The 140,697-nt window shown below is 49.6% G+C and overlaps 4 protein-coding genes across 10 annotated transcripts; 3 read left to right on the top strand and 1 right to left on the bottom strand.

Annotated features, from left to right (window-relative positions):
* The first annotated feature begins 281 nt into the window (after positions 1 to 281).
* PDE2A (phosphodiesterase 2A) lies at positions 282 to 41,993 on the top strand. Of its 3 annotated transcripts, XM_063393692.1 has the most exons (31): positions 282 to 630; positions 19,104 to 19,155; positions 30,103 to 30,192; positions 30,678 to 30,766; positions 31,200 to 31,309; positions 31,836 to 31,891; positions 31,967 to 32,026; positions 32,126 to 32,285; positions 32,373 to 32,425; positions 32,885 to 32,959; positions 33,075 to 33,116; positions 33,203 to 33,271; positions 33,380 to 33,510; positions 33,638 to 33,749; positions 33,834 to 33,873; positions 34,329 to 34,392; positions 34,485 to 34,563; positions 34,646 to 34,823; positions 35,603 to 35,715; positions 35,965 to 36,042; positions 36,233 to 36,355; positions 36,568 to 36,638; positions 36,991 to 37,113; positions 37,217 to 37,304; positions 37,414 to 37,461; positions 37,569 to 37,643; positions 37,801 to 37,900; positions 38,132 to 38,244; positions 38,505 to 38,543; positions 38,690 to 38,796; positions 38,984 to 41,993. In XM_063393692.1, exons 1-31 carry the CDS (start codon positions 563 to 565, stop codon positions 39,207 to 39,209), a joined length of 2,832 nt encoding a protein of 943 aa, XP_063249762.1. In that variant the 5' UTR covers positions 282 to 562; the 3' UTR covers positions 39,210 to 41,993. The 3 variants fall into 3 exon arrangements, with proteins under 3 accessions (XP_063249762.1, XP_063249760.1, XP_063249761.1); XM_063393690.1 differs by lacking the exons at positions 282 to 630; positions 19,104 to 19,155 and adding an exon at positions 19,790 to 20,044; XM_063393691.1 differs by lacking the exons at positions 282 to 630; positions 19,104 to 19,155 and adding an exon at positions 29,392 to 29,667.
* Positions 41,994 to 43,892: 1,899 nt separating this feature from the next.
* Positions 43,893 to 57,225, top strand: ARRB1 (arrestin beta 1). Of its 4 annotated transcripts, XM_063393693.1 has the most exons (17): positions 43,893 to 44,249; positions 49,390 to 49,420; positions 49,976 to 50,036; positions 50,452 to 50,496; positions 50,867 to 51,063; positions 51,649 to 51,708; positions 51,829 to 51,896; positions 52,347 to 52,482; positions 52,562 to 52,646; positions 52,741 to 52,813; positions 53,144 to 53,281; positions 53,476 to 53,559; positions 53,756 to 53,779; positions 54,638 to 54,708; positions 55,080 to 55,131; positions 55,762 to 55,869; positions 55,970 to 57,225. In XM_063393693.1, exons 1-17 carry the CDS (start codon positions 44,230 to 44,232, stop codon positions 56,007 to 56,009), a joined length of 1,293 nt encoding a protein of 430 aa, XP_063249763.1. In that variant the 5' UTR covers positions 43,893 to 44,229; the 3' UTR covers positions 56,010 to 57,225. The 4 variants fall into 4 exon arrangements, with proteins under 4 accessions (XP_063249763.1, XP_063249766.1, XP_063249764.1 ...); XM_063393696.1 differs by having other exon boundaries at positions 55,762 to 57,225; XM_063393694.1 differs by lacking the exon at positions 53,756 to 53,779.
* Positions 57,226 to 60,670: 3,445 nt separating this feature from the next.
* Positions 60,671 to 66,575, bottom strand: WDR73 (WD repeat domain 73). The gene is made up of 8 exons (XM_063393698.1): positions 66,505 to 66,575; positions 66,363 to 66,430; positions 65,905 to 65,993; positions 65,141 to 65,229; positions 63,951 to 64,018; positions 63,113 to 63,277; positions 61,626 to 62,000; positions 60,671 to 61,069 (listed from the first exon to the last, which is right to left on the bottom strand). The coding sequence occupies exons 1-8, from the start codon at positions 66,543 to 66,545 to the stop codon at positions 60,831 to 60,833; spliced, it is 1,134 nt and encodes a 377-aa protein (XP_063249768.1). The 5' UTR covers positions 66,546 to 66,575; the 3' UTR covers positions 60,671 to 60,830.
* Positions 66,576 to 110,698: 44,123 nt separating this feature from the next.
* Positions 110,699 to 132,714, top strand: LOC134548739 (transforming growth factor beta activator LRRC32-like). 2 transcript variants are annotated; one of them, XM_063393699.1, is made up of 3 exons: positions 110,699 to 110,854; positions 119,917 to 120,007; positions 125,012 to 132,714. In XM_063393699.1, exons 1-3 carry the CDS (start codon positions 110,730 to 110,732, stop codon positions 126,947 to 126,949), a joined length of 2,154 nt encoding a protein of 717 aa, XP_063249769.1. In that variant the 5' UTR covers positions 110,699 to 110,729; the 3' UTR covers positions 126,950 to 132,714. The 2 variants fall into 2 exon arrangements, with proteins under 2 accessions (XP_063249769.1, XP_063249770.1); XM_063393700.1 differs by lacking the exon at positions 110,699 to 110,854 and adding an exon at positions 115,323 to 115,747.
* Positions 132,715 to 140,697: the final 7,983 nt, after the last annotated feature.

Here is a 140,697-nt window from a genome sequence, read left to right on the forward strand (position 1 = left end):
AATGTATTGCTCAGTGCTGCTCAGTGCCCTTAGGAAAGCAACCTGCCTGTGGACTGAGTGCTGCCTAGTGCAGCTCAGTACCCCTGGGACAGGGACAGGTGGGAACAGTGCTGCCCAACAGTGCTGTGTGCTGCCGATGCCACCGGGGATTGCGGTCCCAGCAGGGCCAGAGGCGCCAGTTGGGACGGCTGCCCCCGCGGGGAGAACGGGGAGGGCAGGGCCCGTGGACCATATCTAGACAAAGGCAGCCGCTCCCCGGCGCGGCGCGGCGCTCGGGTGAGGCCGGGTGCGGTCCGGGGTGGGCGGCGGCGGGCGGCAGGTGCGGCCCCTTCGCCCCCTCCGCGGAGCGGCTCGGCCCCCGCCCAACCCCGCGGAACCGCAGCAGCGCCGTCAATCAGCGTCGCCCCCGCTCCGTCCTCCCCTCCCGCACGCCTCGGCGCGCTGCATCGGGCTCGGTGACAGCAGCGAGCTGAGCGCGGCGAGAGTCTCCGCTCCCAGCCAGCACCGAGAATCGGGCGCGGCGGCGGCGGGGCTGGGAGGGCTGCCGAAGCATGCAAGAGCCATGGGCCAGGGCTGCGGACACTCCATCCTCTGCCGGAGCCAGCCGTACCAGGCGGCCGCATCTGACATGTGAGTTCCCTCCCGCCGGCACCGGGGATAGGGGACCACGCCGAGAGGGAGGGATGCTCTGGGAGCGGTGCTGGGCAAAGGAGCGAAGGAGACGTCAGGGACATAGGAAAAAGTTCCTCCTGCCTCACAGCTGTCAGGGAGGGGGTTGGCAGGGAAATGTCAGGAGGCTGCGACCCCTCCCTATTCGCCACTGGCCACCTATGTTAGCTCTGGGGCAGGTCATCACTGGTGTTTCTGTGCCAGAAGGCTGGTGTGAATGGAATCCCCATTTCCCCATCACCCTCATCCCATGATGATTTCCTGCAAGGGTGGAAGGCTCATGGCCCAGTGGTGGGCAGTAGGGGGGCTTTGTGAAATTCAGGTCAGGCCTCTGAATTGTGATTTTGGCAGCTTCACCCAGGGCAAGAGAAGCCACCCCCTGCACACCCACCCACTCACCAAAGAGCTTTGGGGGTCCTGGTGTCACAGTGCCTTGTATATGGCAAGGTGGGGTGTATACGGCTCCAGGGGTCATGGTGGTCTCATGCTGCAGCAGACACAAGGGGCTTTGTGTGAGAGCGTGAGTGACCTTGCTGAGGGATGACAGTGCTCCCTGGAAGCAGGGAAGGGTGATGCTCTTAAGAGCCCACGTGGGAAGAGGGGCTGAGCTGGCTAACGGGAAGCTTGCAGTGTCTCAATTCCCACTGCCCACAGGCTTGGCTGGGGCTGGTGGAGACCCCCATCTCTGTGCACACGCACGTGCAGCGCTCACGAGGCTTCACAGCTGCTGGGGAGCAGGCGATGCATGGATGGTTTCGCAGTGCATGGGTGGTCTGGCTCCTGGGTACCAAGACATCTGGGGTGCTCCTAATCCTTTTTCCCCCTACTCCAGTGGAAGCAGATCCCACATTGCCAGCTAAACCACAGGAAAGAGGTACAGGTCTAGGGTAAAAAGGAGGGAGGTTTCTCAGTGCTTGGATTCCTTTGTCTGACAGTGCCAGCTCCACATGCTCAGGCTCTGGCTGAACTGCCCGGCTCAGCAGCCCACACCAGGACCACAGAATCAGGGGGCACAGCCTCGGGTCTCCTAGAGCAGGTGCTTTAGGTGATGACAAGACTACTGGGGTGCAGGGAAGCTTCCATCCACTCCTGCCCCAGCGCTGCACATTTCCCTCACTGGGTTTTCGCACCTTCATGAGTTGACCTTTGGATGAGAACTTTGTCCCTCTCCATAGAAAATACCCTCCAGCATCTCTCTTGCCTACACGCAATGTGTGGTTTGGATCTGTCTTCTCAAGGCCCCAGTAGGTGCTGATCCTCCTACGCTTCTGTGGGTGCTGGGGCTGTCTCTGCTGGCAGCATCCCTCCCTCAGCTCTCCTGGCTCACTCCCTGGTGCTGTGTGTGCTTTGTTCCCTGCAGAGATTCTTCCCTGGTGCTGCCTGAACATGTGCACGTCCTTTTCTTTAAGCAAAACACACAAAGGTCTTGAAATGCCATGCAATCCCCATGTTCCCTCCTGCCTCAGCTGCTGTTTAAAGGCTTTTAAAAGAAGTAGATGACAGAAAAGCTTGGTGTAGCTGGGTTGGCTGTGCCCCTTAAGCTGCCCTGAGGTAGGAATGGTGAGTCCAGCTGCTTTCCCCTTTTACCCAGGATATGTCCTTGTCCCTGTTCCTGTAAACCCCAAGGGGTATATAGATAAGCTTCCCAAGAACTGTCAGAGGATGATGCCCTTGACCCTGCAGTGCTCCCTGGAGAGGTTGCAGTGGTGAAATCAGTGCTGTGGGGAGGGGTGCTGCCTGCTCCCTGCCTCCACTCCAGCCCTGCCGTGTTCGATGCTGGCTGACAATGCTGCGTGAGGCTGGGACCCAGGGGTGGCCCAGCTCTCCCATGTTCATGGTGTATTTTTTTTTTTTGCAAGGGGATACAGGTGCAGCATTATCCAGGTCACGTTTTAACCCATTTCCTCCTTTTCTCCCACCGAGAAGTGTGTTCCCGGGTGGGTGGACGCTGACCTGGTTAGAGGTGGGTGGGGTGTCAGGGTGCCTGGAGCTGCTGCTGTCACAGCATCTGACAGCAGCCAGGGCTGGGGAAGAAGCTTTGCGGATGGAAAACACAGAGGAGGAGATGCAGCCCTGAGCCTCCCTGCGGGAAGGATCCAGCTCAGCAGAGGCTGGGAGGGGTCAGGGCTTCCTTCAGGGCACAGCACTGACTGGGATGCAGGGGACATGAGCTGGGCTCAGCCACCCTTAGGAAGCCTTGGAGCACCTGCAAAGGTGAGAGCAAGCTGTCAAACCCCCTGAAGAACCCCCCAGACCCTTCATGGTTATTGCTAGTCCCTGGGCTGCATGTGTAAATTGCCACGGAAAATACCCACTCCATCGCTCCATTGTCCTGTCAGTTTAGCCAGGATGGCTCTGCTCACACCCAGGCACTTGCTTGCCAGGGTTCAGTGGAATGAGGTTAACCCGGTCCCCCATTGTTGGGGTTCTTAGGTGATGTTCTCTGGGTTTTTCAGAGCCTCAGGCTCTTTCTGCCCTTGTAACTGGGGCTCTTCAGGATCACCCACCTGCCTGGGCACCCAGCTCTGGAGCCTGAAGGTACCTGGCAGGGAAAATAGAGGGGAAACTCCTGGTTGCAAGCTTCCTGCATTCTACATATGACAGGAGCTTCCCAGCACCCTGCACCTGTCCATGGAAGATCTCCAGAGTGAGTGAGAAATTTCCCCTCTATCACCCTGGCACATCTCCCTGACCATCTTCAGCTTCAGAGTAGCCAGTTGTTTGGAAGTGTGGGAAACTGGACCAGATTCTGGCTCTGTTAGTGAGGACCCTTGGCAAATGTGCCCTGGCCATCATCTACAGCAGAGCCCTGCACCTCCCCTGTGAGCTGCGCTGCTCTGGGGGCTCTGGGAGGCTAAGCATCCATCTAGGGCTGAATGCAGAATTCCTTGGGGGCATTGGTGGATGCAGCAGCAACTTCTGGGAATCCGTCTTTCCTCCTGCTTCCCTCTGACCCTGGTCCTTGCTTTTGTCTCATTCCCAGCTCCCACGTGGGTCAGTGGGAGCTGTGCTGGGCTGCCGACAGAAATGCCAGCAGGGCTGGAGCTGCTTGGGACTTTCTGCCTGTGCACCGTAATGAATGGGCCTGTCTGGAGGGGGGAGTGAGTTGGACAGTGAGTGTTGGGAGAGGCTTTGTTTGCTCCCATGGCTCCATCTGCACAGCAGCAGCAGCAGCAGCGGGGTCAGCCAGTGGAGAAGCTGCTGAGTGTGGGCAACAGGCAGCCTGGAGCTCAGATCCCCTCAGCCAAGGTGTCAGGAGTGGGTAGGGGGTCTTATATGCCTTGCTGGAATGGGTGATGACAGCAAGATTTGATGTTTGGGGGGGCTGGAGCCTGAATTGGGGGATGATTTGTTTGGGTTGGAAAAAACCTTAAAGCCCATCCAGTTCCTCTATCCCTGCCATGGATAGGGACGCCTTCCACTACACCAGGTTGTTCCTCATCCAATCTGACCTTCTAGGAAAGTCTACAATGGTGTAGGAAGCTGTTTGGAAACATCTTGAAGGAAGCTGTCCCCAAAATGATGGGGACCTTGTCATCCATACAGCATCCTTGGGGAATGGACCAGTATGGCAGCCTCTGGGACTCGCTGAGTGTTGGCTCAGGAATGTCCCTGAGGCTGGCCCTTGGTCCTCTCCTGTCCCCAAATCCTGCTCCCAGTACCAAATCCTGCTCCTGGACCCGTGTTCTGAGCCCTGCCCGCATCACTGGTGTGTGGAGTCAGAGGGGAGGAAGGACGTGGGAGAATCTTGGGTGGAATCAAGCCTTCCATGCTTTGTCAGTTTGTATTTTCTTTGATAAACAGAACAAAAAGAGGGATTTGGAAGTGGCATGGGTTGCATTTCCCACTGAAACTATTAAACCCTGACTTTTTTGGCTGAGGCTGGGGCTGAATTAGGGCTTAGCCTGAGCATTGTGGCCATCGAGGACAGCCTTGCTATGTGTTTCAGCATCCCCAAAGCATCCCCAAAGCCCTCTGCTCTCCACCCAAGGAGGGAAAAGTAAACAGCAGCTGCCGGTGCAGCTCTGGGACAAAGTGCTGACTTAGCCAGAAGTCTCCCTGGCTCTCAGTTTCATCCCAGCCCCTTCCTAGGCTGTTAGTAACTCACGCATTTCAGCTGGGTGACTCAGAAGACACTGAGAAGATATTTATAAGGAGCATTTGAAAGGCAGAGACTGGTGGAGGGTTTTCTTTCCCCTTCTCTTCTCTTGAGTTGGTGCCAGCTTAATGTGGCTGTGCTTCACTTGGCTGTGGTGTTGGGTCTGGGGGGTGACATGTCCATGTCCCCAGAAGTTCAATGTCTGCCTGCTATGGTGTGAGGATGCTGATGCTCCAATGAAAACCTCCACGCAAACCCCTCCTTATGCCAGGCACACTTAATCTCACCCCATTGCAGCAGAGCCCTAATGCCTGTGAGAGCAAAAGCAGGCAGAGCAGCCAGAATTTGGGAACACAGGGATTTGCAGCCCCTGCTGGTCTGATGGTCCCCAGCCTGGCTCTGAGGCATGGAGCACTGCCAAGCGGTGGCATCGATCAGCCTGGTTAGGATGTTGCTGCTTGGTGGTGATGCTCTGGGACATCTCTGCAGCTTCTTGGTGGTTTGGGGTTTATCCTCACACCAGAGCTGCCCTGTGTAGTTACTCCCACAGTGAGGATGTCTCCACAGCCCTGTCCTCGAGCCAATACTTGGCTCAAGCCTGGCTGGAAGGACACAAACTGTGGGTGTTGCTGTGTTTTTCCTTGCTCTCCCCAAAATGGGGTCTTTCCCCATGTTTTTTACTAGTGTTATCACAGACAAGAGGATGGCAGCATCCTCCCTGCATGGAGGAAGCAGGTGGAAGCCATGAAGGCTTTAAGTAAGAAATTTGGGTCAAGGAAGGTGGTGCTAATAATGGGGAACAGTGCCACTGCCAGCATCCCTAATCTGACTCAAGCAGGGTGATGGCAATTTTCAAGAATTTGATTGTCAGCTGCTCAAGCCAGGAACTCTTGCAATGGGCTGAAACTCCCGTGGATGGTGAGAGGAGGGTCTTGGATCCTGAGCATGAACATCCTTGGGAGCTGCAGGATGTGGGGATCCCCTTGATCCTTCTGCGGCACCTCAGGGGCAGAGCTTGGCCTCCCTCTGGCTGCTGAGGAGCTGAAGCTGGGCCTGAGGTTGGGATTAGGGTCAGCATCAGAGCTAAGGTTAGGGGTAGATCTAAGATTAGGGTTAGAGTTAGGGTCAGAGCTAATGCTAAATGTGGACTAAATTTAGGTCTGGGTTTACGGCTATGATCAAGTTTAGGGCTAGTGTTTGGGTTAAGGATAGGTTTAAGGTTAAGGCTAAAGCTAAGTTTAGCTTTAAGGTTAGGTCTAGGGCTAAGATAAAAAATTTAGGGTCAGGTTAGATCAAAGAACAGTGTCAGAGCTTGGGTTAAGTCTAGGGCTGGCATTAGGTCTACGGCTAAGTTTAAGGCTCAGGTTAGTATTAGGAGTAGTACTAATTTTAGGTTTATGCTTAGATTTAGATTTAAGATAAGGTTTAGGGTTACCCTTAGCCTAGGATTAGATTTAGGGCTAGAGTTAGAACTATGCTGCTGGTTAATGTTACCATCTGTGTTAGAGATTAGTTTAGTGTTAGAGTTATAGTTAGGTTTGTATTTAGAGCTAGGCTGGATCTAAGTTTTGAGTTAGAGCTATGGCTAGGTGTAGGTTTATGCTTAGATCTATGACTAGCATTAAGGTTAGTGCTAGACTAGATTTAGTGTTGGGTCTGCCAGGACAAAGGCATGCAGTGCTCCATTCTCCCTGCACAGAATATGCTTCATTTTCCCCATCAGCACAGCCTTGTGGCCCTCCCATCCATGGTTTTGCCCCTTCGGTAGAGCCAGAGGCTCTCTGGGACCTGTCCTGTGGTCTGGTTTTTCTTGGCCTGACTGGGGAGCCGGACAGATGCTGAGTCAGCAAGACTGCTGGATTAAACCCTCAAAACTGGAGTATTTTGCTAAAGCTCAAGTGTGGAAAAATAGTGCTGGCTGTGGATAAAGCAGGTCTGGAGGCATGAGAAGTGCCCATGTGGAAATGCCAGCTAAACTTCTGAGGGCCAAGCACTCCCCCAAATCAGGCCAAGGGCACTAAGGCATTAAGGTGCCTTTTGGGTGCTTGTTTCCTTTGGTCAGACCCAAGATGCAGCTGGATGCAGCAGCAGAGCCGGGTGAGCTCTTGCTCCAGAGGATGCCACAGAAAACAAGTTGCTCACAGTGGGAACTGGGTATAATTAACCTTGCAAGGCTTAGGAAGAGGTTGAGGGGGCCTGCTGTTGGGTCTGACTGTCTCCAGGGAAATTATGCTCCTGGGAATGGCCATGGGTCCCTGTCACTGATTCTGCACCTACCAGATCAACAGGACACACCTTGCACTCCTTGAGGTGGGATCCGTGCTGTGTTGTGCCACGCTGCAGACTAGGCAGAGGGGCCACCAGTGCCAGCAGCTTCACATCATTTGGGAACCCAGAGGTCAGAGAAATGTCCTGATGGACCCCAGTTGTGACCATCTCCTCCACTTCAAGGAGATGAAGGAACCTACCCCACTGTGCTGCTCCTGAGGGAATGCAGGGATGGAAAGAAGGTCTCATTCCCCCAGGAACAGTGTGGGAGCTGGCTCCTGGGGTGCGTGGGTGTGCTGTTGTGGTGAAGATGGAGGGCTCTGCGAAGGTGGGGGCTTGGTGCTGTTGGAGAACCCCCTCTCCCCCGCTGCGCAGGCAGGGACAGGGACAGCAGGTCCGTGGGCTGGCGAGAAGTGCAGATTCAGGCATGGTGTGCTTTGCTGTGCACACAGCCTGGAGCGAGCTCCATGTGCCAGATGAGAGTGCAGAGAGCTGTAGCGTGGGCAGGGGGACCCCAGTTATGTCCCCCAGTCCCCTCCCTCCTGCAACCCCAAATCTGCAGGCACAGCAGAGAACCACTGTGCTCTCAGGAGGGACAGTGGTGACACTCTGGGAACCCTGTTTCCATCCTTACCTGTGATGCTCAGTTGGATCCTGGCTCCTGAACCAGCCCTGTCACAGGGACTGTGACACAAGGAAGAGGACAAGGCTGGGGACTCTTCTCAGGTGGCACCTGGCTGCCAGCCGTCCTGCCAGTGCTCTGTCCAGGCACAGTGTGGCAGGGAAGCTGGAGCCAGCAGTTCAACCACAGAAAAGCCATTAATTAATGGAAAGCACGATCAAGGATTAAAAGCCTGACGTGCTCCGGCACTGGTCCCAGTACCAGTGGGATCTTTGCTGTGCCAGAGACCAACCCAGAAGGATGCACCAGGGGAGATTTAGTTTGGATATTAGGGAAAATTCCTTCCCTGAAGGGATGCAGCACAGGCTGCCTAGAACAGTGGTGGAGTCCCCATGCCTGGAGGGATTTAAAAGTTTTGTGGATGTGGCACTTGGGGACGTGGGTTAGTGGTGGGCTTGGCAGCGCTGGGGGGTGGTTGGACTTGATAGTCTCAGAGGGCTTTTCCAACCTCAACAATTTTGTTTCCATATTCCGTATGGGATCTCCATGCCTGTCCCAGGGCTGAGCTGCATCTTTCTGCCAGTTCCATCTCTCTCCCAATACCCACACCAGCCCAACCACTGACAGTCTGCACAGCCAATCCCCATCCCCAGTTGCCCCCTCCCCTCCTCTGAGGGAAAGCTGAGGCTTTGGAAGTTAAAAGCTCAACTCAGCTCTGGGAAATAGGTTGAAAGAATCAGAGCCATTCTCGCCCTGATGAGCCTCCAAGGCGTGAGTGGCTTTGAGCTGTGTCCTCTCTTGTCCCTCCACAAATGGTTCCTACTCCCTGCACTAACTCTGGCTCATGGGAGTATTTGAATCATTTGGGTAGAAGTCCTGGCCCAGTAGGCGACTCCCACTTGTGTCATGTTTACACATGGAGGATCCAGTTAGAAATCTGTGGTGTTACTTGGGAGACGATCCCTGCTCCTGGGGAGCTGTGGTTCATGGAGAGTTTTAAGGGGAAAAATGCTGGAAAGGAAAAAAAAAGCACAAAGGGTAGGTGATGAACACATGCTGAACCACCATCAACAGCAGCTTTCCCCCCCTGCCTAGTTATTGACTAAATGGACTAATTGAAAGATGAGTGGGCAGCATTTGTAGTGTTGCATTTATCCAAGGATGATTCCCCAGGGATTCAGGGTAATCGTGTGTCTTCTCTCTCACCTTGCTATGCTCCTGCCTGGCTTGGCTCCCTTGGGGTGCTGGTGGCTTTGCTTGGAGGTGCCCATGGTGGTGGGATTTGCAAGGATTTCATGCAACAGGGATAAAGATTTGCAGGGCTTCCATGCAGTAGGGACAGGGATTTGCAGCCTTGCAGGGCTGCAAGGCTTTCTAGCCCTATCACTGAGACCAGCTGCATTCCTGTTGCTCCTGGCAGCCTCGTGGATTTGCAGGGATGCTGTAGAGTGGGGATAGAGATTTGCAGGGATGCTGTACAACAGGAATGGGATTTAGAGGAATGCCATACAACAGGGATTTGCAGGGCTGCCATGCAATGTGCACAGGGACTTGTAGCCTTGCAGGGCTGCCAGGCTTTCCAGCCCCATAACCAGGGCCAGCTGCATTCCTGTGGCCCCTGGCAGCCCCAAGAGCTGCTCTCCCAGCCTGGCAGTGGGGACAGCTGCTTGCACAGGACCTGATGTTCCAGGGCGGAGCACCCGGAGCAGTGTGTTTGCCAAGCAAACAGGGCTCAGCCTTCTGCAGCCGGATCAACAGCTTCCACACGTTTGCTCAGCAAATAAATCCCACCCGGCAAAGCTTTGGTGCCACCAGTCCCCTTCCCACCACGCTCCTGCCAGCTGCTTTGTCACTGCCCAGCATTCTGCAGCACCTGCCCATTATTCTGCAGGTCTGGAATTGCGCAGGGTTCACGATGGCTTCAAATTAAACCTGGCAGCTCATCAGCAGCCATCCCTGCCTTTCTTGCCTGTAGATGCCAGGGTGCTGCTTAACCACGAGTGCCCATGCTGGGATCTTCCTGTGAATGTGCAGGGTGAAATCCTTTGGTTCCAGTGAAAAGTTTTTGATCTGGACTGAGCAATTGCAGGAATTTTCTGTTACTGCTGGAGGCTGGGGAAGATGGAAACCGTGTTGGCAGGTGTTGGCCTGGGAGGCTGGCTGCTCTGGTGATGGAGGAAAGGTGTCTGGGTGTGTGGGGATCCTGGAGTGCCATGCCAGAGCACCATGCCCCACCATTGCTGCTTGCCTTGCTCCAGGCTTTCCTGTGCCCTTCCTGTGCCCCAGACCATGTTCCCTGTGGGGTCCTTATGCCCCTATAACACACTGCACACAACAAGGGTTCTATTCAGGTGGGGACAGATGCTACCTCCCCCCTTCTCTTTGCCTGGAGACTGTGGGATGTGATCCCAGCCATTCCATGAGCTCGTTTGCTGCTGCTCCAGCTGTCATCTTTCTCTGCTTTCCCATTTATTTCCCCCTCAAAGATACACTCTTTAGCCCCTGCCACCTGCAGAACCGGAAAAATCCCCTTTGCCCACGCACTGTTGTCCACCTCAGGGCCCCATTTTCTTCCTGTTCCCTCATCCCTGAGGTGCTGGAGGCATATTTGTCTTTTTACCTTCACCCCCAGAGCAGCAGGACTGTGGCTTGGTCAGGATGTGACTGTGGGTACTGAGCATCCCATCTCACTGCTCCATCCCTGGCAGAGGGGACAGGGGCCAGCAGTGTCACCCCATGGGGACACTGCTGCTTGCCCTTCCACAGAGCTCTCTGGCGCTGGGGCCAAGCCACTCTCCAGCCTTCCAGCTTCTCTGAAGTCACCAGAGTCACTTGTGCACTTATAGGCCACTAAGTGCTGTAATTACAGATATGCTTTAATTAACATAATTGCGTTTCTACACAAATAAAACATTTGGCAAATTCCAAGGCTGCAGCTCCTAACACAAGGCTTCCTGGCCCCCCTGTGGAGGTGGCAGGGGAGCTGGTAGAGAGTGGGGTTCTCACCTCTCTGCCAGAAGATGATCCCAGCCAGGGCCTGAGCCAGAGCCCATTTCCCGCTGGAGTGTCCTGCCCTGGTTTGGTGGGAACAGCTGTGCTGGCAGACACTTGGATTGCTGGGACATGGCACTGGGATTTGCTGGGACATTGTAGTGGGTTTGCTGGGACACAGTTCTGGGTTTACACACAGCATTTGATTTGCTGAAACACAACCCTTGGTTTGTTGGGAAGTAGCACTGGAATTGCTGGAGCACGATACTCTCTCCTTCCTGGTATACAGCAAGGGGATTGCTGGCATGCAGTGCTGAGCTTGCTAAGCCATGCCACTGGATTTGCTGGGAGATGGCACTGGGCTTGCTGGAACACTGTTTTGGGCACAGCGGAACAGAGCATTGGGATTTTTAGGATGTAGCAAACCCAGTGGCTGGCTGGGACACACAACTGGACTTGCTGGGATGCAGCCCCTGGATTGCTAAGACACAGCACTGGGATTGCAAGGCCATTGTGCTCAAATTGCTGGAGCACCATGTTAGGATTGCTGGGATGCAGCCCTGGATTTGCTGGGATGCAGCTGGAGCCCAGCTGTGCCCTTGCAGCTGTGCCAGGGGGTGTTCACCTTGGCTGGGCAATGGGCACAATAGGCAGTTCCAGCCCCTCCATCCCATCCCAGAACCTCCCACTGAGCTGCCCCCAGGGTGCTCTGCCCTCCCAGCACCCAGAGGCCTCTCACTCCCCATTCCCTCTTTAGCAGACCCCAGAGCTCACCATGGTCTTAGCAGTCTTTGGATGAAGGCTGGAGCCAGCGGCAGCATGCCAGCCCTTTGCCAGGAAGATGCCTGGAAGATCTGGGAAAATGGCTGGTGTTCATGTGCTAAAATGCCCTTTTCATTTAAAAAAAGAGAAGAAAAGGGAAAAAAACATATTCCATTTTTCTCCAGCTGAAAATGAAAGTGATTATGTAACAAGCAATAAATTACAGAAAGGAATGAGTCATTGGAGCAAATCCCAAGAAAGGCACAGTATTTTTAGCTCCAACACCCTGTGCTGTACTGTGCATTAACCCTTGCAGGACGTGGTCCCCCACTTCAACCTGCCTCTAGGGTAACCCCCACATATTGATTTCTGTGAGAATTTTGTCCCTACGACATTCCCAAAGGAAGATGGAAAATATGTAAGCTGTGGACCCCTCATCCCATGGCTCTCCTTTGTACGGGATGCTTATGGGTGGTCCAGGGAATACTGCTCCGCCCAGATCCCTGTCCCCATCCTGGGCTAAGCCCCTGCTTTGCTTCCCCTCTGCTCATTCCCACTGGGATAATTAATCCTGATTCCTTCCTGAGACCCTGGGCACCACTGTTGTTTCCTTGCCAAAGAGCCTGAAGAATTAATTAGGAAATAAAAGCGAGGAACAAATTAATTGGAAGAGAACTAGCAAGGAAACAAGTGAGTAATACTGCTTTAATCCAGGTTGAACAGGGGAGTGATTGCTTTGCTAACAGAAGAGATGATGAGGGAGAATTGGAGCAGGCAGGTGCCAGGTGAGACAATGGCAACAAGCATCCAGATGGCAAGGGATGCCCATGGAGAGCTGTACTGAGTGGGGAGAAAAATCCTGGGCACACCAGTGGAAAGCTGTAAGAGGAATCATGAAGAGAGGCTCAGAGTTGGATCAGGGCTCAGAGTTGGATCAGGGCTCAGAGTGTCCCAGGATCACCACTCAGACCATCCTTGGGGGCCCAGAGCTTAGAGCATCCCCAGGAAGAGGGCTCAGAACATTCTTAGGATTGAGGTATGGAGCACCCCTGGGATCAGGGCTCAGAGCACCCCTGAGATCTGGGCTTGAAGCACCCATTGGAACAGGGCTCAGAGCATCCTTGGAGTCAGGGCTTGGAACATCCCTTTCTTAAGTGACACTATAATTCATGCCTACTTTTGAGAATCCTGTAGGATCAGGTACCAGCACAGGGACAGGGACCCTATTCCTTGTGTGCCACATTTCTTTGGGGTCTACAAGCTGGTGTGAACCAGGCCTGCTTCTTTGTCACTGAATGGATCCCTGGGTGCTCATGGTGGCACCACACTCCATTGTCACCCATAAATAACAGGCCAAGGAGAGTGGCAGGGATGAGTGAGAGCTGGTGGCCAAGTCCTTGTGTCCTGCAGCTGGAGCGGGGTCAGCTTGGAGTGACATAGCCAGTGCAAACGGATGTCATCTCCTCATCTTTTATTTAATCTGGCAGTCAATTCCTGTCCTCCATTTGCTTGGGCTGGGCTGGGATCTTCCTTATTGCTGCTGGGCCACCTGGAATAGTGGTGTGGCACTGCATGTTCAGGGGCTGCTGTACCCCCAGCACACGGTGTCCTGCAGGCACCTGCTGTCCCTTCTCCTGCTGCATGCTCTCATTCTGGCACATGCTTTCCTCAAAATCCATGTGTCCCTCCAGACATCCTATCCCTCCAGGCAACCCCTGTCCTTATGGGCATGTGCTGTCCCTCTGCAAACGTGCTGTCCTTTCAGACACCTGCTCTTCCTCAAGACACATGCTTGTCTTGAGGAAGAGCAGCAACACTACATCCCCAGGTGTGTAGTGTTCTTCCAGACACAGGGTGTCCCACAGATGCATGCTGTCCTCATGGATGTCACCTGTACCTCTGGACATGTGCTGATTCCATGAATGCAGGCTGTCCCTATGGATACATGCTATCACCCTGGATGCAGGTCATCCCTCTGGACACATGCTGTGTTTCTGGGTTCAGGCTGTCACCATGGACACATGCTGTCCTCTGGGATTCAGGCTGTTTCCATGGACACACTTGTCCCTGTGGATGCATGCTGTCCCCATGGATACACTCTGTCCTGATGGATACACGCTGTCCCTTCGGATACACGTTGTCCCTTTGGACATGCTGTCCCCACAGACACATGCTCTCCCCCTGGATTCAATTTGTCCTCATGAACACATGCTGTCCCCTTGGATACATGCTGTGCCCCTGTATTCAGTCTGTCCCCATGGACACATGCTGTCCCCCTGGATACACGCTGTCCCCCTGGATGCACGCTCTCACCGTGGCACATGCTAACCCCCTGGATGCAGTCTGTCCCCATGGATGTCCCCTCTCCCTCACCCCTCTGAGGGTACAGTGCCGGTGTACTCCGTCCCTGCCCACACAGGATCGTCTCATGGGACAGGCTGTGTGCGACTCAGGAGATAAAATCCCACTAGCCAGGCTGAAGGTGCTGGTGGCAACCATGCCCAGAGCTTGTCCATGAGGTCTGGCTGAGTCAGCTGGGAAAGCAGCCAAAGAGCTGGGAGAGAGGTATGGAAAGAGAGTCAAGAGCCATCTCAGCCCCACAGGGACCTGAGCACCACAGTGGGATCAGCAGGGCTCTGCCGTCCCGTTTGTCCCCCCAGTTAGCCCTGTCATGTGTGTGGGCTGCTGGTGGACCCCAGCTTCCACCGTGCTCTGAACTGTCTCCACAGAGACCCTTCTATGGGCTCTGTCACTTACTCATCGGTGGTATCACTCATTCAGCTGGGCCCTTCCTTATCTCTTCATCACTCCTCCACAGAATCTGCTCAGTTGGAAGGAACCCACAAGGAGCATCAAGTCCAACTCCTGGCCCTGCACCATCCCTGGGAGTCACATCATGTGCCCAAAAGTACTGTCCGAATGCTGCTTGAACTCTGTCAGGCTTGGTACTGCCCTGGAGAGGCTGTTCCAGTGTCCAATCACCCTCTGTGTAAAGAATCTTTTCCCAACACCCAACCTAAACCTCCCCTGACAACTTCAGACCATTTCCTTGGGAGTGTCACTGGTCACCAGAGAGAAGAGATCAGTGCCTGCCCCTCCTCTTCCTCTCATGAGGAAGTTGTAACTGTGATGAGGTCTCCATCAATCTCCTCTTGTCCAGGCTGAACAGACCAAGTGACTTCAACTATTCCTCATATGGCTTCCCCTCAAGGCCCTTCACCACCCTCGTTACTCTCCTTTAGACTCTTTCTAGTGGCTTAATGTCTTTTTTATTTTGTGGCGTCCAAAACTGCCCCAGCACTTCGGGTGAGGCTGCCCCAGTGCAGAGCAGGGTGGGACAATCCCCTCCCTCACTCAGCTGGTGATGCTGGGCCTGATGCCCCCCTAGGACATGGGTGTGTCTCATGTGATTCATGTTCAACTTACTGTTGACCAGCACCCCCAGGTCCCTTTCCACGACACTGCTTTCCAGCAAATAATTTCCCAGTACATACATCAGGGTTGTCCTATCCCACGTGCAGAATCCTTGTTGAACTTCACACACTTGGTGATTGTCCAACTCTCCAATTTGTCAGCAGCCTCTCCCAGTTTTTTATTGTCAGTGAACTTGCTTAGTCTGAACTTCCAATCCTGTGTCCAAGTCATTTATAAAGATGTTGAAGAGCACAGGACTTCTCCATCCCTTCCTTATTCCTTTGTTACCCTACTTTGAATCCAATGATAGCCCAAGCCCCAGACCTGATGCAAGCAGGTCCCTGCAGCTGGCACCTCTGGGGGCCATCCCCACAGAGGGGCTGATGCCAGGACACCCCCATCCCTTCCCAGCCTCAGATCATTCGGTGCTGTGGCTCTTGTGGTGGATCAACCTATGGCAGGATCCACCTAGATCTTGCATCCCACCCTGCCGGCGTGCTGGTGTTTCTGAGGGTGACAATGGTGCACACACACACTCACACACGTGCACAACAGCTGCAGGCACAGTTCTTCCTTGCTTCCACACATTCCCAACTCCTGCTGCTCCCGGCAGCTCTGTGCCATGAACCCACCTGGTGCCATGGAGCCTCCGAGCACCCCCAGCACTATGCCTGGCATTGCTTAGGTGAGTGATGCCACAATATTCCCTGTCCCACAGCATTCCCTGCGCTGCAGCATTCCCTGCCCCACTCGGGCACTGCAGCTGTGTTCCGGGCACTGGGTGGGATTTATCCATGGGGAAACCACAGAGCAGTAAATGGGATATCGATTGGGTGCCATTGTGGGGATTAGTGAAGAGCAGAAGAGCAGATGGATTGATTTCTGATGGGATTTAGAGCTGTCAGTGTACCTTGGATTAGCAGCTCCAGAGCAATAACACCGCAATTCATTCACAGACCCAGCAGGTCTGTTAGTGGCCGTGTCCCCCAAGCTCAGCTGAATCTCAGTAATCTCTGTTCAGTGGGTGGGACCCCAGCCTCATGTGTCACCTGCATTGGCCACTGTGTCCCCTCTTTCCCTGAAGGACTGGGATGCTCCAGAAGACAGCACAGTTCTGTGCCTCCCCAGAGCGAGCATCTGGCCCTGGGTCCATACCAGTGCCACAGTTTAATGGAGCATTGCTGATCTTACATGACTCACAGCAGTCCTAGCCCAGCTGGGAACAGCCAGCCATGCTGCCCTCCTGCCATGCTCTCCTCCCATCCCAGTGCTCCCAGTATGTCCAGTATGCCCAAAGATGCTGTCCGGAGGGCAGGCTGCTGCAGTTGCTAGGGATGGGCAGGAATGGGATTTCAGGGTTACACAGGGTGTGAAGACTCCTCTTGGTGCCTTAACCGCCCAAAATCTTCAGCTTTGGGAGTTTGATACCATTTGCTGCCAGCACCTCCCAGGGAAAAGCTGGAGTGGGGTTTATCTCTGTGTCTTTGGTGTGGAATATTCCATTACCATGGAATAAAGGTTAATATTTACTCTCCTGCATGAACTTTATTCTCATTGTTGCCATCAGACACCCTCCAGATGGGATGCGGGGTGGCTGCTCCCCAAGTTCCCAGGAAGAGACAGGACACACAGCACTGATTGAGCCACTCCAGGTTGGGAACGAGGAAAAACTACAGGATAGACGGAAATGTGGGAAGCCCAGCTGGGAAGCCCACACTGCTGCCTCTCCTCAGCACCTACAGTTATTCCCCAGCAGCTCCAGGGCCAGGTCCTGAGGTTGTGTGTGTCCATCTGACTGCTGTGATGTTCCCATCCAAGGGATGCCATTCCTGGGGCACACAGAAGAGCCAGGGAGCACCTCATATTTACCTGGGGACTGACTGGGAGATGAGCAATAATGCATGGATGCAACAATGCTACTGCAGCACAAGTCCCTGCACCCTTGCATCCCTGCACCCATGTCCCAGTCCTCTGTCCCCAGGTGCCCCTGTGTCCCTGTGTCCCTGTACTGCCATGTCCCTACGTCCCTGCTCCCGAGTCCCTGCATCCCTGTGTCCCATTTCCCTGTGTCCCTATACCTGTGTCTCACTCTTTGTCTCCTTTGTGCCTATAACCCTGTGTCCCCACTACCTGCTCCCCATCCCCCCCCGCTGTGTCCCTGCAGCTCCTGTGTCCCTCACCCCTGTGTGCCACCCCCTGTCCCCAGGCACGTCTGGGCGAGCGCTGGGGACAGTTCCGTGCTGCGTTCTTGTGCCCAGCAATGACTTTGTGCTCCCTGGGCAGCTATGCTGGATTTGAGCTGCTTCGTGGGTAGCTCTGGTGACAGAGTTGTGCAAGGTTTGGCATGGATCCTGCCAGCACCCGGCTCCTTGGGGTGTTCCCACTGCTGGCCTCACAGGGAATCTGCTATTCCCACCAGACATCTGCTTTATTCATGGATACCCGGACCCGCAGCCGTGCTAGTAGGACCTGTCCAGGCTGGGGTGACCCTTGGTCCCTGCAGGAGGGTGAACCCATAGCGAGGGAGTCCATGCCTTAATCTTGGGGATCTAGCGGCTCTGGTGGCGTCCTAGTCAGAAAGAGGGGCACTGTGAGACGCTGCCTTGGGGGACTGCGTCGGGCTGAGGTGTTCATGATCCTGTGCCACCCCCGGGGACAGACACCCGTGCCGTGTGTCACGCCCGGGGGCAGCCCCACCCGGAGGCCGGGGTTGCTGTGGCAGGGTGCCCGGGACCAGCCGCCCATAGCTCCCGGTGGTTCTGGCCACTAGATGGCCCCGCGACTCCGCTGGCCACCCTGCCCTCCTCCGGGACCCCCGGCACCCCGGGGCCCTGGGTGCAGGGAGCGAGATGGAGGGCGCAGCATGCACAGTGTCCCTAAATCCTGCCCTGCTTGGCCACTGCCTCGAGGTGGCATTTCCTCGTCACGACCTGTCCTAACGAGGGTTGAGAGACGATGGGAGGAGATCGAATCCTTAACGAGCCACCAGCCAAACCCCTGAGCACTCTGTCCCTGAAGAGCACCCTGGGGACAGGGGCGCGGAGGAGCAGGAACACATGGAGGGGCAAGGACACAGGGCTGCAGGGACACGGGAGTGCCTGGGGACAGGGGAGCCCCAGGATGCGGAGGAAGAGCAGGCCATCCTCCCCCAGACCAGAACTCCCTCCTCTGCCCAGAGGAGGAGGAGGACGAGGGCGAGGGATGGAGATTGTCGCGCTGCCGGTGTCCCTCTCACCGTGTGGCATATGGCCATCGTGTGACGGCTGCTCTCGGCGACCCTCCAGGCAGATTCCCTGGGGCCATTGGGTAGGGGCAGCATCCCGAAATCCTGGTACTTGTCTCGGGGAGGGGGGTGGGGGTGGGAAAGGGGAGGAGGTGTCACTCCTCACTGAAGGCAATGAGGGGTTGTATAGGAGAGTGGGGGCGAACGGGCCCTATGAGGTTTCCCCAAGATGCAGTCCCTCCCTATCCAAGAGAGGGAGGATCTCTTCAGTACCCTATGGGATGGGGGCAGGGAAGACTTTCTGTACTGAGGCCTTCATCAGAGTTACTCCAGGGCAAGGGATGGGATGAGATTTCGGCCCCTCCCTAAGGGAAGATGAGGGGAAGGCCGCCCCAACGTATCCGGGAGGCGCAGCTTTTAAGGGGGCAGGGGTCGCTTTCTTGGGAGGTGAAACATGCCCCAGAAGGGAGAAGGGGTAAGGGAGAAACTCCTGGCCCGATCCCCACGAGGAAAGGGTTTAACAAGGAGGGGGATTGTTGACGGCACGCCCGGCATTTGCACCATGAGGAAAGCACTACCAGCCCCGTGCTTCAGAGCGGAGGCACCCAAACTGGGGCGCGATGCCCCGATCCTCTCCCCGCATGGGCGCTCCCGCCCCACCACGGGTCCCCCCTTCACCACCCCACACTGGGACTCCCACCCCTGACCCCCTCCCAATACCGGGGAGTGACATCCCGACCCACTTCCCACATCGGGACCATTCTCTCGACCCTTGCCCCACTTCGGGCACCTCCACCCCCTGTCGGCGAGTGATTCCCGATCCCCTCGCCACCTCGCAACCCCCGCCCATCCTCGCTCCTTAGAACCCCGCGGAGCCGCTGCCCCGCACAGCAGGTGCGGGGCGTGTCGTGATCGGACGTATCGTGACGGGGCGTGTCGCGGCGGGGGCGTGCCCGCAGCCCGCGGGCGGTGCGGGGGTGCGCGGGACCGGGATGGTGCCGGGATGGTGCCGGGATGGTGCCACGGCTCCTCATCGCGTTCCTTCGCTTTTTCAGCCGCGGGTTCCTGCGGGCAGGGGACGCCGCTCCCGGCCCCGAGGCGCTACAGGTAGGGACGTCGGGATCTCCACCCCGAGGGGTTCCCCGCACCTCCCTCCCACTCGGGACCCTTCTTTTCTCAACCCACATTTCCATCCCCAACCGCGTCCTTTCCCATTCGGGACCCTAATCCCAACTATCTCCCGTTCCACCTCGGACCCTCAAGCCACCTCCCCTCCCGCCCGGGATCTCAGACACGCCTCCGCTCCTACCCGGGACCCCGACCCACATCCCCTGACACTTGGGACACCCGATTTCCCTGCCCTGCTACTGGGGACCCCCACCCCAAGCACCTCTTCTCCTACTCGAGACCCTCAACCCTCCTCCCCTCCCAAAGCACGACACGCGACCCACCTCCTCTCCCACCCGGGACCCCCATTCCCACGGCCTCCCTTCCCACGCGGTCCCGGGGGCGGTCCCGGGGGTCCCCTTGTTTGTGCTGTGGGGTAGGGCTGGGAGCCAGGGCTCCCGGCTCGCCGTGCTCGGCGCTGTAAGGGGTAGGGGGCGATGAGACCGGGGGTTGCTGCACTCCCCATCCCTTCCCGCACCCGGGGCGGTGGGGGCTTTCCCGAGCAGGTTTGCACCCGCTTGTCTCCACCCTTTTCGGTGGGGGCCTCTGAACCCCAGGGGGACAGCTCGACGGGGAAACTGAGGCACGAATGGGGCTCCCGAGGCGGGGGCGACGGTGCCGTTTTGTGCCCCCCCGCTTGGGGACACGCTGGGCTTCACGTAGGAAGGAGGCAGCGGGTTGGGGGGGTGCGGATCCCGGCGAGATCCAGGGAGGAAATGGGCTGGACTGGGAGGGAGGAGGGGGGGCGGCTCGGTCCCGGGGGGACCCCCACGCCCTCCCGCAGCTGCGCCAGGAGCAGGGCCGCGCCATGGGGACTCTCCAGGACACTGTGAGCGACTCAGGGGAAAGGGGTACCCAGGGGGTCCCGGGGGATCTGTGGCCTCGGGCTGGGGGCCCGTTCTGTCCTGGGGCGTTTGGGGCCGCGATGTGCTTGGGCATGTCCGGGGGTTCCATTTGTCTGGGGGGGTTGGAGTCCCCCCTTTCCTGTATCCCCTTGCCCCGCTGGCAGTGGGAGCCTCAAGAGCTCGGCTGCGCATTCCATCCTGTGGCCAGATCTTGGCACGGGTGTGCTGGGAAGGAGGGAGCCCCTTCAGTACCCCCAGCATGACCCAGCTCTGAGCCTTCCCGCCCCCCGCCTCCTTCCACCAGCTGCACATTTGGGGGAGATGGAGGCTGCATCCCAGTATGTGGGTGGGAAAACACTTGGTCCTTCCTGCTCCTGCACCTTCGAGCACACCCAGGTTTGGGGAGGGGGTGACTTGAGACGGGTTCTTTGCTTCTTGCGACTGTCTGTTCACCTGGATGGATCCCTGACCTGTGTGCCGATGGTTTTGGGTGTGAGAACCGTGGCCTTGGTCCCCCTGGGTGTACAACTGCTTTGAGGGGCTTCAGGACGGCGGGTTCAAGACAGGAGCGAGAGAACCCGGAGATTCAAGCTGGGAAACGAAGGGAAGGAAACGCTCTCGGGAAATTGCCGAAAGCTGCTGACGGAGAGAAAGAAGCTGAGCAGGGCCGATGCCCCGGGCGGGGGGGAAATGAGCCCCCCCTCCCCCTCCGGATGGGAAGGTGGTGGCTTGAGGACATTGAACTGTCACTCAGCACGGGGGTGGGATGTGACACTCCTCACCGCCCAGTGCAGTGATACGGGAATCCCTCTGGGTCTCAGCCTCCCAGAACTCAACTGGGCCTGACCTAGGAGGGTGCTGACAGCTGGGCAAGCTGTGAACCCCGAACACAGTCCTCCAAGGGGACCTGGGCTGGGAAGGTAAGGGAGTCAGAGCTCCCAGCCTGGGGGGTACAAAACCCACCCAGACAGGGTGGTGGTGGGCAGACTGTATTTAACCCGGACCACCAGTGCTGGGGTGGCAACAAGGAGGAGGAGGAGTAGATCAGATGATGGGGCAGAGATGCAGCCCCAGCCATCCCTGGCATGGGAGTCCATAGTAGCAATGGGATGTGACCCAGGATGTATGAGGAGTGAGTGGTGGGGATGGATCCTGACCCTTCTCCAGCACATCCCAGCCCAGGGTGTGTGAGGAACAGCTCATTCCCCATAAAATACCAGAGGACCCCTGTCCCCATTGGTGTCCTGGGTACTGACTGCATCTGGAACTCCGATCCCTGAGCCTGGAGGGGTCATATAGGGGGTATATAGGGCTTGGGCATTACTGCCCCCAACACCCTGCAGTGGGGTGAGGCTGAGAATGTCTGTTCCTCCTCTCCCTCCCTGCCACCAGCTCCAATGCAATTACCTGCAGACTGGATCATGAATCAAACCCTAATTGATACATGTTCACAGCCTGGAGAAGCAGGAAGGGTTGTGGGGGGGGGCACTATCCCCAGGGATTGGGAGGGGGCTGTGGGGGACTACACTCAGGCACCTTTACCGATTTGCCAGGGACTGGGGGGCCTCAGCCAGCCTCGCAGGGCTCCTCCTGCCTCAGTTTCCCCCTGTATGGGATCAGCAATGTTCAGTGGGCTGAGGATCTGTTGAGGGCAGTGAGGAGACATGCGTATGCAGGCGTTTGTCCTTGCGTTTCCTCTGGCAGACACAAACACATCAGCAGGGCAATAAAGGGGAGGAAAGGGCCGTGGCGGCTTCTTTCCATTACACGCGGCAGGGCTGGCTTCCTCCCACACTCAGCAGGGGTGGGGGGGATACAGCTAGATCCTCAAACTGGGATGGGTGGGTGCACCCCGTGTTTCCCAGCCAGGTGGTCCCACAGGCCAAAGGTGTGGGGGCCTCAAGGAGTGACTGCTTGCAGGTGTGGAATCAGCCTGTGCTGGCACTGCACTGTCCGGGTGCTGATTTTTGAGGGGCAGTGGGGTTTGGGATATAGGTTCCCGTGCTCTCATGCTCCATGACATCAGTTGGGAAGGGAGGTCTGAGATGGGAGTGCCCTGCTGGACCCTGCTGCACCCCAGGCAGGGGAGTTGGGATGGGGGGGTTCCTGCTGCACCCTAGGCAGAAGGAGCTGGAGGGGATTAGTCCTGCTGCACCCTGGGCAGTGCAAAGCTGGGATCAGGATGCTCCTGTTGCAGGATGACATGGTGGCATCTTCGCCCTGAATGGGATGAGCCCTGTGGATGACCTTGGCTTTTTGGAGTTGAGCTGTGACATTCGGCAGGGAGATGATGGGCTGGATCCCGTGACAGCCTGGGTCTGGAGGGTGGCCCTCTGGCAGCTGAGTCCATGGATTTGGGAACTGGCCTGGGACCTTTGCAGCTGAATCCCGTTGCATACCCACCCTGGCCATTCTATGGATGTCGCATAGAGGATGGTGGGGACCTGCCCGAGGGAGCCATGGGGTGGAAAATGCCACGGAGCAGAGCTAGCTCCCAAGTCTCCCTCCTCTTAGAGCAGGAAAGATCACTGCTCCTGGCCTGGCTCTGGCAGATGCAGGGTGTCTCGCACCTTTGGATGCCCTGGCCACAGCTTTGGAACCCCCCACAGACAAAGTGGGGCTGGAGGCCACGCCCCTGGCTGGGTGCTGACGCATTAAACACCAGCACTGTGATCCTTTCTGCCATGTAATGGGCTTTGGGCCTCTCCTGGCCGTGCCTCAGTTTCCCCATCTGAGTAGCAAGACCCTCCCTCCCCAATTCCTAGACCCGTTCATGGCAATTAAGAGCTGCATCCCACCACCAAACTCTATCACGCATGGAAAATAAGAGCAGTCCCAGTATAGACAGAGTGGAACCCCCCTGAGGGGGACAGCTCTGCCAGCCCCCAGCCCCCCACACCCTGCTCCAAAGCACTGCCCAAATCGAATTCCTCCCCAGCTGCAGATGGCCAGGAATTCAATTTTCCCAGATCCCATCAGAGGCTGATAAATGAGGTCCCTAATCACTGTGCAGATCCCATTAGTGCCAGCCATACCAGGAGGGGATGCATGGATGGATGTAGGAACGCTGCATTCCCCTTCCCATCCCACTGATTCCTATCCCCCCAAGGGACCTAGATGTCCCCTGAGCCCCTCTTTGGCTGCATCTCTAGAGCTTTGCCATGATGGTCCCAAGTAGAGCCAGGCACGGAGATCCCTGCATGGCTAATCCACCAGAAAACATCTAGGAAAGTCCTGGAAACCCAGCCAGGTGGCCAGTGTGGAAGGGAAGGGGACTGTGTGCCAGGGAAATTTTTCCAGTGATGCCATGTCCCCGGAATGCGCATCATGCCAGCTCCCTCCCAGCACTGCCACTGCCAGCACCTGAAGCTCGGTACCAGCTGGGTGCCAGGATGTGTCTGTCCTTTGGGGTGAAATCCCTGCATACCAGGGATTCTCCTAACCATGGAGCAGTTTCCCTGCAGCTGCTGTAGGAGGGTCCGTAAGCCCCTCTCTGACATGGCTTAGAGACAAGTGACAGTGAGACCCCCAGCCCTCCCCACCGTCTTTCTTAGAACAGTGAACTAATTAGTGACAAACTAGTGACAGATCATTAGGCTAGTGGCCGAGCCGGCTGTTCCAAGAAGGCCACGATGTTCTGGGGACGGAAATCCTTGAGGAGTGTGGCTGCTGTCCCGATTTGTCCTGCCCAACAAAGGGACATCAACAGGAAGCAACCTTGACTCTGGCCCTGTTCTCTTGGCCCTGGGAGGCCAGACCAGGATGTGGAGGGGACAGACAAGGAGTACCCCAAGGGCTTATGAGCTGCTAGAGGTTAGGAAATTTGCTTGGTTCAGCAAAACATCCCACTCAGAATGTGTGGGGTGCTCAGGGAGTGGCCTCTGCCTGGTTCCAGGCTGTAGAAACTCCATGTGCAAATGGTCTGTGCAAATGTCCTGGGCAGTGTGAGCATGCCAGGCTTCAGTGAGGCTGGTGTGTAGGTGAGGAGGATGGAGTGAGGAATACACTCAGATGTGGGGAGACACTGGGATCAGCACAACTCATTCCACCTGGATGGAAACTTCCACCAAACTCTAATGCCATCCTAAGCAGGTCTTGCATGGCCATGACCCTTTGCAGATGGGGAAACTGAGGTACAAAACCTCCACAGAAAGGGAAACTGAGGTAGGCACAGGCATGAAGGGCTACTTGTGTGCATTTTTTGGGATGGCTGATTCCACAGATTTGTAGCCTCCAGCCCTTGGAAGCCTCAGCCTGGATCACTGGGTGCCAGATTGGCTCCATGACAGGGTCCTGCACCTCAGCCCTTGCTGCCCATCCATACGTTGCAAGAGGACCCCAGGCAAATGACTGTGAGGAGACAAGAGATATCCCAGAAGTGTTTCCTTCCTGTTTGCCCTCATTATCCCCCTGGAAAAGATGAGGTAATTAAGGAGCTACCGTGTTACAGGTTGTTGCTGCCTGATTAGATTAAAGCAATGTAATTTGGGACTAAGAGTGGTGCTGGGAGGAAATGGATGGATGGCTTCCCAGCTGGAGTTGGGCAGAGCTGCCAGCTCTACCTTCCACCCATCCATCCCTCCATCCCTCCATTCTCTGTTGCCCTGGACCTTGCTCCAGGGTCCTTGCTGGAGGGTTATCAAGGATGCTACTTTGGGGGATTAGGGATACTTGCTCTGTTTTTTCACCCCTATGGAGAGGATTTCCTGGTGTATTATGGCTGTGGGGCAGAGGGAAGGAGCCTGGAGCAGTGTGGGGGGTGACAGAGACAGGGTGGCAGGGTGTCAGCAGTGTCACTCAGCCCGTGGCAGAGCTGAAGGGTATCAGGGATGCTCCTGGGGGTGTTGGCACAGGCATGCATATCTCCCCAGCTTTACTGGGTTGGATTCCCTGGGAAATTGTGCCTTTGGGCCTGGGGGAAGGAGCAGTGTAGGGGACAGGGCCAAGGTGACAGGGTTTTGCAGTGTCCCTCTGCCTGCAGTACAACTGGTGACAGCAAAGCTGTAACCTGCTGTGCTCAGGAGTCACTTCCCCGCTCCTTAGCTCAGTTTCCCCACTCATACCCCAGTGTCAGAAGCTGGTGATCTCCTGCCTGGTCCTGCTTGGCCCTGCCTGCTTGTTGTCAGCCTGGTGTTGCCAACACACAGCCAGAGCTTGGCTATATTTAACCACCATGGCTGGAGCACGAGGCTGAGCAGCCAGGGGAAAGCAGCCCCCTAGGACTGGAGTGGGGCTGGGGCAGCTCAGCATTGCTGGAGGTGGGAGAGGAGGATGAATCACAGCTCAGGGATATTTTGGGATATTTTTAATGCCGCCAGATTGCTCAGCAAATGCTTGGGCAGGGCGGTGCGGGCGCAGGCTGGGTGTTTGCTGGCAGCTGTGGCTCAGCTTGGGGGGCCTAGGGGGATCAGCTGCTCCCCATGGTGCTGTCACCCCGCAGCCATGCATTGGGGAGGTGACAAAGGCAGGGACATCTGTCCCCATGCGCTTGGAAACAACTCTGGGTATGATGGGTGGGGGAAAAAGGGGGTCCTGAAGCAGCATCTTCCTCCTTGAAGGGGAGGCAGGAGGGGAGAAAGTTTCCTCATCAGTTTCCCTGGAAAGTGGAAAGGGCTGGGAAAAGGCAGAGCTTGGGCATGGAAGAGAGGGTGGATGTCTCTGCCTGCAGGGTTGCAGTGGGTTGCAGTCCCTTGGACTTGGAGGGGGAGAGGTACCCAGGCACCCTGTGGGTGGGACACAGGGAGCCGTGAGGGGCTGTGCCAGGGGAGGTTGGCGGCCTCCCAGGAATCCAAACGGGATTTTGCTTTTCACCTGTCAAAAACAAGATCCAGAGGCTGGTGGCTAAAAATGCATCCTATCTGAAGAGACCACAGTGGGAGGGAGGCCTAAGCCCCCAGCCCCAGCTGTCAGCCTTGCAATGAGGTGACCACATGGTCACCGTCCTCATCCAGGGCTCTGCTTGGTAGGGGATTCTCTGGGGAGCAGCTCCTCTGCCCTTGAAGTCGGCAAAACCCCTGTGAGAGACATTGGGGCTGGTGAGACAGGCTGCAGGGGGGTCCTTTGCTCTGCCCTAGATCCCTCCTTGCTGTGTTCTGCACTCCCAAACATCCCAATCCCTTTGCAGTCTGAACCTGTAAAATCCATTGGGAAGCATCTGCATGGGCTGTGGGTACTGGGATGTGCTGCCCATCTGCACTGAGCACTCAGCATCTTGGATGCTCTAATTTGATTTGGGACCAACAATTGGGGGTGAAGTTGTCCAGACAGAGTGATGTCCAGCTCCATACCAAAGGTGATTGCTCAGGCAGGGGCTAATAGACTAATCCACTGCCGAAATTAATTGGGCTCATTTTCCTTACATTCAGAGATGGATTAAGTCCCATTGGAAGGCAGGAGCTGAGTGAGCTGTGAGGGCTCACTGTGCCATGGATGCTTCAAGCTCAAGCTCACCTCTGGCAGATCATTTACTTGGAATTTTTACAGCAAAGCTGGGCTGGAAGCTTGGCAGGGAGATGATTCATTTCCTTGAGGTTCCTTGGGGAGGATTGTGGCAGGAGTCTGCCACAGAAGCCTGGGCTGCTGCCAGCATCCCCCTTTAGAATCAGCATCCATGGGTGCTATGGCAGTGATGGCAGAATCCATCTGGGGCCTACCCAGCCTAGCATCCCCTTGCAAGGCAGGGTGGGGTCCTGCAGTGCTGCTCAGCACTCTCTGGGAGCAGGATACTCCCAGGCACCCAGTATTGCTGCCTGGCTCTCTGTGCCTGTTTTCCCACGGTTAAAGAGGAATCCAGTTCGTGGCAGGTCCTGGTTTTGAGCTCTGCCTCATGCTAAGTCTACTCGCTGAGGGCTCAGGTGTGTCCCACACTCAGAGAGAGACCCCAGGTTCCAGGTACTCTCAACAGGGCTGAACATCCCAGTGGGTGCCTCGCTGCACTGGGTCCAGCCTCTGCCTGCTGCCAGAGGGCTCCTCCTCACCCTTGGGGGGCCTCCATCCATCTCCCAGGAGCAAGGCCAGAGAAGGGGTGCAAGCTCAGAGACCTGAGACCCTCTGGGGTCAGTGTGGTCCTCCTCCAGGCCCCCACCCTCCACATGGCAGGTGTGAAATGAACCTTTCTGGAGAGGAAGCCGGCCAGGATGGGATTTCTCTATTTCATAAACATCCAGAGAAGCTGGGGCACAAACCAAGCTTCCACAGCTGGTGGGGGAGGCAGGGGATAGACATGGCTGATCCTCTTGAAAAAAAGTCATGTTTTCACTGCTGATGAATTCCCTCTGCTGAAAAAAGCTGCTTTTAAATTCCAGCAGGATCTGTGGAAGCCTGGGATGGGTGCTGGGGAGCCTGTGCTGGAGGTCTCCATCACCACATGCATGGGGACAGGATACTGCTGCAGCTATCCAAAAGGGAAAAGAGGGGGGGAAATAGCAGGGGAGAAAAAGGACCATTTTCTATGAGGGACAGAGCAGGTAGTGCTCTGGAGGCTGGCCCATGGCAGGATTTGGCTTTGCTGGAGTGCAGGGGTCCACGTTGGAGCAGAGACAAATCCATGCTCTAAGGAGATGAATGGTGTAATTAATCTTCCACCAGCTCCAGTGGGAATATTGAGGCAGATACAGCTCTGGTGTTTCACTGCACCATGAGATGCTGGCCAAGGAGAGCTGGCGAAAATTCCTGCCAGCATTGAGGTCCCATGGGTCGCCCTGTCGGCTCAGGAGTCTGTCAGGGTGAGACTAGTACCCTTGTCCTCTCAGGCCAGAGTAAAGATGACAACAGTCCCTGGGTGGGTGCCCCACAGGGCCACATGTATGCACCATGGGGACAGGGCAGGGACAGGGTGCTGTTCACCTGCTCTGCAGGAGCAGCATTCTCAGTTCCTGGGGCTGTCAGTGATGCCGTGCTGTGTCCCCTGCCCACACCCTGTCCTTGGATTTGTCCCCAAAGCCCTGTCTCCATGCCCATTTCCAGAGAGCATTTCCTTCCAGAGCTGCTGGGTGTGCAGCACCTGGGATGAGGGTGTTGGACTCTGCTCTAGCAGCTAGGAATTGCAATCTCTTTGTGCTTTCTTCTGTAAGTTAATTAACCCCCCGTGCTCACTTGGGAAGTGTTACCACAGCTCTCCCCTCCATGGAAGCTGGGATGCAGAGCAGATGCTAGGAGCTCTCCCTGGAAAAGCTTCGCTCCCCTGCCCCACTGAGTGCAGGTACAAGGCTGTGTGAGTCTGGCTTGGTGGGTCCCAGTGACGTTCTTGGTGACAGGCATGGGGTGGCTGATGGTTTCTTCTCTCCACTGGTGTTGGGGATGTGTGTGCCAGTGGAGCCTCATTCACACATCCCCACATCTGTGGAGCAGTGAGGGATGTAGAGGAGCCCCCCCGCCCCAGTCTGGAGTAGTGCCTGGATGATGTGGATTGCTGGGAGTACGACATAGGGCACTCCACAGGAAAGGGAAAGGCTGTTGTTTGTGGCAATAACTGGGATGTGGCTCTGGCTGTGCTGGCTCTGGGCCTAGGCTGTGTCCTAGCAGAGCCCCCAGAGTAGGTCTGCAGCATCCTCAGGGCTGAGGGACATGGGGTAACAGGGGCCGAGTGGTTAAACCTCTGCTCTGGGTGGAGGATGTGGACTGGGAGTGGGATGAGTGGGACAAATGGAATTAGTGGGATGAGCAAGTGGGATATGCAGGATGAGTGGGACAAGTGGAAGGAGTGGAATGAGCCATTGAATTGGATGCACCATGGAGTGGGATGAGTGGGCTGAGCTGGATGAATGGAACAAGCAGGGTGAGTGGGATGGGCAGGACGAGTGGGACAAGCCATCAAATGGGATGAGCTGGATTAATATAGTGAATAGGCTGAGTGAAATGAGCAGGATGAGTGGGAGAAGCAGTTTAGCAGGATGAGTGGGATAAATGGAATGAGTGTGATGTCCTTCCCAGCCCACCCTCACTCTCCCTACCTTCTTGTTAGGCTGCAAACCCTCCTGCCAACCTCTACTACTGTCTCCTTGTCTTGGGAATATATTCTTTTAGCTCCTGCAGCTTTCCCCTCACTGTTTCAGGGATGGACCTGTATTCCCAGCCCTAATAAAGCCAACACCCGTGTCCAGCTGCCACCTATCCATCCCTACACCAGGAATGCCACCGGCATTTGATGGCCCAAGCAGACCCAAGGGACCCACTCAGGCTCTGCCCTATCTTTGCCTGGACACAGGAATGGCAAGACAGCCACCTGCTGAGGCCTGGCTGTATTCTACAGTGCATGTGTCTCCAGTGTGAGTAAGCGACTGGAGATGCAGCCCTGTTGGAATAACATCCAGTGCCAATGTCTTCAGCTGGAAGCACCACCAGCCATGCTCCCAGTGCCACTTGGATCTGGCCCCATGGCCAAATGTGCTCCTGGGCGGGTGGGTGGCACGGCCCTGTGAGGGGCTGCTGTCCTGGATGGGGTCATGGGGTGCATGACAGGTCTGGTTATCAGGAATGGAGCCTGGAGCCACCTGGCAAAGCTGGGACCCAAGGAAGAGCAAATCCTGGCACCGTAATCCAGTGTCTGATTTGGAGCATCTACGATTTCCATCACAACATCATCCTTACCCCAGGCTCCCAGACAAAGGTGGGAGGCAGGAGCAGAGCTGGCAGGATTGCACCACAGAGCCCGCTGTACCTCCCAGGTTTTCCATGTGTCCGTCCCAGCACCTCTGTCCCTCCATGGGCTTGTAATCCCCAGATGAGCTTTAATTCATCTCCTTGCCCCATTTCTCTTTCCATTGGTGCTTTATGGTATGGCTAGCACTGAGGGCAGTGTGGCTCAGTGCCAAAGCATCCTCTCCCTTTTTGGGGACCTCCCACCTTCCCACATGGTGGACACTGACCAACACAGGAAGTTTTGGCTCCAAAAAGGCACCAGGCAGACTGGAGGCCACTGCAAGGGGTCTGGGGGCAGGAGGATCCATGCTGTGGGAGGGGTGAGAGAGAATGGGTGCCGTAGTGCCCTTCCCCACGGTGTCAACCCCCAGTAACCCCCTGCTCTGCTCTTGTCTCTCTGCAGGATGCTCTGCTGAGCCTGGGTGCTGCACTTGATGCCACCACCCTGCGTGATGCCCTCCGCCATGCCCTTATCACCCTGCTGCCTGCTGTGGTAGGTGGGGAATGCCTCTGCATCCCCTGGGAGGCTGGAACGAATGGGGAGCAGAGCATCCTCCTTGGGTGGGTGGGGTTTGTGGAGTTGCTGAGACCACTCCCTGGATTGAGGGGAGCCCCGGAGGGAGTAGAGAGTGAATTCTCCACTGGTCGATGCTGGAGTTCAGCCTGGGGTTCAGCCTCTTTATCCCCAGCCCACTGCGGAGTTCTCCCCCTATATGGGCTGCCAGGGTGCTGGCGCTCATGGTGGCCCCAGGATGCTGGTGACCCTGGGGGTGCTGGTGGCCCTGATGCTGGTGGTGGCCAGTGCCATTCCATGGGCCCCCCGCCATGGCTGTGTGTGAATGATGCACATGACTGTGTGTGAGCAGGGGTGTATTTGCGAATGTGTGCATGTGCAGCTGTGGGTGCACATGTGTTTATGCACACGTGTGGCTGTGCACTCGTGTCTGCACACACACGTGTGCTTCCCCTCTCCCCCAGGAGCATGTCTATATCTACCTGCTGGATGGGGACACACGGCTGCTCTGTGATGACCCCCCCCATGAGCTGCCACCCAACGGGAAGCTCAGGTGAGCTCGGCTGCCTCCCCAGCCCTGGGTGTGGGCACACGCGTGTGGCCCAGCTGGTGTGCATGAACAGCTGTGTGCATGGAAGGCAGGAGGGTTCCCATCCCTGTCCCCATCTCCATCCTCATTCCACCTCCACCCTTGTGCCCATCCCTTTTCCCTTCCCATCCTTTTCTTCATCCTCGATGTGCACACGTGTGCACAGGGGCTATGCGAATGTGCAGGGATACACACGTTGGCACAGGGGCTTTGTGTGTGTGCAGGAAGACACACGTTTGTGTCCAGGGGCTGTGCATGTGTGCAGGGACACTATTGCATAGTCCTTGAGCCTGTCCCTATCCCATGAGTGTCTCTGCCCCTGGGTTGCCCCTTCCTGGGGGTTTACCTTCCTAGGTGCCCTTCCCAGAGTGTACTCAAAGTATCCCTGTCCCCACAGGGATGCTGTGCAGAAGCAGAAGCGGCTGGAATGTGGGGGGCTGCTCCCTGCCGAACTCCCTGGCCAGCACCTGGGACCCCTGGCAGCGCCCCTGGCCCCTGGCACACAAGGTGGGAGCTGTGGGAAGGGTGCTCTTGGTGGACATGTATGAGGGTATGGGCATAGGGCTGGGTGGCAGGTAGGTAGATGGAGGGACAGGGAGGGGAATGGAGTTGTGAGGAGATGGATGGATGGATGGATGGATGGATGGATGGATGGATGGATGGATGGATGGATGGATGGATGAATGGATGGATGGATGGATGGATGAATGGATGGATGGATGGATGGTCCACGGGTGCTCAGAGGCTGTGGTTGAGACAACAGCATGTGGATAAGTGGTGGATGCACAGACAAGTGGGTAGAAACAGGATGGAGCCATGAGGGACAGGTGGGCACTGGGACTGAGGGGTGTTCTCAGGGGCAAGTAAGCATGGAGGTGGGCAGATGGATAATGGATGGATTGGAAGATGGATAGATGGCTGGCTGGCTGATGACACATCAGGATGTAGTGGGGGCATGCACCCCAAGAGCTGAGTTCCACAGCTCCAGGCTGCCCGTGGGGCCCACCTGGGACCGACACTCTCTTGCTTGCAGTGCTCGTCATCCCGCTGGTGGACAAGAACAGTGGGGCCGTGGTATGCGTCATCCTGGTGAGTGCAGGAAAATGGGCAGGGCTCTGGAGACAGGGCCTGGACATGAGGGTCCTGACATCACTCCTGCTCCAGGTACACTGTGGCCAGCTGAGCGATTCAGATGAGCAGAACCTGCGTGCGGTAGAGAGACATGTGAGTGACTCCTTCTGAACTGTGGGACCTGCCACCTGGGGACCTACCACCCTTTCCCCCAGACCTGCTGTTCCTTGTCCCTTCTACCTATCCTTGCAGGCCCTGGTAGCATTCCGGCGCCTGCAAGCCCTGCAGAAGTTGCAGCCGTGGCCCCAGGTCAGCCTCTCCACCAGCTCCTCCCAGACCTCTCTGGCCAAGGCTGAGAAGGCGCCTGACCGCAGCTATAATGACCTGGACTGCAAGATCCTACAGCTCTGTGGTGAGCGGGGCAACATTGGGAAGGGTGGGGTGTGTGGACAGGGTGAAACCATGCTCAGCCCCTCACAGCACTGTGACCCTCGTACAGGTGAGCTGTACGACCTGGATGCCACCTCACTGCAGCTCAAGGTCATCAACTACGTGAGTAGTTGCTCCCCTGTCCCCATCTGCCCCCAGCCCCAGGACATACCAGGGAACTCTCTTTCATTTCAAAACAAGAAAATTCCCCAAAGCCAAGAAAAGCCTCAAGCATCAGCTTTGCAGTCATCAGTAGTGACCAGAGTGAGCAGCCTTGTAACACCCATCAATAGTCTCCAGAGTTAACAGTGCCACTGTCACCCCAAAAACTCCTTAAGAGAATGTACAGGCTCCTCTCCTGCTCTCTATGACCCTCAGTAGTGTCCAGAGTGAACAGCCTTCCCCTTGCCATCAGTAATCTCCAGAGTGAACCTGCTCACAGAGAGGAGGTGCTGGGAAGGGGCACCTGGTTCTCTGTGGTACGTGTGGTGCCCTGGGTACAGGGAGGCAGAGGAGGAGCTGGATCCTACCCGGGGAGTGCTCGGGGCAGGCTGAGGTGCTGACCCTCCCCTTACCCCCCAGCTAAAGCAGGAGACCCAGTCTCTGTGCTGCTGCCTCCTGCTTGTCTCTGAGGACAACCACCAGCTCTTCTGCCAGGTAGGTGCCACTGGGCCACTCCCCCAGCCCTGACACCCACAGAGGATTACAAGACACCCCCTGACATTGTGTGGGGACATCCTCATGGGCACCCTCTTCTTCCTATCTCTTCCAGGTGGTGGGGGACCGTGTCTTGGATGAGGAAATCAGCTTTTCAGTGAGCAGGGGGAGGTGGAGAGGGGTTGAGAGGGCAGAGGGGTGGGCAATGTGCGCCATGTGCTAACATGTCCCCTCTCCCCGCAGCTCACTTTTGGGCGCCTGGGGCAGGTGGTGGAGGATAAGAAGCCCATCACCCTGAAGGACATCAGTGAAGTGGGTACCAGCTGTGTCCCTCCCACACCTGGGCACATGGGTGTCACCCCAATGTCCTGGAGGGAGCCAGGGATGCTGGTTCCAGCCCCATCTTGCCTCTCCCTGCAGGAGGAGCACAAGCAGCTGAGCAGCATGTTGGGCTGCGAGGTCACCTCCATGCTCTGTGTCCCTGTCATTAGCCGGGCCACCTCCCAGGTGGTGGCACTGGCCTGCGCCTTCAACAAACTGAGTGGAGAGAGGTGAGCAGCATTTTAGCTGGGGCTCTCTGTGGGGCTGCCCCCCCTCACTTTTGGGGTGCTGGAGCATTGTCACCATGGAGAAGGGAGGGACCAATGGGGACAGAAAACTGAGATGTGCCTCCGCCAGCTACACAGACACGGATGAGCACAAGATCCAGCATTGCTTCTGCTACACCTCCACGGTGCTCACTAGCACCCTGGCCTTCCAGAAGGAGCAGAAGCTCAAGTGTGAGTGCCAGGTGAGCATGTGCAGGGCCATGTCACATGTGTGTGTGTGCCCCATCTTGCACTAGTCACTGATGGTATCCTCTCTGTACCCTCAGGCCCTGCTGCAGGTGGCCAAGAACCTCTTCACCCACTTGGGTAGGTGCATCAGAGAGCACCCATGTTGAGGGAGTGGAATGGATGACCATGCCCCACTCCCAGCCCTGGAGGGTGGTGGCACTGGAGTCTCTGTCCCCAGCCAGGGAGAACCTTGACCCCTTGTTGGGGAATGGTTACAGAAGGGTGATCCGAGCTGGCAGAGACCCTGGCAGGCACAGATGCTGCATGGCTGCTTGCATGCATGTAGCATGACCAGAGAGCTCTTAGAAACACGTGTGCACATGTGCAGCTGCAGCGTATGCACTGCTGCACACATGTATGTGCTGCTCACACGTGCACATGCCCCGCACAGCCCCCATCCCTCTGTGCCCCCCAGACTTCCTGCCGGGACCCTGAGCTAAACCCTCCTCCCCTGCTTTCATTGCATGAGTGGGGAACGAGGGGGCAGTGCTGCCTGGCTGGAGGTCCCTGATACTTCACTGCTACCCCTGCAGATGATGTCTCTGTCCTGCTGCAGGAGATCATTACGGAGGCCCGGAACCTCAGCAATGCTGAGATGTGAGTGGTGGTGGAGGGGCACACGGGTGACGGGACATGGAGGGGACACTGAGCTCCCCTGTGGGTGCCAATGTCAGCGGTGTGTCTTGCAGATGCTCTGTGTTCCTGCTGGACCGGCTCAGTCACGAGCTGGTGGCCAAGGTGTTTGATGGTGGAGTGGTGGATGATGAGGTGAGCACAGGATGGAGTTGGGGGCCTGTGGTCGTGTCACTCCCCCCAGGCCTAGCTGGTGATCCTCTTCCCCTGTTCACAGAGCTACGAGATCCGCATCCCAGCAGACCAGGGCATCGCTGGGCACGTGGCCACCACTGGCAAGATCCTGAACATCAAGGATGCCTACTCGCACCCGCTTTTCTACCGTGGGGTGGATGACAGCACCGGCTTCCGCACCCGCAACATCCTTTGCTTCCCCATCAAGAATGAGAGCCAGGGTGAGGGAGTGATGGGGGCACACTGGGAAGAGGGGACCACAGGTCTGGCCCAGTGGGTGCCTTAGTTAGCAAGGGGTGGTTTGGTTACCCATCATGTGGACATGACACCGTCCCCAGCATGCAGGCACAAGCACAGCATCATCCCTAGCCTGGGGGCATGAATCCTGTTCAAGCACAGGGGCACAATCCTGGCTCAGCACTCTCCCCAGCATGTGAGAACTGTTCTGTCCCCGGCCTATGGGCACCATTCTGTTCCCAGCCCCTAAGCAGAGCACTGCCCCAGCACACGGGCATGACCCTGTCCAAATCCCATGGTCACAGTCCTGTCCCCAGCATCAGGGCACCATTCTGTCCCATGAATGTGGGCATGGTCCTGTCCCAAGCCTTGGGTGTCAGTGCTGTCTTCGGCACAACGGCACAGTTCCTGTGTGTGATTCTGGCCCCCTGCAGACAAACACAGCACTGACCCCAGCACACAGACATGATCTTCTCCTAATCCATAAGCTCATCATAGTCCCTGGGCATGATCCCGTCCCCCTACAGACACTCAGCACTGTCCCCCAGCCCATGGCCATGATTCTGTCCCAGCCTCTGGACACCGCACTGTCCCCAGAATGTGGGTGTCATGCTGTCGCCAACCCACGGGCATAGTGCTGTCCCTGCTACTTGGGCATAACCCTGCCCTAAGCCCATGGACACAGTGCTGTCCCCAGCATACAGACATGACCATGTCCCCAGTACAAGGGCCTGATACCCCTGCTGTCCCCCCTCTGCTCCAGAGGTCATTGGGGTGGCAGAGCTGGTCAACAAGATCAATGGCCCTTGGTTCAGCAAGTTCGACGAGGACCTGGCCACAGCCTTCTCCATCTACTGCGGCATCAGCATCGCCCACGTATGTGCTGGGGGGTCCTCCGCTTGGAGGGGGTCACACACAAGGTGGGCTCCCAGCTCTGCCACAGGACAGAGGGATGGGGGGATGTGCATGTGTGATCCCCAGTCCTTGGGGATGAGTGGTGGTGACCATGGGATGGGAAGGGAATTCATGGGCACAAAGATGTTCTGTGGTGCCAGGGTGGGCTTGGGGGTTCTGGAGGGTGTCTGCTCACCCCCAGCACTCCCATACCTTGATCCTGCCCCACAGTCCCTGCTATACAAGAAGGTGAACGAGGCACAGTACCGAAGCCACCTGGCCAATGAGATGATGATGTACCACATGAAGGTGAGGTAGCATGAGGACAGGGACAGGGATGGGACCCCCGCTGCCAGCATGATGCCCCCACACTTTACCTCAAGGTGGTCACACAAGTTGGGTGGTGGTGATACCCCAGGGCTCTCTGCTCTCACTGTGGTTCACGTGGCTTTGGGGACACCTGGCAACCTGGTCACAATGTGGGCTATGGCTCTTGCAGGTGTCCGATGATGAGTACACCAAACTGCTGAGTGAGGGCATCCAGCCTGTGTCCACCATTGACCCCAACTTTGCCAGCTTCACCTACACACCACGCTCACTGCCTGAGGATGACACCTCCATGGTGAGGACCATGGGGACAACCCTCAATTGCCACGATCCCCTGCCTGGCCTTGGTCAGGTCATATATCCCATCTCTGGGGTGCTGGGGTGTTGGGGTGAAGGGATGTGGCTGCACCCCTGACCATCTTCCTGCTGAGCAGGGGCGGGGGTGGCTCACTGGGGACCTTGCTGACATTGTCATTCCCTGCCACACACCCTGTGTGGCATCTGCAGGCCATCCTGAGCATGCTTCAGGACATGAATTTCATCAACAACTACAAGATGGACCGTCAGACACTCACCAGGTGAGTCCCCATCCTTGTCCTTTTTCCCTGTCTCCATCCTCATTTCAATCCCCATCCACATCACCATCCCCATTCCCTTCCTCTTCCCCATCCCATGCCCCTGTCCCCTTTCCCATCCACATCCTCATCCCCGGGCCGTATCCTCATCCCTGTCCCTATGCCCATCCCCATCCAGATAACTGTCTACCTTCCCTGTCCCCAACCCCCTCCCACTGCCCATCCCCAACCCTTCCCCATCCCATCCTCATTTTCATCCCCATCCTCATGCCTGTGCCTGCCTGGTGGACCCCTGGACAGGTGGAAGTCCCTGTGGGGTGAGACCCCCACCCCGCATGGCTTTGCCCCTGTCCAGGTTCTGCCTGATGGTGAAGAAGGGGTACCGTGACCCTCCCTACCACAACTGGATGCACGCGTTCTCCGTCTCCCACTTCTGCTACCTGCTCTACAAGAACCTAGAGCTCGTTAACTACCTGGAGTAAGGCCAGGTGCTATCCCTGTCCCTGTTCTCCATCCCCTGGCCTGGCTGGGGTGCTCCCTGCTCTCCTGCCTGCCTCAGTTTCCCTCCTCCCCCTCCCCAGAGACATCGAGATCTTTGCCCTCTTCATCTCCTGCATGTGCCACGACCTGGACCACAGAGGCACAAATAACTCCTTCCAGGTGGCCTCGGTGAGCCGAGCCCAGAGCTAGGATGGGCAAGTGGAAAGGGGGGATATAGGGACAGCTGTAGGGGTCTTTACCCCCATAGTTGCATCATTCAGGCTGCTCTACCTTGCAGAAATCAGTCCTGGCTGCACTCTACAGTTCAGAGGGCTCTGTCATGGAGGTAAGATCCCCCAAATCTCTAATTATCCATCTCTCCTGGGTTCTGGCTGTGTGGCAGCATCCTTGCCTGCTCCCTGCCTGCTTTCATGGTCCTGGCTTCTCCCACAGAGGCATCACTTTGCTCAAGCCATTGCTATCCTCAATAGCCAAGGCTGCAACATCTTTGACCATTTCTCCCGAAAGGTGAGCCCCCCCACCTTAACACCTCTCTCAGGCCACCCCTTGCCCATGCTGAGCCCCTGCATCCTCTCCAGACCTCCTGCTCCCCATCCCTGGATCCTAGGGGATGTGGGAGCTGGCAGGGGCACAGATATGGTCATGGCAGCTGCCTTGCCCACAGGACTACCAGCGCATGCTGGACTTGATGCGGGATATCATCTTGGCCACTGACCTGGCCCACCACCTTCGCATCTTCAAGGATCTCCAGAAAATGGCAGAAGGTGAAGCTCTTGGGATGGAGATTGGGACTGGAATTTGAGGAGTGGGAGGAACTCATCTCACCAAGACTGGGAGGTGGCACAGGAGCTTCTTATGTCAGGGGTGGTAAAGGCTGAGATGTGACACAGAAGGTTCTGGCTGTCCTTAAAGTCCTCATGTGTGGTGTGATGGGGGGGCTATGGAGCTCGTCCAGAGCCCCCCATCCCAATCCCTGCCCCACACTCTGCTCACAGTGGGATATGACCCCAAGAACAAGCAGCACCGCAGCCTGCTGCTCTGCCTGCTCATGACCTCCTGTGACCTCTCTGACCAGACCAAGGGCTGGAAGACCACGAGGAAGATTGCAGTGAGTGCCGCACCATGGAGCTAAATCCCCTGAATGCCACCTCACAACCCACATGGGCCATGTGCATGTCCCCAGGCACACACCTGCCCCTCATGGAGTGGGTCCCTCCATGCAGGACCCTGGACCATGCAGCAATCCCTCCAAGCCAGGACCATGTCCTTGCTTGATTCAGAGCTGTGGGGAGGGGTCTGAAGGGCAGGGGGGGTGGATGGGGGATCACTCCAGACTGTATCCCCTGTGCTGACACCTGTCTCTTGCAGGAGCTGATCTACAAGGAGTTCTTCTCCCAGGGTGACCTGGTAGGTACCACTTGGTAGGGCTGGGCTTGACCAACACTCCTAGAAAGCTCTGATGGGATGGAGCATGTGGGCAGTGAACAGAGAGGCCTTGCCTGGGAATGGGAGGAAAGTGCCACTGACACTAACTCCCCTTGCCATCCATGCAGGAGAAAGCCATGGGGAACAGCCCACTGGAGATGATGGATCGGGAGAAAGCCTACATCCCCGAGCTGCAAATCAGCTTCATGGAGCACATTGCCATGCCCATCTACAAGTGAGCCCCAGCACTGGCGCTAGGATGGGGAGGACCCCCTGCCACCCCCACCTCCCTTAGCATGGGCTGGGGTGCTGTGTGGGAAGTCTTGCAAATGGTGGGGGGTGTTCCAAGCAGTGGGGATGGGGTTGCATCGAAGTGAGGGAGTGCAGCACTGTGCTGATGGAGTGCATCCCCCACTCCCCAGATTGCTGCAGGATCTCTTCCCCAAGGCTGCGGAGCTCTACGAGCGGGTGGCCAGCAACCGGGAGCAGTGGACCAAGGTCTCCCACAAATTCACCATCCGAGGGTTGCCCAGTAACAACTCCCTGGACTTTCTGGATGAGGAATATGACCCACAGGCCCCTGACTCCCAGCTCAATGGCTGCCTGGAGCCTGAGGCGGGGCAGCCCTCTGAGGCTGGCGCCAAGTGACAGAGGTGATGGGGGGGCCACAGCCATAGCTGGGCCGGGAGCATCCCCAAGCCTCATCCCCCAACCTATGGGGAGGAGGTTTGGGGGGGTATCAGTGACTCTGGACTACTACGGCAAGGGCTGTGTGCTGCCAGCACCCACCACTGGTCCTTCCCCACCACTGGGTGACTATCTCCTCCCTCCAGGGCAGGTGGTCGGGTGTCCTGTCTACCCAGTGGTCCCTGGGACACTGCCTTGGTGGCTGGGAGCACCAAGGGACACAGTGGGGCTGGGGGATGGACGTGCTTTAAGCTGCCTTAAGACTGCAGGTCCTGTCCCCATGGGGTGATAATAGGAATGGTGTTCTTGGTGGAAGCACCCACAGAGTGGTCAGTCACCATGACGTGTGTGTGTGGGCTAGCAGGACAGAGGGGGTGGTGTGGGGCAGGATGGCAAGGGGCAGTGGGAGAGCTGTGGGGTGGCTGTAGAGCATATGGAGGGTGTTGCCATGGACTGTGGATCAGATCCACAGAAGAATGTTGGCTCCAGCTGGAGGAGGGGAGAGACACCAGTGTGGGATGGCCACAGCCATGGGGTTGTGCCTGCATCCCCTGCTGAGTTCCACACTAGAGAACCAGCTCTGGCCTCTTCCTAGCAGCTGCTGAGCATCCGTTGGCTAAAAGCCCCAGCCCTCTAGGACCCCTGAACCCACTCACCCATGGAAGGGCTCATATCTCTCACACAGCCCAGTCCCATGCAACCACACAACCACATCCCCTACAAGGGCTAAACATTTGCCAAGGCTGGGGGGTCCTGCTGCTGGTTTGCATGTACAGGGGAGGCTGTTCTTCACAGGGGGTCCATCTGGTCCCATACGTGTCCTTGCCGTGTCCCCACTGCGTAGGTGTTCCTCTGAGCTCCACCTGGGAGCTTCCTCACTGCAAGCAGCTGCTCTGGTGATCATGTTGCGAGCATCCCTAGCTCACAGTGACTTCACAACTCCTGCCATACCAACCTCTGTGCACAGTTCCTGCTGACATTTTGGGATCCCTCTGGTCTTGCAGACCACTGAACATGAACCTCAATAGTTTCCTGTGGTCTCTCTGGTCCTGCAGACCACCATGCGTGGACCCTGCCATTTCCTGTGGTCCATCCGGTCCTGCTTGGCATCATGCATGGATGCTGTTGGTCTACCATGGTTGATTTGGTCATGCATGGACCCTGGTGTTCTCCCACGACTCCCTCCTTGTCCTCACTGCCACGCATGCACCCCACTAACCTGTGATTTTTCTGGTCCTGCAAACCATCGTGCATGGACCCCAATGCTCTCCCCTGGTTCCTCCTGTCCTACAGACCACTGTATGGACCCTGCTGGCCTTCTTGTGGTCTCTCCAGTCTCCCAACCAAACCCATATGGACCCTCTCAGTCCCAGGGGCTCCACTAGCCTCCTGGGTTTGACCAGCTGTATGTGACCCAGGGCTCTGTCACTCCAGCCAAAGCCACTTGAAACACCCATGAGCAGGGGAACTGCAGTGAGCAGCTTGCCCTGCTGAGCAGAGCTGAAGAGGGGGCTGGGGCTCAGGGGGGGGTGCTCAGCCTTGAGAGATTAGGGTGTACTGAGCCCCCAGGCTGCATCATCCAGCTTGTGGGAGCTGGATGAGTTCACCACCACACCAGGGAAAGGCGATGGGAGCAGCATGGTAAAATTCTGGCACTGCAGGCATTGATGTTGGTTGTGTTGGGATCAAGAGTGGACATGGGGCTATTTGCCACCCCATCCCCACTCGTCTGCAGTATTCCCATAGCACCATCCCAAGTGGTGCCACAGCAGGTCCCTCGTGGATTCGGGCTACACAGTGGCTGCTTCTCTCCTTGGCTTGTCTGTAAGCGATGACTTGCCTGTGTTCTCGAGATACCTGGAGCATCTGTCTGCAGGAGCAGTGGGAGACCCCAACACTGAACTGCTCCATGTAGATGAAGTGACCTGAATTCCTTTTGCCTTACCTACTCGGAGATGCCTTTAGTGAGATGCTTTGCCCGAACCCTGGTGGGACCCACCTGGTGACTGAGTCTGTCTGCTGGCCCATGACTTTGCCTCCAAGACCCTCTTAAGCTCTTCTCCCTGTCCCCACACTGCCATAGGGGGTGGGGATGGTCCCAGAAGGCAGCAAACCCCCAAGCTGCAAGAGGAGGACAGCAGTTCCATCCCCTGTTGTGATGCTGGTACAGCCCTGGTACCAACATGCTAGTAGGTACAACTGTTCAAAGACAATCCCTGCATCCCAGTGCTGATCCAGGGATGCCTGACAATGCATGGATCTCCATCCAATAGATGTGGGGATGTCCTGCACTTGAGTTCTGCATCCTGGGTACCATACCATGGTGGGGGCACACAGGGATGCCCATTTCCCAGCTGTATCCCATGTTTCCAGCCCCTGCTGCTGGTGTGTGTAGGTAGTCAATGTTTTCCCAGCTCCTGCCCCTGTATATACTCCTCTGAATACTGGAGAGTGCAACTTGCACCCAGTCCAGCTCACCCACAAGTGTGCACAGGCGTGTGTGGGTGTGCAAACCTCCTCCAGCTTTTCTGTCCTCCTGTCTTGCAGCACTGGTTGTTCTGGACTCCAATGGAGCCTGAGGAGATGACTTCTCTTTCTTCCTCTCCTCCTCCTTCTTTTCTTACTCTCCCGCTTGTCTTGCTCCTATTCCCTCTACTGTTTCTCCTCCTCCTTCTTTATTATTATTTCTCTTTTTTTGGTGGGTTTTGGTTTTCCTAAATAAATTTCATATGTCAACCTCCCCGTGACAGGTTGGTGGGTGGCCTCGTTGGGGTCTGGGGAGCTCCAATTAAGACTTACGAACCTCAAAATCACCCTCAGGGATTGGGATGAAGAATGGGAGACTCCTTGAAACACACACCCTCAGGAGGAGAATCCAGCTTGGGCCATGTAGCTCTGACCCCCCCAGGAAGTTCCAGCCCCTCCCTGGGGTGTTCCAGTCTTGTGGAATGCTCCAATGCTGCAGGATTCCCAGATCCCGTCTGAGTGATCCAGCTGCTCTGGTCCCTTCCCTGTGCCATTCCCTCCTGAAATGTTCCAGAACCCCAGGACACTCCAATCCCCTGGGATGCTCTTTCCATCCCCATCTGCCAGGCTGGGACCCCACCATGCCTGGACAGGAGCCATGCTGGGACCCATCCAGCCTGGCAGCAGGGGGAGCTGGGCCCGTGGCAGGATCCAGCTTGGGCTGGGACTGCAGTGGGATCCTAGGCTGGGATGCAGGATGAGGCCTGTGTTGGGACCCCTCTGTGCCTGGGCTGGGACTGGGGCAGAATCCAGCTGCTCCTCTGGCTCTTGCAGCCATCCTTGCACGGCCCCAGAGGGGACCCCCTAGTCTGCCCATCATCCATGCATCAGGGCTGTGGTTTTCATTCCCACCATCTGGCGAAGGAGCAATTTATTATCCAAGATCAATTCAGCACTTTCATCGCAGCCCAATCTGACAGCTTTATCCTGGGCGTTTGATACCCAGAGGAAAATTCCCTGGAGGCTTTGGTGCTGGCATGCTCTGTCGCTCCAGGAGCTGCCAAAATTGGGGTGAAAAACTGTGCAAACTACCAAATGCCCCCATTCTGCTCCAAGCGCTGGTTGAAATCCTGGGATTAAATCCCTTTAATCGTCCAACTGTAAGTCCCGGAGCAGGGTTTATGATCCCCAGCCAGGAGCTGCCCCACTTCTGCCTGTGTCACCGATGGCTCCATGCCCTTGGATGACATCCCTTCCTAGATGCATTAGGGTATCACGGCCTTTCCTCCAGAACCTCGCCGCAGCCTCGGCTCGTCACTGCTTTCTGTCCTTTTGTCCCGGCTGATCCCTCAGGTGAGGCGCAGCCTTCCCCAGGGCTGGGGTAGAGGAGACACCGCGTGTCCATCCTCAGCTCCTTTCACCCGCCCCACGGTGGTCGAGGGGGCGGGATGGGGCGGGGATGCTCCAGCTGGGGACTGACGTGAAACTGGAATCACCTGGAGCGCGCTCCCCATGGGCGGCTCTGCGGCAGCAGGCGGGGCTCGCAGCCAGCGGGAAGGCCGGGAGGGAGGACGGACGTGTTCCTCCAGGGAAGGCGGATTCCATGGCAGGAGGGGAGGGACGCCTCGGGGGCGGAGCGTGCGGCACCGCGTCTGTGTGCGTGCGTGGGCTGTGTGCGCACATGTGTACATGTGTGTGCACCTGCGTGTGCATGGCGCTTGTTATGCGGATGTGGTTGCAATGTGCGTGCAAGTTCTGTCTCTGTTCACAGACGCCTATCTTTTGTGTTCACGCTCGTGTGTCCGTGCTCACATACGCGTCTCTGTGTGTTCACAGACGTGGACACGCAGATCTCTGTGCACACACGCGTGTGTCCGGATGGTCACACGGGCGTTCCCCCCGCCCCTGTGTGTCCACGTGCAGCCGCTGGGGGGCGCTCCGAGCCGCGCGCGCGGTCCCGCCGCTCTGTGTGTGTGTGTGTGTGTGTGTCCGCGCCCGTACTGCCCCACACTCTCCTACCCCGTCACCGCTTCCCGCCCGCCTCGTGTCAGCCCCGTACCCCGCCGCCCCGTATCCTCTCCCCGTGTCTTCTCCCGGCCCGTGCGACCCGCGGGCGCGGCCGCCCCCGGCCCCAGGACCGCGCCGCTCAGGGGCGGGTGGAGGCGGCGGCGGCGGCAGCGTCCGCACCGGAACCGGGACGGGCCGAGTCCTGCCGAGCGCTTCCGAGCGTGTCCGAGCTACTCCGAGCGGTTCCGAGCGTCTCCGAGCAGTTCCGAACCTGCACGAGCGGTTCCGAGCGGACCCGAACCGGCCGGCGTGGCGTCCGCCCGGGCCGAGCCGAGCGGTTCCGAGTGTTTCCGAGCCTGCTCGAGCGTTTCGAGCGGTTCCGAGCGGGCCCGAGGAGGGCCGCACCGGGCCCCGCGCCCGCCCCGCCGCTGCTCCCTCCACCATCCAGCCAGTAATTTTCCAAGCCCAGCCGGCGCTTCCCGGCTGAGCCCGCAGGATCGGCGGGGCCATGGGAGACAAAGGCACCCGGTGAGTGAGGACCGGGACAGAGCGGAGCATCCCGGGGGGCATGCCTGGCATGGCGGGGGAGGGGTGGGACAGGAGCTGCCCGTGCCCCGCACTGGAGCCGGGGGTGGCCCCGAGGCTGGGATATGTGCCCCCCGAGGGGTAGTGAGGACCCGGAGACTGGGAGGGCGATGTTTGGGGGGTCCCGCCTATGGTCCATAGAGTTATCGGGGCCATCACTGCTCCCTTCCTATCAGATTTGGAACCGGGATGGGGGAGGCAGTTGTCATCCCAGTGACGCCTGGGGACCCAGGCCCTGATGTCACTCTCCAGCACTCGGCACAGCCGGGGTGTCAGGGAGCATGTGCTACCCCTGGAGCGCGGGGACACGAGGGTGTGCGACGCCTTCATCCCATGGGAATGCTGCCATGGGAATGCTGTCCTTTGGGGGGCCCTGTGCAGAGGTGGATGGGGACCCCTCCTATGCTCTCCCAGGCTTCACGTGCAGACATGGCAAGGACCCGCTGGGCTGCACATCCTGCGGGGGGCTGTTGGGATTTGAGGGAGACACTGGTGACCCCTGCCAACCCTTGCAGGGAGGCCTGGGGGATCTCCAGTGACATCTGCTCACTGACTGGCTCTGGCAGAGTGGTCAAGGAGTCTCCCATTCTTCATCCCAATCCCTTTCTGTCCCCTTGCCATTAATCATGGAGGACCAGAAATTTCAGGGTGCTCCTGCTTACCCCTCAACACCATTGCCCTCCCTTTGCTCATCCCCATGTCCCCTTGGCATCGGGATCAGGGGGCTTCAGTGCAGCCTCTGCCCCCCCGCCCTGCCTCTGGCCATGAATGACGAGAGAAGGATGAGGGGGTCTGGCCCTGCCTGGGCAGAACCTTCCAGAAACATTGCAGTGTTTTGGGATGGCAGGATGGAAGTTGTAGGTTCCTGTTGAACTCATCCAGCATTTTGGGAAGCGGCTGTTGCTGCTGCCAACCTGCTGGGTGTTGGTGCCCCAACTATGGCTGACAGCATCCTCTTCCTCCCTGCTCAGTATCCTGAATTATTGGGAATTCATGTTGCACTCCTGGAGCAGGTGGACAGCCCCACAGATCAGGGGGCAGGAGCCCCCGCTGGGTTCCCCCCAACATCTGGGTGCAAACCCCAGGATGCAGCTGGTTTGGCCTCCAGGGTTTTTCAGGTGCCATGGGGAGCTTGGTGAGCGGCATTCCCATCAGCAGGCATGTCGGCAGGAGAGGCATGAGCTGATCTTCTCTCTGCCTACGCAGCGTGTGCAGAGGGAGCCGGTGGGGGGGGACGACGACGGGAACCGGGGAGGGGGGGGACGGGCAGGAAGAATTAGGCTGAGAAATCCCTCTTCCTCTGCAGTTTGGATCTCCAAACTCAGATCCACTGGGTTTGATCAGGAGGTTTGGCTGTGGGAGCTGATTTACCATCTGATTCCCCAAAAGCCCATTTCTGCTGATTTCTGCTGTGGCACCCCACTTTTCTTGGGAGTCACCAAGCCCTGCAGTGGGAACAGCTGGAGGAATCAGCTGAGTTGGTGGCTGTTGGTATCATTGATCACCTTTCCCTGCTCTTCCCTCTCAGCACACAGCCACGGCAGCTCCAATCCCACACAGGATGCCCAGCTACTGGAATTCCTGGCTCCTGGGATTCCTAGCCTGAGGGTGGTTTCCTGGTGGCTGGGAAGTGCTGTAGTGGTTCTGGTACACCAGAGCTCACCTTGGCTGGCATTAATCACCCCTTACACCTTTCCTCTAGCCCCATAGTCCCATCCAGCCCCTCTGTAGCATTCCACCTTAGCATCTTGCTGTCAAGGGGGAGACCTTCGCCTGCCACCAGACCTGTTGCTAAGTCCCTCTATCATCCCATTCACCCCCCTGGATGAAGCCATAGGATCTGGGAGCAGGACAGGGATCTCCGCTGAGAAGAGAAAGAATCCTAGAAGGTGGCCCAGGATGGGAGACTCCTGCTTTCTTGATGTTGTTTGGAGAGCAAACTGGTAATAACAGCAGGATCCAGACACATCCTGGATCACACGGCTGAGGCGTTTCCTTGCCAAGGAAGTTGGTGGAGCTCTGACCCAGCTGGGGGATGCTACTGCTGAGCATGGCAGGGGATAGATGGATGGGTGCAGCAGGGATGCAAAATGCAGCATTGGGCCTGTGGGATGCTCTTGCTTTGGGATTGGCTGGCATGATTCTCCAGTCTCATCCTGGCACAGCTGGCACTGAGTTTCTGGCTGCCACCACGAGATTGTGCTGGTGTGTAGGATGTGGTTGCTGGTGGTTCCATTATCCCTGGAGGTCCCTTCTAACGTGGCTCTAGCTAATTAGATCTGCCAGCCAACCTTGTTAGTATGAGAGCTGGCAAAACCCCTGAATTCTCTTCCCTGGGTTCAAAGGCAATCACTGGTGTTGCCATCAGATCCTGTTCCGATGCCCAGGGGAATCAAATCCTCATAAATCTTCTCAACCAAGATCCAACGAACCGCACTCAATTATTGGCCACCCAATAAAGCCATCATTAGCCCTGGCTGGGTGCCTAACAAGCTCATTAAGGGATGAGCTCCATGACAGGGAGAGAGCAGGACAGATGGGATCTGGTTGTGTGGCAGCATGACAGGTGGGATCTGGTTGTGTGGCAGCGTGAGAGGCTCAAGGGGCACTGGAACTGTCAGCCCACGGTCTGAGGCCCCAAGCCCCTGATAGGCAGTGGCAGAGGCCATTTCCTGCCTCGTGTCTCCAGTGTTTCGACACCAGGAAGGGCTGGAGGGGGAGGGAAGGCTTCACACTTCCTCCTTTCCTCCCTCTAGATCCGGTGGCGGGTGAGGGTCACTCCGCTGGCAGCAACACGCCACTGTGTCCCCATGTGTCCCTTCCTTTCTCCCACTGGTGCTTCAGGGGAGATGTGAGCTCCTGCACCCGCGGTGTGGGGCCAGGCAGGGTACTGCACCCACAGGATTAGGGTACTGCACGCTCCTGTACCCACAGTGTGGAGCCAGCCTGGGCTCCTGCATGCACAGTGTGGAGCTGTGTGGGTCTCGAATTCTGTGGAGCTTCTGCACCCACAACTTGGGGCTTCTGCCCCTGCAGTGTGCGGCTGAGCAGTCTCAGGCTCTGTGGGGCTCCTGTTCCGGTGTGGGGCCAGCGTGAGTGTGTGCCAGGCAGAGTGGTGAGGAATGACTTCCCGCAGCGCCTGCCATCGATCTCACTTGCACTGGGTTCATTACCGGCTGTGTTAGTGTCTCAGGGGCTGGGTGGGAGCATCATCTGTGTCCCAGGGGTCTGGCAGTGGCACCCACCAAGCCTCCAGCCTTGGCTGCCTTTCCTGGGGCTTCCCAGCACACCGCAGGTTGTGATCCAGCATGCTGGATGCTCTCTGGGGTTTCCCTTGGGAGCTGGTCTGTGGAGTATGGGGTGACAAGGGGGTGACAGGCTGTCAGGGGATGCTCCCCATGCTGCTTTGAAGTAATGCCTCATTAACTACCCATGAAAATCCTGCTGTTAGTTGCTCTGGGCTCTCAGGAGGATGCACTCGTTGCCTCTCCATCCCCGACTCTAGAGACTGATGGCATTCAAACCCAAAAACTGTGGGATGCTGATGCCTTTCCATGGCAAGTTGAGGCCTTTATCTCCTCAAGTTTTTAATTGGAATAGTATTCCTGTTAATTCCATCTTTCCTTGCACCAGCACAGGCTCACACCTTTACCAGCAAACCCTCATAAAAACATCCTGCTGTGGAAGTGCTTTCCATTTTGGCTGGGAAAAGTCAATCCCCCAACCCCCACAGGGAAAAGCCATCCAGGAAGAGCCAGCAGGATGTTCCTGACATTCCTAGTGGCTTGGGACAGCCAGAAGGATGTCCCCAATATTTTATGTGTCTGGCAGAGGGTTCCTGTGGCTTGTCTGGGGACAAGGGAATGAGGACCCCCAGCCCCCACATTCTCTTATAGACAAGATCCTGTTTCTTGGGCAGAGCTTGGCCAGGCTGTGCTGGTCCCCATGGCTCTCAGGAGAGTGGAATGTGGAGACTTGGGCATGCAGGAGTGCAGGACACACATATGCAGGGATATGGAAATGCAGGGACACGGGGAGGTGAGGACAGAGGATTTCAGGGATATGGGAGTGAGGGGTGTGTCCGCACATCTCCTGATTCATCCTACCCCATCGCTGGGGTGGTAGTCACCCCCAGACTAGTACCCACCAGCTGCTGCCTTCCCTGCTTGCCCCCTGGCTCGGTGTGAACAGCTGCAGGCATGGGGTGGCCGAGGGCCACTCCTGGTGTGGGTGAGGGTCCATCATCCAGTAACAGACTGGGACAGCTTGACAGAGCCAAGCATCTGCCCTGGGAAATTGTTTTTTCCAGCCTAAAACCACTGCTAATCTTTCCGGATGGTTTTAATGGAATTTAAAGACGAGGAGGGATTATCTGAGGAGAACCCATTATGGGTGGCTTTGTGCCAGGACACACTCCAAAAAATCTGGCAGTGCCAGGCGCCCTACCTGCCTCTGCCCACTCCCTGTCTGCAGCAGACAGGCTGGGAATGCTCCAGCATTTCCCAGCAGTGGCATGTTGGACCCATATAGTTTCTCCCATGTCTCTGTGGGGTGTTCCAGAAGGATTTTGGGAGTTGAGAGGGGTGTCTGGGGGCTAGTCCCATGGTTTGGAATGGGAATAAAAAGCTCTGGGGACGGGAGCACGCAGACTTTTCTTGCTTCTCCAGTGGCTTTGGGATGCATCCATGTGAGGTAATGGTGAGATAGGTTCATCCTGTGGGATGCTCCCACCCTGTATGCCTTGACCCCATGGTCCCACACTGGTCCCCAGGGTCAGGGTGTGTGCTGGGGTGGTGCTGCCCTTTACAGTGGTCTCTGGGCACCATCCTCAGGATGAGGGGTGAGCTGGGATCCTGACGCCTCCATTATCCAAAGCTGGGTCTTGGCAGGGGGTGCTGAGGGTTGGATGCACCTGGCACCCAACGGGACTATGCCAGTGGATCCTTCTTCCCTCAGGGACCCTTCCTGAAGGGGACAGCTGGACAGCTCCATGGACAGACAGCCAGGAGCAGAGTGGGGAGTTCAGGAGTGGAACCTGAACCTGCACTGCTCCAGCACTCACCCCCCCTTTGCTGTTTTGCAGGGTGTTTAAGAAAGCCAGTCCTAACGGGAAGGTAAGGGGGACATGGTGGGGGAAACCATGGGGTCACAAGTATGGCTGGGAGTGGGGGATGGGCATGTCTCTGAACCCCAGATTCCACCCTGCACACTGCTGCTTGCCTCAGCATCCTGCCAGGGCAGCAGGAAGGGACACTGAGGCGCAGTGGGGCTGGGAGGGGCTTTCCAAAGGTCAGGGGTCAAGCAGAGAGGTTTTGGAGTGCTGGGGTGCAGTGACCCTGGCTGTGGGGGTTTTGGGTCTGGCAGCAGCAGCTGATGCAGAAGACCTGCCTGCCAGCTGCCTGCCTTGTGCCTCAGTTTCCCCATCAGGAGAAAGGTGAGGGGGTGGGTCTGCCCAAGAGTGGTATACAAACTGCTGGGGTGCCACCCAAGAGTCTCCATATGCAAAGTACCTCCAGCTCCTGGGACTGGTGTGGCATTGGCTTTTGGGTACCACAGGGACAGGGTGACACTGGGGATGATGAGGAATATGGAGTCCAGTGGGTGGTGACAACACTGGGATTCTGAGGGGTCTGCTCTGTGCACCCCTGACATCCTGTTCCCCCCTGCAGCTCACTGTCTACCTTGGGAAGAGGGATTTTGTGGACCACATCGACGTGGTGGACCCCGTGGGTATGTGGTGGCAGGACGGGGATCTCAGTTGCAAGGAGGCACATGCCAGGGTGGGCTGGGCTGTCTGGGAGGAAGGATTTGGGGAGCAGAAAACAGCTGACTTGTGATAATATTCATGTCCCGCTGTGGCTTTGCATATGCCCTGGCTGTGGTAGGTGCAGACTGTCCCTGCTGGCAGCATGTTCCCCCAAGCCACAGCTGGCAGCTTGGAGGTGATGACTCTGTAAAGGGGGGGCATGTCCCCCCTTAACTGTGCTGGTGTCTCCCCAAGCCCTGCCTGTACATTCCCCTCTGAAACTACTAGCATGTCCCCTGACAGTGTGTCCCCTAACCCTGCCAATTGCATTCCCTGACCCTGCCAGTGTGTCCCCTCCTGTTCCCATGATGCATTTCTGACCCAGCTGTTCTGCTGCAGATGGAGTAGTGCTGGTGGATCCTGAATACCTGAAGGAGAGAAAAGGTAATGTCTACCCCTGGGATTCCTGGGGCCCACGGAAGTGGCACTGCCACAGGGTGATGCTAGCATCCCCATGCAGTCCCACCCAGGCATTGGTATCTCTGGGCCCTTTGGTGACATTTTTCCAGGCCCCTGTCCCCATGGCAGATTCTGTGTCCTGTGAAATGCAGATACTGTTGTGGGCATCCCAAGGCATAGCTGGCTGCTGAATCCTCATATTCTCAACATGGCATGTCCTCAAGCCACCACTACTTCCCAGTGCTGGTGGCACTGGCATGAGCCAGGATGCCACCTTGTGTTAGTGCCCCCACGCCATGATGGTCCCCTTCATGACCTACACCCTGCTACCGACCTCCCCTTGTCACCTCTCCAGTCTTTGTGACACTGACCTGCGCCTTCCGCTATGGCCGTGAGGACCTGGACGTCCTGGGGCTGACCTTCCGAAAGGACCTGTTCGTGGCCAACTCCCAGGCTTTCCCTCCGGTCCCGGAGGACAAAAAGCCCCTGACACGGCTGCAGGAACGGCTCATCAAGAAGCTGGGCGAACATGCCTATCCCTTCACCTTCGAGGTAGGGTGACAGCAGGTGCTCTGGGGTGCTTAAAGGGACAGTGAACCCTGTGATGGGAACATCAGGGTCCCATCTGGCCCTGTGGGGTCATGGCTGGGGGTGAGATGCTGTTATCTGTGATCAAGACTCAGCTTTTGGTGGTGGATCTTCAAACTTGTGAGCAGAAAGCAGCCACCAGTAGGGAAACTGCCAGTGCATGGCAGCACTGGAGGACACTGGGGATCCATGCCAGTACTGCAGAGCTCTGGCAGGGAATTGAGTGTGGGTAGATACCCTGTTTCATGCACCTGCTCCTCCGATTTCTCCAGCATAGCTTTGGCAATGGTGGCCACCCCCTCTGGAGCTGTGTGACATTTTATGGTGCTCAATCCTATGGCGTCAAAAATGGCCCTGACACCCTAATTTCCCAAAGTCCCCTGATAAATTAAAACCCTCTAAAATAATCTATTTTTGTAACGCTTTGAGATTTGGGAAATGCAATAGTAAAATGAGGAAATTCTTCCTGGAATTCCTTCTTTCCATTGTGGATAGGAAAGGGAAGTACTGGTAGCCCCTAAAAAGCTCTTCACTCCCCTTTCCCTCCAGATTCCCCCCAACTTGCCTTGCTCTGTCACGCTGCAGCCAGGCCCAGAGGACACGGGGAAGGTAAGGTCCCCCCATGTTCCCATGCCACTAGGCTGTGGTGAGTGGCCACTGCTGTGGTCACCTCCTTGGGGAGTGCAAAGGGGTTTCCCTGCCTCCTTCTCCCCTCTTCCTGGTTTTCAGGCCTGTGGGGTGGACTACGAGGTCAAAGCTTTCTGTGCCGAGAACCTGGAGGAGAAGATCCACAAGAGGTAAGCAGAAAGGATCCATCCAGCCTGGATGGGAGCAGCATCCTCTTGGTACTGGCAGCAGGAAAGGGACACTGCAGTTTGTTACTCACCTTAGGTGAGATGTTTTCCAGGATGGGATAGAGTTGTCTTCCAGGATGGGGCTTGGATAGGGGTGTTCTCCAGGATGGGGCTGGGATGGAGGTATTCTCCAGGGCAAGGATGGGTCAGAGAACATTTTGGGGCTGGGATATCCACCACTGTGCAAGGAACCCAACACTTGGTGGGCAACCTGTCCCGGCCACGGGGCTTTCTCCTCGTAGCTCTGGTGGGCATGCAGACAAGACTTTCCAAGGCATCACAGACCAGAAGAAAACAGCAGACCAGAAGAAAAGAGAGATTTGACTCGGCATGGACCAAGAAAGAGGGTAGCCTGCGGGCAGCCTGAGTTCTCCTCTTGCTGTCTTCCCCCAGGAACTCGGTGCGCCTGGTGATCCGTAAGGTTCAGTATGCACCAGAGAGACCTGGCCCTCAGCCCATGGCAGAGACCACCCGGCAGTTCCTCATGTCAGACAAGCCACTGCACCTTGAGGCATCCCTGGACAAGGAGGTGGGCAAGGACTGGGGAGTGTACGCTGGTGGGGTGACCCTGGGGATCTCACCATCCTCTCTGCTCTGCTCCCCTACAGATCTACTACCATGGGGAGCCCATCAGTGTCAACGTGCATGTCACCAACAACACCAACAAGACCGTGAAGAAAATCAAGATCTCAGGTGAGCAGGAGGGCCGTGTCCCCCACCCCACTGGTGTTCCTGTCCCCATCCCCGTGGGGGCCTACCCTGATCCCCACACTCTGTCTCACCCCAGTGCGCCAGTATGCTGACATCTGCCTCTTCAACACTGCCCAGTACAAGTGCCCAGTGGCTGTGGAGGATGCTGAGTGAGTACTGGCTCCTTGGGGACATTATGAGGTGCACTGGAGACCTCAGGGAGGTCTTGGAGGAACCTTGGAGGTCTCCTGCCCCAGTGCAGCCCCACTGGGATGTTGCACTTGGCAAGCAGGGTCCGGGACAGCGAGATGGAGATCTTTTTTTCGGTCGCATCTTGGGGACGTCACCCTCTGCATCTTCCAGGAAGGAGATGTTCATCAGGCTGGGGCAGGGATGGGAATATGTGGAGAAATTCACCAGGCTAAGATGGAGATGTCTGGGGTGGCCTATGGGAGCTGTGGATGGCTGGGGCTCTGGCTGACGGTGACAATCATCTCCAGTGACATGGTGGCCCCAAGCTCGACGTTCTGCAAAGTCTACACCTTGACCCCCTTCCTTGCCAACAACCGTGAGAAGCGAGGGCTGGCGCTGGATGGGAAGCTCAAGCACGAGGACACCAACCTGGCCTCCAGCACGCTGTGAGCCCCTCTACCCCCAGGGCTCCTGTGCCCCCTGCAGCATGGGGGCAGGACCTGGCCCTGGTGGGCATCCAGCCCCTGCTTCAGGGGTGATGCTTGGGGTGGAGGAGATCCCTTGGGGGCACCTTCAGGAGGACAGGGATCTGGTCCCCATGGCCATTCCCTCACTGATGCCCGCCTGCCTCTTCCTCCAGGTTAAGAGATGGAGCCAACAAGGAGATCCTGGGCATCATTGTCTCCTACAAGGTGAAGGTGAAGCTGGTGGTGTCACGAGGAGGGTGAGTGTTGGGCACCCACCCACTGTGCTGCACCTCCTCTCTAACCTTGGGACTGGTCTGTGCTGCAGGTGGGGCCCCATCATCCTTAAAGCTCCCCTGGGACTAAGCAGCATGGGTGGGACAAAAGGTGTGTGGGGGTTGTGTGTCCTTGGGAGGGGACAGTGACTAATGTGTTGTATCCTTTGACTCATGCCAGCCTGCTGGGAGACCTCGCCTCCAGGTAACACCCCACTCCCCCCCAGCACCTCTCAATCCTCACTGCAGCCCCTCACTGTGCCCCCCAGCCCCTCAGGGTGCTGCCTGATCCCATGCCTGTCCTTGGGATTCCACTGTGTTAGGGATACTGTCTCACCTAAAGCAAAAAGCCTGGCAGAGGTGAGGCTGGGGTGGTGAGGCTGGGAATGCTGGCAGGGTTTGAATCCTGCATCCTCCTACTTGTATCAGAGTGAGAGGCCTATGGGTGCTGCTGGGGAGAGTGAGCAGGGCACAGAGCTGGCTTCATAGGGCTGAGCATCTCTCGATGTGGGGAGGCAAGTCTCTGGGGCTTCCCAGGTCTTCATCCTCACATCACTTCCCTCCCACAGGGTCCTACGGGGATCACCAGACTACTTGTCCTCTTTTGGGACACTTCATTTGAGTTCTGTCCTACCTGCCTCTGGGGCAGCTCGGGGCTGTGCTTAGGCTGTCACACCCTGACGTCACCATGCCCACTGAGCACTGGGAAAACTTTGTGCACCTCCTGCCATTCCCATGGCACTGCTAGCTGCAGTCTAAGCCCAAGGGATTTGTATCCACCCCCACAGCTGCTAAAGACAGATTTTTGCCATGCTGCTCTCCCTCCTGATGCCCCTCTACTTCCCAGGGGGCCTGTGCTGATCCTCCACCCTGGGGTCCAAGCTCAACCAAGAGGCATGAGAGCTGCTGAGCAGCTCCATGGAGGATAACAGGGGTTTGCCCAGCTTTGTGGTCTCTACAGCAGCTGTAATGGGGGGTGCTGTTCTGCTCCCCTCTGCAAATCTGCCTCACTATGCGTGTAAAGTGCAGGCAGGCCTGTGCTTTACCCTGGTGTCTCTTGCAGCGATGTTGCAGTGGAGCTGCCCTTCACGCTGATGCATCCCAAACCCAGGGAGGAACCAGTACACCGAGACAGTAAGTGTCTGTCCGTGGGTGACAGGGCCAGCATCTGTGGGGGTGGGTAGGGGCAAAGGGGGCCAGTGAGGCTGTGTGAAGGGAGATTATTGGCTCCTGTTGACCCTGTTCACAGGACCTCAGCGTTAAAATCGTGGGTGTGCTCCCATCACACAGTGCAGCCAAACTCCAGGAGGGTTGCATCCACACACTGGAACAGTGGTGATGCCCCTAGGGGAGTATCAGCCACCCTAGTGGGATGGCAGCGATGACTTCAGGGGGGTCTCACCTACCGTGGTAGGAGGGCAGAGACAACCCAGGAGAAGGTGTCACCCACCTCGGTGGATGGCAGTCACAACCCTGCAACTAACCTGTGTCATCTCTTTGTTCAGTTCCAGAGAATGAAGCACCCATAGATACAAATCTGATAGAGCTTGATACAAAGTAAGAGACTAAAATACTCCCCCAATTCCCACACCTCCTGTGGGAATGTGAAACATGGTGGTTGCATAGCACCCCTCCAATCCTCAAACACCTGCTGTGCCATGGGATTGGCACGTGTGATTAACCCCACGCATGTCACCTGTAATGCATGACGTGTGCTGTTCCCCTCTCTCTTCTCTCCTCCTTCACCCTTCCCTGCATGGCTTTCCAAAATACAGGAGAAACTGCAGTAAGAGGCCGCTGGGATCGTGTTGGGGATGTGGGAGGTTGTCGCCACAGTGTTCCACGGGCTGGTGATACGTTTGGGAGGTTTTAGATTACTTTACCCACCTAGCTACTCCCCGCCAGTCTGCAGTTCCTCCAGAGTGGGGCAAATGCCAATGGCCCTGGTAAAGCTGCACCTGGTGGAGAGCTTGGGGGCTCTTTTTTGGGTGCATTGGGCAAGTATTAATAAGGCTTTGAAAACTGAGGCTGTTTGGTAGGGATGGGAGGTTTTGGGGCCCCCTGAGCTGCTGTAACATTGTGGTGGTGCAGGTTAAGCTCACTAGGCAAGCTGGGACAGCTTTGCGGGGCAGGGGGTGTTTCACCTTGCACCCCACCTAAACCCTCTCTCCCTTGTGTCCTCACTAGCGATGATGACATTGTGTTTGAAGACTTCGCCCGCCAGCGACTGAAAGGCATGAAGGATGACAAGGAGGATGAGGAGGAGCGGACAAATTCCCCACAGCTCAATGACAGATAAGCGAGCCCCCCTTGCTCGCCACCCCGCCCCAGGGACACCCCTACATTAGGCTGCTTCTCTTTTCTATAAATAATTAATTTTGTTTTCTACCTATACTGGGAGCCTACAAATCGCCCGATGGCCACAGGACCTATAACCGTCCAGCCGTGCCGTGTTGTCTCTTCATCCAGCTGTCAGAGCTGCTGTTTCCCGTGCAGGGCACGGCCAGGGGTGTGCTGGTGGCAGTGGGGCTCACTCTAACTCCGTCCCTGTCCAGCCTCCTGCCACTTACCAGAGCCCTTGCCTATGAGCTGCCTCTTTTATCAGTTTTATATAAGCCCAGTCTCAACATCAGTTTGCTATGGGGAGGGAGGTTGCAGCAGAATGGGGTGGAGGGGGGGTGTGGTTTTTTTGGGCAGCCTTCTCATGGGAAAAGGCACCTGTGCACCTTGGTGTCCCCTCCTTTCACCCATGGCCAGTCTCCCTCTGTCCGGCCCTGTTGCATGTGTTCCCTCCCTGGGATGCACGAGCCTGGCTTTGACTTTGGCCCCTGCCCCAGCTGCTCCAAACAAAGGGGGTGGGCAGCACCTGCCCTTCTCTTCCCCAAAGTGGCAACCCCAGGGGTCCTCCCAGCTGCATCCATTTTCACACCAGTATAATCTCCCTGGAGGAAACCAGCTCAGAGCTGGAAGCTGCTGGGGCCAGGTTAAGGTGGCAGAGGGTCTGTGGGACCCTGTGGGTCTGTGCCATCCGCCATGCACTGCTTGCTCTGGGAGAGGCCTCAAATGCCTCTTCACAGCCACGGCAGTGTCGTGGCAGAATAGGCTTGTCCCTAGCGGGATGCTGCCAGGGATACTTTTGTCCTGCCGAGCTGCAAAGCCCTCCTGGTTGATGTTCTGCTCTGTCTGCATGGGATCTAGCACCTATTTGGGGTAGGGGAGAAGCAGAGTATTTGCCACCCTAATCAGTGTTTCAACAGATGCTTGTACCTCCTGGACTGGTGGTGCCTGGACCCCCTCCCCCCTCCAAGGGTCTCTGGTCTCCCACCACCCACTGAGAGGCCATTTCCACTATTTATTCTGCTGTTGCAGTCAGCATTGTCATCTGAGAGCATTTTGTGGGGATAGCTCCATCCCCCTGAGCTGGTTTGTGGGGTGCTGAGCTGAGCCCACCCCCCCCACCCCCCAATAATTTTTAGGTAAAGCTGATGGGCAGCGTGGTACTTCTTTTTGTAAAGTGGTTCCTTTGTACTGATCATTGATACCTGCTGCTTTGGTTTCTCCACCCTGTCTGTGATGTTTCTGTGTTCTGTCGAATAAATTATTCTAGTTTATTAAACTCAGAAAAAAAAAAAGAAAAAACAGTAAAATACATTCCCGATGCCTGGACACTTCTGTTGGCTAAGGAAGGGGGAACTGCTACAGGCAGCAAGTCACAGAACCATAAAATGGTTTGAGTTGGGAGGGACTTTGAAGCTTATTCAGTTCCATCCTCTGTGCCATGGTCAGGGACACTTTCCACTAGACCAGGTTGCTGAAAGATTCATCAAACCTGGCCTTGAACACTTCTAGGGATGGGGCAGCTTCTCTGGGCAACCTGTGCCAGGGCCTCACCACCCTCACAGGGGAACTTTCTCCCTCCTGTGCAAGGACCAGGTAGCAGCAGCTACCTGCCCTGCTCATGCCACCCCATCCCTCCACTGATGACAGCCTCCCTGGTGTGCAGAGACATGCAGAGAGGAGCCAAGGAGGAGATGAAGGATTCTGTATCCTGCAGCAGGGACTGGGCATTATTTTGGAAATGAAATGCATGGCCACACAGTACCTGATAAGCACAGGGCACTAACAAGCTGCTTGTTAAACAAGCCATGTCCAGTCTGTGTCCTGCTGAAGAACTGCTCAAAGCTGATTGTTTTAAGGATCACAGAATCATGGAGGTTGAAAAAACCTTCTAAGATAGAGTCCAGTGGTTCCCCCAGCCCTGCCAAGGCCACTAAACCATGTCTCTAAGAGCCACATCCAAACATCTGTTAATGCTGCAGGGAGCTTCTCATCCCCTTTGAGAACAGCAGGAGCCAGGACTGGGGAATAAGCCAAGTAACACCTCCATTTTTATGGGCCTGAATTCGAAGACAGTCCTTCATAGAAGGGCTGTGGCTTGTCCCCTCACAGTCAAGGAAAGAGAAACCCTGCCTCAAGTTGTGCCAAGAGGAGGTTTAGATTGGATATCAGGGAAAATTCCTTCCCTGAAAGGACTGTTCAGCCTTGGGACAGGCTGCCCAGGGCAGTGGTTAAATCCCCATCCCTGAAGGGATTTAACAGATGTCTAGATGTGGCCATTGAGGACATACATGGTTTAGTGGTGGGCTTGGCTGTGTGTGGGTAAGACTGGACTCCATGGTCTTAAAGAGCTTTTCCAACATGAATGATTCCATGATTCTATGTCCACAGCTGTGTTGCCCTGCTCAGGGGTTAAAACTGTGGTGTCAGTGAAGACAGGCCTTTTGGGGGACCTTTCTGTGGTCCCAGGGAGAGCAGAGGTTGGACACATGCATGTCCCATGCAGCTTGAGCTCCCCTTGCCATGCTGATGCTATGAGGAGGGAGAGACTGTCCTTAAGTTGGTTCACTTCATGGGTGCCAGCATTTGTGCCAGAGGCTGTCCCAACCTTCCCTGCCAAAGACAACTCTGGCTCTAGCAAAGCCAATGTCTCCACAGTCACACAACCAGACTCTGATCCCACATGGGCATTGCCAGAGGCTCCATGTGTTCCATTCCTGGGAGCAATGTCCCTATTGCTCAGCACAGCTCTCCAGATCCTTCCTGTGTGCATAATCCCTTCCCACAGCATCTGTGAGTACTTAATATTTTTTACATCTCCAGTCCCCTGTCAAATCTGGTTCAAGCTGGACAAGAAGGCTTAAGTTATTTTAGGAAAAAAAAGGGAAGTTTAGATGGCTACAAACTGAGCTATTGCTTAAGCCCCATTTTGAAAGCCAAGCAAATTTGGTTCCCTGTCCTCACTGCACTGTCTGCATCACTGTGATGTGGGAGGGGGTCTGTTCCTCCACATGTCCCGGCAAAGGAGGCAGTGAGGAAGATGTAGCTGGGGTACTGGGAATGCTCCAGTGGTCTTTCCACCTCAGAGCCCACCTCCTCCAAGAAGGGAGCCTTCTCTCTCTCCTCCCTCTGTGGGTGTTTCCCCCAGGAAGGAGGAGCTACACAATCTGAGTCTGCACCTCTGTTTGTCAAATTGCCTGCTCCCAGGGGTGCTTGAGGAAAATCCATTGAAGTCCAAGACCCCTTTCTGGGAACCCTTCATGTCTGTGTACTACACGCCCCCTTCCTGGGCTGCTACAGGTTCCAGTCATGGGGCAGGAAGGCCATCTCCTAAAAGCAGGAACCTGTGGGTCTTGGTGCAGGGGAAGGGCATGCTCAGCTCTACCACAGCCGGAAGGAACTGACTCAAGAGCAGATGGAGAGACCAGAGCGTCAGGAGCCCTCCCTGCTGGCCGCAATGGGGCAGAAATGCACCCAGGCTCTTGGTCAGAATCCATTTCTCCCAGTTCAGCTCTGGCTCAGCTGGATTGGTTTTGCTGTGGACCTTTGGCAGTGGAAAGGATGCTCAGGAAAGGATTCCTGCAGAAGAGCTTAGCTCCTCTAGGACTCAAACAGGCTTTTCCCTTTTCTGATGGTGGTGACACAGATCCGTGCCTTTAGTAAGTGACAAAACATCAACATCCTCCACCCTGGGCAGGACATGTTGCTCCTGCTTTACATGCTGCCAGGCAGAGTTCTGGGGTGAGTGGAAGCACCGCATGGCTTGTCCTGGGAGAAGAATGAAGCAGGTTCCAGGCTCAGCTGCCAGGCAGACAACTGTTGCCATGGCACAGAGTGAGTCAGTATAGCATATTCCCAGTGTAAGGTGCTCTTGGAAGTACAGCCTTCACCCCACCTTGCCTGCCCTTCAACCCCTCCTCACCTCAGCTGACACCCAGAGCAGAAGGGAGCCTTTTGCTGGCAGGTTGTTACTTCCCAACACCTTGGTAAAATTGTAGGTGTTGCAGGAGTCATTGCCTGCTTCCTCAGCCCAGGAAATCACATCAGTTCCATCAAATCTAAATTTGCAGTTGGTGGGAAAAGAGCCAAAGGACACCAATGCTTTCTCTCAGATCAGGTGCTCTCAGGATAGAGGGGGAGAGGCAGAGTTTGGAGTAGGCTGGGGCTCGAAAGGTTGTTCTGTTCCTTTTACAGGCTGCAAGCAGGAACACAAGTGGTCACAGTGAAACTTCCTGAGCGGAGGCCACTGCTCGTGACATATGTGCACATCATAAATGTCAACACCCCTCAGGGGGTGCAGCTTCCTCTTGGTGCTCTGGGCCTGGAATACAGAAGAGCCTGCTTCCTCAAACTCCTGGGTTTTTTCCATGAAATTGGAGAACGGTATGGTTTGGAAGGGACCTCAAAGCTCATCCAGTTCCATTAGACCAAGCTGCTGAAAGATCCATCCAGCCTGGCCATGGACACATCCAGGGATGAGGCAGCAGCAGCTTCTCTGAGCAACCTGTGCCAGGGCCACTCCACCCACACAGGGAAGAATTTCTTCCCAATATCCCATCTAACCCTGTCCTCTGGCAGTGTGAAGCCATTCCTTGTCCTGTCACTCCAGGCCCTTGTCAAGTCTCTCTCCTTTTTGTTCCTCTCCTTTTCTGCAGACACGACACAAGCCTATGATCAAACAGCAGCACGCTTTGCCAGCAGCCACAGTCAGAACCACAGGCACAGCTCTCATCTGAAGGCTGGTGTACAGGAGAACAAGTAACATAGCCAACATTTTTACTATTATTAAAATAGAAATTGTACAGTTGTTCTGCTCACTGCAACAATCTCCAAACAGTATCTGCAGGCAAACACACACCCTTGCAGCCCATGCAAACTAGAACAGAGGCAGGAAATGCCCCTACTCACCAAAACACCACCTACCCGCACTTCCCACAGGGCTGAACCCAGTCCCAGACATGCAAAGAACCATCACTTGCTGCTGACAACAAAGTTCTGGGTTTCTGCAGATGCCATGTGTGCACAGTGACAAGGGGAGGGTCCCCACTGCCACCTGCTCCGCCAAATGCGTGGCCTTTGTGAACAAAGACGGGCTCTGCTTCCTTGCCAGAGCTGTCCCAGCTCTGCGTGTCATATACATGCACGGTACCATCAAAACCTTGGATGAAAGCAAATTAGAGATTGCAGAAATTAATTGCTTTGCTCTAGTTCAGCTGGGCTCAGGGTCACCTCCCAGGAGGAACAAGGAAAAACAGCCCAGACTAGAAACCTGTGAGAAGAGAGCAGCTCTGCCTCCGAGAAGAGTATCTCAAGGAAACAGCTGCTGCGGAGAGCCCAGACTAGATCCCTAAAGTTTGTGGATTCATGAGTGTGAACATGCAAGACTCTGATCAAAAGCCAGCCTTGCTGCCCAGCTGGCATTATCAATGCTGTAGCCTGCAGCCAGGCTGTCACTGGCACTATCAAGGCAGTACTTGTGGTCATCTTGGGGCCTTTGATCTCACAGAAGGGCAGCAGGCATCTTCCAGAACCCACTCAGGGCCCTTCCAGAGTTGTTGGAAAAAGACAGCTGCAGAGAAGATTAGCTGGCTCCAGGGGCAGCTCTGAAAAGCCACCCTGTCACTGGGGGGGTTTATGTGTAGTGAACTGGGCATTGACAAAAATAAAAATAAAAAAAGCACCCAGAAAATGAGATCTCTGCCCTAAGCACCTACCTGAAATGGCAAGGTAGCCTTCCAGAGCAGGAGCCCAGGAGACGCACAGGAACTCTGCACCTGAGCCAGGAGAGGGGACTCTGGCCTTTGCCAAGGCCAGGAACTCAGAGGTTTTCCTGAGGTCTGTCAGGGTTAGGAGGCCCCTGCTGGAGAGGCGAGCCACGGGCTGGGCCCTCGGCTCCAAGCCCTGAGCTCCATGCCTGGTGCCCATGTACCACTGCTCACTGCACGATGCCGAGGGCACTGGCGTGGCCTCCACGAGGCTCTGTGGCTGCCGGAGGTCGGCCAGGCACAGCCGGCCTGCGGTGCAGCACAGAAGCAGCGTGTTGCAGTCCAGGAAGGCCACGCCGCTGAGCTCCTCGCTGCCTCTGGAAGCTGGAAAAGAGAGGCAGGTCTCAGGTCCAATGAGGAGCATTTTCAGGATTTCTGTGCTGCAGTATTGCCTGAGAAAGAAAGCAGGATGTATGCTCAGGAGTAATGTGTCCAGATCCAAGGCCTCCACCATCCGAAAGATGTACAGCTGCTGGAATGAATCCAGAGGCCATGGAGAGGCTCTGAGGGCTACAGCCCCTCTGCCCTGGTGACAGGCTGGGAGAGCTTGGGGTATTCAGCCTGGAAAAGGCTCCAGAGAGAAGAGAAGGAGCCCCTTCTAGTGCCTAATGGAGCTCCAGGAGAGCTGGAGAGGGAATTTGGACAAGGGCCTGGAGTGACAGGACGTGTGGGTATGGGTTCACACTGACAGAAGGCAGGGTTAAATGGGATATTGGGCAGAAATTCTTGTCTGTGAGGGGGGTGAGGCCCTGACAAGGTTGTCCAGAGAAGCTGTGGCTGCCTCATACCTACAAGATGGTCAGGGCTTGGAGCAAACTCTCGCGGAAGATGTCTCTGCTCATAGCAGGGAGGTGGAATGAGATGAGCTTTAAATGTCTCTTCCAAGCCAAACCACTACAAGATTCTATGAGTCCCTGTGGCACATGGACAGTGACAAACAGACCTTCCTTTTCCTCAGTGCTGTGATACTGCCACTGCACACACACATCCCCTGTTGCCTCCCCAGTGATGAGCTCTGTGGGGACTGAGTCGCACTGCATAGGTGAAGGCAGAGAGACCCCAGATCCCCAAGGAAACCAGACCTGCACCCACCATCTGTTGTAACTAGGCTGTCACCTCCCTTGTTTGGGACAGCACACACAGCATCCCTCTGTGAATCCAGTTTTCCACATTGAAATTGTCCGCAGGACTCTGGTGGTGCCCACACTTGGAGCAGAAAAGTGAGAAATCAGTGTAATGTGAGTGGTAAGCAGCTGGACATAGACCTGACCATTGTCACCTCTTTCCTCAAGACAATATACTTGTGGCAAATATCTTTGTAACCCCTTGCATATGTCCAAAAGTACCTGCTCAGTAAAATGTTTGCTACTCAAGCAGTTAGCATTGATTTACCCAACTCTACCTTTCCAAAATTAAGACATTATTGCCTTGAATACCTGCTGTGTAGACATTTTTCCTTGATTCAATCTCTGTAATTTGGACTCTGTCAAGTCTTGAGCCATGAAGGACCCACGGGGCTCTGGCTGAAATAGTGGCAATTTTAGCCCAGGATTGCCCAGTGCCATTTTCTGTTGCCAAGGTGCTTACAGACTTAATAACATCTATTAGGAAAAGACAGAAACAGATGTAAAACACATTGAGAACCAGGTAATCTGTCCAATTAAGCTGCTTCACAACAATACCTCACATAGGTAAAACTGACCTACAAAACCAGTAAGAAATCTAATTATGCCAAACCCCCTCTTCAGAGTAAGCCCCCTTTCCAACCCATCCAGCAAAGACTGAGAAAACGTGGAACAAAACAAATGAAACTTTGTGAATTGGATGTTTATGTTCAAGGAAGTCGTCTTCTTTTGCACTTCCCTTCTGGTGGTTTACAAGTATTTCTCAGTAGCAGCCTGAATCACTATCGTGATCCTTTTTGTGAGAAGTAAGGTGGATCACTGTCTATCCCAAAAGGCAATGGATGGAGCTTTATTTCTAACCATTGGCGTTACTAAGGGCACACTGTGCCAACTACATGCAGTACAAGGCTACTGTGACAGGCCTAAACAAATTCTCTGACCAGGTTTGTGCTGTTAAGTCTAAACAACCAAAACTGGTGTAGACCCTTGTTCTGTACCCTTCTCCAGCCTGTGCCACACAATGCTGGTCACTCAGGACATGGAAGTGGCACTCCTGCACTCATATGACACACAGGAAGAAGGGGAAGCTAGAGATGTGAGATGCAACAACAACTGCATTGAGAAACTACTTGAGATCAGAAACCCTTACCTGAGTCCTCTGCTGACACCTGCCAGACCTGGAGGGAGCTGTCGGGTGGGCCACTTGTTACCAGCAAGCTGAGGAAATAGAAGAGTCTCACAGAAGATTCTCCTCAGGAGCAGACAAAAGGCTTGTTTTCCCCAGCCTGGGACAAATTGTTCTGCTGCTCCTGTAAGCAGGAACTCCTGCCTCTGCTGGAAGCAGAATGGTGGCTGGAAGGACTGTAATACCAACACTCCTGGTGCAGGGATGCTCTACACAGCCCATGCAAACACAATCCCAGGCAACAGCATTTATGAGGATATTTTATGAGGATCTGATAAGGAGTGGCTGAAGGAGCAGTGGGGGGCTCAGCCTGAAGAAAAGGCAGCTCAGGGGGGCACCTTTTTGCACTCTACAACTCCCTGATAGGAGGGTGCAGCCAGATGGGGATTGGGCTCTGCTCCCAAGGAACAAGCACAAGAGGAAATGGCCTCAAGTTACACCAGGGGATGTCTAAGTTGGATATTGGGAAAATTTCTTCCTTGAAAGTGTTGTCCAGCCTTGGCATAGGCTGCCCAGGGCAGGAGTGGAGTTGCCATCCCTTGTGGGATTTAGAAATCGTCTGTGGCACTTGGGGACATGGGTTAGTGGTGGGCTTGGCAGTGATAGGGGAATGGTTAAATCAATGGTCTCAGAGGTCTTTTCCAACCTAAATGATTCCATGATTCTGTGATTTAATTATCACACTTTCCAGAAGGACTAGACTAAGAATGATGCAGACAACCCCACAGTAGTCAGTGGGGACTTGTGTAGGAAGAGAGACTGATCAGGGGATATAAATCAGCCAGAGGTGTTTGTTTGGTCTAAATCCAGAGCAGGAAAAAAAGCTTCTGAACCTGCACACATGGGTCTTGCAGAGCAGTGGCACCAGTCACCAGTGTCCTATTCTGCTACTGAGCACCTCCAAACAGTGCGAAATGCAGAAGGAAGGGAAGGCAGAGCAGGAAAATTCTACAGGCCCCCACTGTTCAAAAGTGCGGTAGGGAGCAGCAACATCAGCAGTTCTTGGTGTGTCACTGGCCCAGACTCACACTGGTCTCAGAGCTGGTAGGATTACCAGCTGTGTTGGGAAGCAGGCATGGAAAAGAAGTTTGCTCTCAGTGAAAAAGTCCCCTTTCCATCTCAAATACACCCTGGGAAGGGCCTTGTGGTCATACCTGGTGTCCGGCACATATTTCAGGCTGTACACTGGGCGCTCTGAAAATCCACCACATTCTACCTTGAAATCTCTCTCTGGACACAGGCCCTAGAAATCAGAGGCAAAGCCCTTTCTTCACACAATGGTGCACAACTTGTGCTGTTATCACAAAAAATTACAGAGACGCAAGGCAAACTCTTGCTGGTATAGCTCTTCCCTGTCCAGCACTGCCTTTTTCAACAGGAGATATAGGACTGAAGGATCCCAAAATAGTCAGAGAGAACAAAAAATCTGGAGAAAGCTACTGCCAAGAGCTCTGCCTGTGTTTGTTGCCATCTGTGCACATCTGGTTCAAGAGCTTTCTACTTACCCATTGACCAAACACCACCTTCTACTCTAGTGTGGATGCCACCCAGCCAAGGGCCAACCTTGGTGCTCTGCAGGGTGGTCCCCCATGCTCCGCAAGCCCCTTCTTCACTTGGCTTGCTGTCCTCATCTGTCCTCTTTTCTTTTCATTCATGAAAGCCTTTCATTCACATACCTGGAGATGAAGTGTCCACAACCCAAGCTGTCTGCAGAGCAGCTGCGGGCTAACTTGACTAGACAATAAACAGGTGACTTATGTGCTTTATCTTTCAACCAAAGCTGCTCAATCCCTGGCCATGCCCTTGTCACAGCAACAGATATCAACATATGAAGGCTACCAAGCCCTGGCTTGGTCTCTGAAAATAACAGGCCAGGGAGGTCAGAGAGGTCTGGTGCCACCCTGGCTGCAACACCCACCTGGGTCTCCTTTGTCAGCAGCGTCGGTGGTGGGATCAGCTGCAGGATCTCGTTCCCAACAGACTGTCCATACCCGGCTACACAGACACCTTGGTGGGGTGGGCATGAAGAGCCAGGAATACGGTGAGGGCTGCTCCCCTGCCCAGCCCACCCTCCCTGAGACAAACCCGAGTTACTGCACAGTCCATGGACTCCCAGACCCTGAGCTCGAGCCTAAGCTGAACCCGGAACAACTCCAGCCACTTAGCCCCACTTCTGGGGTCCTGGCCCTGCACCCCGGACTCCCCTCCGGGACCCCAGACTGGCCCAACCCCGCAGCCTCCTTTCCCATTTCTCCCTCTACACGGGTGCCAGCCCGGCCCCTGGGCCTCCTTCTTTCTTCCGCCTAGGCACAGCCACCCCGCCAGAGCCCAGCCCGCTGCCTCTTCTCCCCTCAGCACTCCCCGCCTCGCACTCACGGTTCCCGCAGGCCCATTCGATGAGGCGAGTGGGCGCCTGGAGCTCGAAGGTGTGCAGGTCGCGGTACCTGCGGGGAGAGGGCGGGTGTGAGGCGGGCGGTGCCGGGTCGGTGGCGGGGGCCGGGGCTGCGGGGTCCCTCACAGGCGCAGTGACTGCACCAGCCACTCGTCCGCCGCCTCCATGACAACGCCGCCCTCGGCGCGCTCCTGACGTCACACGCAACGCGCGGAAGTGACGTCACCAGAGCGCGGCGCCGCCATGAGTGAAGGGCCTGGGTGTGACAGTGCGGCAGCCGCCAGTGGCGGAGTGTCTGGGATGGCGGGGACCCGAAAGCGTAGCCAGTTCCATTCCCCTGCCATGGGAAGAGGCATCTTCCACTAGACCAGGTTGCTCCAGGCCCCATCCAACCTGGACTTGAATAGTTATAGGGATAGGGCAGCCACAGCTTCTCTGGACATCCTGTGCCAGGGCCTCACCACCCTCGCAGCCAAGAATTTCTACGCAATATCCTACCTAGCTCTGCGCTCTATCAGTGTGAACCCATACCCTGTCATCCTGTCTTTCCAAGCCCTTGCCCAAAGTCCCTCTCCTGCTCTCTTGGAGCCCTTTTGGGCACTGGAGGGGGCTCCTTCTCTCTGGAGCCTTCTCCAGGCTGAACACCCCCAGCTCTCCCAGCCTGTTTCCAGAGTAGAGGGGCTCCAGTCCTTGGAGCATCCCTATGGCTTTCTGTGGACTTGCAGCACCAGCTGCATGTCCTGATGTTTGGGGTCCCAAAGCTGGATGTGTTACTCCTAAACATAAACCTGCTTTCCCCCTTGTTCTGTAGCTCCAGGCCCTTGTCAAGCCTCTCTCCTTTCTGTTCCTCTTCCTTTTGGTCTGTTTGCTTTTACATACATGACACAAGCCTATGATCAAACAACTGCAGGATGTTGTCTGTTAGCAGCCACAGGCAGAAACAGTCACATCTTTCATTTGCCAGATGAAATCCAGCTTTTCATCCAGTAGAATCTTCAATGCTTCATGCTTGAAGTTCTTTGCCCCCTCTATGGCAGGGGTTTGGAACGAGAGAAACTTGAGGGTCCCTTTCAACCCAAACCATTTGATGGTTCTGTGACCGTGTGGCAATGGCATCTTTCAGAAATCAACTATTAGATACCTTCAACTGAATGCAGATGAGTTGTGTTCTCTGATATAAATATGTAAAATTACAAGAACATATAAATATGAAGTGGTTTTAATCCTGTCTCGTAGTTGAGATGCCATGGATCACTTTGCTAAGGGGAAAGCATGATTTTGTCTGTTCTGAAGACTATCGCATAGGGTAAGAGATCTAAATTAGAGAGAGAAATATTCAGAAAGAGCAGGAAAAAAGGCACAGATTGCCCAGAGAAGCTGTGGCTGCCCCATTCCTGAAAGTGGCTTGGAGCAACCTGGTCTAGTGGAAGGTGCCCCAGCCCATGGCAGGGGGGCTGGAATGAGATGTCCTTGCAGGGAGTAGGATGAGCCATCTGCAAATAGAACTGTGTCTAAGTAAGGAAAGGAAAATTTTCCTGTGAAGGAAAATCAGTTAAATCAATCTGTGGGTTATTTGAACTGTGCATTACTTGCTTACACTTGGATGTTCTCCATCATCAGGTAGATATAACAGGCTCACTGGATTTAGGGTGATGCATCTTCTTAAATCATCTTATGCTTGTTCTGGTGTTAGAGTTGCTGCTGCTGCCGCCAATTTAATGCAATGTGGTGCTCCCACTGCACCTGGGTCCAGGAGTGGTCAGCTCTTCTCTGTCTCTTCATTCTTGTTGCTTTAGTCAGAGACTTAGTCAATTCCCCTAGCCTTGTAATCCACAGTCAACAAAACACCACACCTCCAAGAAAACCTTGTACCTTCTTTTTGTGACCAGACACAGGAGCTCAATTATTGCCTCTATTCTTTCTGGATTTATCATTTGTTGCCCCTTTCCCAAAATAAAGCCTAAAATATTTCACTTTCCTGTGGCACAGCTGAAGTTTGGATGGACATACTGTTACCTTTTTGGTAGAACAATACATAATGTACAGTGTACACAAGTAGAGTATTTTTATCCCTTAATTGCAGTGCATTAAGTGCCGGAATTCTCTGCGGATACAACAAGGCTGTGAGATGGATAAGGAATTGGTTGCATGGTCACATCCAGATGATGGTGACCAGTGGTGTTTCTCAGGGGCCTGTATTGGGGCCAGTGTTATTTTATATCTTCATTAATGACACAGACAAAGGGATTGAGTTGATCCTCAGCCAGTTTGCTGATGACTCACCAAGCTGAGTGGTGCAGGCGACCAACATGAAGGATGGGATGTCATTCAGAGGGACCTGGACATCTCGAGAACTGGCTCATGGGAATCTCTTGAGGTTTAACAAGACCAAGTGCAAAGTGCTGCATCTGGGTCAAGGCAAGTCCAAGCACAAATCCAGACTGGGTGGGGAATGGCTGTGAGAGCAGCTCCACTGAGAAAGACTTGGAAGTGCTGGTGAGTGAGAGGCTGAACATGCAATGACTGTGTGTCCTGAGAGCCCTGAAAATTCTGTGTCCTGGGCTGCATCCAAAGCCCCATGAGCAGTACGGAAGGGAGGAATTCTGTCCCTCCACCCCACTCAGGAGAGACCCACCTGCAGAGCATCATCCAGCTCTGGGGTCCCAGCACAGGAAGGACAAGGACCTGATGGAGCCAGGCCAGAGGAGGTCGTGGAGATGATTAGATGGGTGGCGCACCTCTGCTGTGAGTAAAGGCTGAGAGAATTTGGAGTGTTCAGCCTGGAAATGAGAAGGCTCTAGGGAAACCTTAGACCCCCTTTCAGTACCTACAGGGAGCCCACAGGAAAGATGGAGAGAGACTATTTACAAGGTCATGTAGTGACAGGATGAGGGGTAACAGCTTCACACTACTGTACTATCACCGCGAGCCTAGCTAGATGAGGACACTCAGGAGACAGAGGTCTGGGTTCAGAGAGCAGCAGGCAGGAGAGCCCCTTAGTTTATTCTTCCTATTATATACCTCTCACAAGGTGACCATGGATTGGAGGGTGGTTATTCCACCTCTCACCCACATTGGTCAAGGAGGCTGTTATTCAACCTCCCCTTCTTTTGGAGAAGGAATCCATAACAAGGGCAGTATTTACAAAACACGATCTTGTGTTTACATTTACGAGTGTGAGAAGCTGCACGCTTCTGCTTTAGTATGAACGCTCAGCAAACTAGGAAATCTCAGGGCAACACTGTACATCAGGGTTAGATGGGATATTGGGAAGAAATTCCTGGCCGTAAGGGTGGGGAGCCCTGTCATAGGTTGTCCAGAGAAGCTGTGGCTGCCCCATCCCTGGAAGTGTTCAAGACCAGGCTTGCCAGGGCTTGGAGCAACCTGGTCTAGTGGAAGATGTCCTTTCCGATGGCAGGGAGTTTGGAATGAAGAAACAGATCTTTAAGGTCTATTCCAACCCAAACTATCCTGTGATTCTGTGATTCTACTTCCTGAAGACCACAACAGAACTTTAAAACTTTTTTTTTTTTTTTTTTTTTTTTTTTTTTTTTTTTTTTTTTTAGTAGCAGAAGTCTTTCCATCCTATGTGTGATAGTCTGGATTCTTGCTCTGGAATCATTGGATCCTGGCATTTCTCTGAATGGCTGCTCACCTGCCTCTGGCCTCAGGCTCCTGCTATTTCCCACCATGAAGCTTGTACACTGTATTTCTTAACAGACTAGTTCATTTCCTAGTCTGGGATTTTGAACATTCTCCTGGTCTACAGCTATGTTTCCATATTCTTTCAGTTAAGCTTATAAAGCCATTTGACCTGCAAAAAATGCATAAAACACTAAGAGGATAAGAGAGCATTTGTTCTCCACACACTATTTTAAAGGGTTCTTTTTTGTTTTGGTTTTTAAAAAATATTTATTTACATTTTTCGGTGAGTGATAGAGTGGAAATCAAAGGAATGTCACTTGGGTTCCCTCCCAAGGGAACAGAGAGGTGAAATGTCACCATGGGTTGATAACTGAAGAATGATTAATTTGATCTGTAAACTGTTACATGCCCAAAACCGTTGTCATTCTGCAGTGCCATTGGGTCTCTTCCTGCCTGAGCAACTTGCCATTTGCCTAGCGAAATAAACAGCAGAAAGATCTTACAGTTCTTTTTCAGTTGACAAATCAATGAGCAGAGGGTTGAAGAAAAGGTGGAAGGATGTTAGCTGTTGCGTGTGATGTGTTTGCGGAGCACTGCGGAGTGACTTAGAACACCTAATGTTTAGGAAGGCAGAAAGATATATGTCCTGTCCTCTCAGGATTGGAGCTCAGCCACATATCCTTGTTAAGAGAAGAGGAGGATTTTCCCAAGAGGGTTTTGATGAGCTCAGAACAACACTCTTGATAAACCATCTTAATGAACTGTTTGCTGGCTGTTTGGCCTCTGTGCTTAATTGAATTGATCTGCAGTCTGATAGGCAAGAAAAGCACAACTGGAATGATAAAATAGGCAAGAGAATGTGAGAACTGACTGAAGTGGTCAGATTTTAGGCTTCAGGCACTAGCTATAGTCTATGTGAAAGACAAGTGAGCGACTCTCTCATTCTGGCCTGGGAAAATCCTAAGGAAGAATCCAAACAATCCTTGGGAGGTGAAAAACCATTAGCAGGTGGTGCTTTTCTAACTTGTTTACTGGCAAAGATGTTTACAAAGAGGTGTAGGCTTTAAATGACCAATCATACTCATTGTACCAAAGTACTGTATAAAAAGAGAGTTTTGAAGAATAAAGATCCCTCTCACTTGCTAAATAAGCTGGGAGTTATGTCGTTATTCCCATGCCATCCTCAAAACAATAACAACAAGAGAGGAGGAAATAAATAATCTGACATGGCCAAGCAGCAAGGGACAAAGAGATGCCTGAACAAAGCCTAAAGTGGTCCAAAAGTATAGATGGGGAACTTGTTGGAAAAACGAAGCTGAGACAGGCAGCCTGATGTGCAGAGAGGTCCCACCAAATTGTGCTGATTCTGCAAAGGAGAAGGTGCTCCATTCTCAGCACTACCTTCAAATTCTTCCAGCTTGTGGTCCAGAGGGGTCCATGCAAAATTGCAGTGACAATCCTTATGGTCACACACCTAAAAGAAAACACAACTTTACGGTGTGAAAAATAAATTGGGAGGTGAGCCTGTGTTCATCTGGGGAATAGCACAGCAGAGACAGGCTGGATGAAATCCATCCCCTAAGATAAATTTGTTATTCTGCTTTAGCTGCCACTCTAGTTCAAACTGTTAGGTGCAAAGGTGACAGTCTGATGCCCCTGATAGGTCACAGGCTGCCATGGGCTATGTGGCTTGTACTGATCTGTTGGTGTTTGCTATGTTGGTGAGAGGAGGGCAGTGGGAATTCCCAATCCATCACTGAGGTCGTGGTCATGTTGCAAAGTGCTACAAAGGTGGCAGGGAAGAGAGGACATCACATAGAAGGTGAAATATGATTGTAGTTGTCTTTTTGCAGGTTAATAGGAGCGCTTTTTGCATTTCTCAAGCCATTTTCACCCCAAAGTTAAAAACCACTTTTCTATTCTTTATTACTTGCAGAGCACCCATGCTCTTGTAAATGTTGTTTCTGCCATGACAACATTTACAAGTATGTTCAAAATGAAATTGTTACCGTCAGTTTCAGAATTACAGGTTGTCCTGCAAGATAGGCTCATGACTCCCTCAGTTGCACATTTGTTTTCCCTGTCTAGGCTGGACTACTCAGCTCCTGAGTTCCTCAGTTCTCATTCATGGTCTGTGTAATGGCTAAAAACTTCTTCGGTGGTGCAGTGAGGGTGTGGCCCATAAAATCCACTCTGTCACTCCCCTCCCTAGCATGGCAGGGTAGAGAAAATCTACCAAAGGCTCACGGATCCAGATAAGGGCAGACAAAAATCACTCATTCATTACCATCTTTGGCAAAACAGACGTGGTTTAGGGAAATGGTTTAATTTTTTATCAATCAAATCAGAGCAGGATAATGAGGAATAAACCCAAAATCTTAAAACACTTTCCCTGTGTTATGAACACACAAGTGAAACAGTTGTTAGTTGTAAAAGTATACATGTGTATCTTATAAATTTTCATTCCAACTCGCAACTTTGTACAGTTGTAAGATGTTACAGTTGTAATGTTGTTACAGTATTGATAGTACTACATAATGATGACATCAGAACACTTTTCTGAGCCACGATTGGTGAGCATGGTCGGCCAATCATTCGACACCTAGAAGAAACCATTGGTCTGGTGTAAGTCTTGCTAAGGACTAATCAAACCCCGGCAGGCGAGCCAATCATGCCAAGGATCCTGAGCGTACCAATCAGAAGGACAGAGCATTTAAAAAGGATTGACATACTGTGCTGAGGGTCACACTCTGAAGGACAGTGTGTCCCAAAGGAGTGTCCGGTGTAGTGCTATACTTGTTGTTAATGTTCTGGCTGTTATAAAGGACTTGAGACTAGCTCAGCCCTTGTTCTTAGTGGTTGGTTTTAAATAAATCATTGGCCATTTTTCCTACAATATCGGAGTCACAGCCTCGTTCATAACACCTGTATTTCTCTCTTCTTCCACTCTTTCTGAATTCAGTCAAGGCTCAACTTAACTGGCATGGATTCCTCCAGCTGCTGCAGGTGGATCTCTGCTTCCCCATGCCCTCCATGAGCTGCTGGAGCACAGCTGCCTCACTATGGGCTGCCAAGGAATCTCAGCTCTGGCACCTGGAACACTTCTTGCCCTTCCTTCTGCACTGATTGGAGACACTGCAGGGCTGTTGCACTCACATATTCTTACTCCTCTGTCTGATTGAAGTGGCCCAGTATTCTTTACTTTCTTGAATGCTTTGTCTGAGAGGTGTTCCCAGTATTGCTGATGGGCTTGGCCTTGGCCAGCAATGGATCTGCCTTGGAGCTATCTGGCATTGGCTCTGCCAGACATGGAGGAAGTGTCTGGTATCTTATCACAGAAGCGACCCCTGTAGCCTCCCCACTTCCTGGCCACACAAACCCAATACAGAGGAGTTGTCAAGGAGTCTGAATATCCCCAGAGCAGAGGGAAGACTTCCCCTAGGACAACTGCCCTGATTTGGGTTCGTGCTGCTTTGTGGGTCTGCATTCAGCCTGTGCCCTAGGCATACCCTGAGGTGCTGCAGAAGTGAACCTCTAACCCTCTTGTTGCATGTCAGTTTAGGGTTAGAACCTTTCTTTCTGGGAGAGAGCAAAAGGCCAGCATTACTTCAATGACTGATGCCAAAAACATAAGTTCTGTTGAACAAGCAGGAGGAAAGCAGACTTCAGATCCTCCCAATTACAGCTCAACAGACTACCAGTAACTTTTCTTACTGGCCCTCAGCAATAATAAAGGACAGATGGTTACCAGTCTTCCCACTATTCTGCCTTAGCATTCACACTAACATAGACAGATCTAGTCATCTACAATAATACTTGTCTGGGAGAGGGCAGGTTACCTTGAAGTGATGTCAGAAAAAAAATCCACCCGTGAAACAGTTTTGCCAGTGTTAATGTCTGAAAAGTAGGGTTGATATAAGACAAAGTGTTGTACAAAATGTGCCATTTCCATCACATTTGTAAGGAAAGCAAAGTGACAGACCTGAGCATGCATTTTTATAAGATCTCTCTGACTCCACCTAATTTAAATTCAGTAGCAATGATGGATGCAAGGAAGGATGAAGTGTTATGTTGTGGAAGTTGGTTTTTGTCGCTGATGTTGGAGGCAGGAATGCAACAAGAACACACCGAGTTCATGCAGCAATAGCTGAAGTTTATTGTTGGGTGTCCCCTTTTATAGGGGCTTCAAATTTCGTGTACTTACACACCTGATTGATTAGAGTCTTAGCACAGCCCAGCTCACTGGCCAGTTAGATGTCTGCATTCATGGTTCAAAGGGATTGGCTGGGATCCTCTGTTTGAGTTGGAATCTACCCTATCATTATCATACCCGGGGACTTGTTTAGTTCTGTTCTTTAACAAACCAGGCTGGTTGAGGTGGTGTCATGGCCAATTTATCTATGCAGCTTACAAACCAGCTGTAGCTGTCACAGGTTTTCATGGTATTTGAGGGAACAAGGAAGAAAAATGGTACAAGTAAGCAACAAACATTGCTATGAAGAGCAGAGGGTGGCCAGAGCAGGATCTGTGAGGACAGTCATGGGTGAAAACCAAGACAATCCCTGTACTGCTGACCCAGGAATGGTTCTTGACTTCTGAGACTGCTTTTGAGAGATGAATTTACACTTTGTACACTATTATTCAAAGGATACGTAGGTGTTTTTAACTTAGCCCTTTGCCATCGTGCTTTTTTCTCACTACAGTTGTTCATAAGATCTGTCCTGGTACATGTTCTGTTCCTATGAATCTGCAGAAAGAGGCAGATTTATATTAATGAAATGATTCCATGACAGATGCTGTGAAAGGACATTAACTGGATAAAACTAGTAAGAAACAGCGGGATGAGACTCTTCAGTCATTCATTTAATTCTTTAACTTCATTCAAGACTTTTCTTTCTCCAAACAAGCATGTCTTGGTTTAAAAGACAAGTGTCTGCCAAGGGAGGTGGAAACCTCCCTCAAAATGGAGAATATGACTCCTTTCCCTCCAAATTATTATAACTTTGAAATTAAGAGGGTTTCAGGCAAAGATATGAAGAAAGGAATAACAGATTTTTTACTGGTATGTGGATGCATAACAAGCAAGCAAACAACAACAACGGTAACAATAACAAACAAGAAAAGAAAACCCAATAAACAGTTTCTTCTCACTCTTCAAGCACTTTCCCCTGTGGTGCAGTTCTGGTCACGGCCGGCAGGGGCGCTGTTGGCTCCCGGCAGGCAGGGCGGGTGCGATGATTCCCCCATGGCTGCAGGGGCGCTGTTGGCTCCCGGCGGGCAGGGCGGGTGCGATGATTCCCCCATGGCTGCAGGGGCGCTGTTGGCTCCCAGCCGGGCAGGGCGGGTGCGATGATTCCTCCATGGCTGCAGGGGCGCTGTTGGCTCCCGGCGGGCAGGGCGGGTGCGATGATTCCTCCGCGGCTGCAGGGGCGCTGTTGGCTCCCGGCGGGCAGGGCGGGTGCGATGATTCCTCCGCGGCTGCAGGGGCGCTGTTGGCTCCCGGCGGGCAGGGCGGGTGCGATGATTCCTCCATGGCTACAGGGGCGCTGTTGGCTCCCGGCGGGCAGGGCGGGTGCGATGATTCCCCCATGGCTGCAGGGGCGCTGTTGGCTCCCAGCGGGCAGGGCGGGTGCGATGATTCCTCCACGGCTGCAGGGGCGCTGTTGGCTCCCGGCGGGCAGGGCGGGTGCGATGATTCCCCCACGGCTGCAGGGGCGCTGTTGGCTCCCGGCGGGCAGGGCGGGTGCGCTGCTCCCGCTCGGCTGCAGGGGGCACTGTGGCACACGCGGACAATGGCGGGTGGGCTCTGCAGAAGGGATGGGGACGGGGCTTCCTTTACAAACCCCCAGCGGCAGCCGATCCCCTCGGGATAGCGAAGAGAGCTGTAGCAGGAACCTGGGAAGCAGCAAACTGGAACGGCAGGGCGGGTACACCCGGGGCGGCAAGCAAGAGGCAGCAGAAACTCCGCAGCTGTAGCTGGGACCGCGGGGTGTCCCAGCAGGCAGGGGGTGAGAGGCTGCTGTGTAGCGAAACCCCAGAGCAGGGATAGAGTAACAGCAGGGGCTGGGCAGTGACAGCTGGGCTCCCGAACACGGCAGGAAGACGCTCCCTGAGAGGGGCAAAGGGCTCGGGATCCTGGGTTTTCCCCTGGGGCATCATAGCAGATGGTGAAAGTCCTTTTTTTGGTAAGGGTGTGTGTTAACAAGGTCCCAGTTCAGTGGTTGCTCTCAGGAGCAAAGGATCACCCACGGCATGGGACAAAGAGGGCAGGGCTGGCCTCTGGCAGCGGCACCAAATTCTGCCCCCTTGCCCCGCCGCCCCTTCCCTCCCCGCCTCTCCTGGCCCCGCCAAAACAGCAGCTCATCTTCCTTTGAAGTCGAGAGAACAAGAAGAGCCAGCAGCTGCCCCAGCCCCCTTTTTCCCAGCCCAATTCTCCGAGCCAAATTCCTCCAAGAGAAACCCTCAGATAAGAGAGTAACCAGCCAGACCGTTTCCAGGGCAACTTCTTTTGTCTGTCTTAGGTACCTGGTCCTTATTGTCTCTTAGCAACAAAATGGGAGAAACTTCCCTAAGAGAAAGAAAACAAAAGGAGAAACCCTAACCTCCAACAAAACATAAAATTATGATCTTATGTTCCAGGTTCAAGATAAACCAAAGGGGAGACTGAACGGGGTTACAAAATGCATACAAACTATTTCTCCCTCAGGAACTGAATAATTAAGAGTGGAAAATAATTGAAGGTAATGTCAGTATTAGTAGAAAGTACCCTATGTTCCTGTTTTATTCATATTCTTCTCAAGGTACCTGCCTGAGACTGGTGGGAGATTGGAGCTGGGTGGACTCTTGGACTGACTCTGCACAACCATTCTCAACCTGGTACAGAAATGCAGCATGGTTTCCCCAGCTCCCACAAGTGTGTGGCTCAGAAACTCCATTATTGTCCTGCCCAGATCACAACGTGAACAAGACATTGGGAGTACAGATATTGGATGTGTGCAGTGAATAACTTGGGGTCTGGGAGACCCAAATACATCTCCTCTGTGCCACAATAGAGTGAAGGAAGGATATTTTCAGCCTTTTGCTTTGCAAATTATTTATTTTTGGAATTAGTGTTTGCATTTGGTGCTGTGTCCATGTCTCCTGAAAGGAGAACTATACTGAAATCATTACTGATCAACTCCTCTTTTGGTGGAACTCAGCACCTCTGTTTTCCTTAGAATTTTTTCCCTGCCATATACAAGCAGGAAAGTCATCCTTAAGTAGGTCACTGGCTTGTCAGGAACTTTGTCTTTGTCTGGGGTTATGTAACCAAAAAAAGAGTGTATTCTATTTCATCTGTAGAAAGCAGTTGGGAGATGGTTTCTTTTTTCATCTCTTGTAACTCCAGGGGGGAGGAGAGTGGGTGCCTTCTGACAATAGACCAGCTGTTAAAACCAGGTGGGTCAGTGTTTCTTATCTCTTTCACCACTGTCCACTCTCTGGGGATATCTTCTGTTAATGGGCCATTAAGGCTCACCAGTGCCATGACACATTACACCATCCCATTGTGAGATGCTCCACCCAGTGGGGAGGAGCCAACCATTCCCTACCCAGATAACAGTGGGGACCCAGAGACCTCAGGCAGCCTCTTTTCCACTGGATTCCCTGAGGAAGACTGGACTCATCTCACCAGCACTGAATCCTGTCTACAGGATCGTCTCTACTCCAAGAGAACCACATCTGTCAGTCCAGGAGGACGTATCTGGACTGCTTCCAACACCCTGGCTGACAGGGTGACAGGTTGCATTCCTGACAGGGAATTTCCAGGGTTTTCTAGGACTTTTGTTTGTTTGCTTGCTTGTTTTTTTGTATTACTGCATTTGCATTTTTAATATTCCTAGTAAAGAACTGTTATTCCTATTCCCATATTTTTGCCTGAAAGCTCCTAATTGCAAAATTGTAATAATTTGGAGGGAGGGGCATTTACATTCTCCACTCCAAGGGAAACTCCAGTTTTCCCTGACAGATACCTGTCTTTCCAAACCAAGACAGTCTTCTGTGTGGGTTAAAGGGAAGCAGTTAGTCCTATTCCTGGGACTATACCTCAGATTCATTTGAATATACAACATATAAACTCGACTTCGGTTGCTTGCCTCAAAAGAAGAGCAAAACCTTTTTCTTTTCCCTTCTAATGGAAAAAAATTAGCAGCCGGAATATTTGAACATTAAAGAAATGCAGAACAACTTTGTCTTAATAATGTTAAACCTCACCTAAATTACACCTGGAAAATAAGGAGTTTGGGTATCAAGGAGATCCTTTCTTGGGGAAAAACACAACTGTCATCAATTTCTCACCTGGGAGCAGCCAGACAGGCACCCATAGGCCAAGTATGCAAGCAGCAGAAATGCATCTTACTAGCAGTGATGTTAAAGGATATCACTGGCCTTCTCTCTATTTAAAAGAGAAGGATATAGGATGGGATATTCAGTGTAATTATTTCAAAAAAGATTTTGCTAATTCAATAAAATAGAATTATTCAAAAGTCATTTTAGAAGATTTGGCAATACAATACATTGAATTTGAAAGAATAAATGTTCAATAAATTCTGAATTATTTTACTATCCAGAAAGTTTCTTTCTCCCCAAATGAAAAAGGAACAAAAAAAACAAAATCCCAAACCAAAAACAAGCTACTAGGTCCTAAAAAAGCAAGTAAGTGAAATAAGTGATCGAACACAGAATCCTGGAAGGGTTAAGGTTGGAAGGGACTTTAAAGATAATCTCATTCCATCCCTGCTGCTGTGGACAGGGACACCTTCCACTACCCTAGATTGCTCCAAGCCCTGTCTAACCTGGCCTCATCCTATCAAAAAGGTTTAACTGAAATCTCAAGTTGTAAACCACATATATAAATTATTATATCTTAAAAACAAACAAACCAACAAACAAATCCAGTGACTTGTATATATGAAAATGAATAAAGCTAAAAAATGAGATGGAAAGTATTTCATTACAGACAGCTATATCAAAATCAGAAACGAGCTGTACCCTGTGTGTGTGTTCATGAGTGGAAAAATACAAGAGAGGACTCTGAAAGGGAAAAATGAATTCTTGTAACAATTTACATGACAAATATGTGCTGATTAGTACATGGACTGATTAAACTGTTACATTTTTTCCCCCACAAAAGGTGTCACTGGGACAAAAGGCTTATCAGCATATACATGTAAAAATTAGTAAAAGAAGCAGATGAAAATATCCTTGCTCCATGCTTATCTCCCCAGAGCTGGTGTGTGAGTTGAGCGATGAACATGAAGCACTCTTAAAGCAGGAACTGCACATGGTCACAATTAATGTGACTGACAGCATTCTGGCATGTAGCGACCAAGGCCTGTAGGTCCAGGCCAGGTGGGGAGCAGGTGACACCTGCCCTGTCCCAGTCCTTGTCTTGATGTGCTAACCACAGTCGGCAGCTTGTGCACTTGCACACCTGGAAGATTCCACCTTGCAGAGCTGCCTTCAGCTCCAGGGCCTCCAATACAAGAAGGACATGAAGCTGCTGGAGTGAGTCCAGAGGAGGCCATGGAGATGCTCTGAGGCCTGCAGCCCCCCTGCTCTGGAGCCAGGCTAGAAGAGCTGGGAGTGTTCAGCCTGGAGAAGAGAAGGCTCCAGGGTGAGACCTTGGAGTCCCTGCCAGGGCCTAAAGGGACTGCAAAAGAGCTGGAGAGGGACTTTGGGCAAGGGGCTCAACTGACAGGACAAGGGGTAATGGCTTCCCACTGCCAGAGGGCAGGGTTAGATGGGATATTGAGTAGAAATTCTTGTGAGGGTGGAGAGGTCCTGCACAGGTTGTTCATAGAAGCTGTGGCTGTCCCATCCCTGGAAGTGTTCAAGTCCAGGTCGGTTGGGGCTTGGAGCAGCCTGGTCTAGTGGGAGGTGTCACTGCCTATGGCAGTGGGAATGGAATTGGATAAGCTTTGAGGTCCCTTCCAACCCAAACTCTTCTGTTATTCTATGATTTTATGAAGACAATGAGAGCTGGCATCCCTGGCAGCCCATGGGGTGTGTATTGACTCTGGGCTTCATGCTTATCCCTGCTCGATTCATGCAAGAAACAGTTTCTTGCTTAAGTTGAAAGAGCTGGGCATGCCTTTTATTTCCATGCATTTCAGTAATTTAATTGAGCATTCTGTGTCAGTCATGTTTGAGTACTTTGTGGCTGATGCACCAGCTTCTTATTGGTGCATTTACCCAGAAATGACAGAAGATAGAAAGTCATGTACTACTTTGGAGGACTCAGAGCAAGAGGGAGGGGGAGAAACAGGTCAGTCACAATTGGCTACAGGAAGCATTTAGTAAAGATAATGTGTATTCCCAAGCGAGTGTTTTAAAAGTGTGGTGTCAAAATTACCTTTATGCTTACTTCAGTCATATTTGAAGCAATTGAACTGTTGAAGTGGGTGTTATAGCATTGCAGAACACATTGGTTCCTAGTGAAGTGGCTTCAGTCAGGCACAGATCATTCCTCCTTTTCCCAGGGGCAATGGCTTGGACAGCCAGCCAGTGGTACAAAACAGTGATTTTTATTACCACGTCATTAAAACTCACTGTGTTCAGGAGGTTTTCTATGGACACGAACTGATGTAGCATCATGGTTTTGTTGCAGGTATTAGCTTGAAAATGAAAGAGGGTAGGGCTACATTAGAATAGTATCTGGTGGGCACAGGCAGGATCTGGAGATCAGAAACCTCCTGGAAGTGAAAAAATGATTCTGCAGTTATGTATGTAGGTTCAGGAGCTTTAAAGCTTACACAACATTGCAAAACCCCAAAGTGGTGTTACTCAAACTAATCCAGAATTTCCCTTAAGTACAAGAACACAGAGCAATTATGCATTAGAGAAGGATTAATGAATATAATGGGTAATCAGCATGAAAGCAGAGACCCAGAGACAGAGTACAGTTGTAGGTGGAGTTTTCTTCCAGCTGGGGGATTACCCCTTGCATGTGCTTAGACCACATTTAATCATTACTTTTGATACCACAAAAACTGTGTCAAAGGGAGAATTGAGTGGAGCCAAGTATTTCTTGTTTGTGCCCTTTGCATATTTACGTCCTCATGGGCAGCTCCATGGTTAAGATCTGCTCTTAAGCGTAACCGGCCTGGGCTGGGTAGAGCTGGTTGACTTCTACAGTTTGTACATCCAGCATGTTAGTTGCTGGTAGCAACTGGTTAATGGGTAATCTGGGGAGGGTGTTCCCAAAATCACAGAGTCACAGAAGAGTTTGGGTTGGAAGAGGCCTTTTGAAAGGTCATCCAGTCCAACACCCCTGCCATGGTGTCTCAGTTTATATAGACAAATTTTAGGAGAAAACCACCCTGAAATGAGCTTTTCATCTAAAGAGAAGGGCTCCAAAAATCCAATGAGAGGACTGAATACCCATGTGGGAAAGTGAAAAAAAAAAAAAAAAGTAAAACTGTATATTAACAAAGCAAGATACCCACAAAGCAGGGGGAAAACAAAATGAACCTTACATCCCACCCCCACCTCACTGCGTGGCCAGGAGGCAAACATAGCTGCTACCCTTTTTCACCTCAGGAAAGGGAGGAGAAAAAAGGTCATACAGCAGCTGGGAACCTGTTGTATCTCTGGTGTGGGTCTTCTCAAAGCAGGTGAAGTTAGTGGAGTTTAATGTCCCTTTTTCTGCTGTGTGAGAAATGACCTCTCACTTCAAAATTTTAAAGGTTTACTAAACCTCAACAACACAACAAAAGGATTGAATAAAGAAAAATGGGACAGTGCTGGGTGCTTAGCTGCAGCCAGAGGCATGGCTCTGGCTTTTATACCCCGGTGTTGCAAAATACATATTCATAAATGGTCCTTCTATATCCCTAGCCCCTCCTGAAGTCTGCCAGTTGACTCTTCTTTGCCGTCCATTGCTGGAGGCATTTTTGCAGTCTGATTGGAGGTGAGGTGTTGTCAGGCCAAGCCTCCCCAGGAACAAGCTTTCCCCCTTCACACCTGCCCCATGCAAGGGGCGCATGTCCATGCCCTCCCTCCACATCTCTCTGACAACCCCGACAACAAGGGCTGTGCAATGGCAACAACACAAAGGGAGGGAAAGGGGATTATAGGGAGAACATAGGGTGTCCAAAACCAACCTACAATAACAGAGTTACTTATCAAAAGAACCACAAATCACAACAAAATTTTCCTTAACACTCACACACACACACAATTATCTCTTAACAATCTCTTAATTGTGAGAGCCAATCATCATTCTACCCATCTGTAACAGCTGTCTCAGTCTTTCCTGGGGTTTGGACCATCTGTGGCTACCTCCTGCAGGCTCCTTGGATTGAAGAAAAACAACAAACCAAGACAGTTCAAAGAAAAAAATACTAAAAGGCTGCTGAAAGGATTTGCTAGTGAAAAGCCTCCAGGCCAGGGGAAGGAAAAACTCAAAAACCCAGAACCTTCTTGCCTAAATTGGTGAAATTGATCCAGATAAGGCAACGAAGTAACAATCTGTGTAGCCACTGACCATGTCCAAGAGAGAGGTTGGACAGAGCCCCTGCTCAGGGTTCAGCCCTGCTCCCTGGTTCATCTTAAAGCTACAGCAGCCATTTCTGGGCATAAAACAGGTGATGAGGAAATAAACTATCATCATAAAATCAGCCCAAGACACAAGGGCAGAGACATCCTCCACTTGACCAGGTTGCTCCAAGCTGTGTATCGCCTTGTATACAAGGCATGTATACAAGGGATGGGACAGCACAGCTTCTGTGAACAACCTGTTTCAGTGCCTCTGCACCCTCATAGGGAAGAATTTCTATTCAATATCCCATCTAACCCTGCCCTCTGGCAGTGGGACGCCATTACCCCTTGTCCTGTCACTTGAGCCCCTTGCCTAAAGTCCCTCTCCAGTTCTCTTGCAGTCCCTTTAGGCCCTGGCAGGGACTCCAAGGTCTCACCCTGGAGCCTTCTCTTCTCCAGGCTGAACACTCTCAGCTCTTCTAGCCTGGCTCCAGAGCAGGGGGGCTCCAGGCCTCAGAGCATCTCCATGGCCTCCTCTGGACTTGCTCCAGCAGCTTCATGCCCTTCTTGTATTGGAGGCCCTGGAGCTGGATGCATTCTTTTCCTCCCAGCATGGTGTTGTTCAGTGGCAGCATTGTCCCCTGTCTGATAAGGTTGAGTGTACAGTAAGACTGTCCAAGTGGCATTTGTGATCTGCCGATTTGGTCAAGCAACAAGGAGAGTAAGAAGTTGACCCTAAAGGATCGTGGGTGGCTTCTTTGACACAAGCTGGGAGATGGAAATAAGGAAGACATGTTAGCATTCCCCTTGAATAGTTCCTAGGTGCTCTGGTGGGAGAGGAGAGGAGGAGGGTTTGCTATCTCTCAGAAAGACAACTTTCTAAATGTTTTTGGCTTTTGCAGGCCTTCTAAATGCTTTGACTTTTGCATGGCTAAAAATATGCTATTGCTAAAAGTAATTTTAAACATGGAGAGTTTCCTCTCTGTCGAACAAATAGCATATTATTATTATTGTTATAAATTATCCTCTTGCTCTGGTAAGTTCTCAGTAAATTCAGTGAAGTTTGTGGCAGAGGGAACACCAAAAATAATTTTTGAGGTGGACAAAGTGATAAAAATGTTGGTGCAGTATTTGGAGTTCAGGGCACTGTGTGAGATGATGCTTTTGCTTTGGCTCTGTTTGCTTACCAGTGCTGGTGATAGCCCTGGTCCATTTCAGGGGCAGTTAATGGTGCTGGGCAGATGTTTTCAGAGAGCTCCCGTGGTTGTCTTCATGCTTTTTCCCAAGCATTAACACTTAATTTCCAACTCATTAGTGCATGCCCTGTGTAAATCAAAGCCAGGACACAACTGCTCTATAGTACAGGATCATGACAGCTCTTCCCAAATCAGTGAAACTGTAGCAATTTATAAAACTGTGTGAGTGCTCATAAGTATTTTTTTTTCATCTGAATGCTTCATACTGTTATCAGGAAGCAGCATCTCTGAATGTCACTCCGTATTTTGTTCCCCTAATGCAGTCACAGTGTACTGGCATAGGTCAGGCTGTTGCTATAAATATTCCACACTCAAAGGTACAGGAATAACATTTTATCTCAGCTCTGTTGAAAGCAGGAACAGCAATGACAAGAGTCCTCACAAACTTCAAAAGCATTCATATAAATCAAAGCAAATATACTATTTTTTTAACCAAGGTGTTTCTGAAAACAACCATATCAGTCATATCCAATATCAAATGATGTCAGAGCAAACTAATTTCTTTTGAAAACATGGAAACTGAGTTTCTCAATAGGAAAGAAACAGCAGAGATGTGATTTTGGCATTGCTAAAGCTTTTTAAATTTAAAAACCCCAATAAATCAAAATGTGTATCACTCTACTGTGGACGTTATGACATTTCCAACCCAGATTTCCATGGCTCTTAAATTTAGAAACATCCCTGGAAACTGCGTGACTTTGTATTTCCCTGCTGGGTTGCTGCAGCACCACTGTGTGAGCTGAGCAGGACTGATCTGCTTTAAGGAGAGAGGTGTCCAGCGCACTCATCCTGGTGACTCCAGACATTTCCATGTGCAGACCCTGCTGCATGGAGAAATACAAGCAAGATGACTTAGCCTTGTGGATGGCTCTTTTTTTCCTTGTTGGCTGTGGAGGAGCTCAGCTGGAGATGCTGGCTCTGAGGGATGAGAAGGGGGACATCAAAGGATGGGGATGTTGCTGGTGACACTCTTCATAGACTTTTGAATGACCCCAGTGAGATCTGTTTCTTTTTTGGAAGGAAGGAGATGCATCAGGATACCCTTGGGTACATTCTCCATGGCGTGTGGTAATAGGTGGGGCAAGCTTTCAACTCTTGCCTAGCAAAACCAAACGAAAACAACAAAAGAAGTGTATTTTGAAGTTCTTGTGCTCAATTGTGAGCCTGAAGGAGCCATGGAAAAGGATTATCTGCTTTTTCAAGAAATTTATGCAGAAAAATTCTGATTGTAAAATAGATTACATTAATATTATCATTTCAAGCTATTGTTATGTCTTGACTTGGAAGACAGGTGTCTGCCAAGGAAGGTGGGAAGCCCCCTTGGAATGGAAAATATTACTCCCTTCCCTCTGAATTATTATAGCTTTGAAATCAAGGGGCTTTTAGGCAAAGATATGGGGAAAGGAATAAGAGTTCTTTACTAGAATATATATATATATGAGACAAGGCAAGCAAACAACAACAGAAGCAACAACAAACAAAAACAGAATCTGAACCACTGCCTTCTCTTGGCTGCTGAGCACTTCCCCTTCGGTGCAGTTACGGTCACAGCCAGCAGGGGCGCTGCTGGCTCCCGGCCGGGCAGGGCAGGTGCAATGATTCCCCCACGGCTGCAGGGGGCGCTGTGGCGCGAGTTCGGTCGTCTCTCTGCACGTGGTTCATGGCAGGTGAGCTGGCAGAAGAAATAGAAAACAGGCTCCCTTTACAAACTCACAGAGGCAGCCAGTCCCACTGCCACTCTGTATGGAGAAATGGGCGGTAGAAGGAACCTTGGAGCAGAAACAGCAGAGATGAGCAGATCCTGTGGTGGGAAACATAACAAAAACTCCAGAGCTGTGTCAGGAGCTGTGGAGGGTTGGGCAGACATGGGGTATTGGATTTAAGTGTAACAAAAAACCCAAAGCAGCAGCAGAAGACAGAGGGGCTGGGCAGCAGCAGCTGGACTCCCACAAGCAGCTGGGATAGGCTCTGTCATCAGGGGGAGGTGTCTCAGGTTTTCCCATGGGGCCCCCGATCAGATGGTGAGGGTGCTTTTCCAGTGAGGTTGGGTGTTAGTAAGGTCCTAGTTCAGCAGTTGGTCTTGCGAGCAAAGGCTTACCCACAGTAGGAGAAGCAGTGGGAGGACAAAAGCTCCACAGTGGCAGCAAATCCTCAGGACAGATGGTCCAGCACCAAGCCTCACCTATCTCTGCTCCAGTTCCGAGAAAGAGAGGAACCAAGCCCAGTCTCTCACCCCCCAGCCAAAATCTTGAGGTATCTGCTCTTCCCAAGAGAATGTCCCTCAGCTACAAGAACACAATGAGCTGCACCCCTCTGCCTACTCCTTGATTACCTCTTTAGCCTCTCTTAAGTACTGCTGTTATCAACTATTAGATGATAGATCTAAGAGACCAGCAGATGGGATAAAAAAAAAGAAACCTAACCTCCAACATATTACAATGGCACAAAACCATCTGGCCTTTGCTTCACACCCATGTATACATAATTTGTGTGATGTGGAAGCTGGTGACATAGGAAGGGAGTCTCAGGCACAAAGAAGAAGCAGCGAGCTGAGGGGGATAGGGCTCTCATGATGGAAGGGTAGACCTTCAGATGAATGTGGACACTGATGTGAAAAACAAGGTTCACTCTCCTGGTAAAATTTAAAAGATTAATAAAGGACAACAGGAAACAAAGACAACAAAGCAAAGTTTTTAATGGAGGGGTGCTTGGCATTCAGCCAAGAGCACACCTGCTATTTCGGAGACACCCTTTATGTACCTTTTCTATTGCATCAGCCTATTGCATATTCATAAACAATTATGCATATTTAAACTTTTCCCCAAACTTGTTTACATGTTCCAAGAACTGTTTAGCATGGCTTCTCCTCAAGTCCACCTTTTTAGAGCATGTGCATTTCTTGGCTGTGGTTTTAGTCTGGTCTTATTATCACCTCCAGCTTGGGTTTTGTCCCATACTTTGTTCAGACAGCAGGTGCTGACAGTTGGCATATCAGTAGCAGGAGTCTTCCTCATACGTTCATTGGATGTTACCCCAACCAAGCAGGCATTCAATTACCACAGGCATAACTACATCAGCTATTTCACTGCTATGTCTAAGTTTAGTTAATAGCAGAAATAAAAACTATATCTTTATAGCAAAGTAACTTTAACATTATACATATAGCATCCATTTTAATATTTGCTAAAAGCCAATATTATAATATGTATTTATAACACTGATAAGCCCCTTGGTGTGCAAATATTTTTATACGGATGCAAAACTGGACATACATTGATTTTATTTTTGGATTTTCTTTCATTTTGAAACGAGAAGAAAAAAAAATCAAACCACGCTTTTCCTGTAAGGTAACAAGAGAATTACAGAATCACAGAATAGTTTGGGTTGTAAGGCACCTTTAAGATTGTGAAGTCCATCCCCCTGCCATGGGCAGGAATACCTTCCACTACACCAGGTTGCTCCAAGCCCTGTCCAGCCTGGCCTTGAACACTCCCAGGGATGGGGCTGGTTTGCTCCAACGCTGAGCTAAAACCCATCTCAGAGACTGATTCAGTGAGGTGGGTATTTGCTTTATTCAGCGCCAGGTACATGGGGGATTGTTCCTCCTAACACACATACCCAGCACTTTTACACAGTACAATATATGGTTAAATTTCATGCATATTCATTACATTCTTTGGGATATAAATGGTTATACAAATCACTTCTTGGAAATCATTAATGTCATTAGTATATGGGACACAGAGGCTCAGTGTACTCTGGTGGTCACACTGAGGAAGGCTCTGAGTCTTCCTCAGGGGTTGTTCTGATTAAGGCCAGCAGTCTTCCGCACTTTGCACTTTTCACCTTTCTTTCTGGAGCATGTGCAGTCCTTCCCTGGATAGTTCAGCGTTTTCTGCTGACAATAGGTTTTGTTCCTCTTATCTTGGAAAGGTGCATTCTGTTTCTCTTATATTGACAAGGCTAAGCTGCATCCTGCTTCTTAGGCTTGTGGATTATTATATGCTATCTCTTAATAGTTAACTCATGTAAGCATGAATTAACTATTGATCAACTCTTTTTAGGGCAGCCACAGCTTCTTTAGAGAGCTTGTGCCAGGGCTTTCCCACCATCACAGGGAAGGATTCCTTCCAGTATCCCAGCTAACACTACCCTATGGCAGTGTAAAACCATTTCCCCTTGTTCTGTCACTCCAATGACTAGTAAATTGTCTCTCTTCATCTTTTTGTAGGCTCCACAGAAGAAGCCTGAGCTGCTGGAATGGAAAGGGGCTGCAGAAGGGAGACTGATGTCCCCAAAGATGAGGTGGAGTAATTTAAAGCCAATAAGGTGTAGGTAAGAAAATTTGCTGCTTGGATAGAGAATAAGGTATTTTGCAGTACTGTTCTGGGTAACATAATATTTGGGTATTGTAAGTATTTGGAGGTTTGTATTCATCAGCAGAGTGCCTCTCCATAGTTCAGTTATGCCTGGAAAAATGTGTGCTCAGAGCCTGCAGCTTCTTCTGCTTGATGTAATTCTTATTGTTTTTTGTTTCATATATAACTGAGATGAAGGTGTGGGGCAGAAATTGCATGATGGGAATGCAATGTCTTGTACAAGGCAGCTGCATGACCCTGTGGACATTAGGATAATGCTATTGCTGCAGATACGTAATATTAGTTGGATATGGTTTCTAGCTGTTGGGCAAAGTTATTATATTGTCAGATGTGATGAATAAGGGAAGTAGAAAAGTATTCAGCCTCCCATCTTGGGAGTTATATTCTGTGATGGTATTCTTCATTGGTGGCAGGCCTCTCAGCCCTCCCTGCTCTGACCTTCCCCTTGGACACAAGAGGTTAAGAGCCAGTTGAGGTATATGCTTCTTTTTTGAACAGCCAACAGCACTTCCAAGTGAAAAAGTCCAGTTCTTCAAAGTGAGGAAACAGGTCACTCTGTAAAAAGGGAAAACTGTTTCAAAACTATGTAAAATCCTCTGGGTGGATTTTCTTCTTTTACATAATGTAGTGGTTTAAAACCAGATGGGAATTAAACTCCAAATAAGCCATTCCTCCTCTCCCCGGCACCCCCTGCAGTTAGAGAGGGGCAAAGGCAGAGACTGTGGGTTGAGATAACAATATAGTGAAAGCAAACAGCAATGGGATGAACAGTATGAACAGTAACAGCAATATTAATAACATGAGTATACAAGAGAGAAGGTGCTTTACACATCAGAGATGTTCACCACCTTGACTTATGGCCACCAAGACAAGGTGGTGGGTGTTTCCACAGCCTGGCAGGAACATGCAGTTTTTCCTGAGACAAAGATGAGAATATTGTGTGCAGTTTTGGGCACGACAACATAAGAAAGACATTAATAATTAGAGAGAATCCAAAAGAGGGTAACAAAGATGGTGAAGGACCTTGAGGTGAAGCCCTATGAGGAGCAGCTGAGGTCACTTGGTCTGTTCAGCCTGGAGAAGGGATGACTGAGGGGAGACCTCATTGCAGTTACAACTCCTTGTGAGGGGAAGTGGAGGGGCAGACACTGATCTCTGCACTCTGGTGACTAGTGACAGTCCTGAGGGAATGGTCTGAAACTGTGTCAGGGGAAGATTAGGTTCGATATGAGGAAAAAGTTCTTCAGAGAGAGGGTGATTGGTCACTGGAACAGGCTTGCCAGGGAAGTGGTCACATCCCCAAGGCTGACTGAGGTCAAGAAGCATTTGGACAATGCTCTGAGGCACAGGGTTTGACTCTTGGGGGTGGTGCTGTGCAGGGCCAGGAGTCAGACTCGATGATCCTTCTGGCTTCCTTCCAACTCAGAATGTTTTGTGATTCTATGAAGGTGGCAGTTGTTTCTGCAGTCAGCATTCCCCTTCCCCAAGCCTAATACAAAGAAAAACAATGATGGACCAATGCCCTAAGCCATCTGTCTGGGCTGCACTGCTCTGACCGCTCTGCTGTGCTTGGCTGTGTCTGGCAGTATTCAGCTAAGCTTGGCTCAACTCAGCTCAGCTCTGTTTGCCACTGCTCCGTTTCCTGTGCCTGCTTCCAGCTCTGGTGCCTGTACGTATGCATGCTGCTGGACCTGGCTGTGTTTGCCGCTTGGAGCTGTGCTCTCTTGAGGAATGAGAAGGGACAGGCAGCACTGGGAGAAGGGCAGAGTCCACAGTGGCAACTGTGGCAACTTTGAAGAAGAAAAGGAAGAGAATGGCACCACTTCTGGTGTGCGTTCACCTTTTCCTTCCCCCTGAAGCTGCACTCTGGTGATGATTTGAGTGGTATAGATAGCAACCTTGCCATGCTCACATGGCTCAAGGCTTTGCCCATTCTCCACACCTGTGAGAAAAACTCAGTAATAATCCAATGTCCCAATAATGTGGACATTATCCTCCTCTGATTCTGTACCATCTACTTATGCCCAGATCCTATGCCTTTCAACTATATACATAGACATATAAATATACACAAGCACAGGTATATTTTTTGTAGTCATGGCCATCCCTCCCAGATGTCTGCTGAGTTCATTCAGTCCATTACTGTGGGGTCTATCCCTCCTAGATGTCTTCCAGGGCATGAAGGCTGGAGTGCTGTTGGCTGGTTGCTGCATCAGGAGCTCCTGGATGGATTTGGAGCAATCCATCCTCTCTGGCCATGGCAGTTGTGATATACAGTATCATTCAACAAACAATATTGTAAAAATCTGTCTTGATTTAGAAAGACAAATGTCTGCCAGGGAAAGCTGGAGCTTCCCTTGAAATGAGAATGTAAACCTCCTCTCTCCAAAGTATTATAATTTTGCAATTAGGGGCTTTCAGACAAAGATAGAGGAATAGGAATAACAGTTCTTTACTAGGAATATTAAAAATACAAATGCAGTAGTATAAAAAAAAGAAACCCAAGCAAACAAAAAAATCCTAGAAACAATGACAGAGTCAGAATACAACCTGACACCCTGTTGGTCAGGGTTTTGGGAGCAGTCCAAAATAAGTCCTCCTGGAGTGACAGGGCTCTGTCGGAGTAGAGATGATCCTGTAGAATGGTGCAGTGGTGGCAAGATGGATCCAGTCTTCCTCTGGGAATCTAGTGGAAAACAGGCTGTCCTGGTGTTCTGAATCTCAGATTTTATCCAGGTAGGGATGCTTGGCTCCTCCCACTGGGTGGAGAATCTCACAATGGGATGTTGTAGGTATATCAGTCCTGCGGTGAGCCTTAATGGCCCATTAACAGAAGGTATCCTCCTGCAGGGAGGATGGGTTGAAGAAGAGATAAGGAACATTGCTCCACCTGGTTTTAACAGCTGGCCCATTAACAGAAGGCACCTGCCCCCTCCTCCCTGGAATTATGAGGAAGGGGTTTTCCAAAGAAAAACACCTCCCCAAACAGTTTTAACAGATAGCAAATAGAATACACACTTTTGGTTACATATGGCAACCCAAGACAAATTCAACATTACAGACTGTTCTGAAAAATCAGATTCTCATCCAGGTACACGCCGTGTTTCCCCATCCCCCTGTATTACCCACCAAATATACCCAGGCCCTTGAGCAAAAACAATCCAAATGATGGGTTTGCCTTTACTTGAGGCAGGATAAATACAAACTGTCTTCCCTATCACATTGCTCATATGAACCATGAGGACTTTATCGATTTCTGTCGTTCGTAGAGGTTTTGGTGGGGCAGGACTAGCTCGATTGGGGGAGCCTCAGTTGTTAGCTAACCACATGGCCTTCTCTAAATATATATCCCAGTGTTTGAATGTCCCACTACCCATTGCTTTCAATGCAGTTTTTTAACAGTCCATTGTACCTTTCAATTTTCCCAGAGCATGGTGCATGACAGGGAATATGATACACCCACTCAATCCCATGGTTTCTGGCTCAGGTCTCTACAAGGCTGTTTCTGAAATGAGTTCTGTTGTCTGACTCAGTTCCTTCTGGGGTGCCATGTCTTGTTTTTCAAGGCCCAGGATGGTGTTCTGGGCAGTGGTGTCAGGCACAGGGTATGTATCCAGCCATCCAGTGGTTGCTTCTAAAGCTCTAAGCACCAGAAACCCCTTTCTTTGTGGATTTGTGTGAGTGTGATGTAACCAATCTGCCACATAGTCATGATGGCAATAACAGGCTGCATTGGGCTCTTCACTTCAGGGTCTTCTCCTTCTCAGGAAGTCCCAGGAAGGTCCCCTCCTTCTCAAGGCTAAGTTCCAGGGATACTGCAATGTGCAAGGGGGGACAGAAGTTCAAACCATAGCTTTATGTTAATAATTTCAAGGGACAAATATATTGGAATGATGCCTTCTGGTGTAGCTCCTGTAGACAGTCCCTGTGAGGCACCTAGAGAGGACACGGTGGTTTAGGGGAAGTTTATTCCCTTTATAATCATAGAATCACAGAATCCTTAAAGTTGGAAAAGCTCTCTTGAGAGACCATTTAATCCAACTGTTCCCCCAGTACTGCCAAGTACAAGTGAACACGATTTAGAGGTGGCTTGGCAGTGCTGGGGGAATGGTTGAACTCAGTGGTCTCATAGGGTTTTTCCAACCTGAATGCTATGAACCTATGCCCTGATGGCTTGGGAGACACCCCTCTGGGAAAAGCACCTCCACGACACGAGACTTTGAACAGCTCCGTTTGATGTGCTGTTTCCCATCCTTGGGGCACTTGTAAACATCCATGCAATCCAAATAGTGGCTGAAATTCATATATTTAGGGCTTTTTCCTCGGGAACACTTGTCTCTGAGAAATGACTTATTGAGAAGAGTCAGACTATCCTATATGTATCAGGAGGGAAATGCTGGAACCACTGGGTAAGGATAATCTCTGTTTTATGATGCTGCAACCAATACGGGATTATTATACTGAGTTTTCGTGCTTATTCTTTAAAAAGGATGTTAAAACATAAAGAGGGTTAGAAGAAAAACCCAGAGAATATTGAAAATTTTGGAAAGTGTGTCTCACAGTCTGAACCTCTGGGCATGCATTTCATATGCAAGAGTTGGATCATCATGTGTGAGTTTACATAGGCCACAGGGATCCAGTGTCAGACAAAAAAATAAAAAAAGTTCTTATGGTGGGAAATGAATTACACCAAAGTGGGAATAAGGCTTAAGGTTTTAACAGTGAGAGTAAAACAAAAAGAACACTTTGCTGGTCATTATGAACTGTTCTTCATTGCTAAACACTTTGTTAGGGGAAGAATTTCAACTGAAAACTCAAAACAACCGAGCTAGATCAAAATATATTGTTGTGCTGCAAGGAGATGTCAGCTCTTCTGAACACAAAGTCAGTCTGCAAAAGTTGGGACCAGGGGAGAATTTATGATACATGGCAGCTCTAATCTAACTCAGGCTAATCCTGAAATTCCGCAAAGCTCATTAGAGACGTCTTTGTCTCATGAAAGCCCTTCAGGTACCTCAACATGGTGTACTTTGTTAGCATGTCAGCAAGGTCCCTGGTGGTAATCTCTGCTCTGACATTGGTGCAGGTCTCTCTTGCAAACGGGATCAGTGCTGAGTTTCCAAGTGCTAACTAATACATGAGCATCTTATGTTCCCTGACTGGATCCCATGTTGCCTCCTCCTGTGGAGGAAGAGTATCTGCCCTTGAGCATGGTAGCCGCTTTTAGACCACCAAGATGATGCTATGCCATTGCCTGTGGTGACTCTTACACAGGCTTCTGCTCACATGCTTGTGGATAGAGAAGATGCTCTGTCCATTGGAGACTCAGCAGGAAACAGTGAAAGTCTATAGACATTTTAAAACCAACATCTTCCACCCAAATCAACCACTATGTTTAGATTAATTCTTTCTCATCCCTTTTTTTCAATGAATTCCAATCTATGTGTACATTTTTGGTAGTGGACAGTGCAGGAGGGTTCCTATTGTAGACAGCACATCTGGCTGTTCTCCAGCACCCTTGGCTGGAGGTCCATTGTTTGGAGGCAGGCAAGAGATTGATCACAGGAGGGTGATATTGATGCCTTAGGTTTTAGCTTTCATATTTTCAGATTCTGTGCTACCTAGGGGTGTATTTCTGAGCCTCATATTAAGGGCCAGGAAGCTCTCTTCACAGAGGAGGTAGACAAAACAAATCCTTTTCCTGCTGAGGACCAAGGACAACTTTCAAGCCCAAAAGCATAAACAACGGTGGGCTGAAAGGAGGAACAAGGATGTAATCTCACAACCTGAATCTGTAATTGGACAATTAAACCCCAGTATGAAAATGGACCAAAACTTATAAAAATGTAGTATCTCTTTACCAGTCAGCCATTTTGTGGCCATTCTTAGTCCACCCTGGGTGCAGCCCAATGTGGATCCTAGAGGCCTTTCAATAAATACCTACTTTATTCTCTAGCTCTGTCCAGTCTCTGTCTCAGGTCAGCCTTCCAAGGCATCAATATCACTGGATGGGGGAACAGAGACCCTTCTAGGCTTATGTGGACTGTTGAAGAAATGGGTTGAATCTGGACTGAATCATTATCTCAAGTTAAAAATTTTAATGAATGAGCGAGGAGATACCACAAGGCTACCCTATGTCTCTTACACATTCCAACACCTTTAATGAATTTGAAAGGTTCTGTTAGACAGATCCTGTGGGAAAGGCATTTCAGTCTGCTAATCTCAGAAAAATCCAGTCATGTCTCAAAAGGGCAGAGATTTGTACTAGACTAATGGCCTGCTTTAGAGGAAAAAGAAACTGAATGAACTCTAGATGAACAATCTGATGCTTGATAGCATTGACAGTTGGTGGTTCATGGTGGTTTAGTATCTGGTGCTTCATGTTGGCTTCCCTACTGCAGGAACCTGTGAATCAGGCTGTTCAATGTAAGAAGTGGTCGATAGCACTGTATTGCACACAGACATGGTTTCATCCAGCTGTGCCTGCTCCCTTTTAAATTATCTTTTACATTCCCCACAGTTCTGCAGTCCTGTGAAGTGATTTTGTTGTTTCCTTACCTGAGAACAATGAGGTCCAGGGTCACCTCTGTCATTTCTAGGGAAAGTAACTTCTGTCACCCCCGAAAGTCTTAAATGGAGGAATTAAAAGAATGCATCCTTCATGGTGAAGAAAAGTGTAAAGAAACATGGCAATGCCCTAGTTCAGCTTTATTTAGGGTATTCATGGCTTTATTTAGTACATTAGTGTCTTAGTCCCTGAAGGATAGAGGACAAACTAGAAAATTATAAATATTATAGCAAGCTGACTAAAAGAATCGTGGACATAGGCTGAAATATATTCACAGCGTATGCCCTAGTTTGGGGAAACCACACAGAATGCCTAAGGTAATGATGTCTTAATTAATCGGAGGAGTGAAATAATAAAAAAAATAAAGGTTTCATTCCTCCTTTGGAGTTGATCTGTAGTATTGAGAGGATGATGTGGACAAACGAATGTGATGAGGCCAGAGGGATGGCCAACGCTGTCTCAGCAACAGGGAACCCCAGAGTCTGGAAATGAGCACTGAAGCATGCGGCTTGTCCAGCTGCCAGGTGGTCACAAAAGCAGTGGTGACTCATGTTTTTGTGTCTGTAAGCTAGTGAAGAGGTCAGTGTGATGATTGGCCTAGGTGTTAGCCGTGCAGGGATCCAGGTGCTCACTGCTAGCTGGATGCTCACTCTTCTTGTCACCTTGGCTGGCTAATGGGGGAGGTTGCAGGTGGCAGAGTAATGGTCATAAGCCTTCCAGTGCTTAAAGGGGCTCCAAAAGAGCTGGAAAGGGACTTTGGACAAGGGCCTGGAGAGACAGGACAAAGGGAGTGGCTTTATGCTGACAGAGAGTGGGTTTAGATTGGATACCGCAAAGATATTTTTCCCGTGAGGGTGGTGAGGCCCTGGCACATGTTGGCCAGAGCAGCTGTGGTTGTCCTACCCTTGGAGGTGTTCAAGGCCAAGTTGGATGGATCTTGGAGCAACTTATTCTTGTGGACAGTGTTCCTGTCCACGGCAGTGGGGTGGACTTGCATGATCTTAAACCTCCCTCCCTCCTAAACCAAATCATTCTGTGATTCGATGACGATTCCATAAAACAGGCTGATGTTCAAGATATTTCCCTAAGGAAATTTGCAGAGCTTCTGTGAGGAAAGCCCTTATTGGACCAGGACTTGTAGAGCTGAGCACTTTGCAAGATACAGCTCAGCCCCTCTTGTTTCTAATTCATAATTGAGATGATTTGGATTCTCTGTTGGAGATATGGAGTTTGTCTGTAGGTAGTATGTTCTTCAGCTTTGGGAACAAAAGTCAAGGATTTCACCCACCTTGCTTTGAGTGTTCTCCATTCAGAGTCTCTCCACATGGCCTGGTCATTTGGGATCCCTTTTCTGGTCCATGAGGAAAAGGCACATTTAGGGCCATGCAGGTCCTTTGCCCCATTCTACACTGAGGAGAAGATGAACCATGTTATGGAAATGCCCACTTCTCTAAGGGAATCCAGGGATTTGGCTCAGGAGCAGTCTGTCAGCCTTCTCATATTTACTAGTTTACAATCTTTGCTACCCAAAGTCCTCCTCACTGTTTTTCATTCTTAAATGCCACTCGTTGGATACTTGCAGCATTTCCCATGGCCATTGCAGGCATGCTCTGCTGTTACTGCTGAATTTGAGAGGAAAATGTAGAATTTCTTTTGACTTCCATGTTGTTTCCAGGTACATAAAATAGTAATGATAATAATTTTCACTGTAATTTGTTGGAATTCTGGAAACTGATAATTTTGGTATTTTAATATATAGTAATATGTGTGAGTCAAGACAGTAATTCTTTTGTCTGACGGAGGTCATCATCATGTCTTTTACCATAGTAAGAAATGTTTCATGACATTCAAAGACACTGTAACAAAATGTAGAAAAGAGCTAGGGACTTCAGCTCAGATGGAGGGGGACACACCCTGGCAGCTTGCAGCCATTACACATCTTTATTTTACATAATGTAGCTCTACAGTTGTATTATTCATAGAAACTGGTGATGCTTATTGGATTTGTCCAAGAAGGCTAAGACAGTGTGTGCAACTCTTTCCCATTTATTTTACATTACTAGCTTTTAAAATTCTTGAGGTACAAAGATTTTCTTCTCAACAGAAATACTTTCTTTGTTACTCGTAAGGATTTAATGCAGAAAGGACAGTTCTCAAAAACCTATGGAATATGCTTATTTGCTGCAGAAGAGAAATAACTGCATTTTGGAAACTTCCAACAACTTTGATTCAAGCCATAAAAGAATGGCTGCCCTTTCATGGACACAAATTCCTTGGCAGTTTATCTCTTTTCTCTAACACTGTGTAAATCATAACTAAGGTAATGTTTGTAAGAAAAAACACCCTTGTGTTTGTTAGGTTTAAGCTAAAAAAAGAAGGGGATTTTAGGCTTAATTAATGTTTTCTGCTTTTCCTTGGTTTCCTTATCTCAGTTTAAGAGAGGGGAACTAAAGCTCACTTGGAAATGTTTTGTGCATGGCTGTGAGTAGTTTAGAGTAATGGTTGATCACATGCAATTTCTGAACTTTATTAAATCTCTGGTAATTTTCAGATAGTTTTACCTTTCACCTAGAAACTCATCTCCATAACCATATAGGAGGGATCCATTTGATATTACAAATAAATAGATTTGCTGCCTCTCCAAGATTTAAATGCAATTGATATTTTGTTTACTCTCTACCTCTCATCTAATCTAACCTTCTCCACTTTTCATCCTTGGTTTTGTGTTTGTGTTTTGGGCTTGTTTGTTTGTTTATTTGTTTTTGGTTTTGTTTTTTTTTGTTTTGTTTGTTTGTTTTTCCAAACTGGTAAGCTTTGAGGATGTAATTTATACAAAAATTTCTGTGCTATTAAAGAACCCAAGATCGTTTATTGTACTGAAATAAAATGCCCAGCATGTAAAGTCCTTAAAATTAGCATTGATTTGAAGTTGTTTTCAGACATATTAGATCAAAATCTAATTCCTTGGAACCCATTGACATGGATTACAATAGTATTTTTCCATCCTGGATCCCAACAGAAAAAATAAATCAAAATGAAACACTTAATTTGTCTGAAAAATATTTTTCTATTAACTGAATAGTCGCAGCAATAACTCACTTGTACTTTGGAGTTAACATGGTTTTTCCCTTCCTTAGTGTTATCCTTGGTGGGAAGTGCATAACTCCTGCAATAAATCAATGGGCACAGCTACTGCTGATACTCATCACGATTGAGCATGCTGCCCTGCTCCCCAGAGATTCTCTCTGGGAGGTTTTCTTGGCTTGAGCCCACACATTTATTTAACCCACATGTTATTTTCCCAAAGGAGCATCTCAACAGTTTTGAATCCCCCTCACAGATGGAGATGGTACAACCATATACTCAAGAGCAGCAAAAGAGGAATTTCCATGACCCTGCATTTGTCATGTGGTGGGAGTCAGCTGTTGTATCAAGGCCAATGGGAAACTCTGAAGGAAGATTGGTCATTTCTTCCCACCTGGTATTTTTGATGTAAACCTGCACTCCCACAGTGGGAAGCCATTGCCCCTTGTCCTGTCACTCCAGGCCCTTGTCCAAAATCCCTCTCCAGCTCTTTTGGACCTCCTTTAGGCACTGGCAGGGGCTCAAAGGTCTCCCTGAATCCATCTCTTCTCCAGGCTGAACACCTCTGGCTTTCCCAACCTGTCTCTGGAGCAGAGGTGCTCCAGCCCTCAGAATATCTTTGTGACCTCTTCTAGACCTGATCCAATAGGTCTGTGTTCTTCTGATGTTGTAGCCAGGTGGGAATCAGTCTTTTCTCCCAAGTAACAAGCAACAGGACAAGAGGAAAGAACCTCAAGTTGTGCCAAGGTTTGGGTTGGATAGTGGGGAAATTTTTTTCTTGGAAAGGGCTGTTCAGCCCTAGCACAGTCTATCCAGAGTACTGGTGGAGACCCCATCCCTGGAGGGATTAAAAACCCACACGGGTGTGGCATTTGGGGACATAGGTTAGTGGTGGGCTTAGCAGTGCTGGGGGAACAGTTGGATTTGACGATCTCAGAGAGCTTTTCCAATCCAAATAATTCTGTGATTTTATATTGTATGACTGTGAGAGCAATTTCCCACTTGAATTTCTGATTGCATACAAGCAGACATGGTGGCCCTCATGGTGCAGTCCCTGGACACTCATGTTAAAAATCTTCCCTGTAAACATTTGGGAGAAGTTGTATTTCCAAATGTGGTTGTTTTGAAATACTAATTCTTCCACTTGGATAGCAATACCAGTAAAAACAGTGCAAATTGGTCTCTCACTGACTTGGAGATCTTTGGAGTTTTAGGAATGCTTTTCATAATAATTAAGATCCAGGGACAAAAACAATCAAGGCTTGCATAGCTAGGGCTGGAGCATGCTCAAGTCTCAGCCAGCCTGAGCATCAGATGGCGTGGGTCCTAGAGACCATACAGGGGGACTTCTAATGAGATTAAATCCTTTCATCTCTATTTTATTTTGCAGCTGTGCCACGTGAAGGATCTTCAGGGGACTTGGGCTGTAGAGAAAGGTTACACTCCAAGTTGCTTTGCAGATGCAGGGCATCATCCTAGAACCATTTTTTTGTTCAGCTGTAAGTAAACTCATGAACACCACTGTGTTCTGTGGATAACCCAGGGTACAGCAAGGGTTTTCATTCTCCTGATTATGACTTGCTGGGAAATACTTGCGCTTTCACATGGGGAGTGGGTTGAGAAGTGGGGCAACTCCTCTGAACAGCCTATACTGGGCAGATGGGGAAACTGAGGCTGGCAAAAAGCCATAGGATCCACTCAAGGTGCAGGTGTGGGTGATCCCAGCTCATACAAATCTGTGAGAAGTGGGAACTCAGAAACTACTGTTTAATTTTTTATTTTGCTTAGCTAAAATTTTTCAGTTAAAGTAATTATTTTTAATTTTGTCTCACTTTGCCCAGAGCTGTGCAGAGAAATAAAATTCAACTGGAGGCCCAGAACTCTCTGGAGAGCTGCTGGGCTGCAGGATACAGGATAATCACATCTTTGGGCATTCCAGCTCTGGGACTTCACAGGCTCCTGACTGGCATGGAGGAGTCTCCTTCTTCTGTGCTCTAACATTGCCACCCCCTGGCACATGGACACTTCCAGAAATGAGGAAGCCATAGCTTCTCTGGGCAACCTGTGCTGGTGCCTCACCACCCTCACAAGGAAGATTTTTTTCCCAGTATCTAATCTAAATCAGAGAATCACAGCATGGTTCGGGTTGGAAAGGGCTTTTAAAGATCATCTCATTCCAAGACCCCTGCCATGAGGGCTCTTTCCACTTTCCATAGGCAGGGACACCTTTCATTAGACCAAGGTGCTCCAAGTCCTGTGCAAACTGGACTTGAGTATTTCCAGGGATGGGGTATCTACTACCTCTCTGGGCAACCTAAATTCACGAATTTTGCACTGTGACTCCAGGGACATCCAATGAAGCCACCAGTGGGTGCATCAAAACAAACAAGACAAAGTGGCTCTTCATGTGGTGTCCTTGGGTTCTGCAGCCACTCATGACCATGACATATTTGGAATATTCGTGGCCCCAGATGTGCCCCAAGGTTGTTTAGGGTGGTGCTTGTTGCTCTAGAAACCACTGGTGGTAGCAGTTTAACAGGTGAATCCAGCACTCAGGAAGTGGTGACCTGTTCAGATGGAGTCACCACAGAAAGGCAAAAAAGTAATGCCCCAGACACTGGACAATGTGCAATAAATGGTGGGTTTGGACAATATGGAATAATAGATTAGAATCAGAATCAGAATATCCTGAATTGGAAGGGACCCACATGGATCATCAAGTCCATCTCCTAGCCCTGCACAGGACCATGCCAAGAACTCCATCATGTACCTGAGAGTGTTGTCCAAACCTTCTCCAGTTCTGGCAGGCTTTGTGTTATAACTGTGTCCCTGGGGAGCTTGGGACTTTGGACATAATCTCCATGTTGTCTAAGGCTATGCAAGTCCAGAGATAGTGTGCTGATCTCTGTGCATTGCCTCAAAACAAAATCCCAGTAAAAATCCAAGTAATCAGGATGATAATATATTCACTGAGTGGTGAATTAAGGTGTTGTTGAGAAGTTACTCTTGTTCACTTTCCTCTGGACATAGACAAGGCCCATCAATGTGAATATCACCTTTGCTGCCCTTCTCACTGTAATAGGTCATCCAAAGAGTAAAGGCTGGAACACCATGTTTAGGCAATACCTCTGATATTTATGTAAGTTATAGGAGACACAGTGTTGAACACATTTACCCTCAGTACCACACACTCAGTGCTGGACAAATTTCTAGGAGGTGTGACAGGCTACATGGCAAATCCCTCTTTGCAGCTGCAAGGGGAAATGAGTTTAAAATTACTTGAAAATAAACTCCACCGAAGATGAATGAATATATGTTCTCCAAACTGTCACCTTCTGTGGCCATCTATCCCATACTAACATTGTGTAGGAAAATGCACATTCATGCTGCAGCAGTTGTTTTTATGCTGGCCTGTATTTGCCACAAGAACTGGTCCTAGAGAAACATTTTGCTCTTGATGTTGTACAGCTCACCCAGTTTCAGCAGAGTTCATAGAGAGGAAGGGGATACATGGAAGCCTCCCTGGTCTCTCCAAGCTGGAAAAAAAAAAATTCACTATAGTTCTATTATTTTCATGCTGAAATATTTCAACCAATCACAGGAAAACCTTCAGCATTAAAAAGACCAGCTACAGCCAATGGAACAATTAACAACTGCTCACTGTTGTAGCATCAAACACAAGGCACAAATCTGACAAAAGTATTTTCTGCTGTATATGTCACTGCATACATATATATGTACTTATACATTAATATGTGTATGTAGAAATAGATAGGCATGCATACACTGAATCAGCACCCATTCACCACGAGAGGGCAGGCAATGAATATGAAAATCAGTTGTCCTGTGTCCCCTGCACATGCCAATGAGCAAATCATTCAGTAGCCAGAAAATATCTCCACCATTTTCTTTAATCATCTCAAATTGCCTTTTTATTACAGAATCATAGAATAGTTTGGTTTGAAAGGTACCCAAGTCATCTGGTTCACTCCCCCTGAAATGAGCAGGGACATCTTCAACTAGACCAGGTTGCTCAGAGCCCTGTCCAGCCTGGCCTTGAACACTTCCAGGAATGTGACAACCACAGCTTCTCTGGGCAATCTGTGCCAGTGTTTCATCACCCTCATAAAAACATTTTCTTAATATCTAAACTAAATCATCCATCTTTTAACTTAAAACCAGTACCCCTTGTTCTAGTGCAACAGGCCCTTCTAAAAAAGTTTTATCCTGAATCTCAATCCTTACAACAACCTCATAGGGCACATTTCGATGGCTATTTTTTGTTTTGTTTATTTGTTTAGAAAATCTCTGCATTTTTCAACGATGAAATGGTCTGAGCTAAGAGTGGTTCATCATGGGTTAACCCCAAGAAACATCACAAGTGAAAGGTGAGAAAGTTCCTCAGTGTTGTGGCTAAAAGCTCTTTCATGGATGGCATGGGTGTTGGCATGTGTGTGTCTATAGAAAGGGAGAGGTCAGTAGGAGCTGTATGTCTACCCATTTTTTATTTGGCATAAGTGGGTGTTCACTTATGTATAGTAAAAGGACTGATCCTTTATCAAGAATGTCTTACCTGAGAGCTGAAATCACTGAGATCTAAACCTAGCATGGATAGTTTGTCCATTCTCACAGTCCTGAGTCCTGGGAACAGCTGATTTCACCCATAAAGTTGTGAAGTGTGCTATCAGCAAGCGGGACCTTTCAAAAGTGTTCAAGGAGCAAAGAAGAGCTTCTCCTCTTTTCACTCATGATATGGAGAGGTTAAAAATACAGTAATCTTGTTGCCAGAGAGTGAATCCAAAGAAGCATGCCCCTTCACCCAGGAGATGCTTATAATATGGCACAGATTCTTCTAGATGGGCCATGAGATCTGTAAGGATCACTGTCTAAAACACAGCGCCTTTGACCTGAGGAGGAAAAGGGGTGTACAGTCTAACTCCAAAAGCTGTATCCCAATTTCTTAACAAAGATCTTTGCATTTTTATATGAGGACATGCTTTAGGGGTACTGAAGCTCTTCATGGAGGAATCCTGTTCAGGGCTTTCCTCAGTGAGATGATGGATGTCAGACCCTCAAAGCAACAACAGAATGGCAGAATCACTTAAAACTTTTGTAACACATCAAGAGCTACCACCAACTAGCTTCTCTCAACCTGGAAATTATCTTAAGGAATTGACATATCCAACCAGGGCTGAAAAGCTGTGATTTACACCAGCAAGATGTACAACCACAACCAGTAAAAAAAAAAATCCCCAAATTCTCTGTTTCCTGTCTACAAGAGGGACTAATTTCCCTTATGATTGAATCTATGTCTGTGTTACTCATTCACCACTCCCTTGTTCACAGGAGAAATTTGGAGCTCCTTGTGGGTGACTGTTGGGGGTTAGATTTGCCTCTTTTTCACTTACAGAATTTTTTCCCAGAAGTTTCCAAGAAGCCTTAATGACAGTACTTAGAACAAAAGGGAGTACTTGAAGGACATGGCAGCACAAGGCTACACCTATTGTTTTTGAGTCTCTGGGAGTGTCCCTCAGAGGGGAGAGATGAGGAGCTTTGGGAAAGGTAAAAAGACAGAGCTGGGGGAGGGGGGCTCTCTTGCTCTCAGCATCGAGGAGGACGGTCAGGCTGCCCCTGGCTGCAGGAAGAGTTCACGGCCATCACTCTGCCTCTGCCTCGTCCTGGGAAATCCACCCTCATCTGCTCCTGTACCCGGGAATCCTGAGCTCGTTTTCTCCAGCCTCCCCCCACCGCTGCTGCTTCTTCAGAGCTTTGAGGCTCTCCTGCTGCTCTGTAGCCCTGCACTGCCCAGCCCTGCCGGGACACCCCTGCTGCTCCAGCTGCCAGCACAGAGCTCCTCATCTCATCCACCAGCCCGGGACTTTCCTCCCTTCCAGCTCGGCCTCTCGGAGTCCTGCAGGGACACCAGGATCAAACTGCCCCGGCATTTGTGAAAGAAAGCCCTTGAGGTTCTTGGTTCTGTTTGTTGCTAATGCTGTAGTTGCTGTTTGTTTGTTGTTTTGTCATATATACTAGTAAAGAACTGTTATTCCTATCCCCATGCCTCTGTCTGAAAGCCACTTTAATTTTCTAAATTAGAATAATTTAGAAGGAGGGGATTCTAATTCTCCATCTCTAAGGAAGTCCTACTGCCTTCCTAGCATATACCTCTCTTTCAAACCAAGACAGTGACTCATCTGCTGGAGAACGAGATGAATCACAAGCAAGAAGAGCTTGTATTTCCCTCCTTGATCTGTGGAGGTTATCAGAATCAGTGTCTTTTGATAGATACTAACCTTGTACATATCCACATTTGATCAGAAATATCACATCTTTTTCACCCATGACATCATTCTGGGATTACAATTTTCTATGAAAAAAATGAGACCATGAGTTTACTCAGCTCTTCAAACCTGCTGCCATCACTTCTTCTAGCTGTCAGGGAGTTGGTGATACATATTTAAGCATAATTATCTGTGCTTCTGTGTTGCCCATATTTCAGCATTCTGGTGCACTAAACTTCCTAGTGGAAAAGTCGCCTGTGCACTGGCTCAGAAGTTTTTGCTGAGTGCATCCCACCTCTGAAATCTAGATGTCTAGCAGCAAATTAGGTTTCAGTGTTTGGAAAAATCAAACAGATGAGCAGGAGAGTTTCCTGAATATTGTTGCCCTATGTCTGCTTTCTCAGTCCATTGAAATAATTTCAACAATTCCCCTATGTCTCCCAGTGTACCCCAGCTTCATTCCTTGGTCCAAAGGGGTTGTTATGATGCCTTAAGATTTTAGCCTTTACATTATTCAAATCCTGTACTACATTAGTGTATAACTCTAAATTCCAAATGAAATGTTAGTTACCTGTCTTCACATTTTGGTGAGACAAAACAATCCCTCTTGGCCTGAAATTGAAGGACACCCTACAGCCTCAGGCCCTGAAAAGTATAAACAAAATTGAGCTGGGAGGAAGGGAGAAAACTGGGGTTATGTGACTTCTTTTCCTAAAGCTATGATTAGGAGATTAATCCCTGATATGTAAATGGGAAAACTTATATCTGTCTGAAAAACTCATGACCGTTGTCCATCTTGGGTATATCCACTCTCAGAGGCTTTTGACTGCCCAAGGTGTACCTATTTACACCCAAGGTGTGCCTTCAATAATGTCTTGGTTTGAAAGACAGGTGTCTGCTGGAGAGGGGAGTTCTCTTCCCAAGAGCAGCTACACCATCACCGTCTGAAGGCTCCGATGGAGTGAGTGAGAGTTTCCCTCCTGAGTTTTGGCCACCTCTGTGTTTTAGTCAAGCACCTGTAAGTACTGAGTAGTTAGTCTCCTAGCAACTTACAGGAAAAAATTCTATAAATAAAAAACCCAAATCTAACCTCCAACAAATAAATACCTACTTTTCATTCTCTTAATCTTGTCTAGCCTCTGTTCTAGGTAGCCACTCTAAGGCATTGGTTATATGGTGCAGATATTTTTCTCCTCCTGCAGTATGTTCTGCCCAAAGTAGCACACACAGGGACTACCACGATAGACTGTCTGCAAAGCAAGGACCATGCTCAGGGTTTAAGTTAGGGTTTCAATCATTTTCCTTCATGGAAAAAAAATTCCAAATATGTCATTGGGGGTGGAAGCTATATTCAAAAAAAGCTAACACACTGTGCAGGAAGCACAGGCATTTTGGAAATAACACACCTGTGAGCTATAAAAAAAATGATGACATAGTGATGGAACAAGAGCTTTTTATGGGAATGATCAAAGGGTATAAGGAACATGACAAAATAGTATTTCTAACCAATTTCTTCTTTCCTGAGGATTATGATTGCAAATTTCTTTTCAGCGCTTGCCTAAAATAAACCAACATAGAAGGAGCAAAATCACACTCTCAACCAACTGTGGTGAAATCCTTTTCTGCATGATCTGAAAATTACCTGTGTCACCATCAGCTTCAAGGCCTTGTATCTAGAATAACAGTAATTATTTCACTATGGCTTCCTTCCAGTAAGACATCACCTAGCTAAAATAAAGAGGTGGAAAGGAGGGGCAACAAAAAGGGAAAATTGATTATTTCAATGGTGTTTGATAGTTTAAACTGATTTTCATAAGGTCTGAGTAGTCAATAGTGGGGACTGAAAATGCCAGACATGAATGGCATTCATGCTGCCAAAAGGAAACCAAGAGAAAGAAGAATGGATGACATTTCACACTTTAAATGCAGCAGAAGGTTTGGAGTGAAACATGATCTTTAATCCCATTAGCACAGGCAACAGAGAAAACAGTTCTACTGCTTGTTTGGCACCACCTGATTCATAGATCCTCCTGCTATTGCAGTGGTAGATTAGAGTTATGAGAAATATTTGCAATAGAAACCACATCAGTCTCATTTGATGTGCATTTCAAGATAAATCAGGTTTGTCCCATGGAGCACAGTTTCCCAAACCTGTATTCTCGAAGCTTTGGGATGTTCAAACACAGGTTGGAAGATGTCCCTGGAGATAGTGGATAGAAAAAGTGATGGGCAGATAGTAGTGGACAGAAATACCTGAAATCTGGGTTGGATGCAGGCTGACTCCAACCATCTGAGCTGGCAGGCAAGTGCAAGTGAGGCAGGAGCTCTGTCCTTACATCCGTCTTCTTGAGACATTCACATGGCAACTCTGCTTGCAAGCTATGCCTCAAAGTCTTAGTGGGCAGTGGTGTGTCTGAGGTCCACAGGGGATGGAAAATAAAACCAGAGGGCCATGGAGACAGTTTTGGCCCTTCACAATTCACAGGCCAATTCCATTTGCCCCATTTCAGCCCTCCAAAAATTACGAGACTCTGAAAGTCCTGTGATATGAGTTTACTTGTCTGGAAGTTTTGCCCATGTGTTTTTCATCTCCCTTTTCCCTTACTGCCCCACTGCTGCATGCCTCAGCAACCCCCACATCTGGGGAGATGTTTCCATCGCAACTTATTTGTATTATCTTCTATGCTCTCTCAGTCTGCAGAAGACCCTTGTCACCAAAGCCACCTCATCTTTATCCTGCAGTAGTACCTACTTACACCAGTAGTTTTCATAATATCTGCCACTCCAAGTGTTCTACAACATTCCAGAGCACCCTTCAAATGTCTTGAGCACTGTGAACTTCGCATTCTTGCTCATGTTTTTGTCATTTTTCCAGAGCATCAAGCAGTGCCTGGGAACCCTGTCACCTAAGAGTGTCAAGATGAGCCAGGACTATGCCCAGGGCTGTGCTCATCCTTCAAATCGCTGATTCGTAACATGGGTGCAGCTGACTGCTTCATAGGTGGTCCTATCTGGCTGGGTGAGTATGAAGTGTCCCAGGAGAACTGGATATGCATATTTTACCCTGCTTTTGGGATGAATTTCACAGCTACTTGGGTCAGTGGTAGCTGATTTGGAGCTAGCTAAGGTATATCTCTTTTGCAGTTGTACATAGAGCTGTCTGCATCTTGCAAGGCCAATGTCTGCATGGCCTGAGGTGAGGAGGACCTGAGGAAAATTATGGCTGAGACCACAGGGGACTGAGCCAAGCCTAGTCCAGGGAGATGCCAAGAGCCGCTTCTCTGAGTTCAGCTGAAGACACAGCACCTGAGAGCTGTAGGCACCATATGATGAGACTGATATGGGACAGGAATCACAGCTGACCAGGGCAACTTCCCTGTTCTGCTCACCACCAGCATCAGCACCAAAACAAGCCAAAATCCCAGCATGTGATGCATCATCATATTCCCAGAGTCAAACTTCCCTCAGCACCAGCAGGAATAGAAAATGGGGCCAGAGCAAAGCTCTTGGACCTCTTGTTCTTCATGTTTGTTTTTATAAAGAACAAGCTATAACTGGAGCAGGAGGAAATGGAGCATAAATATTAAACTTTGTTTAGTCTTGGGAAATATAATTTATAATTAGAGTTGGGCATCCTGTTGACATGATAGAACCTATTTTAAGTGTGAGGTGAGCACATGGTCAAGTTCTAACCTTTTTCAAGTGATTAAAAACTGCCAGTTCTTCTCTTCTTTCTTTTGTCTCATTTTTACTGTAATTTCGAGAAAGCAACTGGGCTAACATCAGTTCAAGATAATGATACTTACAGTGGCAGTGATGTCTTAGAGCATCTCAGCAGCTAGAAATTTTGCTTTCTGTTCATACACTTTGCTTGTCTTCATGCCAGCCCCATCAACCAAGCCTGTTCACTTCTACTGTGGAGTAGTGGGAATCCCATGAGACTTGGAAGGTGAGGAGGTGGTGAAGGCTGACTTTGTGTGACCAGCACTGACCTGTGGGCTTTTTGTTTTGAAGTGGCGTTTGCCAATTGCCACATGCTACTGCCGTAGTACAGAAGAACCTAGGATTTGTGCATGGCAGGTACCAGTAGAAATTACTGCAGGACTGAAGCTGTTCTGGAGGCAAGATCCTACAAGTCTGCAGGGTGTGATGTCCCTCCTAGAGTCCTCAGGTTCTTTCGTGGGGTATGCATTGGTACATCAGTACTGTCAGATAACCTGGCTCCTCACATCAACCACATTGAAGGTTAGCTGTCTCATGGGCACCTTTCCCACCAAACCAATTGTTCCCTCCAAACTGAGTGCAGTCCTTGTGTTTTCTTCAGGGCCTGGATCAGGTTGGCTGCTTCTGCTCTGAACACTCCTCCTACACTATTCTGGAGCAGCTTTGCATGCTATCCCCACCTTACTCAGGGCACTAAAAGAAAGTGAAACAACAATCTGGGAGTAGTGGGGTCACCATCCAGCGGTAGATAACAGTGTTACACACCTGGACATGTCCGACTTCCCCTAGAGAAGGGCGAGGTTTGAGTGGATCAGGCCAGGGATCACTCCCTGGCAAAGATATCTTTAGTCAGAGAGATATCTTTAGTGGGAGAAATGTAACTGGAAAAGCCATCTGCACTTAGGTGTCACTGGGAATAAACCATAGGCTGACCCAAGTTTCTGCTGCCCACACACCAGAGATGGAGTCTAACAGCAGCAGGATCTGTGGGAATTATTCCTGCTGCTTCCATGTAGTCTGAAATTTCAAGTTGGGAGACTTCCTATCCTTTCTGCGATGGACTATTTTCCTCTTAGTGATGGGCTATTTTCCATGCACCATCTGGGAAATACAACTGGATCTCCATCTCTAAGCAGCAGGTCCACAGTGATCCTCCAGGCTTGGCTACTGTGACATCAAGTTGGCCATCAGGTTGTCCTGCTGTGGTGACAGGAGGGGATACAATATATGCTTGTCCTTGGTGAACTCCCTTTGTCAATCCACCCAAATAAGCTACTGTGAGCTATGAGGTGAGTTTGGCCCATAATAACAATAGTAACAACAACAACAATGCATATACTGCTACACCTGTACATAGGCAATAGCCCAGGCAGTAATAAAACCATTACTGTTTCCTTTGTTACCATTATGTACATGTTGCTGTTAAACTGATTAGTCTTATTACAAACTTATTGCAACAATATGAGCAAAGTGTATTTACTGAGGTATTTAACAAACTATCTTTTCCATATCTGTAGATGTTCTCATCTTGAATCTCCCAGTATTGTGCAGTTCTGAAGTAACTCTGACTCAGAGGAGCTGGTGTGCTACAGAGAAGGAACCCTGTTGCAGAGAGGCAAAAGCTGGAGCCTGCAACTGTTTAGCAGAATTCATGAAGCTGTTTGGCACATGGTATAAGAGGATGTAGCATTCAGCTGATTTTAATAAGCAGATCTGGAAGAGTGGGACAGAATTGATGATGTCTGGGAGAAGCGAGACAGCTTTTTTTTTTTTTTGTATGTGTGAAAATTCTGGGCCATTTTTGCATATCTAAGTGAAAAGGGGATAAAGCACATGATGCTGAAGGTAAACCTCTCCTCTAAGGGAGATCACTCAGTTAAGTTGTTCCCTGTACATACAGGGGAGAAGGTAGGAGGTTTGCAGGGGTCCCTGGGATGTTTTCTTTGATCCCTAGTGCCTGTGGGAGCTCCCCAGCTGGGTGGCCCGGGGAGGTCTTAGCCTCGCTGAAGCCAAGACTTAATTTGGTCCTAAGACATCTGCTGAAGAGCTGGCAAAACCCTCTCAGAGGTCTACAGTGCTGCAAATGAACATGCAGAGCCAGTGAACACCTGCCCAGATATCAGGGCACCTGTAAGCAGATGACGACAGCACAGACAATGTTCATGTCCCCCACCAACTTACACAAATGCATTGCATCTGAAATAAAAGGGAGCTTCACAGCCAAAGTAAAAAGAGCAAAATTCATCCCACAGCCTTTCTTAGAAGGTATTAATGTTATTACCCATTCAAGCATTAAATTGAATTTATCCTTGCCCCCAAGGCTGTGTTCGGCCATCCCACTGCTGTGCCATGAAGATACAAATGACCTGTTGGGATGCCAAACATGATGTGCTCGTCCTACCATGATGTGCTCATCCTACTCCCATATACCCTTTTCCTATAAACCCCGTCCTGCATGGAATTGAAATGTAAGGATTGCAGCTAGCTCAGTGGCCCTGATTTACCCCAGCCCCTGAGAATCTCCAGGTTGACAGCTGTGGGACAGGCACGGATGACTTCAGAGACAAGCACGTGTCCCCAAAGCCTGTGGAGGGGATTTTTTGTGGTATTCACAGACTGTTTCATGTGTCAATACGAGAGGAGCATAATTACCAGCTGAGAAACTGCAGGAAATAAGCCAAGGCTGAATGAACAAAATGGAAAATAAAGAGAAGCGCAGAGGACGCACATATTTTAAAAGTATTACAGAGGTATGTATTCATGTGCTCTGGGGAGCCTGGGAATATATAAGAGCTTATGACTCCAAAGGAATGAATTCAAGGACTAGTCTATGGGGAGTATTTTTTTTCCCTGTGACTTCAAACTTCTCTCAGCACTCGCAGAGTTTTAGTCAGCTGGCATGCAACAGAGGTACAACTTCCCCAAGGAAACTGTTTCTCGGCTTGCACTGGAAAGGCTGCTGGGAAAGTTGGGGGAAAAAAAAGCTGCAAGCAGAGACCTCCTCCTCCTCCAGCCACAGAGCAGGTATGTGGAGATGTGTGTGAACCTGGGAGCCTGCTGGAAAGTTGCACTTTAAATTGTGGGAGAGATGAGAGCTCTGGTGACTTAGAGCTGCAGCCTTTAAAACTAACACAGATGAGGAAGGTGCTGTATAAATAAAATGTTCTGTGTTTATGAATAGGCAGAGGAACTGGCTAAACACGCTGTGTAGATGGCTCTATCCACTCAGTTGTATATTTAATCCATCAGGGACTTGCACTGTGTGAGTTAGATCATTTATATTAAGGAGACACCAGTTAGTTTATAAGAGCACAGTGGTCATACACCGTATTTGTTATTATTTTCTGTGTTTGCAGGAATAGAAAATGGGGAGATGATTGGTTTTTTTCTTTTTTCACAGGACTTCAGTCTATTTATGGTATTATGCATTATAGCCTTCTGAACTAGAAGTGCTTCAGACATCAGCATTGTACACTAATTAAATGCCACTCACCCACCTTTCTGACTCGGAACCCTAATATAGCCTTGGGAAAACCACACAGTCCCTGGGTAAAATAGGCAAAATGCTGTTTGGCTTGTCTGCTCTTCTTCCTGTCAGTGCTGTCATTGAGCTCTCCCTGTTGGAGTGTGAGGTATGAGATGGCAGGGTTATTTTGCTGCTCTTAAGATCCTGACATCTTGAATGTCACCTTGGGTCAACGATGATTTACTAAGATGGCTTTGCTGCATATGAACTGTTCTCATGAGAATAAATGTTTAGGCAATATTTGGAAGTAGTAAAGTTTTAGAAAATCATGCTTTATATAAAAATCTCAGTAAATTTTCTAAGGTTAAGCCAAATTGTAATTTGGATAAAAGTATTTTTGTAAAAGGCAAACATGCTTCCCTTAAATGGAAGCAATAATTTTGCTTTGCACAACAGTGAGAATTTGGGTTTTTACTCAGATGTATTAATTTATACTGTAAAATAAACATATTACTCTAAAATGTTGAAATCCTCTAGTTTTCAAGAACAAAAATTTACAACCTACCATATATTTTTAAGCAGATGGTTACATCTTAGGGACTGTATCAGTGCTTGGCCTTTTATTAATACATTGATGGTGGTTTCAAGGATGGATATCAGTATTATGCAAATCAAATCTATCAGAAATACTTCTCACCTCATTTTGTCTCCTATTTGATCTCATAAAATGAGTACACATTTTCCCAAATACTGACCCCACTGTCTATAAAAAATAATATTGCTGAATTAAAAGTGTGTTTTATAAACTAGTAAGAAAATATTCTGGTTTGGTTCCCGAATCTGATTTTTTTTTCCTTCAGGGAGTGTATTTCATGCTTAGATAGTTTAATCTGCAAATGCCAGTTCATGTGACTTTTTGCTGATGTGTAAGGGTTTTCATTTTCCCATCTCCCTCTGTCCCTTTGCCTATCCTCACAGTCACAAATTCTCCAGGCTTGTGGGTTTCATTCAGTTCTTGTTCATTTACATTTTCTTTCCTAGAGCAAGTAGGAGGAAGAAGGGTAAATAAAATAGGGAACTTGGCTAAAACCTCAATAATTGGAAATGTTAATTTTGGTGGGGAAATGCTGTTGGCTGAATATCTGATAAAGATGCACATGGAGAGAGGACAGAAAGATAAGGAAGGAAGGCAGCAGCAGCTTTGAAAGACAGGAGAAAAGCCTTGCTGGGTTTACAAGAGTTGGAGGAGTCTCTCTTTTGATCTGTGGACTTGAGACCAGAAAAACTAGGGGCTGCATCTGCCTGTGAGTTTTCAAGCACAGTGCAGATTGCAGGAGCAAAATAAACCAGGACAATCAGCTTCTGGAGATAGAGAGCGTCAGGAGCTGGAGCTGTGCCTTCCTTCTCAAAGTCTGTGGCTCGGGATGGCATTGGCTATTCTTTTTAATAGGGTTAATATTAATGTTGTCTCCAGGTCCTCTGTGGGATGAATCACCAGGGAGCTATTCCAGCCAAAAGGGAGCAAGACTTGTCCCACCCCTGCATTTATAGTTCAGACCCGCTGTCTACGGCAGGAACTTGTTTTATTTACTTCTCTAGAGAGTTTGATTCATTGAGCTTGACACAGGACTCAAACAAAAGCAGTGCCTAGAAAGCAGCACCATTATGGATGGACAGACTCCAAAAGGTCTGGAGACTCAAGACACAAAATTGACATTTTCTTGTTCCTCTGAAACCCTTGGGAACCTGCAGCAGTTTACAGACTGACTAGTAAGAGCCAGCAGCTATGTTTTGCTTTTCCATCTTATTCTGGGCCATGCTGCAGACAGGGTTTGGAGAAGAGGAGAGGTCTGATAAGGTGTCCCTCACTTCAGGTGACAGAGGATGAAATTCAGCTGACATTGAGAGAAACTGAGTAGGAAATGACTGCCGAGACACCACTGGAAAATCAGGATTTCACAGAGTTGAAGGTGCAAACCCTGTGGCATTGCTGGTATGGGACAGCCCTCGCTATTTTGTGGGCAAAAAGCTTGATTCTCCAATCTGTGTGATGGAGATGAGGATGGCTGGGGCTTTCAGCAACCTGGTCTAGGAAGGTGTCACTGCCCATGGCAGGGAGGTCGGATTATCTTCAAGGTGCCTTTCAAATTGGGCCATTCTCTGATTCTGTGACCCAGTCTCTGACTGATGCAGGTGACAGTTACCCTGCAGACGTGTCTTACCAAGTCTGCACCACGCTAATGTTTCAACACCACTTTAAGGTGTAACCTGCTGATTAGCCAAAGCCAAAAATATTGAAAATTTGGGAAATCAGACAAATGCTTCGGAGTCTTTGAAACTGTTTACTGCTAGATCCCATTTAGGAAAGGACAAAGATAGCAAGGACAGCACTGATCTTTTCCATTGCAGCTGGTGTCCTTTAAGAATGTGATTTTATTGAAGCAAAGCTCTGAGCAGTAGAATCAGTGCATGCCCTTCCCTCCTGCTTTGGCATTTGTTTCTGTCCAGGCTCCTTTTACAGTTCAGCTGGCACACTACCTGGTTACTCAATAAAACAGCTTGAGGAACAGAGCTGGCTTTTTAAAAAGCACAAAATCTCTGCTATTTTTATCCCTGTAAATCAAACTTCCTAAAGTGCTCTGAACATCCAGGTGTAGAAAAATTTGAGGCTGCCATCATCCTGGCCACTTGCTTGTTCTTAATTAGAGGCATGATATTTGTAGTCCAAATCAGATCAAAATATCCTGCTAAAAAAAAAAAAATATTTATTTTCCTTGGAGCTCAAATATTTGAAGTTTGCCTTGCAAAGGTGTCTGTGCTTTTCAAGTGCTATTCCACACTGCTGACAAGGCAAACTCTAAACTCAGAGCATACAAAAGGCATTTAAATCTCTGGATATCACAGTGGTCCCTAGTGTCAAAATGAGTTTCCTGCTTACCCCAAGGGGACTGCAGATGGAGAGCTTAACTTCAGGGAGTGTGCCAAAGGGATACCACTGCAAAGTGACACTCAGGACATGACATGCCTGGGGGAAGATGAGCAAAACTAATGTGATGAGAGCCCAGTCAAGGGGAGCTTGTCTGAAGTTGTGATAATCTCACCGGTGGACAATTCTCCTGAGAGCTTAACGTGTATTTTTCTATCCATTGCACCCAATCATGCCGTCCCCTGTCACCTTGTCATAGTACTTTTATAGCTAGACAAGCAACCTGGTCCAGTGAAAGGTGTCCATGCCCATGGCGGGGGGGCTGGAACTAGATGAACTTTAAGGTCCTTTCCAATTCAAACCATTCTGAGATGTTATAATTCTGTGATTTAGACCTCTCATTTCAGGGTGCATTACCAAGCAAACTAAGAGCCCTGATTTTGGCATATTATTTCAGCCATTGGACAAACGTGTTGTGGCAGTTCATGCTTGTGTCTCTGGGAGAAAACAGCAGGGAAATCTATGTAGAGGTGGGTTTTCCTGAAGCAGGACTTAATTAGTGAAAGGAAATGAGAACACCAGCTGCTCCAGCTCTAGAGGGCAGCACAAAATAATAAATAAAAAGCAGAACTTGGGCAATTTGAAGTCATCTTCTGCATGACAAAAGCACCCCTTTGCAGTGGGAATTCTCAGCACTGTATACTTATAGTCATCACTATGTACTTACAGACAAAATTTCAGCAGCTCCTCTGAAAATGCCTTTATGGAGGCCTTTATCCCTAATTCCTGCCTCATGCCATGAAAATCCATCAAGGGTGTTGTAGCCAACAATGGACCCCCGTCCTGCCAGCAGACTGCAGTCACACTATCATTAGTAGGATGACTGCAAAAAAAAGGGTTATTTCTTCCAGAACAGGTTTCCAGATTCTGGGATTTATATTTATCAGCCATGAATTTTAAACATTTAATCCTCAAGCACTGTTTCCCTAAAGATGCAGAGAGAGATTTAGGTGCAGGAGGCTACAGCCCTCCAGGAATGTAACTTGCAGACACAAAACCCCAAAATAAACACACTGTCATGCCCCCTGCACACAGCCAAACAATGGAATCACCAATAAGTTACTTATTCTCCTGAGCAAACCCACAGACCAATCCTGACAGTTCCTCTGGCAAAAATTCCCCTGTTTCTCAATGCCTGCCCCAAGGAAGGGCTTCAGGATGTCACACAGTAGCTGACTCTGTCCAGAGCACAGTGGTGGCTAGGACCCAGCAAGAGCCTGGGGAGGAGTAGAGAGGAAGACAAGCAACATAATTTAAAGCAGACACTGTCCCAAATAAGGTTATTTCCCTGAAAATGCCTTCCTTCTGAAGTTATGAACAAGCTTCTAGGTGTCCTGAATGGGTGAACATGAAGCTGAAGAATAATTGCATCGACACCAGGACTGAATCGATTTTGAAGAGCTGGATATGCTTTTTAAAGAGATGATAAGCAGTGTTTGGGGATGCAAGAAGCCCTTGAAACAAGGTAAATGTGAAATAGTCACTCTTTTTACCTCTAAAGGCTCTAACTTAACAGGAAAGAGTCTTGTATGGAAAAGGATCAGACCCTGGGGAGTGTGATTTGTGTTCTGCGTGTTCTCTTGTATTTAACTTTCCTTGGCACAGGGGACCATCTCCGTTAATTGTCTAAGCAGTAACAAAAATTATGTTTGGGGGAAATCTGGAAAGTGCTGCTTTTATTAGCTGCAAACAACATCTATGAAGTAGTTTCAGGATTAATATTGTGATAGAGATGGAGGTAAACATTGTTCTGAAGTGGAAACTGGGAATAAATTGTTATTATTCCATGTTTTGAAATGTGTATTGAGGCAAATTACTGGTGTTCTCTGCCTTCTCTGCCTTTCCTATTTTTTAAGTGGATATGCTGACATGGTTAGGGTATGCTTTTTCTAGAATTATTTGACTGACTTACTAATACTCCTTGGGGATGATATTGACTTAAATCACCTCTAGTTTTCAGCTGGGGTTGGCACTGGATTTTGAAGTGCTGTGATGGAAAGCTGTGGATTTAATAGGGTTGAGAGCTCAATCCTGCTCTGAGTTATGCTGGGGTTTCTGTCACAGCTTCCAGTGGGAGCAAACTGGCACTGATCATGAAACTGCTTCAGCTCTGGGAAAGCCTCAAGACAATAAAAGCTCCTTGAAGTTGAGTTGTTGCTACTGGTGCTCCCAAACTGTTTTTGAAAGCTGTTGATAGAGAGATCAATGTCAGCAGGAAGAGTTTAGTGTCAGTAGATGTCCTCTCTCACACCAAGAGAATGGGGGTCCTGTAGCTCTGAGCTTGGCACTGGGAGAGGGGCGGGGGGGCATGCCAAGACCTGCCCAGAGGGTAGAAAAGAGGGGCATGCACTGATGTGTCACACTAGAGGTTAAGGATCTAAAGGTTGTTCAGAGAAAAGCTAGGCAGAAAAAGCTCCTCAGCTGAACAGCTGAACTGAAACTACCCTAGGAAAGGAATCTCCCTAAGCAAGGAGGTTGGGCTGTACCATGACAGGTCAAGAGGAAGTAGCTTCAGGTTGTGCCAGGGGAGGTTCAGTTTGGATATTAGGAAAAATTTCTTCACCACAATGGTTGTTAAGCACTGGGAAAGGGTGCCCAGGGCAGTGGTGGAGATCCCATTCCTGTAGGGATTTAACAGATGTGTAGATGTGGCACTTGGGGACATGGGATAGTGGTGCCCTTGGCAGTGCTGGGAGAGCAGTTGGAGCTGATGGTCTTAGAGGGCTTTTCCAAGCTAAATGGTTCTATGAGGATAGAGTCTGTGTTGTCTTATTCTGGAAGAGACCACCACATCCTTGATGAGCTTCAGGATGTGACAGCCACCTTAGAAACACCTTGAGGGACATCATCCTTGCTTATTACAGATCTGCCTTACACAGCAAACCATTGCATCCATTTTTTTATGTTCAAATGCATCAATTTCCCAGTTGCTTTATAAACCTAAAATTTAGAAAGTTACAAGGTATGTTAGGAGCCTGGATTGTGACAGGTTTATTATTTAAGAGACAAAGAGACCTTTTTTTGCACTCACAGTATGACAAGGGAAGACATTGCAGAGCACATGGGCCACGTGCTGTCCCTCAGGGTGTCTTGGTTTGGAAAGACAGGTATCTGTCAGGGAAAAACTGGAATTTCCCTTGGAATGGAGAATGTAAAAACCCCTCCAGATTATTATAATTTTGCAATTAGGAGCTTTCAGGCTAAAAAATATGGGAATAGGAGTAACAGTTCTTTACTAGGAATATATTTTTAAAAATGCAATGGTACAAAAAAACCAAGCAAGCGAACAAACAAAAGTCCTACAAAACCCTGATGGAGTCAGGAATACGACCTGACACCCTGTTGGCCAGGGTGCTGGAAGCAGTCCAGATAAGTCCTCCTGGAGTGGCAGATGTGGTTCTGTTGGAGTAGAGATGATCCTGTAGTGGAGGTGAGATGAGTCCGGTCTTCCTCTGAGAATCCAGTGGAAAAGTGGATGCTTGGTGTTCCTACATCTGTTTTTATCTTTGTAGGAACAGCTGGCCCCCTCCCACTGGGTGGAGCATCTCACAATGGGATGGTGTAATGTGTCATGGCACTGGTGAGCCTTAATGGCCCATTAACAGAAGATATCCCCCAGAGGGTGGACAGTGGTGAAAGAGATAAGAAACACTGACCCACCTGGTTTGAACAGCTGGGCCACTATCAGAAGGCATCCACTCTCCTCCCCCCAGGAGTTACAAGGGATAAAAGAAAAAAAAATCTTCCCAACTGGTTTCAACAGATGAAATAGAACACACTTTTTTTTTTTTTTTTTGGTTACATAACCCAAGACAAGGGTGGTGCCCAGTTGTGGGTGATATCCTCAGCTTAATTCATTGCATCTGAACAGAAAGGATTTCCAATGGAGGGCTTGGAGAAAAGCCTTGTAATCATTGATTGGTATGTTTGTCTTTCATTGCTACCTCAGCAAACTAATACCCAGATGATATAAATAGATTTCTGCTCCCTAAAGGATCCATCAGCTGCTCTAAGCATGGGGAATGAAGAACAGAGGGGGACAACAGAAACATTATAGATGGTGATATCGGCAATTCCTCCTTCCACTGGATGATTTCAGCATATTTTGCAAACACTGATTCAATGGTAGAGAATTAGCATCCTTGGTTTGATTTTAATGGGAAGGAACACACTTCTGATCCCATTACTGAGACCTGTTCTTTCACCTTGGTGTCACAGATCATCATCCATCACTGGGGTTTTCTTGTGAAATGGAAGGAATTTGCAAACTATATACAGAGTAGCTGTGGTATAATCCTCCCCAGTTTCTCTATTCCTAGTACACAGCTCTGTTCTCTGGTTGGGAAGGGGAGAAATGGGCAGATTCCCATCAGGAACTTGCTAGCAATGACTGTCAGTGCTGTGAAGGGTCATCAGCTGCATCCATCAACGAGCCTTAAGCAGTGGGTTCTCCATCAGCTGAGATTTTCCGATCTCTTTTGTTTCCAGCTTTTCAGTACTGTGTGGGTGGAAGGCACTGAGCAACAGTACATTGATGCCAGTGGCTTGTGCATGGGATTGGTGTTGCATTTGGAGCTGTTTGAAGCAGGAATGTTTGCCTTTGGCTTTGGTTCTGTTTTTCCCCATTGTCCAGTGACAGGCCTCCCAGTGCTGTTTACTCCTTTTGCAGTTCTGTGCTCTTTTATGGAGTGCTGTCCAAACAGTTAAACTCTTATGAATTCTCTGTTTCACACAAATCCATTCTATTTTATATCTGTCTTTTTGTAAGGCATCTGTCCTTGTCAATGGCAGGGGGATTGCACCAGATGACTTTCAAAGCTCCCTTCCAGCCCAGGCCTGAGGGAGCTCCAAGAAGCATTTGGACAACACTCTCAGACACAGGGTGTGATGCTTGGGGGTGGTGCTGTGGAGGACCAGGGGTTGGACACAATTATCTTTGTGAGTTCCTTCCAACTTAACATATTCTGTGGTTCTGTGGAACATATGGTTCTATATCTCCTATCAAATGTATTTAAAAGCCTGTCCACACCTGGAATGTGTAAAATGAAAAATCTCAGTACACTCCTTAAACTGTTGCATTAACTCAAGGAGGATACACATGTAAAAGCTCTTTGACACCCTGGGATAAGAGGAGTAGAAAATATTGTGGATGGAAATGCAAACTGTTCCCACTTCTGGTTGTTTCTGAGTAGCACCCATTGGCTTTGCTCAGGACATGGCACACCAACTTCATCTCAGTTGAAAATACCTGTGCTGTGTCTATGGTGAATGTGAAGATAACTTGGTCTTCAGTAGTTTCCTTTCTCCATGATGCCAGACACCCTGCCCAGCTTGAATATATAGACTTTGTTGAGTGTCCTGCATATCATTTAGGCAGCAGTTGAAATCACACTGGGGAAAACCCATGAAATGACTTGGATCTTCCTTTCAAGTCCTCATACAGATCTCTTTCCACCAGGCTGAAAGGGATGCAAAGCTACAGAGTTGGGTCACTAGTGCTGTATGCTGAGATGGCTTAATTTATTCCACTGCTTGTGTCCTTCTCCATGTTAGATGATGACGTGGTGCCAACTTTTGCATGTGTTGACCACCATCTCCCATATGAAATCCAACTGTAATTATTTTTACCTGCAGAGCCATGAAACTGTACATCTTCTTCTTCCTGGCAGTGCTGAACAAAGAAACCTCTAACTATCAACCCTCAGAGGGGACATCCTGTGAAATGGTAAGGCTGTCTCTCTATTTAGGCCCCTTGAGATCCTGAGTGAGGTTGGGACCCCCTTGTTACAGGCACTCCACAAGCAGCTGCAGTCTCTGAGAAGGGAAACCCCCAGGCTTCCTCTGATGGCAGATTTAGGGCATGCTTAGCAGTCTGTCATCAGGCTGTGTCCTTGTAACCACAGCACTCAAATGGATGGGGGGTGGGAGGGGCACCAAAGAAGGGTCATTATCTCAGCTTTTTTCCCGAGGAGCTGTTTAAAAGACATTTGACTTGATTTCCCTAAGATTGTACAGGATTTTTGTGGCTAAGACAGAGAAAGAACTTAGACTTAAAATCAGCTTCTTTATGTCAGTTGTTTTTTGTGCTTTAATTAAAACATCTTCTGTGAAATACTTCTATACTGGCTCTTATATAATAACAGGCAGACTGACCTCCTCTGCCCTGACACAGAATTTCTGCCAGAGAAGTTGTACCTGGCTTCTGCTGGAGTGAAGAAAAATGACAAAGACTCTTGCTCCAGTACAAAATCTGCTCATTTAATTTTTGCAAGCACCTGATACAATACTATAAATGTTACTTGCAGCTGAACTTTCTCCCTTCCCTCTCCAAGTGCTTCTGATTGTACCAGGATGTTTAAAAATACTTCTTTTCTCCCTTGAACATTGAAGCTGTTAAGCCCAAATCCTCAAGAATTTCCAAAATAGGGAAAAAATAATTTGCTAGCTGTACACATCTCCCTTGTGGGACTCATTCCATTCCTGCCCACCGTGCCATATTGCTGCACTTCCTGAATTCCAGAGAAATTAAGATCTAGTGTATATATAAAAAGATCTTGAGGAGGTGACTGGGTAGGTCAGCTCCTTGGCTAGAAAGGGAACACAGATGAAGCTACTGTAAACAGAGCAGCCTGGGTCCCATGTCATAGGCACAGGAAGGCTGGGTGAGCCACACAATAATCCAAGCAGTTTCATCCCGTTTCTTGTTGGGTCAGAGACCAGGCTGATTGCTGAGAAATAAACGCTTGCTTGCTTGCACTACTCCACTGTAAACTGCTTTCATCAAGCCAACAACACAACTATGCTGGGATAAAATCATCCCTGACAGAAAACATGCTGCAGTCAAAGGCCAGGATGCTCATCTGGTGTAAATCAACAGTTCAGTGTTGCTAATGTCCATGCTGATTTCCTACCTTCACTGGGCATTTGGTGTGGATCCAAACACAGCTCAAAGAAAGAAGGAGCTACTGGATGAGCTGGTTAGCTGTCCATTGACAGTCCTGCATTGCATCACAGCCTTACTGTTTTATATGGCACTTTCCCTGTGGTGACACCTTTAGAATAGCAGAGGCTCAGAAATGGAAACTTTAATCTCAAATCTCATGGAAGAGGCATGAGTCAGAAACCTGTGCCACTTTCCGAGTCATCACTGATGGTTCTGTTGCTGAACAAAACTCTTGTACAAGAGGATTTAGGAAGTAAGCAGCCCCTTCCAGAGCCCTGACATGGGGGTGAACTGCACTGATTATACCAGTTACGGCACATCCATCAGTTTTTGAGACAATGAGGAATAGATCAAGTGTCAGGATGTTCTTCCTAACTCACATAATTTTCCAAGGATAGGCAAAGCTTCAACTGTATCATATTTTACCTCCCAAAAAAAGATGATTTGGCTAATTCATGTTAATTGGCAAAGGAGGAGATTTCAAATAATTTATAGAAGGGAAGGGAATTTAGGAAATTCTATTTTACCTTGCTTTGAGGTGCAAGGACAGATGCATAGGTCAGCTGATGTGTGGTACTTAGGCAAAATGCTAAGGTTTGATTGTGTAACTAAGCCTCTGCCTGGTCTGCTCTTCTAAGAACGGTCAGGGACACCATAAAAGTACAGGTCAGGGCCAAGTATCTCCAGCCCAGATTCTTGGTTCAAATGTTCATGAATTGATAAAGGAGAACTCATGGACAAGGTTGAGTCCAACTCTTTTTTGTAGGGCTCTTAGTGAGGTTGAGGCTGACAGCTTCCACCCAGTGCTGAGCAGTGAAGAACTGGAGTCAGAAACCAAATGATGGCCAGCTTTTGAACTGTTGGGTAATATTTTTTTTTGTCAGCATCTTAATGAGACCAAGTGGTCCTCATCCTCCAGTACTTCTTGACAATGGACTTGAAATAAACTGATGGCAGCACTGGCAGAGATGATGAAGTCAGAACATGAGACTGACAAAAACCTCTTTGCCAGTCTCAGGCTACCAACCCATTGGACTTAGGGGTAAGAGGAGAGGAGATAAACCAAACAGATCCTGTTTGCTCCATCCCACAGAGATGCGCTTCATCTTTTTTTCCCTCCTGCTGATGAGAATGAAATTCATGCAGTTTGGGACTTGGGGGAGAAAATATGGTGCAGAAGAGACAAGATAAGAAATGTAGTGAGGCTCAAAATAGTCAATGAAAAGAAAGGAAAAATTTAAAAGAAAAATGAGTGGGGAAATGTTGTAGGAACAAATGGCAGACAGTGGGAGGCATAGATTTTATTAGTCATTTTTTTTTCACTGGGCGGATTCTGTGGATGCAGATTAAAAGCCAAATCATGCAAGATACATGGTGAACAGTGGTTAATCTCTCCCCCATCAACTTCAATGAAAAGCAGATTTTTGGCATTGACAGGAGTTGAATCAGGACTTTGATTCCAGGTGCCCAAGGGGAATGGGGGATGCTCAGCACTTGCTGGGGTCTGGCTGAAAGCATGAGAAGAAACCTGGCATCTGCCTTAGGATGCAAAACAGTTTCTACTTTTTCACTTTGGATTTTTGTATCCTCTTGGCTTCTTCCTCTTCCACAAATGAGTAAGAAGAGGTTTCCTGCCCTGCTATTCATGCCTCAGAAATAAGGCCAACTCTGGGTATAATTTAACTCAAAATGAGGAAGTATACAGTGACTTTGCAAGAAAGAAATATTTTCTGGGAGAAGTCAGAAAACTTCCTTCTGTTTTTTTTCTATTTTTTAAGCTGAGGGAGATTTGAGTGAGTTGGAGGGAAAAAAAGGAAGGGGTTTAGGTTTTAATAGTCAATTTACTTGGCATCTTTGGGAAAAATGTGTCATGTGCACTGTAGAGCAGCTTGTGTACATCTAGAGTTTGAATGAGCACTTGCACTTCTCTGGCACATTCTTGTGTGGTCTTCAGAACTAAGATGATGCAAAACGGATTCACAAAATGCTGACTAGTGCCCATTTCTCCTAAATGGATCTGCCACTTCATTCACATCAAAGTCAAGACAAAACAGAAGGGATTTAATATTTTTGATGTGTAATATTTATGTGACTTCTGAGAAGCTTTGTGTCATAGAATCTGGATTCTGCTTCTCCATAGAAGTTAGGATTCAACAGACTTCCTTCCTTCCTTCCTTCCTTCCTTCCTTCCTTCCTTCCTTCCTTCCTTCCTTCCTTCCTTCCTTCCTTCCTTCCTTCCTTCCTTCCTTCCTTCCTTCCTTCCTTCCTTCCTTCCTTCCTTCCTTCCTTCCTTCCTTCCTTCCTTCCTTCCTTCCTTCCTTCCTTCCTTCCTTCCTTCCTTCCTTCCTTCCTTCCTTCCTTCCTTCCTTCCTTCCTTCCTTCCTTCCTTCCTTCCTTCCTTCCTTCCTTCCTTCCTTCCTTCCTTCCTTCCTTCCTTCCTTCCTTCCTTCCTTCCTTCCTTCCTTCCTTCCTTCCTTCCTTCCTTCCTTCCTTCCTTCCTTCCTTCCTTCCTTCCTTCCTTCCTTCCTTCCTTCCTTCCTTCCTTCCTTCCTTCCTTCCTTCCTTCCTTCCTTCCTTCCTTCCTTCCTTCCTTCCTTCCTTCCTTCCTTCCTCCCCTCCCCTCCCCTCCCCTCCCCTCCCCTCCCCTCCCCTCCCCTCCCCTCCCCTCCCCTCCCCTCCCCTCCCCTCCCCTCCCCCAAGTACATTAGTAACAAGACATTTTCTCCAGTAAATTAAATGCTGCCTAAGCCTTTCACCTTCCATTTCCTCCCGCTGCTGTATGCTCTCCTTAACAACAAAATAGAACTTGTTGGTTATGTAAGGATAGTCATGTTCATGTTTCCAGTGTTCCTTATGAACATGCACACCAAATTTTGCTCTGGCCACAAAACTCAGTCCTAGCTGCAATTAAACACAGAAGATGGATTTCACTTTGACACTTGTTTTTTTTCCATCTACCCTGCTACTGAGAATTGGCCTGAAAAGGCCTGACCCTAACTGCTCACCACATCGTTTTACCTCTCAAAATCTGAATTTACATAATTTGTGTTTTCATTGTTGCATCACAGGTGTCTTGTGTGGGTGGCTTCACAGGGCATGCTCCCCATGCAAGTAGAAGGGAACTGTTGCCTTAGGAAAAGGATAAACATGGAAGTTAAAAGCAGAACGAGTTTGGAGACTGGCATCAGAAATGTCTCCATTGTTGAATGACCCTATTTGGTTACAGCTGCCTTGCTTAACTAAGCCATGGCTAAGGGAAGGCATATTTGAACATGTGACTATGAAGGAGAGACAGGGTTTATGCTGCAGGATGCTTATAGGTTTTTATACCTCCCTGCTCTGGAACTCATGTTACCAACAGAGTGAAGCTCTTCCAAGTACTGCTTACTACTGCAAGTGGAGTCTGCAAAATCTAATACAGTGATGAAAGTGAGAAAATGAAACATCAGCACAAAAATGAGGGAATGGTGCTTGATTTTAGAGAAACTCGGGACCGTTCAAATGAGTTCAGGAGAAAAGTACAGAAAGGAGAAATTTTAGTAGGTATCACATGCAGATAAAACTTTACTGTTCAAAGTCAGAAATCTCTTTAAAATAAAATGAGTGCTGTTAGTGGCAAAGAAGCTAATTGAGATTCTTGCTCTTGCTGTCTGAATGCTCAAAAAAGTGATTATTGTTTCAGAAGCAGCATCTGCCTGGATGCTGAATGTTAATTTTTCTTATATTTAATGCAAAGATGTTTTTCATTTGTCATGTGACAACTCCTTTTCTCTCTTTTTCTGGCAGGCAAACTCTCAGGCATTTTGCCACAACAAAGACCTCCACCAAATCCCTCATGAACTCCATCCAAATGTAAATAAAATAGATCTGTCGGGAAATCTGATTCAAAGCATTCCTGAAATGTCATTATCATTTTACACTTCCCTTCAGTGCCTGGATTTAAGCTCTAACCAGATAAGTTTCATCATGCCTGGAGTCTTTGCACACATGAAGAACTTGCTGGAAATAAATTTAGCCAACAATCACTTACATGAGCTTGCTCAAAATGGCACAGAAGGGATTGGACTCTTACCCAAGGTGGAAATACTGGACTTGTCCCACAACAGTCTGTACAATGGGATGGCTGAGTCTTTCATTAAAGAAGCTCCAGCACTGCAGTATCTTTCCTTGGCAGACAACAGTATTATAATGGTATCACAAAAGATGTTTCAGGGATCTCCCAATCTTGTGGAGATAGATCTTCAGAGCAACATCATCATGGAAATACAAGAAGGTGCTTTTGAGACCCTAGTGAGCCTGTCCAAACTCAATCTCTCAAAGAATTCAATTACGTGCATTTCTGATTTTAACCTCAGGCAGCTGGAGATACTTGACCTTAGCAGGAACAGCATTGAGACCTTCCACACCACAAAATCAGATGATGAATATAGGTTAAGGTATTTGGATCTGAGCGAAAACAAACTGTTTCACTTCCCAGTGTTCCCTCAGGTAAATAAGCTGGTAACTCTGAATTTATCAAAGAATTTAATCCAGCTCACTGCTGAATCCCCTCATAATAAAATGGACTATGTGAAAAATGAATGGCCAAATGCTTCTTTCCATTTTCTTGATCAGAAGCAAAGTAGTAACAAAAGTTCTCTTTATTTATCCCAGCTTGTATATTTAGACTTAAGTTATAATGAAATCAAATCCATTCCAGATGAGTTCTTTGAATCAATGTTGTCCCTTCACAACCTGAATCTCAGTAAAAACTGTCTTCAGGCATTTGCAGTAAGCTATGACAGTGCACTGATCTCTTTAACTGTCCTTGACTTGAGCTACAATGCTTTGCAGAACCTTCTCCTTGACGCTGGTGCATTGTCAAATTTGAAGGAGCTCTACGTTCAAAACAACTATCTTCAAACCCTGCAGTTTGACATCTTCTCAAATCTCCCTAGTCTTAGACTGCTTAATCTACAGAGCAATAATATCAGCCTTTGCAGCATGTACTCAGGATTAGCTAAGCAAAGACTTGCTGGAGAGGAGAGTGGTTGTGTATCATTTGTCGGTTCTCCTGCTCTTCAGTACTTGTACCTGGCTGACAACCTGCTGAACATCCTACCAGCCTACAGCTTCTACAAGACTTCTGTGGTTGTCTTGGACCTCTCCATGAACCCTGGACTGCAAATAGAACTTAAAGCACTATCGGGTCTGGAAAAGTCTCTGGAATGTTTGTATTTATATGGTAATAGCCTGATAGATTTAAATATTGACTTGCCTTGTTTTAGTCACCTAAAACATTTAAACCTCTCTGAAAATCAGCTGGACTGGCTGCCTAAGTGGGGTAGTGACTCCCCAGTAGAAGTTCTGGACCTACGGAACAACAGGTTCAGTACGTTACAGAACAGCAATATTTTAGCATTAGAAAATTCACTTAAAAACTTGTATCTCACTGGGAACCCACTCAGCTGCTGTGGGAATATCTGGCTTTCATCAATGATCCAGAACAAAAATGTCCACATCCCTAATGTGGAGCATTTAATGTGCCAGCATACTCAGAATTTCGGGTACCAGGATGAAATGCACATCAGGAACATTAGACCAGAAGACTGTGAAAAAGAGGATCTGAAGAAAAACTTCCTTATTATATTAACATTTGTGTTGGTTTTATCTGTGATCATCATTGGTGTGGGTTCATTTTTTTACTCCCGCAGGCAAAACTTTACCCATCAGTTTAAAGCATAGTAACACAAAATGCCTTGAAAACTGAAGAAATCGGGTGCTACACTGACAGTGTGTAGAAGTGAAGGGTAAAATTCTCATCTTTGATTTTCAGCTGTGGATTTTAAATGCTTTTGAAGTGCCCCTGAATTACACCAGTGGTATGGGTTGCAGGGACTGGAAGGAGAATTTGCCGTGTTTTGCAGATCCAACTCAAAGAGGAGAAATTTGGCCCTTGTGTGCAATATATATTTAACTGAGTTTAATGTGAAGAAAGCCATCTCTGGGGTGAAGGCTTTTTTAAAAAAAATCCTGGAGCATGATTTTCAACCAACTAATATTAGACTGAAATATTTGTATTTCTAAGAAAAACTGTTGGAAAATTGCTGCATATGATTGTATTTCAATGCATAAGAATACTGTATCTATTTTTAAAGGCCACATGAGGTTAGACTGCAAAAAGGTGTTTTGAAGATACCAGTGTGAAATAATGCATAGGGAACACAGTCCTGGGTCATTATTCAGATCTGTCTTTAAACTTTCTTTCCTCCAAAATGTATTATTGTCTAGAGGATGTGCTGCAAGAAAAGTTCCGTAGGTCCTCATTCTGTGCTGTGTTTAACATGGTTAGCCTATGGCGTTGCTAAAAGTTGACACTGACAAATGTTATGTTCCATACTCTCTCAGAAAATTCACCCTTTTGAAGGGAACATGACAGTGAGTGGGAGCCTGACCCGCTAACAGGGTTCAGTGGCTTTGAAAAGGAGCTATATCAGGTCTTCTGTTAATGCCAGGAACTGTCCATTCAGGCACACAAGAGGAATAGTGGTCACACTGAAACTCATCCAGGTAAATAACTCAGAGTCAAATTGCTGCTTCGTTTCTGTTTCCTCCAGCTAGTGAATGTCAAAACTACCACACTACAAAAAGGTGTATAATTACATTTCTTAAGTAGTTATGTATGAAAGTGGCTGGTGGTTTTCATCACGGAATTTTGTACAATAAAAACAACTCCATTTTGTAAAAAGCACAAGGCTGTGGATATATTAAAGCACCAGTTTGGAATGCTCCACAGATAAAAAGATGTCTTCCTATTTTTCTATGGTATTTGTACTCCACTTTAGACCTTTACCTTCTGGTCCTGAAGTAGAGAAAGCTGCTCCATATTATAGAGTACAACGAATGGAGAATAAGGAAATGTACTGGAGATGTAGGCAAGAATTTGGAACAGGTTGCCCAGAAAAGTTGTGTCTGCCCCATCCCTGGAAGTATTCAAGTCCAGATTGGATGGGGTTTGGAGCAATCTGTTCTAGCAGAAGATGTCCTTGCCCAGGGCAGGGGATCGGAACAAGATGATCTTTAAGATCCCTTCCAAACCAAACCATTTTGTGATTTCTGTGATCCTATGAATTGGAACAAACCATCAGCAGCAATAGGGCCTGATCTAACATTTATGAAAGCCAATGGCTCAAGCACTTAATCTTGTAGGAGAGGGCTTGCACAAGCAGCAATGCCAGGGATTAGGTGGAAGCTCAAAAGCAAGCCAAGCTGTGCACCCGGATCCTCATTTGCCACCAACTGAGTTCATGGATTTTATGTCAAGCATGGCAAGATTATTTCTCGTGCTGTGAGAGCCAGTATTAGCTTGGCTGTTGTGACTAGAATTAGTTAATAACCTGATGAGAGAGCCAAACCCATTTAATTAATGATTTTAACACTATTGTTTCCCTCTACAAAAAGCAAGTGCTTGTTATTACTAAACATCTGGGAGTAATTAGACTTCCACTGACTTCCCTGGGAGCAGAAATAGTTTTTGGAGGACAAAGTCTCAGAAGTAATGTGCAGCATGGCTCATTTGGATTTTTCTGTTAGCAGCATAAGCAACCAAGTACTGATACGAGCCTGCTTCATCCAATTCTTTTACTCTGAATGAGACAAGAAGCGTAAGGGGAAGAAAATATGAATAGATTTATGAAGAGAGGGAAAACAGGAAAAAGGGAGCTCTACATTACATAGTTCAAAAATTATTCAGAATAGGGATATGTGGATGACAGCCCCACCTCTTGCCTCTCCTGTGCTTCCAAGAAGACCAAATACCAAAGTACCTGACCCTACATCAAAAGTAGCCATCACTCAGACATTGCACATCTTTCCATCAGTCCAATTGTCCTAGCAGGTTGGTGTCATGGTTTAAAGAAGCAGAATATGAACCCTATTCCAGGGGAATCAGGACAGTAGGCATGATACAGCCCATAATTTTGCAAGCAAAATTGACACCATCATTAATTTCTTTTTCGTAAAGTCCTTGCAAAAACCTTTGTTGATACAAAGAGCTCCTTCTGCTAAGCTAAGGGATATCCTTCTGTGATTCTGCCATCTGTAATAGAGCATTTGGGATTTATGCAGTCAATGCAAACTCTGTTGTCTTTAAGTTGCCACATGCAACAAATGGCTTCCCTTCTGCAGCCGTCTGCATGGGACAGGACAATAGAAACACAGAATCCTAAACTGGTTCGAGCTGGAAAGCACCTTAAAGACCATCTCATTTCAACCCCCTTGCTATGAGCTTACTAAGCCAGGTTACTCAGGGCCCCAACTAACCTGGCTTCGAACACATCCAGGGACAGGGCAGCCACAGCTTCTCTGGGCCACCTGTGCCAGGACTTCACCACCCTCACAACCGAGAACTTTTTCCTGACACCTAATCTAGACCTCCCTTCTTTCAGTTTAAAACCATTGCTCCTTGTCCTGTTACTCTCTGTCCGTTTAAAAAATCCATCTCTCTCCTTCTTAAAAACCCCTTTAGGTAAAGGAAGGCAGCAATGAGGTCTCCCTGCAGTGTTCTCCATGCTGAACCTCAGCAGTTCTCCCTTAAGCATTTTCTACTACAGTTTGCTGTGTTTTCTTCCTGAAACAATCCTCTGTAGTGGGATCAAGCAGATGTAAGTACTGGAAGCACTAGAAACACTCCTGGAGAGGGTCCCTACAAGTTCAGCAAGTCATGATTCTCATTGGTTATCCATGGAAAATCAAGTCTCAGTTTCCAGAAACTTGATTTTTTTTTTTTCTGCAAAGCCAAGACAAAATAACTCCATCACAGGATACCAGTCTCTGGCCACAAATTTCTGCTGGGACCCTGCTCAGCCCTAAACTAGCCATGATGGATTAGTATACAAGACAGTAATTGCTTCCTAATATTTTGGGAACTCAAATATTTCCTCTCCCTATCTATTCCCCATGTCATTCAGTACTCTTTTCTTTGCCTGTGGAGAAACAAACTGAAATTAAAGTATCAGTAACCAGTGAAATGGGGTGAAACTGAAATGGGAAGAAGAAGAAACTGAAAATGCATGGAAGAACAGGAGAATCTGTCAGGCTATACTACATTCTTTCACAAGCAAAGACATTTGGAGGCTGATGCAGTGTGATATTAAGCAAAATTTTGGCAAGTATAAGGGAACAATTTTGCAACGCTGAATCTCTCTTCTCCCAGGCTGTTGCTCATGGCTCTTCTGCTGGGTTGCAGAACCAAGTTAGTTCCACAGATTCCCTCCTCCAGTCAATTTCTAGCAGCTGTCGCATCAGACACATATTTGGGTGACAATGGGAGAACTGATTGCAGCCTTTTCATACCTAAAGGGGGCTTTAAGAGTGAGAGGAAGAGTAGCCTTTTACACAGGGAAATAGTGACAGGAAAAGGGGGAACAGCTTTAAAATAAGAGCAGAGATTTAAATGAGAAGTTCTTTACTGTGAAGGTGGTGAAACACTGGCACAGGTTGCAAAAAAGCTGTGGATGCCTTATCCATGGGAGTGTTTAAGGCCAGGTTGGATGGAACTTGGAGCAGCCTGGTTTAGTGGAAGGCATCCCTGTCCATGGCAGGGGTCTGGAACTAGGTGTTCTTTAAGGTCCTGTCCAACCCAAACCATTTGACAACTTCATGATTTTCCAGTTCATAAGCAGTATACTCTATGAAGAAACATTCTGGAAGGTGATTATAGAAGAGATCCTCTTTACTGTTCCTGACTTTCCCAGAAAAGGAGGTGGAGAAGGGAGTCCCTGGTCCTGAAGACCAGTGAAGGAGAGACTTCCATTTTCATGTAGAAAGCCCACCAAAGAGAAGAAGGCTTGGAATGGGCAACTAGGCTGGAAGCATGGCACAAGGAACAGAGAAGGGGAATAAGAATAGCTAAGCCAGGAATTTGGAATCCAAATTACAGAATCAATGACTGATTAGGGTTGCAAGGCACCTCTGAAGATCATCAAATCCAACCCCACAGCTAGAGCATGTTCAGCCAGAGCATAGTGCAAAGATCATATCCATGTGGGTTTTAAAGATTTCCAGTGGAGGACACTCCACAATCTCTCTGGGCAGCCTAAGGATGACTCTGTCATCCTTATAACAAAGAATGGGGAAGGAAGGTCAGGATTAAATTAGAACCAGAAGCAGGAACTAGGCTTGTTCAGCCTGGAGAAGAGATAGTCTTGAGGGGAAATATTTGGTCATTACTGGATGGATAGCTACAAGGAAAAGCATCAGCTCCTCTGAAGAGTATTCACTGGAGGGACAAGATACAACTGCTGAGACCTGCAGCTGGGGAAGTTCACATTAAGCATAAAGGAAAAATTCTTCATGATGAGAGAGGTCAAACTCTGGAAAGGCCTTGGAGACGTTCAAACTCATCAGGGCAAGGCCCTGAGCAACCAATTCTGACACTGAAGTTGGCCCAGCTTCAATCAGGGGGCTGGATTGGAGTTCTCCAGAGGCTCCTTCTGTTCTAAATTTTTCTCCAAATCTTTGGAAAACAAGAATGGTTTTAGCGCTTAGGTAAAGAATGGAGTAGCAGAGAAACAGAGCCTGTAACTGACATCTGTTTCCTGGTAGAAGAGATTTGGCAGAAGTGTCCAGCAAGATGGCAAAAGTGGCTGATGATGTCAGATGTCGACAGAGCTAGTCAGTTAATGGAAGTCTCAGTTCACATAATATTTTCTTTTTTTTTCCCCTCCTGAATTTTGTATCTCAAAACTAAAGTTAATATTTCCAAAATTTTCCATGAAGACTCTGAAAAATATGAGGTTGGCAAATGTCTCCTTTGCAAGGCCAGAGCTTCAATTTTAATTCAGATATTCCTACTGCTGAAAAAGCATTAAAAAAAAAAAGTCTGCTTTTATTATATTTGCTCTAGAGAAGATAATTAAATATTTCAATCAGCAAATGCTAAATAATATTCCTCCCAGTTTTCACTAAATTAAGCAGAGAAGGAAATAAAAATAAAATAGATATAAAATATTAGGCTGTTAAAATTATATAAATCTTTTCATGTTTTAAAATATCAATTAGTGTTGGAACACAGGAAGAACATAAAATAAAATAATGGTAGTTACCTTTTGAAATTCCAGAAGAGACCCATCAGGTAAAATTTTCATTCACAAATATTTTATGTCATAGAAATTCCTTCTATCATGAGTACTTACATTGTAATTAATGCTTTTTAAAATAATATTTACATGTTTTTTGTCTCCACTGCCTTTCACTTTAAAATGTTGTTACAAAATATTCTGACAAGAAGCATAGATTGAAGAGTTTCAAATCCCCATTTTCACTGATGGTTTACTCTTGGAATACACTTTGTACCAGACTTTAGCATAAGTTTCTTGCCTCACATATGTGATTCAAGACTGTGTCTTTTCTTCAATGTGTCCCTATGTTACACCACAGGCATCAGGCAAGTAATTGAATTGTTAAAATGGACCCATCACCCCTAAATCAAGCTCCTTTCCTGTTCAGAAAGAATGTAAAGAGGTAAAGATCCAGAAAATGATATGGGTGCTTTAATTGCCACTCTAGATATTTAAACCCAAAATATAAATCTTACAGTTCTTGTTTAGTGGTTCTTCGCCTGGTGCCTGAAGTCTCTAGAGGACCATGTTTGATGTGGAAATTCCCTGTGAATTTCTGCTTCTTGGGATATTCAGAACAGCCACAAATAGCACAAAACCATTTTCATATCTGTGTAAGCCCCAACCGAACTCTTATTTTGAACTTTTCCTCTACCAAGTCTCCTAAGTGCATAGATATTGGCAAAGCATTGCTTCTGGATAAAACCCTGTGGAAGTGTAGCTGGAAATCGAGCTGCCATGATAATTCCATGTCTAGATGGCTAGTCTGGTTCTCTCCCCTACCCTTATGGGTGTTTTCTATGTTTTAAGTGCTGTCCTCCTTTCCAGGCCAGGGGGAGTGCTACATGGATCCTATCAATTTATCCTCAGTTTTGTCTCAATATGCAGAATGCTGTGCTCCTTAAAGGGCATTTAGGTAACCTCTGAACGACAGAACTGTGGAATATGGGGTTATATTTGTTGAAGTTGTTAAGGCTGACGTTCACCAGAAGACCCTGTGGGGAAGGCAAAGGTGCAGGCTGGATGGTTGGAAGTTTGTTGGGGGGTGAGGGGCAGTTATGAGGAGGAACGTGTGGGCAGCACATGAATGGGAAGATGATAGGATGATAGGACACGTGGGCAGCAGCACTGCAGCTGAGCCAGCCAATGGGTGCCCTTCTTCTGTTAGATTCTGTTTTTTTCCAGTTGAAATTACAAGTCTAAAAGGGGGGTGATTTGTACAATAAAGTGATCTTCTTCGGATGCATAAGGAGGTCCGTGTTGCTTTGTTCCCCATTGCTACACAGAACTGTTCTTTCCACACAAAAATCTGGCTGCTGGGACTGCTGAACTTGGGAAGTACCATGCTCCCACATTTATGACACAGTAATTAAAACAATTCCTTTCCTGCAGAGGAGGACATTAAGCCATGATGTGTTATGTGTGCTCTGAACACCATGATATAGGAGAAAAGAGAAAGAAAAACCACAACAATCTCCATTTACTCTTTCATAAGGAAGGTCAGTTCTGTCTCACTCAGATTACAGCATTTAAGTCACTAAGGGAGGCTAAAAAAAAGTGTTATCATTAAGGATTATGACGTCTGAGTCCCCTGACAGATATCTAAATTCCCACATGGTCTCCATATCCATGACTTGGAAACTCAGTTTTCTGGGAGACCCACAGCTCTGATAAAGAATGAGCCAAACCTCTCTTCAGCTTTATTGACAAGACCTCCACAAAGAGGTGTGGAGCGTTGTGAGGGCTCAGATTGTACGTTGACCACAAACTCATATGGTGGTGTTTGCATTTATGTGTAGGTATCTTAGAATCAGGGAATTATTTAAGTTGGAAAAGACCCCTAGGGTCATCAAGACCAAGTATTTCCCCAGCCACTAAGGCCACCACTAACCCATGTCCCCAAGTGCCACATCCATATGGCTTTTAAATCCCTCCACAGATGGTTGTCACCACTTCCCTGGGCAGCCTGTTCCAATGCTTTCAATTATTTTTCAATGTTCTTTCTGTGAAGAAATTTTCCTGGTAACCAATTTAAACCCTGGCATAACATGAGACTATGTTGTTTTCCTGTTGTTTGTTACTTGCTAGAGGAGATCAACCCCCATGAGGCTACACCATCCTTTCAGAGAGCTGTAGAGAGCAAGGAGATCCCCACTGAGTCCCCTTTTTTTCAGGCTGAGCTCTCCAGCTCCCTCAGACGCTCCTCATCAGACTTGTGCTTCAGACCCTTCCCCAGCTCTGTTGCTCTTCTCTGGACATGCTCTAGGGTGTCCTTCTTATCATGAGGGTCCCAAAACTCACCCCAGGATTTAAGGTGTGGCCTCAGTAGTGCCCAGCACAGGGGATGGCCACTGGAAGGTCCTGCTGGCCACAGCATTGCTGGTACAGGCTGGAGCTTAGTCCTACCCCAAAGCTAAAGGCTTGAATCAATTGTCTGAACATAGGCAGCTAGTCCAGTCTGTTCAGCTTGTGCCATTGGGGGTGTTCCTGGTGTTTGGGCTGCATCAATGCAGAATCTGCAGATATGATACAGGATAGAGAGCTATACTTGACACTCAGCTGGAGGTCAGGCAACAAAACTCAGGGTAGCTCAAAGGCAACTGAACACTAATTTGTGGGTATCCAGTCAAACTCGCTGTTGGACAAGAAACTCTTAAAACTGTAATCAAATCCAAATATCAAGACAAGCTTTCCGTGAGGAATGTTTTGCACAACTGTCTGCCTGTGCACATCCAATGTCACATCATCATCTTTTCTCATCCTGTAATAGCTTTTCCAGCCTCCTGCTTCTTTAGGCTGCTCACAAGGAGGCTTCCGAGTAGATGCAATCAAATGCAATGGCATTACCTGTTTGTGCACTACAGAACGTGTCACTTCATTTGGTTTGCATCACACACTTTCTACTGCTCTTCAGCAGACCTCTGGATTCATCCACACAAACTATTCTCAGATGTCTTCCAGCACAGTACCTGAGTGATGCACAGTCAAACAAATCACTTACTGAGGTCTGTGGAGCAATGCTTTCAGCATCTCATTACCCAAATGGCGTTGGTGTTTTTTCTTACCACTTATTTCACAACTTGTTTGGATTTTGGTCTTGTGCAAGAGTTATTGTAGGAATAAAGACCTATTTCAAAGAAAGATATTACTTTATTTGGATGAAATAAAATAAGAAGATGTCCCTAACATCATCATCATCATCAGTATTTGTATTATTTTTTAAAATAATAAAAGCCTAAAAGACATATCCAAGTTTTCCATACAAACATTCAAAACTCTCTTGCTTTTCCACTGCACTATTTCAGATATCCCACAAATTTGAACATGCTATGCACATTGGGAAGCTATGGCAGTTATTTTTCTGGTTAAACCAGTGCAGTTTTTGAAGATGTCTCAGTTGTAAATGAACACCGTCAGCGTACAATCAGTTCACCAGCCCAGCCCTCACAACTCTCTACACCTCCCCTTGCTTGTGAAGTAGTTTAAATCATCAATTTAAATCATCTTCATGTTTCACTTGACAAATGGACCAGGCTAAGACTATGTCCAGTAATATTTATATACCAACTAGGGATAATTTATTAGGTCATGAGACACAGCTCCATGGTGGCTGCTCCTATCTGCCTTCCGCTGTCTTGCTTTGCACAGCTCCCAGGTGGCATTCTTCAAGATCCCTTTAGGTCTCAAGAATGAGGTTATAAAACCTGGAAAGGTTTTCCAGCCAGACACTGTGAGACAGTTCAGAGGGGATCAAGCAGCAACTGGAAAGGTGTGAAAAATGGGACCTTTGCAGAAAGGTTATGAGAATTGTTTCACAGTGGAAGGGGGAGAATTAAAGCATGCAAACAGAAAGGGATTTTTTAAACATTCTGAATCAGCAGAGAAGAAGGAAGAAACACACAGAAAATGTAAGTCAAACGTTGGGTGGATTTTTATGGTCTCACTGGTAGCAGAGAAGTAAATATATGTTGGGAAATATGTAAATATTTCAATTTTCATCATTTTCATATGTAAATATGTTCAATTCTGAACCCAAGGAATCCAGCAGAGTCTGTCTCCTGGAAGAAGATTTATACATGGGCAAGGAAGCAGATGCTTTCCTATCAGTTTGAACTTACAGGTGTAGGAATGCAAATAATTCAGGCCTTCAGAGGCAACTCTCATTATACTGGAGATCAGCATAAGTGCCTAAATAAATGTTGTCCCAGGATAATTAAATCAGCATTTCCAAATTCCTGCTTGGGATCAACTCTTTGGTGAGATAGTTTTTGTCACATCAGTAAAGGCACTACTGTTGTTGGTACTCACTTTTTGCTCAGCAAAGGATACCAACAACACGGAGGGGACTGACAGTGACTGACCCTTAGCAAGTTCAATGCATCCAGCAACTGTTTGGACTGTGCTCGGAGGACAATTTGGGTAAAAACCAGTGACACCATCAAAACTAAGGCTTTGTACAAAATATTCAGTCATTTAAGGCATTTGGTTTTTTCATCCAGCTGCTGTATTTATTTCATTTTGACCACTGCCTTTCTCTCCCTCTGTTTTTCACTGGATTCCTCATATCTGTTTCAAGCTGTCTCTCCCAAACAGGACATAAACTCAACAAAATTTGATCCCAAGCTGAACTTTTGAGCTATATCATATTTGAGTGGACTGGAGATTAGGTCAAGGGATTTTATGCACACATATTTCATCCAGAGGTGAGGCCTCTCTTCTCTGTTTATTATTTCTAAAATATTTAAATATTTAGAAATAATATTATTGACTAGAAAAAAACCCCAAAGCCCTGCTCTAATTGGAACAACCATTTCAATGCAATAAATTATAATAGTATCAGCCAAATCTGTACTCCAAAGGATGCAGGCAAACATGAATTATGGGCTGGCACTCAGTCAAAAATGCAGCTATTGTTCTCAAAAACAGGATGCAGACCAAGGGGAAATGGTATCTAGTCTTAACTGTTCATAGCATAGGAATAAACCCCTCACCATAGTCCTATTGAAAAGGAGGAAGGTCAGATCTTCATGACAGAATTATTTTATAGATGCACTCTCCTGAATCTTTTGATTTCCACTCTGGATCATCAGGCACAGATGAAAGCACTTGCTTCATCCATCATGTTGTGGAGTGTGTTATCCCTAACATACAGCACATGCAGAAGACTTGAAAGCAGCAATTGATAACTTATAAACTTGGAATGTACTTTTAAAGTCATATTTTTCATCAGAACTTACATAAAATTAATGTAAAAAATCAATGCAGCCTTTAAACCTAGATAGACAAAGAAGAACTGCTCTTTTTACATTCTTCTGGTGAGCACTTGTCCATGTTGCACACTGAGAGTCCTGCAGGGATCAGGTGTGTTTGGTGTGTATCAAAACATGTCTGAAGATCTTCTTGTCAAACTCAATCAAAAACAGGTGAAAAGAAAAATAACCCGGCTCCTTCCACATATGGGGAGGACCTGCATAAGTTCCTCCAAGTACACAGAGAGACTTCAAAATGTGTCTCCATTTACAGCACCCTCATCCAGTAAATATCTGCTTGCACACAGTTTTCACCCTGCAAAGTGTGTTGGTAGCTCACATACCATATTTGCAGCAAAATACATTTTGCATTGGCCGGGGTGAAACTGTGCACAAAGTGGGGGCTCTGCACTAACCTCAAGGCATATTTGCTGACTTTCTTTCAATAGCCATTTCCCAGATACCCCAGGATTGGAGCTAAACTTGAGGCTTCCAGTTTAATAGCCAGAGCAATGATCTGCTCCATAGTCAAAGTTCAGCTGAATGGGACTTCCCTGTATTGTTTTTCTGGCAGGATGACTGCCCTCCTCCCCGCATTGGGTCAGGAAAACCCATATGTAGCTTCCAAAAGCGTGCTGGACTGTAGGATGTTGTGACAGAGCACCTTTCTGTTGTTTAGAAATAGTTAGATACATTCAAAAGCAGACCCTCTTTGCAACAGAGGGAAGGAGGGAGGAATAAAGCAGGGAAAACAATCCAGGGGACTCAGCAGCAGACTTGCTGCCCTTTTAGGATGATTTTGGATGCAGTGGTAGGGAATAAATCATGCCAATCCTAGACTGGGCCTGCTCACTGCTACTGTTTTCCTTTCATTCAGTAACATGTGTCACAAAAAAATGCTTTATAACCCAACCCCATATCAGGCTGTGAGTATATTCCTCAATTTAGAAAACAGCCCCTTGAGGAGGGTTGCTCCAAACAAGTCCTGTGGCAGAGAAAATGTTTCTTGGGAAAGGTCTTGGACAACCCTTGCCAGCAGCTCCCTCTTCTTCTTTGACCTCCCCAAGGGTATGTGTACAGAGACGGGTGCAGGCAGTGAATTTGAGTGCTGAGCTGGTTGTCCTCAAGCCAGTTCTGGTTGGGATCTGCATATCTTCATGTGCCAGAGCTCAGCTTCCACAACGGAGCTTTCATGGGTACACAGCCCCAGACAGGATCAGCTCATGCCCTACTGTGTCTCCTTACACTGACAAGCCCAAAGTAAGGTCAGGCTGAAGAGCCAGGAGGGGATGGAGCTGTTCTACAGCACTGCCCTCTGTTAAATTAGAAAAAGTCCTCATTAAACTTCAGCCATCTAACCTTATGGTCCTCTTGGGCTAGCAGTGATGGCTCAGTAGCCAGATAGACAGCTCTGTCTGTTCAACTCTTTCAGTGCTGTTTTATCCAACATAAGGAGGCCATCCCAGACTGGGCAGCAAAGAATGCTAACATCTCACTACACCCAGCTTGAGGATGGTCCAGGCATTGTTGCTAACATCATAAACCCAGGAGAGCTGGAGTGGTTGGCAGCCGGCATGAAAGAGGAGTCCTTACTACATGTCATGCATGATTAGTTAACGCAAGCAGTCTTATTTCCCTTTGAGGTCTTGGAGAAAGTTGTGGTACTTGCAGGATAGCAATGCTCCAGTTAAGAACTAGGTTTGGTGCCTGTGGATAAAGGAATAAATAAGGATGGGGCTGGTTTTGCAGCCAGCTCACATAAACCAGTGGATGTCCTGCCTAAGGACTGGATTAGGTGCAGTCTCTTCCTTCCCACTGAGGAAGAGTGACCCAAACCTTGCCAGGGTTTTTGTTTCCTCTGCAATATTGTGGTTGCACTCCAGTAAAGCAAAGAGGTCAGGGGAACAGGGCTGAGGCTTTAGCAGTCCCTGGGAACAAATCACAGCCCTTTGCTCCCTGTGAGCTGGAGAGGGGAGGTGTGCTGAGGGGGAGGCGGGGGGGCGTGGGGAGGAGAGCAGGGAGGCTGTACAGCAGCCCAAGGGAGAGGTTGTTGGCTCATTCAGCAATGCTGTTCATGCAGAATCTTTGGCTGCCTGCTCTCGACTGGGGATGTTTAACAGATAAGCAGTTCCCTGATTATCAGCTGTAGAATACGATAATCAATTTAATGAAACAAATATTATATTTTTCTCACAATGCAAGTATTGTCCCTTTTGGGGTGGCTTGGAAAATGCCCAAATGGGGATGACAAATCAGGAGTGCAGGCAGAGGTCATGCAAGGTAGCAGATCCTCTTTTTCTGGGGTACTTCCAGCCTTCAGCCTCTACTTGAAAAGTGTTAGGGGCAATCTGAGCAGCCTGGGGTGCATGTGGACACAGGATGCAGGACGGTGCTTTTCACTGTTTTTTCTGTTGTCATCTTTTTTTCTTACCCAATTAGCAACCACGTTTACAAAGCAAAACAAACACCTTTTCTTCTGGAATTGCTTTTCTTTGGTTGTGTCCTTGATCTCCATGCAGATGGCTCTCACTTGCTGCAGAGCTAGCAGGACCTGTTGTTTTTTCAAATAAATTCTGGCTTGAATCACAGTGCACAGGAATTGTATTGCTGGGAGGGCCAGAAAGTAGCTGAGGTCTGGGGGAGAGCAAGTAGCTGTCATCACTGGGTAAGAATTGAAATTACAGCAAATCAATCACTGTTATTTATTGATTTACAACATTTAAATTAATTAACAGGATTTGAATATATAAGCTCCTTTCTTCTAAGGTTGCCGAAACCACCACACTCCAGACACTAAATACTGAACTGGAACATACTGCAAAATACTGAAACTGAGCCTCGCAGGAGTTAATTAAGTGGAGCAGTGTAGGTGGAAGCTGAATGTAGAAGCTGTGACTCACGGTGCCTTGCTTGTCTCCCTGTATTATTTGCATTGCTGGTACTGTTTGCAGACCTCTGACTTCTGAAATCTGAAAGCTTTAGCCAGCTCAGTAGAAATAACAACAATCTAGAATTAACATCAGAGGAATAAATAACCTAAAGAGTAAACAATACATATAAATGTTACCTGACAACCCAACTGTGAACAGTTCTGCATGTTGGAGACATTGCTCTTCACAACAAG

The sequence above is a fragment of the Prinia subflava genome, chromosome 3, assembly GCF_021018805.1.
Source record: "Prinia subflava isolate CZ2003 ecotype Zambia chromosome 3, Cam_Psub_1.2, whole genome shotgun sequence".
Lineage (NCBI taxonomy): Eukaryota > Metazoa > Chordata > Aves > Passeriformes > Cisticolidae > Prinia > Prinia subflava.

Excerpts from the sequence above, each read along its gene's own strand:
- PDE2A (XM_063393690.1), top strand. The coding sequence starts at position 19,805 with ATGGGGCTCCCGAGGCGGGGGCGACGGTGCCGTTTTGTGCCCCCCCGC. Across the intron at positions 20,045-30,102 it reads TGGGGACTCTCCAGGACACT|GATGCTCTGCTGAGCCTGGG; the intron begins GTGAGCGACTCA and ends GTCTCTCTGCAG. Across the intron at positions 38,797-38,983 it reads ATTGCCATGCCCATCTACAA|ATTGCTGCAGGATCTCTTCC; the intron begins GTGAGCCCCAGC and ends CCCACTCCCCAG.
- ARRB1 (XM_063393693.1), top strand. The coding sequence starts at position 44,230 with ATGGGAGACAAAGGCACCCG. Across the intron at positions 54,709-55,079 it reads GGAACCAGTACACCGAGACA|TTCCAGAGAATGAAGCACCC; the intron begins GTAAGTGTCTGT and ends CTCTTTGTTCAG. Across the intron at positions 55,870-55,969 it reads TCCCCACAGCTCAATGACAG|TGGGAGCCTACAAATCGCCC; the intron begins ATAAGCGAGCCC and ends TTCTACCTATAC.
- WDR73 (XM_063393698.1), bottom strand. The coding sequence starts at position 66,545 with ATGGAGGCGGCGGACGAGTGGCTGGTGCAGTCACTGCGCCT. Across the intron at positions 64,019-65,140 it reads AAATATGTGCCGGACACCAG|CTTGCTGGTAACAAGTGGCC; the intron begins GTATGACCACAA and ends CTATTTCCTCAG. Across the intron at positions 63,278-63,950 it reads GGTGTCAGCAGAGGACTCAG|ATGTTATTAAGTCTGTAAGC; the intron begins GTAAGGGTTTCT and ends TTTTCCTAATAG.
- LOC134548739 (XM_063393699.1), top strand. The coding sequence starts at position 110,730 with ATGCAACAGAGGTACAACTTCCCCAAGGAAACTGTTTCTCGGCTTGCA. Across the intron at positions 110,855-119,916 it reads CTCCTCCAGCCACAGAGCAG|AGCCATGAAACTGTACATCT; the intron begins GTATGTGGAGAT and ends TTTTACCTGCAG. Across the intron at positions 120,008-125,011 it reads AGGGGACATCCTGTGAAATG|GCAAACTCTCAGGCATTTTG; the intron begins GTAAGGCTGTCT and ends TTTTTCTGGCAG.